The sequence below is a fragment of the Taudactylus pleione genome, unplaced genomic scaffold, assembly GCF_031769625.1.
Source record: "Taudactylus pleione unplaced genomic scaffold, aTauple2 ptg000897l, whole genome shotgun sequence".
Taxonomy (NCBI): Eukaryota; Metazoa; Chordata; class Amphibia; order Anura; family Myobatrachidae; genus Taudactylus; species Taudactylus pleione.
The window spans coordinates 1-111384 of record NW_028285298.1 but is presented as its reverse complement, the minus strand read 5'-3'; the positions used below and the strand labels follow the sequence as shown (position 1 = coordinate 111384).

At 47.0% G+C, this 111384-nt stretch overlaps 3 protein-coding genes across 4 annotated transcripts; 2 read left to right on the top strand and 1 right to left on the bottom strand.

Annotated features, from left to right (window-relative positions):
* Positions 1 to 7861: 7861 nt before the first annotated feature.
* CDC26 (cell division cycle 26) lies at positions 7862 to 11678 on the bottom strand. The gene is made up of 3 exons (XM_088459158.1): positions 11419 to 11678; positions 9317 to 9405; positions 7862 to 8934 (listed from the first exon to the last, which is right to left on the bottom strand). Exons 2-3 carry the CDS (start codon positions 9395 to 9397, stop codon positions 8761 to 8763), a joined length of 255 nt encoding a protein of 84 aa, XP_088315284.1. The 5' UTR covers positions 9398 to 9405; positions 11419 to 11678; the 3' UTR covers positions 7862 to 8760.
* On the top strand, positions 11444 to 102345 carry LOC148474025 (uncharacterized). 2 transcript variants are annotated; one of them, XM_088459156.1, is made up of 38 exons: positions 11445 to 11575; positions 13718 to 13787; positions 16578 to 16646; positions 22229 to 22259; positions 26002 to 26085; positions 27776 to 27906; positions 31670 to 31801; positions 32950 to 32989; positions 36267 to 36395; positions 37278 to 37323; positions 40913 to 40943; positions 43561 to 43629; positions 43736 to 43795; positions 47168 to 47287; positions 48893 to 48995; positions 60644 to 60727; positions 61704 to 61796; positions 61933 to 62049; positions 62134 to 62229; positions 63422 to 63529; positions 63911 to 64018; positions 64114 to 64209; positions 66027 to 66134; positions 66230 to 66325; positions 70531 to 70644; positions 70734 to 70850; positions 72274 to 72384; positions 74919 to 75029; positions 77465 to 77575; positions 80351 to 80461; positions 80991 to 81101; positions 82972 to 83082; positions 84283 to 84393; positions 87189 to 87299; positions 95043 to 95153; positions 95475 to 95810; positions 100368 to 100450; positions 101729 to 102345. In XM_088459156.1, exons 1-37 carry the CDS (start codon positions 11475 to 11477, stop codon positions 100448 to 100450), a joined length of 3771 nt encoding a protein of 1256 aa, XP_088315282.1. In that variant the 5' UTR covers positions 11445 to 11474; the 3' UTR covers positions 101729 to 102345. The 2 variants fall into 2 exon arrangements, with proteins under 2 accessions (XP_088315283.1, XP_088315282.1); XM_088459157.1 differs by lacking the exons at positions 74919 to 75029; positions 77465 to 77575; positions 80351 to 80461; ... (1 more) ...; positions 82972 to 83082; positions 84283 to 84393 and having other exon boundaries at positions 11444 to 11575.
* A 6358-nt stretch (positions 102346 to 108703) lies between these two features.
* Positions 108704 to 110820, top strand: LOC148474024 (U4/U6 small nuclear ribonucleoprotein Prp4-like; the record flags this gene model as incomplete). The annotated part of the gene is made up of 4 exons (XM_088459181.1): positions 108704 to 108893; positions 109941 to 110108; positions 110375 to 110561; positions 110733 to 110820. Coding segments are annotated over exons 2-4 (435 nt in total), but the record flags the coding sequence as incomplete, so codon positions are not given.
* Positions 110821 to 111384: the final 564 nt, after the last annotated feature.

Genomic DNA, 111384 nt, shown 5'->3' with positions numbered 1-111384 from the left:
GGGCAGTGTTTTTCTGCGGCTCTCCAATAATCAAACCGCTGGAGAAAAGCAGAATAATTTAGTTTGGAGGCATCATAAGTAAAACCCAGTTCCCACAATAAATGAGTTTGGGCACTGGGCTAATCCAGCGCGGTTCTCCAGGTGTTTTCCAACATAAAATCTCAGCATGATTTAACTTGTAGTTAAAAGCAAAGGAACCATAAAGGAAGGTAACTTGTGGGCCTGTGACTGCTGTTTGAACTACAAGGCTCAGCATGCCTTGTTAAGAGACTTGGCATATATAGTTCCACTGTATGCAGTTTGGACACCGTAGGTGTTAAATTAATGAATCAACATTTACAGGAGATAACGCCCTACTTATGAATTTAGTGGGTGTTTCGCTGGATGGATTAAAAAAATTATATTTTGTGCGTATTTTTATCGTCCCCTTATGGAATTTAGGGGTCTCTAGGCAGCGGATGTTTTTTGCATGATCCCTTAATGAGCACACAGTTCTGATCTGATACAGGAGACTTTGTCATTTGCGTTATGATTGTAAAGGGTTAAATATGAATATTGAAGGGAGAGAGCTGAGAACCATAAGGATCTTTGTTCTGAGGTCTTGGTGTCAGGATTGTCCCAGCAGAAGACATCCTGCAAATTAGCACCAATTAGCTTTATTTAATTTTTTTTATGGACTTTACCTAGACCAGGGGTTTTAAACCTCAACCAGCCCCCAACAGGTCATGTTTTGAGGATGCCTGTCTGTGGAAGCAGGTGGGATAAATATTGGCCAAGCAAAATAGATTAACTCCCCTGTGTATGATTAAAGAAATCCACAAAGCATGACCTGTTGTGGGGGTACTTGAGGACTGTATTTGAGAACCCTTGCCCTAGATCAGTGGTTCTCAAACACAGTCCTCAGGACCCTACACAGGTCACCCAGCAGGTACACAGGTGTATTCATTACTCACCGACACATTTTAAAAGATCCACAGGTGGAGATAATTATTTAACTTGTGATTCTGTGAGGAGACCTGGAAAACATGCACTGTTTGGGGTCCTGAGGACCGAGTTTGAGAACCCTTGCTCTAGATGGTATCACATGAGCAGATTTCCTGCTCTAACATATTTACAGCAGCATAAGTACAGGTTTTTTTTAAAGCCAGCAAGAAGACGGCTTTAGCGGCCAAATAGCCTGTGGGAATATATTTCTCCTTCGTCTGTATAGGAGCTATTTTCACGGCATGGTAAGTCAGTATATTTAAAAGCGTGTTTGCAATTATAATGCCGATTCGGTTAACAGGATCTGAGTAGCATGGTAACCTTATCGACATGCCGGCATCAATATAATAATTGTCCATTCCATATACCCACCCCAGTTTAAAAGCTCGGTAGAAAGTGGTCAGATAGAATTGGACTAGTATACAGGTGGTGCACATGTCACAGAGGATGGGCAGCTTCCTGCTTTGTGATCTTTCACACTGTTCTCTGCCCCCCCTTGTTCGCGATGCCTTTAAATAGCTGGCTTACGGCCTCCCTGCCAGCGCAAGAGGCAGATAACTGAATCCCTGGGACGATTACATCAGGGCAGTGCCTCCATTTGACGTGGCATCCATGTAATTAGCAGGTACCACCTAACCCCATACCATTAAATGGCTGAGCAAAAACTGCTCGTGTGACACCAGCCCAGAGTACAGCGAGCAAGGGTAGCATATAAACGTATCAGTAAATCTCAGGCAGGCACACCATCTACCTTTCATGACCCTGCACATCATTTATTTTTTATTGATTTCCTCTTTCTCCCTCCGGTCTTACCTGCAAAAAATGGGACAGCATGGTGCATTCCTGGGGCAGGAGGAAGAGCAGTTTTGCATTTCGAATATCTTTGTTCCTCACGTTAAATAGCACCATTTAACGTTATAATGTGATAGTATTCCTACGTTCCCTACTCAGAGGGAACTTATGAATACTATCTGCAAATCATAGATGTATTTAATGCATTAGCACAATCTATTCTCCATTTGAGTAATACCGGGAGAAAGAAGAACAAGATAAAATGCAATCCTGTTTTATATCGTATATATTGTGAATAACAAATCCATTTTTTTTATATATATATATTCAGATCTTTAAATTCACAGTCTTTACAGAATGCAATTATCCACCCATATGTGGAGTATATACTATATAAAACAGGATTGCATTTTATCTTGTTCCCTCTGAATAGGAGAATCTGGATATAGGCAACAACTGTTGCAATATAATTATATAATCTATTTGTCAATTTTTCTCTGTTACAAAAGTAACAACTTTAATGGTGTGCACACACTGGGCGATTAAAGTGGACGACTGAACGATAACGATATCGTTATCGTTCAGTCGTCCACTTTATCGTCCATTTTTAACACAAAAAAGATGAACGATGACGACGAAGCGCGTTCCCGCTGGTCGTTCGTCATCATCGTTCATCGCGCTGACATGCAGGCCAACCTGACGACCTCGTCAGGTTGCTGCATGTCAGGGAATGGGTGAGAGCCCGGCGCTGAACGATATCGCTAATGATATCGTTCAGCGGCTGTGCTCAATGTCATGAACGACATTGAGCACAGCCTGCCGGGGACACACTAGACGATATCGCTCAGGGAGCATATCGTCTAGTGTGTATGCACCTTAAGATACAGGTGGATAGAGTCTGCATAACACCACTAGCGGTCACAACATTGTGGATTGAAGCTAATAGGGAAACACAGACCTGAGTTGTTTCTGGTTTAAAATATACGGTGTTCAGACAACAATTGATGCTGTATATTGGTGAATAGAGATATACTATACCCAGAGAATAGATTTATTTCGTTATATATAATATAGATAACATGCTACAGTGGCAATTGGATATTTTTTAATTCACTTTATTCATTGATATCATTCACAACACTACTTTTTATTCCTGTTTAGGAATAATACTATTGTTTTCATATTTTGCCGTATTGGTGTCCCTTGTATATTAGTTTTTAATAATACCAATAAAGATTTGTTATTTTAATATTTATTGAATTATTAGAATTGTGTGGAATAGTTGGGTGATAAAGAGTGCACCATACAATAGTACTCTATTCTTTTTCTTCTTTGCTCATGAATACTCCTTTTTTTAAGTAAGATGGTGTAAGAGCATATAATTGTTTTATCAAAAACATTTCATCATTCCTCAACGGATGTTTTTGTGTAAAACTTCCTGCAACTGATCAACTCAAAATATTATGTAAAAAAAATAGCTTTCTTCTTCAGGGTCCATAGGCTCCACAGGGAGACCTTGGGGTGTAAGTGATGTAGTGTTCACTCTAGCTCCGCCGGCAGGCAGCGCGCCAGTGCTAGAGAGGGGGCATGGCCATTGAAAAGGGGGCGTGTCTAAGACGCGTCCCCTATTTGTCACTCTTTGGGGCGTGCCCGGCCCTTACGGACACGCCGGGCAGCCCCCAATCGCTTTTGCCCCACCGGATCAAAGCTCAGACAATAGTGCTCTCTCCAGGAGGTGCGTCTGTCTCTGTCTTGGTGGCTACTGACATCTCATCTAACCAAGGGTCGCCCCTTTTGGATCCCGGACTGGGTGCTCCAAACAACGGACGCCAGTCTCCGTGGCTGGGGTACAGTGACCGGTCTGCACTTTTTTCAGGGCCGTTTGACAGCCGTCGAAGCAACCCTTCCGATCAACATATTGGAACTTCGGGCTGTGCAGAGGACCCTCAAGCTGGCCAAACACATACTTCACGGAAAACGCGTGCAGGTTCAGTCTGACAAAGCCACCACGGTGGCTTACATCAACCATCAAGGAGACACTATAAGTCAGGCAGCAATGACAGAAATGTCACGCATTCTGACATAGGCAGAGGGTCACCTCCCGGCCATTTCGGCAGTGTTCATTCCGGGAGTTCTCAATTGGGAAGCGGACTTCCTCAGCCGTCACGACGTGCATCCAGGGGAATGGTCTCTTCACCAAGAGGTGTTTCAACTCCTAGTAGACAAGTGGGGCCTCCCTGAGGTGGACCTCATGGCCTCCCAACACAATCACAAATTACCAGTGTACGGGTCCAGAACAAGAGATGCCGAGGCAACCTTGGTGGGCGCTCTGTCAGTTAAGTGGACCTTCCAGTTTGCGTACCTATTTCCTCCAGTCTCCCTTTTTCCTCACGTTCTTCGGAAGTTCAAACAAGACGGAGGTACTATCCTGCTGGTGGCTCCAGCCTGGCCCAGGCGTCATTGGTACTCAGATCTCCTGAGTCTCTCCATCGACACTCCATTCCTGTTGCCTCAACGTCCGGACCTGTTGTCTCAGGGTCCTTGCCTTTACCTGGACAGTCTGTCTTTGATGGCGTGGCTTTTGAGACATACCTCCTAAGGTCCAAAGGATTCTCTCGCTCTGTCGTCAACATGATGCTTAGAGAACGTAAGATAGCTTCTGCTAGGATCTACCACAGAATGTGGCATACATATTTCCAATGGTGTCGTCACAAAAATTACGACCCTCCGGTGTGGCGGATTTCCAGAGTCCAGGCCTTTCTTCGAGCTGGATTGAACCTCTGCCTCCGCCTGGCCTCGTTGAAAGTGAAGGTCTCTGCTCTGTCAGTATGGCTCCAATGAAAACTTTCACTGCTTCCGTATATCCACACCTTGCTCCACGGTGTCCTCCGGATTCAACCTCCCTTTGTCCCCCCAAGTGGCTCCTTGGGATTTAGCAGTAGTTCTTCGGGCCTTCCAGGGTCCTCCATTTGAACCACTAGACTCTTTCTTCTGGCAATTGCATCCGCCAGGAGAGTGTCAGAGTTGGGGGCGCTGTCCTGTCGCTCCACTTTTCTGATATTTCACCAAGACAGGGCTGTGCTTTGGACTGCCCAGGGTTCCTTCCTAAAGTTGTTTCTAGTTTCCACATTAATGAGGAAGTTATAGTTCCGGCCTTTCAATCACCGGACCTCTCAGCAGGTGAGGCCTCTTTGGATGTGGTCCGCGCCCTCAGGATTTATGTGGACCGTACCAGTTCGCTTTGGAAATCGGACTCCTTATTTGTGCTCTATGGAAAGGATGGCCAATCAATAAACAAAAATTGTCTAGATGGCTTAGTATGACCATCTCAGAGGCTTACACACAGGCAGGCCTTCCTGTTCCGGCTTCTGTTAATGCTCATTCAACTCTGTCTGTGGATCCCTCATGGGCAGCTCGCCGTGGCGCCTCAGCTGTTCAGCTGTGTAAGGCCGCCACGTGGTCTTCTGTCCAGACCTTTCGGATCTTCTGTGCCTTTGATACCTTCGCCTCTCAGGATGCTTCCTTTGGGCGCCAGATTCTCCTTTCAGCGCAGGAGCGTCCCCACCCTTAAAAGGACTGCTTTGGGACATCCCCAAGGTCTCCCTGTGGAGCCTATGGACCCTGAAGAAGAAAATGAGTTATGGTAAGAACTTACCTTTTGTTAACTCCCTTTCTTTGAAGTCCATAGGGTCCACAGGGCACCCGCCCTGACGAACCTGGCTTCATATGGACTCTTGTGGCTGGTCACCGGTTTTCCGTCTCCTTCTCGGTGAGAGTGTGATTCTTGAGTGTTCCAGTCTTCCTTCTCTCTATTATCCTCCGGCTTATTACCAACTGAGGTGCCATATAGGTAGAGTGGACCAGTGCATCCTGGGAGCTGAAAGCTTTTAACTGCGTGCTGCCCGGATTCCAGATCCATTACCTACACCCAAGGTCTCCCTGTGGACCCTATGTACTTTGAAGAAAGTTAACAAAAAGGGTAAGTTCTTACCATAACTCATTGTTCTTTTTTGAAATGTAAAAAAGAAAAACAAATTGTTTAGATTAGTCTAAACCACCTTTGTGAATGAATACACACCTAGATCAATGGTTCTCAACTCCAGTCCTCAAGTACAACAGCTATTTCCTTATTCATACACAGGTGAGTTAGTCTATTTAGCTTGGTCAGTGATTATTCCACCCGCTTCCACAGACAGAAGTCCTGAAAACATGACTTGTTAAAGGGTACTTGAGAACCACTGATCTAGACCAGTATTTCCCAAACTCATTCTCAGGGAGCACTAACAGTGCATGTTTTCCAGGTCTCCTCACATAATCACAAGTGAAATAATTAGCTCCTCCTTTGGATCCTTTAAAATGTGTCAGCCAGTAATGACTGCACCCGTGCACCAACTAGGAAACCATGCGCTGTTATGCTGGGTACACACGGAATGATCATCAGCGATAACGATCTTCCTTTAAAAATCCTGGTGTGCTGGATGAACACAATTGTTCATCCACACACCCAAAAATCACCAACGATCGCGTATCCCTATGGAGACATAACGATATCGTCCAGGTTGGCCTGCCTGCATTGACGATGGTCTATATCGTTCAGCGGGAGTACGCAACGTTGGTCGTTCGTTGCATACACACAACGATATAGCGTTGAACCATATCGTTAAGATATATTGTTCCGTGTGTACGCACCTTTAGTAGTCCCTGAGGAATTAGTTTGGGAAACACTGACTAAAGGCCCCCATACACTAGCAACGGATTGCCGCGATGCAGAGATGCCAGGTTGCAGGATCGGTGAAATCCAACATGTTGGATTTCACCAATCAAAATCTGATCGTGATTACCAAATCGGTAAGATTTAACATAGAGAATTTCACTGATCCTCCGACGGATCGCGGAACATCAATGGTTGGTGTTTCTGATCCCATCGCAGGATTGAGCAAGCTGTCGGTAGGTGTATGGGGACCTCTAGACAAACTCTGGAACACTCCATCTGCTTCAACTGTCATAACGATGCGTTTCAAAATAAGCTTCATCGTGAAGAGCAGCCGGCATCAGGATTATGAAGTGTCGTGCTTCCAAGGTCGGTATTTCATACCCAACTCATTAGTGAGGATCATTAGTCCCTCAGAGAGTCCGGGTCTGCCCTAGATGAAAATCAGACAGACTTTGGCCTTTAATACAGATCAATTACCAACACTGACCGCTCCTCTCAGGAAGCACCATGCGTGATTGATGTTGAGCATATTAGACACTTACGGGGGTCTACGTACTAAGCCAATCAGTTCCTGTCATTTTTTTTTCAAACATAGCCTGTAACGTGAGTTAGGAGCAGATTGGTTGGTACTTTATCTCCGTCCACTTTATCACTTTCCAAAGTTTAGTACATAGACCCCTTAGGGCCTGATTCTCAGTCACTTTTTTTTTTTACTGCGCATGTATCCAAGTCGCAGCGCATGTGTCCCAATTGTGCTCGTACAGAGTCGCAGCAGCGATTTTTAGACGCACGCAAAAGTGTATTAAAGATGTATTGGGCGTTCATGGGTAGCGACAGGGAGTTTGTTATTCAGGCACGCAGTAATGGGCCGTCATACGGGCGTGTCGCCGAAGTGGTTGTGTGCACAGTCATTTAAATTGGAGGCCATACTCGGGACGGCTAGTCTGCACCTAGCATACGGCAGGTGCAACAGAAGGGTGAGTCCAAGGACGCACCTAGCGGTATTTCAGCAACTAAATATGCTCAGAGTGGGCGTCTCAGTCTTCGCACAGCTGTGCTCCAGGAAAGGGCTTTGTAGCAGCAGTTGCGCATAATCGCAGACGGGCGACCAGCAGAAGGCACGGATGCAGCAGTTTCCGTATCAGAACCAGGCCTTCGCTTACCCTGTCTATCTAGTTGCTATGGGCTAGTGCACGTCGTAGCAACTAGAGTAACTTTATCCAATATAAAAATTTAAGGTCAGTGTTGCTTTAGAAGCTCCGTTAACAGGATTAAAGTCCATGCGCTCTACTAAATCAGTCCGTTCTCTCTCACTCACACAACTTTATTTTAGGTGGATACTACAGCAAAAACAAGGTACAAAAAAAAAAAAAAAAGAGAATGACTTCTGTATTAGAATGACAAATGACAAACAGTCCGGTACCAACAACAGGCCCATTCTAAACTTTGCCTTCTAGTCGCATAAAGGGAAAATACATTAATAGTCATTAAAATTAAACTGTTTATAGTACGTGCATCTATAGACCGCAAACGCTGACGTTTGCAGGAGGTATGCTCTCCATCTTGGGATTCAGGCACTAATTTGGTCCAGCAGTACATATATACAGAGGGGAAAAATATATTTTAATTTACATACAGTGTACTTGGTACATCCACACGCTGGAGGCAGTCATCAGCTGAACCAATAGCACTAGAAGCATAACTGTTATTAAATAAAAAGACACAAGTGTACATTAACCCACAGCCACTCTTCTTCGATCACGCAGATCAGTACAACCGCTGTATTAGTTACTGCACAGCGATGTCCTTTTATAAATCTGGCCCCAACTTTTTTTCTTGGTGGTGTCATCTTCAGACCTTGTCCCATCACGTTGTGTCCGATTGGATCCTCTTTAACTGTTCTATATCCTTCAGGTGGCAAGATCTCCATACCGGGATATACTTCTGACAATAAAAAGCTTACAGGGTTCACCCTTTATGACCCAGGATATAGACCCAATACTTTTTGTATTTCTGTGACCAGGCTCATACGTTGCCCATAGATCCTTGTGAAGCATCTCTCCAAAGCAGGTAGAATTGCCAGCAATAAGCTCACCGTTAATAACCTCACTGGTCATCTGAGAAGTGATGTAATACACGATGTACTAAAAACTGTTTCAAAAGATGGTATATGGCCGTCAAAGGCCATGTGGTCTTCTCCACCAACTGTTCCAGGAACGGAACGCCACACAGAGCCCAAAAATAGACCTATCCGCACAGAACCCTCGCTGCTAAAACTCAAAGTTTCCAAATTGCGTGGTGTGACTGTTGGGCTTGGGCTGTGGTTTGTATCCGATCCTGTCGTGGATGGTCTGTTCTCGAGTCTTCGAGTCCGCGCTGAGCGGGACATTGGTATCCGACTCGCTGGCTGATAGATCCACTTCCTCGCGCTGTTTCTTCCGGCTCTACGGGAAGGGGAAGAAGACACTGGCTGATACTCTGAGCAAGCAGTTCATTATTCATAACAAGTTAACAGTAACTCTCTATATTACATGTAGTTGGTATAAGACTAATATCCCTTGCAAGACAGCTCCTCGCCATAATGGTCACTGGTGTGGTTCTTGCCTCTATAATGTGCAGTACCGCTGCAAGCCACCAGGTTTCGCTGGTAAGCATCTAACTCAGAATTTTGGGGGAGGGGGGACACACAAGATGAGATGTAACGTTTTTAGTTCCTGACCATATGATTGCCATATACAGGGAAAGCTTCAGCAATTCCTAAAGAATACCATTATTCATTTCCCAACATGTGGCACCAGCTGGCTATAGGAAGTGGTTTGTTCTCACCTCCAAATCTTTCCGGATACTCTCAAACTCCTCGATGTCATCCAGTTTCAGCTCCAGGCGGGTGGGTTTCCTGCGCAGCATCTTACGCTCTAGAGGGAGAGATTATGCGTTACTGTACGGAGATTCACATAAATGAACACAGCAAAGGAGTGTTCAATTCAAGGGGAAGATAGGGCGCTGCGTACTTTCGGGCCGCTGGGGCACTACAGAATTATGTAGGTGTTCGTGAAGGGTGGTGGTGGTGTGAGTGGGTGGATGTAGGGTTGGCGAGGGAGCCGGTACAGGAGAGAGGAGGTAATGTGGGGTACACTGGTGGGAGGGGAGTATGTGTGAGAGGAGTGTAGGAGTATGTGGGTCAGGTGGTGCTGGTAGGGGTATGAGATAAGTGTCCTGGCATTGGTGGGCAAGACCCTGGGAGTGGGGGGCTCAGGGGCTGATATGGTGCTGTTGGTTGGGTGTCTGGCAGAGGAAGGTGTGGTGAGATGAGTGGGTGTCATGCAAAGGGGGGTGAGGCACGTGGGTGTCATGCAGAGAGGTGAGGTAGGTGGGAGTCTGGCAGAGGGGATTGTGGTGAGGCAGGTGAGTGTCTGGCAGATGGGGTATGAGGTAGGTGGGTGTCTGGCAGATGGGGGGGGGGGAAGAAGTGGGCGCCTGGCAGGGGGGATTGTGGTGAGGTAGGTGGGTGCCTGGCAGATGGGGGTATGAGGTAGGTGGGTGTCTGGCAGGGGGGGTTGTGGTGAGGTAGGTGGGTGTCTGGCAGCAGGGGGGGTGAGGTGGGCGCCTGGCAGGGGGGATTGTGGTGAGGTAGGTGGGTGGCTGGCAGATGGGGGTATGAGGTAGGTGGGTGGCTGGCAGGGGGGGTTGTGGTGAGGTAGGTGGGTGTCTGGCAGCAGGGGGGGTGAGGTGGGCGCCTGGCAGGGGGGATTGTGGTGAGGTAGGTGGGTGCCTGGCAGATGGGGGTATGAGGTAGGTGGGTGTCTGGCAGGGGGGGTTGTGATGAGGTAGGTGGGTGTCTGGCAGCAGGGGGGGTGAGGTGGGCGCCTGGCAGGGGGGATTGTGGTGAGGTAGGTGGGTGGCTGGCAGAGGGGATTGTGGTGAGGTAGGTGGGTGCCTGGCAGAGGGGTGTGGGGTGAGGTAGGTGGGTGTCTGGCAGAGGGGTGTGGGGTGAGGTAGGTGGGTGTCTGGCAGAGAAAGGTGAGGTGAGTGGGTGTCATGCAAAGGGGGGTGAGGCAGGTGGGTGTCATGCAGAGAGGTGAGGTAAGTGGGAGTCTGGCAGAGGGGATTGTGGTGAGGCAGGTGTGTCTGGCAGATGGGGGTATGAGGTAGGTGGGTGTCTGGCAGGGGGGGTTGTGGTGAGGTAGGTGGGTGTCTGGCAGCAGGGGGGGTGAGGTGGGCGCCTGGCAGGGGGGATTGTGGTGAGGTAGGTGGGTGGCTGGCAGATGGGGGTATGAGGTAGGTGGGTGGCTGGCAGGGGGGGTTGTGGTGAGGTAGGTGGGTGTCTGGCAGCAGGGGGGGTGAGGTGGGCGCCTGGCAGGGGGGATTGTGGTGAGGTAGGTGGGTGCCTGGCAGATGGGGGTATGAGGTAGGTGGGTGTCTGGCAGGGGGGGTTGTGGTGAGGTAGGTGGGTGTCTGGCAGCAGGGGGGGTGAGGTGGGCGCCTGGCAGGGGGGATTGTGGTGAGGTAGGTGGGTGGCTGGCAGAGGGGATTGTGGTGAGGTAGGTGGGTGCCTGGCAGAGGGGTGTGGGGTGAGGTAGGTGGGTGTCTGGCAGAGGGGTGTGGGGTGAGGTAGGTGGGTGTCTGGCAGAGAAAGGTGAGGTGAGTGGGTGTCATGCAAAGGGGGGTGAGGCAGGTGGGTGTCATGCAGAGAGGTGAGGTAAGTGGGAGTCTGGCAGAGGGGATTGTGGTGAGGCAGGTGTGTCTGGCAGATGGGGGTATGAGGTAGGTGGGTGTCTGGCAGGGGGGGTTGTGGAGAGGTAGGTGGGTGTCTGGCAGCGGGGGGGGGGGGGTGAGGTGGGCGCCTGGCAGAGGGGATTGTGGTGAGGGAGGTGGGTGAGGTAGGAGGTGTATATGAGCCCCGGGAGGCACCGCACAGTGTATTATACCTCTCCCTCTCCTCCTGACACACCGCTCCCGGCATGCACTGCCACTTCCAGGATTTATGGGATTTCCGCTCGGTGACCCGGAAGCAGTGCGCGGAACATGCAGCCGCCTCCGTTGTGGTACAGATAGAGAGAGGGAGGGCGGCGGCGGCGGGATACGGTGAGTCCTGTGTGTGCGGCGGTGTCACCGGCCCCACTGTCATTCCCTCCCGCACAAACACCGGCAGCCCTGTGTGCGTGACGTTATCCCCCCCCCCCCCGGTACACAGTGCTCAGCTCCTGGACTTACCGCCTAATGTAAGATTGCAGCCACTTATATCGAGCTGGTTAATAGATTAGACAGGTGGCTGCAATCATACATTAGGTGGTAAGTCCAGGAGCAGAGCATTGTGTACCGGGGGGAAGGGGTCATGTTGAAAGGTGTGTGGTGTGTCGGTGCCCTGTATGTGACGTTCACGGTGTGCCGGTGCCCTGTATGTGACGTGCCGGTGACGTGCACGGTGTGCCGGTGCCTTGTATGTGACGTTCACGGTGTGCCGGTGCCCTGTATGTGACGTTCACGGTGTGTCGGTGACCTGTATGTGACGTTCACGGTGTGTCGGTGACCTGTATGTGACGTTCACGGTGTGTCGGTGACCTGTATGTGACGTTCACGGTGTGCCGGTGCCCTGTATGTGACGTGCCGGTGACGTGCACGGTGTGCCGGTGCCTTGTATGTGACGTTCACGGTGTGCCGGTGCCTTGTATGTGACGTTCACGGTGTGCCGGTGCCCTGTATGTGACGTTCACGGTGTGCCGGTGCCCTGTATGTGACGTTCACGGTGTGTCGGTGCCCTGTATGTGACGTGCCGGTGCCCTGTACGTCTAAGTAATCATCATGGGGGTTGTCCCAGCGGTTCTGAACCAAGGGCCTGATACAGACCCGCTCGTGAGCGCATAGCGTTCGCAAGCGTGTCAATGGTCGGCCAGTGCGCACGCGTGAGCCCGGGAGCGAGTGAGAACCACTCGCTCCGGGGCTCGCTACAAAACGGGCGGCTGTCGATGTTTTGTAGGCGGGGAGGGGGGGGTGGCTGGACAAATGGAGGCGTTCCCGAAGGAACGCCTGCCGTTTGTGGGCAGCCCTACTGACATCATTCGTGATGCCAGTAGTGAATTCCTATTAGAGCAGGAAGTTCACTCGGGCTTGCGGGAACCGAGACCCTACCACAAGGGTCCCGTCGCAAGCCCCATGGTTGCGATAATCACAACCATCGCCAGGCTCTCACAAAAGCTGTGGGTGAGCGGCCTGAAGGCGGATATTTTTTTAAAAGACAAATCCACCCTGATTCAGAGCGAGTGTTCGTAAATATCCAGCGCCTCTGAATCAGGGCCCAAATCCCAACATTTTTACCTTTTAAAATAAAGATTTTCCTAAACTTTTCACCTGCTTGAGGGGCTGCGAGAAAAAAAAAGACGCTTTAAAACCTATGGAAAGTTGACGCAGCTAAATTGGCGCAGCTAATTGGATAGGAAAAAACTTGTGGCCAGCCTCTTTAAGTTATACGTAGCCGCATTAACCACTGAAAACAGGTTAATGTGGCTAATTAATATATGCCCCCGAATAACTCCTAAAAATGCTTAAAAAAAATAACCCTGTCTTACTACGCTATTCCACTTTCATTGAACTGTTTATTGAGTGTCCCTGGCGTAACACCGTAGAAGGATCCTCGTAAACGATCTTTGGAAAGCGTTGCCGTTTTAAATTTCTGACTTTAACACGCCAGGAAGTGGCGGCTTTTGCGAAATGCCGCTTGGTAAATAAATCCTCTTGTGCTTTGTATGACCCTATTACCGAGCAGCAGGAATGTATTTTCTTTTTTCTTTTTGTACTTTTTGAAAATATCTCGGTCATGAGTTCCAGAATAAAAGCTGTTTATATTTACATCTATCTACCAGTATTATTTCAGTTTGATTCTATTGTGATCCGAGCCTTCACAATCCCACTTTCCCCTGTTAACTACTATAGAAGGGTGGTCCGCCATCCACGGTTTGTATGTTTTTGTTTCACCAATGTTGCAGGTCTTGCAAAACAATTTAATATTAGAGCTGTGCATAATGTAATAAGTTTAGCATGAATAAAGTATGGGCATCTCATTCTATTATTGTTTGGACAGATATCTCTGCAGTCATTTTAAAATGTTGGCAGATAATCTCCCACTACTAATGAGGAACGCGGATGTAATCGCTTGTGCGTTATACTCCATTTACAAAGGCCAGAGTAAATTTCATTGACGTGACTTTTTTGTTTCTGTTTGTTCTCTAGTTGTGAACAAATTAGAATGGAAGGTTTAAAAGACCTGGATGTTGCTGAGAACAAAAAAAATTATTGCCATGTAAGTATTAATAATTGTTATTCCAAACTAGTACAGCACATTTTTATACATTTTTATATTAAATGAAACACAAGGAAAAATGAATCAGGCTAAATGGTGCTAAGTAGGAATACTTTTAATACCAAGAAATTGTCAGAGGGTACTTGGCATTACTTTACCTCGAAATATAAAAATTCCCTGCTGCTACTAATACCTCTTTCACACTGGATTTTTTTTTAAATCCCGTCTTTTGCCCTGTATTTGAGCGCCAGGTCGTTTTGCAGGTTCTAGCCTCAACCCCCTTTCATGCGCGAGACCTGAATAACGACGGCCAAGCCGTCGTTATGGGTCTCGCACCAAAGGGGGCGTGCTGTCGATGGTGATTGACAGCATGCCCCCTTTGGTGGGCGTGGCTGCCCAGACGGAGGCGTTCCTGGGAACGCATACCGTCTGGGTCCAGCCCCACTGACATCACTAGAGCCAAAAGCACTCCAGGGCTTGCGGCAGCGAGACCTTACCGCAGGGTCTCGTCGCAAGCCCGATGGTCTTGACCATCGCGACCATCATTTTGGCCGCTCGCTATAGCTGTGGGTGGTCACCCACAGCTATGCGAGCGGCCAGGATGCTGCTCCAAATAGTAAGAGGGCCGGCCCTGATTCAGAGCGAGCGCTCTGTCAGAGCATCCGGCTCTGAATCAGGGCCACTGTCTGCTGACATTTTAAGGAAAATTACAGACCCGTTATAACAGGTTCTAAATAAAGGGAGAAAATAATGTTATTGTTCCTGTGTAAATTATGTATGCAGTACAACAGTAATCGAAGGTCATCTTCATTATTTTTTTTTCTCCACTTGGAAAGAGAATTCCATGCTGATTTTTTTTCGTAGTAGTAATGTATACCTTTGTTAAGCACCTAAAAATTTTTTTAGGATAACTAGGGGTAAATTTACTAAAGTGAGAGCTTTTAGAAGTGAGTTTTAAAAGAGATGTTGCCCACAGCAACCAATCGATTCTACTTAACATTTAACTAGCACCTTCTAGAACATAATAGGTAGAATCTGATTGGATGCTATGGGCAGTATCTCTTTTAAAACTCACTTCTAAAAGCTCTCACTTTAGTAAATTTACCCACTAATGTTAAATTAATTCTGTTAAATAAATCTTGAATTTTTGCTCTAACTCGAAACGTAAGGCAGATAAAGTAATTTGGTTTGGATTCGGGAGGAAGAGGTAAGCCGCACAGCCACTAGGCGATGACAGTACGAATACGACATCGTAATCGTACCATCGTTGTTGTTCCCCTGCAGTGCCTACACTGAACGATTGATCGTTCAGTGCAGGCCCCCTCCACCATCCCCGAACATGGCCAATCTGTTATCGGCATGTTTGGGCGATGATTGATGTCGGAAACGACCAGTGGGAGCGCACATCGCTTCATTTTCATGACCAATGTGTGCCCGATTACTGAACGATTGCACGATTGCAATGTCGTAATCTATCGCTCTGTGTAATCGGGTAGTGGATGTGCGGCTTAACCTTAGTGGTCCAGATTTCGTGGTGATTTCTTACTAAACATCCGTGATACTTCAGATAAACTGAATAAATAAGCCGCAAGTAGTTTAATAAATTGGAAAATCAATATTTCGGAAAGTAACAGTCAGACAGTCGAGATATTTGGCAGAAATTGATTTTTTTTTTTTCTATAAGAGAGGATGTGAAAAATCAAATCTGAGATGGGTGGTGGACATTTTAATTTATTTTTGGGTCATCTGATATGAAATGACCCAGAGCCATAACTACACATGTTGGTGCCCTTTGTACATAAAGAGCATTGGCGCCGCCATGAACAAATGAAGCAGGGATAGAGCACACCAAACAGGTGTTGTCTCGCTGGGAAGGGGCGTGATCACACAATAGTACCTTCAATTCAAATTATGCCACACAGTAGTGCCCCTTTGTCTCATTACACCGCACAGTAGTGCCCCTTTGTCACATTACACCACACAGTAGTGCCCCTATGTCACATTACACCGCACAGTAGTGCCCCTTTGTCACATTACACCGCCCCTTAATCACATTATGCCACACAGAGCCCATTCACGTTATGCCACACAGTTGTGCTCCTTAAAAATATTCTGCCACACAGTAGTAGTGCCCCTTATAACACATTATGATACGCAGTAGTAGTGCCCTTATATATTATGCCACACAGTAGTGCCCCTTACACATCATGCCACACACAGCAATGCCCCTTACATATTATTCCACCCCCCCAGCAACTCTCCCTGTGTCCCTCTTGCAGCCTCTCCTCCCCCCCGTGTCCTTCCAGCAACCTCTATTTGTCACCTGTGTGCCCTGGTAAATTTGGTGCCGCAGCACCTGCACAGCCACGAGGAAACCGCACCGGTGTCATTTTTAATCAGGTGCCGGTCACGAGCCAATCAGAATTGGCAGACTGGCAGCCAATCAGCAGCGGCTGCCGGTCCGCGAGTGCCTATGAGCTCGCGACCAGCGCTTGATTAAAAATGACATCGGTGGTGTGCCTCAAGAGCTGCCGCGGCTGCATGTATTTGGCCCCCTCGGCGGCACTGGCCGGATCGGTGGGCAGTCCGGCTCTGGCGACATCGGTCTGTATAGCGATGCTGGTCACATGGGCCACTCCCGCCACAGAGCCGCTATGCAAAGCAATACAACTAGAACAACACAAATAAAAATGTTGGCAGAAGCGATTTCATTGTGGGCGAAGCCGCGGGCAACAGCTGGTGATCTGGATTATTTAATGTATAACTAATTGTATTATGTTCCCTTTGCAGCTTTGTAAAATTACCTGTGCCTCTGCAGTCAATCTGCGAAGTCATTTTTTGGGTTTCAAGCACAAAAAGGTGAGAAATGGTAACAATTTATACATCCATCACTTCTATAATGTACTGGATTCAGGGACGCTTCTGAGTGTGAGATATATCTTTAAATGTACATTTTGGGCCTGATTCAGAGGCGCTCACAAAAAGCGAGCGCTCGCTCTGAATCAGGGCGGGCGCTGTTTTTTTTTTAGTTGCGGCCGCTCGCATAGCTGTGGGTGACCACCCACAGCTTTTGCGAGCGGCCAGGATGATGGTCGCGATGGTCAAGACCGTCGCGACCCTCTGGCTTGCGACGAGACCCTTGTGGTAGGGTCTCGTGGCCGCAAGCCCCAGAGAACTTCTGGCTCTAATAGAGCCGGAAGCTGTCTCACTGACATCACTGGTGATGTCAGTGGGGCCGCCCACAAACGGCAGGCGTTCGCTTGGGAACGCCTCCGTTTGTGAAGCCACTCCCCGGCCACGCCTACAAAACGGGTCGAGCTGGCGGGTAACAGCGACAGCCGCCCCTTTTGTAGTGAGCCACGGAGCGAGTGCTTTTTGCGCTCGCTCCGGGGCTCGCGCACGTTACACGTACGCACTGGGCCACCATCGACCTGCTTGCGAGCGGGTCTGAATCAGGCCCTGTGTTCTATAAATTCTGTACAGCAACACTGATTGCTGTAATATAAACTTTCCTAGGTTGTTGGCTAGATCACATAATTTTTTTGTAATGTACCATTGAGAATCTTAATATCTTGGTAAAAATAAGGGTAATCTTTAAATATTTTAAAGTTAAGCCAATTTAAATGGACATGTTTTGTTCCAATATTTATTTATTTCCTCCCTCCCTCATATTATATGTCACACTAAAGCTGCCCATCCACTAGACGATTAAACCTTGCGATTGAGCGATAAAGGCCGTCGATATTGTTCAATCGCTTGGAAATCGTGCGGTAAAATGCCCTAAACAACCAGTGATTCGCGATCCCACCAGTCGTTTGCATCGTCCTGTTTTGTTCGTTAATTAGTCGTTATTAGACATCGTTATCGTTCCATCGTTCATGCATCGGTGCACGTTTTCAAAGCCGGAACGACCAACATATATAGATTTAAATAAATATTTCATCCCACTTTTGTCAACAACTGCTTTGAAAATCGTTGGTCTTTGGTCGTTTTGTGCAATCGTTCACAAATCATTCATGCACATGAACAATAACTATTATCAGGAATTGATGACCGATTTGTGAAGATCATTTGATCTTTCATCTTTCAGGGACAAGTCTGCTAGTGGATGGGCTGCATAAGTAAATTAATGAATTTTAAAATGATTACATTTATTGCTTTAGTCAATATAAGAACCAATATATAAGTTATGTATGTAACAAATAACTATAGCATTAGGTTGGTGGTGCTCCCAGATAATAGTTCAGAGAACTTTTTATTAAATATACTTGCTGAGAGGCAAAAAGCAGACTATGGCCCTCATTCAGAGCCGGACGCTCTGAGCAGAGCGCACGCTCTGAATGAGGGCCGGGCTCCATGAAAATGGAGCGTCCTCCTGAACGCTCGTATAGCTGTGGGTCACCACCCACAGGCTATACGAGCGTGCATTTTGATGGCCGTGATGGTCATGACCATCGCGACCATCGAAATTGCGAGCCGGAGCCTGCGGTTGAGGTTTTCAACCGCAAGCTCCGGAGTGATTTTGGCTCTATCAGAGCCAAAATCACTCCCACTGACATCACTAGTGATGTCAGTGGGCCGGCTTTTGACGGGAGGCGTTCCCGTGGGAACGCCCCCGTCAGGGAGGCACGCCCCCGGAACGCCTACCAAAGGGGGCGTGCTGTCAATCAACATTGACAGCACGCCCCCTTTGATCGGACACAACGAGCAAAGGACTTTCCTTCGCTCGTCGCGTCTGGCGCATGCGCACGACGGAGCTTACTCCGTCGTGCGCATGCTCAGTCCATAACATCGACCCACTTGCGAGCGGACAGCCGCTCGCGAGTGGGTCTGAATCAGGCCCTATATCTCTATTCTGGGGCACACGTTCATAAATACTTTAATTACTTTACGAAAGTGTGCCCCAGAATAAAACATATAGGATCTCATTCAGAGCCGCTTACAAAATGCGAGCGCTATCTGAATGAGGGCGGCCGCTTCCATTTTCTGAGCCGGCCACCTGGCCGCTCGCTAGGCTGTGGGTTACCACCCACAGCGTAAACGAGCGACCAGGGTGATGGTCGCGATGGTCAAGACCATCGGGGCTTGCGACGGGACCCTTGAGGTAGGGTCTAGTTCGTCTGCCGCAAGCCCCAGAGAGCTTTCGGCTCTAATAGAGCCAGAAGCTCTCCCACTGACATCACTGGTGATGTCAGTAGGGCCGCCCACAAACGGCAGGCGTTAGCTTGGGAACGCCGCCGTTTGTGAAGCCCCCCCCCCCCAGCCACACCTACAAAACTGGTCGAACTGTCGACGAACATCGACAGCCGCCCCTTTTGTAGTGAGCCACGGGAATTTCTCTCTCGCTCCGGGGCTTGCGCACGCGCAGTGCGTCCGCTGCGCGCGCACAGCCAAACATCGACCCGCTTGCGAGCGGGCTGAATGAGGTCCATAGTCTGTTTTTTTTTTTTGCTTCTCAGTAAGTATATTTGATATACAGAAATTTGAAATTTTAAAATGTCTACTATATATACGGTCAATAGTTTTGTCTGCATCGACTCACGACAATATCCACTGCTCAAAAAATAAAGGGAAAACTAAAATAACACATCCTAGATCTGAATGAATGAAATATTCTTATTAAATACTTTGGCCCTCATTCAGAGCCGCTCGTTAGCGGCAGTACGCTCGTTCCGAGCGATGTTTGCACATCTGCGCATGCGTACGCTTTTTAGTACGCATGCGCGAACCAGTCAGTGCGGCCGAAAATCCTTTGTACGCTATATAGCGAGTGCCTGCTATTTTGAGTGACAGAATGAGGCGTATGTGGGTGGTAACAGGGGAAGGTGCTTGAAAATGGGGAGTGGAGATCCGAACGCAGGCGTGCTTAAAGGTCAAAACGGGCGTTTTATGGGTGTGTATATTTAAAACAGCAGCGTCATTGACCACGTCACTGGGTTATTTTAGAGCCAGAACTGCACGCAAATTTGTGGTAGCAAACACAAGAATAGCGAGCAGTTCATACGCTGGTCGATGTACTCGATTAATCTAATAAATAGCGGACATGACGTAGGATGCGTGCGGCCAGGGGGCGTTTTTAACAAATAAACGAGCGTATGTTTTGCTCGTTCGTTCAGACTTAGATGTGTGAACACACTGCAATGTGCGTACGGATCATTTAAATAGCCACCCCTTGTTTTTAAACGAACGACCGCAAATAGCGTCCGGCTCTGAATGAGGGCCTTTGTTCTTTACATAGTTGAATGTGCTGACACCAAAATCACACAAAAATTATGATTGGAAATCAAATTTATTAACCCATGGAGGTCTGGTTTTGGAGCCACACTCAAAATTAAAGTGGAAAAACACACTACAGCTTGCTCCAACTTTGATGTCAAGTCAAACTGAGGCTCAGTAGTGTGTGTGGCCTCCACGTGCCTGTATGACCTCCCTACAACGCCTGGGCATGCTCCTGATGAGGTGGCGAATGGACTCCTGAGGGATCTCCTCCCAGACCTGGACTAAAGCATCTGCCAACTCCTGGACAGTCTGTGGTGCAAAGTGGCGTTGGTGGATGGAGCGAGTCATGACGTCCCAGATGTGCTCAATTGGATTCGGGTCTGGGGAACAGGCGGGCCAGTCCATAGCATCAATGCCTTCGTCTTGCAGGAACTGCTCACACACTCGAGGCACATGAGGTCTAGCATTGTCTTGCATTAGGAGGAACCCAGGGCCAACCGCACCAGCATATGGTCTCACAAGGGGTCTGAGGATCTCATCTCGGTACCTAATGGCAGTCAGGCTACCTCTAGCGAGCATATGGAGGGCTGTGCGGCCCCCCAAAGAAATGCCACCCCACACCATTACTGACCCACTGCCAAACCGGTCATGCTGGAGGATGTTGCAGGCAGCAGAACGTTCTCCTTGACGTCTCCAGACTCTGTCACGTCTGTCACATGTGCTCAGTGTGAACTTGCTTTCATCTGTGAAGAGCACAGGGCGCCAGTGGCGAATTTGCCAATCTTGGTGTTCTCTGGCAAATGCCAAACGTCCTGCACGGTGTTGGGCTGTAAGCACAACCCCCACCTGTGGACGTCGGGCCCTCATACCACCCTCATGGAGTCTGTTTCTGACTGTTTGAGCAGACACATGCACATTTGTGGCCGGCTGGAGGTCATTTTGCAGGGCTCTGGCAGTGTTCCTCCTGTTCCTCCTTGCACAAAGGCGGAGGTAGCGGTCCTGCTGCTGGGTTGTTGCCCTCCTACGGCCTCCTCCACGTCTCCTGATGTACTGGCCTGTCTCTTGGTAGCGCCTCCATGCTCTGGACACTACGCTGAAAGACACAGCAAACCTTCTTGCCACAGCTCCCATTGATGTGCCATCCTGGATGAGTTGCACTACCTGAGCCACTTGTGTGGGTTGTAGACTCCGTCTCATGCTACCACTAGAGTGAAAGCACCGCCGGCATTCAAAAGTGACCAAAACATCAGCCAAAAAGCATAGGAACTGAGAAGTGGTCTGTGGTCACCACCTGCAGAACCACTCCTTTATTGGGGGTGTCTTGCTAATTGCCTATAATTTCCACCTGTTGTCTATTCCATTTGATGCACAACAGCATGTGAAATTGATCGTCAATCAATGTTGCTCCCTAAGTGGACAGTTTGAATGACTTTGAGTTACATTGTGTTGTTTAAGTGTTCCCTGTATTTTTTGAGCTGTGTGTGTATGTATGTATATATATATATATATATATATATATATATATATATATATATATATATATAATTTATGCGTATTAACTATAGCTCCTATTAAATGTGTAATATTTTGTATTGACAAACTACCTTTTGTACAATTTCACCAAAAAACATGCAAAATTGACTGAAGTCTTGTTGCCTTAATTTTTGTAAAAATGTAGATTAAATTGTGAGATTGTAACATCTTCTGGGTCTTTCGGTTTAATAAAACAATAATTTGAGCTGTGTTTGAAGTTATTAGAATTTATTTTACACACTAGTATAAAGTCATCTTAACAAATTTACCAGTAACAGTGAGCGGAAGCTTTTCCAGGCATGTGCCTTAAGTTTGAAATGTGTTGTGACGTGGAAATATTTTGCCCAACATGATCAGTGATTTTAGGTGTCACGCAGACCTCCAAGTAGTGAAACCTCATACTCCACTGGAGTGGGCAGATGGGTACGACTGGGTCGGGAATGAGCCATGAAGGGGAAATATAATGGACTCAGACCAATTAATCCTAAAACCAGAAAAAGAACCAAAAATATCAACCGTCATTTACTTTTTATTTTGTCGCTTGTGGTATTTGTGACAGGATCTACTGAGCAGCCACAAGTCATCGTTCAATATTACACATTTCATATTGAATTATTTTATTTTATTTTTTGTTTTACATGATGGTCAAAGTATAGACATTCTTTGATATGTTACCATTTGTCTCTTAGGCTGAGGAGGCACTCCGAAATCCTGGCGATAGTAAGTACAATATTTGGTAAATGGACAGTTGTTAGTGCCAATAATCTCTATTTAGTTGTTCTGTTTTGTTTTTTTTGTTTTGTTTTTTTTATTCTGTCTTGTCACTCCTGCAGCTGCTTAATTATTTTTTTTTTTTCATTATTTTATGTATTATTTTTTTTTAAATAATATTTGATTGTATTGGAAAGGATTTAATTAAAAAATATAGCCAAATATGTTTTATAATGTAGGATAGTAGAGACTGACCTTTTTTACATTGAGGGCACTTATTTTGATCAATATTTCAATTATTTTCAAAGCCTAAAGGCTCAACAAACTGGATTACAATACTTGAAAATACCAATGAAATGATGAATAATAGAAGTTCATTGTTTTCTGTGCCTTGACCTCAGAGATGGCAAAAATGCATAAATCTGCTGTTGTAACTCCTTGTACCATGTATTCTGTATGGACAACTCCATCCAGTGGAAGGCCCAGAACAGGTTGCCCGGTCAAAGTTCTACCCAGCGTACACAGACGGGAGGTCTGACCCTAACCCTCCTAAAACTGGCCAGGATCCACCTGGACAACCTTGCGTTGGTTTCTTCCCAATATGTGCAGGGGTCTCCAAATGCATTACCAAATAAACAAACCAACCAATGAATTTTATCTTTAAGATTTCTCCTTAAAGGCTTATGTGAAAAGAAGTAGGGACAGCCAGTGTGGTGAGGACATTGACAGTGTATAGGGCTTACTAATGTTCTGACCTCCCCACTCTAATGCCATGAATGTTCAGATTCTGTCTAATACGGGAGGCCAGAGGTTCAATGAGGAGCACAAAAATCAGGCCACCTAATGGTGGGTACACACTACACGATATGCTCCCTGAGCGATATAGTGTAGTGTGTCCCCGGCAGGCTGTGCTCAATGTCGTTCATGACATTGAGCACAGCCGCTGAACGATATCATTAACGATATCGTTCAGCGCCGGGCTCTCTCCCCCATTCCCCAACATGCCGCAACCTGACGAGGTCGTCAGGTTGGGCTGCATGTTAACCCGATGAACGATGATGACGAACGACCCGCGGGAACGCGCGTCGTCGTTATCGTTCATCGTTTTGGGGTTAAAAATGGATGATAAAGTGGACGACTGAACGATAACGATATCGTTATCTTTAAGTCGTCCGCTTTAATCGCCCAGTGTGTACCCACCATAAAGGGAAGCCAATGGTAATCTTAAATGGCGCTGAAGTTACTCCATTGACCAATACCGTTGCCATAGGTGAGGGATACAGAGTAAGATTACCTTCAAGAAACTTCCCATCAAAGCCCATTGACTCATAAAAGACCAAGAAATCCTGTCTCTTGATGCTGAAAAGGTTTACATCAGCAGGAATGGTCACTTCTGGATGTGCATAGAATGAATCAAGTCAGGAGTGCTTCTCGTGTTATCCGGGGCTTGACAGCCCAGAACAAAACCAACTTGATCAGTGATGGGGGGGGGACGGGTTCCATCTGTTAGCGAAGACCTTGGCATAAATCTTAAGGTCTGCGTTAAGAAGAGAGAGAGGTGGTTTATTAGCACAGGATGTTGGATCTCTGGTTTTGGAATGACAACAGTATTAGCCAATGTTGAGGCACGATCCAACGAGGCACCATGTTAAACTTTATTGAAAATGCCTTAGAGGAACGGGGCTAAAACACCAGGAAACTTTGTATAATATTGTGGGGTGTCTCCCATCGGGACCCTGGAGCAGAGGAAGACTTCAAACTTTTTTTTTTTTCTTTAATAAATTTCTTTTTTTTAATTGTGTAAAGTACTATAAGCATCAACAGTACACATAATACAGTTGCATGGCAGCAAATGGGTATCCATGACAAAGCTTAGAAATACATTTGACCAATAGTGACCATCCATTTAGGGCCACAGTGAATAAAATATAGAGCCACAAAAAGAATGAGATAATGCAGTAAGTAACCATAGAAGAGCATTTGTTCTGATAATAGTAATGTCGACACTCACATACTGTACATCCAAAACAAAATAGAGACGGGGGGCGTGGGGGGGAGCTGTGCAGGACAACCAGACCCAACCTCCGGAGTTTCCTTAAACTAAATGGGAGGGTAAAACCAGAGTGCCTTCAAACTTTTATTAGCCACCTGAACTTCTTCTGCAGTGATGTCAGAGTTGAGATAAGCACAGTGGGCATTCAAGATTTTAGGTAATCAAGCTGGTGTAAGGTAGTCATCTGCCTGATCCTGCAGCGCACTGGAAAGAGATGAGCCCTGGGCAGATCGTAGGGGGCTTATAGATGTCACAATATTCATTTATTATCTCGCTTGGGTCATATGTAATAGAGGAGTTAAGCTGGCCAACCAGCCAACTAGTTGATTGGTTGGAATGAAAATCTGGTAAGGTACGAAAGCAAATGACAATCAGCAATTTGCTCCCAAACGCCGGAAAATGGACAAAAACTGTTGTTTGAACAAATTGTTTCGATCAAACATTTAACAAACTTGTCTGATGCCATTTTCATCTTTTTTTTTTTCTGGCATTTAGGAGCAAATTGCTGATTGTCATTTGCTTTCATATCTTACCAGATTTTCATTCCAACCAATCAACTAGTTGGCTGGTTGGACAGATAATCTTTAGATGTGTGGCCAGCTTTAGACTGTCTCTTGATCTTTTTGGTCACACCAGATGTTCTTTTGCCACAATTTATTTGCTAACATAGGCCCTGATTCAGAGCCGGACGCTCTGACCAGAGCGCTCGCTCTGAATCAGGGCCCACCTCCATAATTATGGAGCGTCCTCCTGTACGCTCGTATAGCTGTGGGTCACCACCCACAGCATATACGAGCGTGCAGGTTGATGGTCGCGATGGTCTTGACCATCGCGACCATCGCCACTGCGAGCCGAAGCCTGCAGTTGAGTTTCTCAACCGCAAGGCCCGGAGTGTTTTTGGCTCTATCAGAGCCAAAATCACTCCCACTGACATCACTAGTGATGTCAGTGGGGCCGGCTTCTGACGGTAGGCGTTCCCTTGGGAACGCCCCCGTCTGGGAGGCACGCCCACCAAAGGGAGCGTGCTGTCAATCAACATCGACAGCACGCCCCCTTTGATCAGACACAACGAGCGAAGGAAAGTCCTTCGCTCGTCGCGTCTCGCGTATGCGCACGACGGAGCTCCCTCCGTCGTGCGCATGCGCAGTGCACACCATCGACCCACTTGCGAGCGGACAGCCGCTCGCGAGTGGGTCTGAATCAGGCCCTTAGTCAGCTTTGTCGTTAAACACTCAGAGTTTCTCGAGAGGACTAGCAACGTAACGAGAGAGAGAGAATGATGTTAAGCTGGCCTTTAAGGGCATTGATCTGAGAAAGAAAACTATAAATTGGGGATATTTTATGTTTGACAAGAAGCGAGGAGATCTGGGTTTATAGTAACCAGGCTAACCTGGTCGATATAGACCAGGCTGGCCTGCATGCACGGGCGATGGCCAATATCGACCATCCGTGCCCGCGCATCGTCCATCGTTTGGGGGTTGGAAGGGTCCCCAAACAGGACGATATGAACGATAACGATATCGTTCATATCGCCCTGCAAAGTCGTACCATGTGTACGCACCTTTCCAAATTGTCTTGCGCCCAGTCTAGAGTGGATGCAAAGAGAAATATAATAATATTATCCAAGTAATGTTTGACCCGTACCTCTTGCCTGTTTCAGCGTGTCATTCACAGCTCGGTGCTCTCTCTCTTGTTTAGGTAAAAATCGACAGACTGAAAAAAAGCCTGATGAGAGCTTAGAGGATCAATTAAATGCATGCAAAGACTCTGAGCCTTCAGTAGGTAAGTGGATTAAGTATGAATGCTAATTGCACAAGGACGATTTTCTGGAGAAGATGACTTTGTGGCTGCATCAGTTTTCAAAAATAGACCCTCCTTTCTGCAGCCTGGATCTGCTGTCTTTTTGATGCAGAATTGGAGGTCTATCTCTGAAGGCTGTTGCTCGTAGTAAGAATGATGAACTGTAACATTGATAGAGTAATGTATCACTACTGACTATTATAGCATCTTGGCAACGCAGATGATGAATGAATAGAATACGAGGTGGATACAGTTGACTTGAGATTCTGAGGGTCATAGCTATTCTCAACGGCGGAATGAAATGTTGGATTCCTTTGATGCCAGTCTTTAAGTTAAAGTGGCTCAACTTCCAATCGGACATAAATCAGAACAAACTTCTCATTATTTTTCTTAAACTGCTTTTATCCTGGATTTGGTTTAATTCTTAACTCTGAAATAACTCCTCTCGCCAGTTACTCTGAATATACCTATTTTCTTACAGGTTGGTTATACGGCAATAGTATTAAGTTGGCATAGGAGGCAGAGCAGATACTGGCGGATACTGTAGTCAGCATAATAATGGAGGCTAAGAGAGCATTCGCAAACCGTAAATTTCAAATGGGTTGGGTATATTAGTTAGACAGGCAAAATTTAGACACTGTATTGTTGACAGGTAGAATATTTAGACCACCAAAATGCCGACATGGACTATGCCGACAATATGTAGACCGTCAAAATGTTGACATTTAAAATATAGACAAATCATAAGGTCGACGCCAAAATGTCGACAGTAAAATAACACCGCTCCTTCTAAAAGCTTAGAAGCTGCTAAAAAACGGTAGCTCCCCCAAATCCATAACTAGCCGCGTACTTCTCAGCCTGGGCTGGTATTGGAAAATTGGGGGAGGGCACGTTTTTGGGGGAGGGGTTTCCAACTTTCCGAGGGATTCCTGCCCTGGGCTGAGCAGTTCGGTTCTGGTTAACATTGTGATATGCTATGGCGTTATCCCCCTCACTGGTTCTGCCTGGTACTGATTTTTAAAAAATAGGAGGGCACCCCACCAAGTTTCTTTCCTGATTTTCCAGTGCCAGCCCAAGCTGAGAGGTCCGGGGGCTGGTTATGGATTTGTGGCTTTTAGCAGCGGCTGTGTTATTTAATTATGACTGTCAACATTTTGAATACATCCTTTTCAGATTGCATCCAGTCTTTTGGTGCATACACACAGTCAGATTTGTCAGATTTACGATTTGAAAGATTTTACCAACGATTTGAATGATGGACGATTCCATTCATTTTAATGCAGTCAGAAATCGTTCCAAGTCAGACTTCAAACACATCAGATGTCAGATATCGTTATCTGACCATCGGGAACGCACATCGTTCATCGTTCAGACATGTCAGATTTTCCTTCAGATATGAACGACTGAACGATTTTTTAAATCGTTATCGTTCAGATCTGAAGAAAAATCTGACCGTGTGTATGCACCATTTCTTTAATGTTTGCAAATTTGTCTATTTGATTTATTTTTTTGAGTAACAACGTACAGGCCTACGGTTGGGTAATTAAGTTCCATTTTAAAATAATTTTTTTTAAACATTTTACTGCTACTGGCCCCTGTGTATGATCTACACTCCTACCCTACCCATGGTTTACCAAATTGTATCATTTTGATATCTCTTTCCTCTTTCTAGGTCTCGAGTACATATACGAGTTTCAGAATGAAGGCTATAGCACATTTGCGTGCAAACTGTGCGGCTGTCAGCTACTACTCTCAAACATGTTCATGCATATTATTGGAACTAAACACAGAATTAATTACTTGGTAAGGTCTATTTATGTAGCCACTAGCATGCAGGCTATGACTGGACATTATTGTGTTCCATGCAAGTAAAGGGTGTATGGTCTACCTTTATAACTAAAATGACAATCATTGTGATGGCTTCCATTGTTAACTTTGATTGCTCAATACCAGGTCATCTGCAATTTAAGGTCAAGAGGTTGAGCCTTGTTGAGCACTTGAAGAGAACTGCCCATTTAAAATTAGTTGTAGCCCCTACTTGATGATCAGACCTAATTTGTAATCCTGTAGTTGAGGGAGGTATGGATTTAGTGCCCCAGATGAGACATGGGGCTTAATTTACGAAGCAGTTTTTTTTTTTTTTTTTATTAATTTTTTTTTCGTCGGTGAATTTTTTTTTTTTTAAAAGACACAGCGTGCTTTACATTGGTATGCAGTCGGGATGCCCACAGTCTGAATGCCGACTGTCTAATCCCGTCAAGGGTTTAATGATAGGCCTCGAAATCCCGACGCCTGTCATTTTACCGACGCCCAGCATCCCGATCGAAGGCAAGCCGGGCGCGTACAGCCACGGGCGGGGGGGGGGGAGGGTTAGGTTAGGGGTTCCCTGGGGGGGACTTAGGGTTAGGCACCCCTGGGGGGGAGGTTAGGGTTAGGCACCCCCCCAGGAGATTTAGGGTTAAGCTGTGGGGAAGAGGGGATTAGGTTTAGGAACTTAGAGGGTTGTTAGGGTTAGGCACTTGGGGAGGTTAGGCACTGGCGGAGGTTAGGGTTAGGCACCCCTAAGGGAGGGTTAGGGGGGGGAGGAAGGTTAGCAATACTTACCTTAATTAACAGTCAGGATTTTCACCCTTGCCGGGCTGCCGCTGTCGGGATTTGAACCGCCGTCCATGCGGCTGGCGGCAAATCATACTGATTTCCTTTACACTGACTGCGGAGCGCTGTTGTGAATTTTCACATGCAACCCACTGCTTTCTAAATAAAGGCCGAAGATTCTTTTACCTTTTTCTTGGCGAGTGCTCCCTGCATCCAAATGTATGTGTTTAGTCACATGATGAGAGCTTCTTGATGTTGACCCTGTGGTGTGTTGTCTGAGCAGTAATGTTCCTTGGGTTGGGTACGGAATGCCAGCACTCAGGAGCCCGGCGTTCAGAATCCCGACTCCGGCATCCCGGCAGGGTTATGATACCGACACCGGTAAGTATCGTAACACTCCCTCCACACGGCCTAAACCTAACACCACCCCGCCCCCACTGCAGCCTGAGTCTAATCCTCCCCCTAATGCCTAACCCTAACTCCCGATACTTACTGTCGGGATGCTGACGTTGGGATTCTGACTGGTATCAGGATTCCGGCGTCGGCATCTCGACAGCCGAGATATAAACTACATCCGAGTTTCTTGATATTGTGCTCGATTATGCAATACTAGAGAATTTTTAGTTTACACCAGGATTATATCCCGTGGGCTTCTGATCATCTCTCTTTATCTAAGATCTCTTATTTCTCTCTCATCTTTCCTTTTCTTTGAGCAAACAATGAAGTTACATCCTCTATGATTTGTTCTTGATTGTTGGCCCTCTCTTACTTGGTAGCGCTTGGTAATGGTCATTCTTTTAATACAGTATGCTAATGTGTTCAATGATGGTTGCTATTTTATTTAATAAGAGTTTGTCATATTTTATAGCTTGATTGAAATCACAGCTGGGTCATCTAATAAACATTAATATCATCTATGCCCTACTGTTAGTTATTCTTTAGACCCATCGTGGTTTTTACACCTCATTATTACCTTTTATTTCAATTATACAGTTCTTAAAACATTTTATTGTACGAAATCCCTATATACCTTTCATGGTTCGATTAAATCCGTTTAAATTGAGAAGACCTTTTACACTCGGTCAGAGATTGTGACCTTCTTTATCTTGCTTTCATTAGAGACAGAGGAAGAGATGTACGAAATCTTGGAGAGAGGGAAAGTACCAACCAGTCAGCTCCTAACTGTCACGTTACAGGCTGTGTTTGAAAAATAACTGAAGCTGATTGGTTGGTACTTTCTCTCTCTCGAAGGCTTAGTACATAGACCCCACAGTGTGGCGTGACACGGATACAATATTGCAGCATTGATGCTGGATGGCACTTTGTTAGTAAATTGCTGTTTTAGATCTCATTGTTGACCCTTGAAATTGTTGTGAATACACTGGAGTGACGGTCCACGGTCACTTATTAGAATGCTTATTGCTATATGATACTTTTGCTATAGGATTTTATTGTGCACTTAATGAGATAATCTGCTATCCTGGAACCAAAGACTTTTCAACTGTGGTGTTTTTGTTTCTTGTTTTTTTTCCTGAGATCTCATGCTATTCTGTTTGTTGCTTGTATTTAGGAGGATAAGGTGCGTTAACACTGGACGATTGAACGATAACGATATCGTTATCATTCAGTCGTCCACTTTATCGTCCATTTTTAACACAAAAACGATGAACGATAACGACGACAGGCGCGTTCCCGCTGGTCGTTCGTCATCATCGTTCATCGGGTTAACATGCAGGCCAACCTGACTATGTCGTCGGGTTGCTGCATGTTGGGGAATGGGGGAAGAGAGCCCGGCGCTGAACGATATCGTTAATGATATCGTTCAGCGGGTGTGCTCAATGTCATGAACGACATTGCGCACAGCCTGCCGGGGACACACTAGACGATATCGCTCAGGGAGCATATCGTCTAGTGTGTACGCTCCTTTTATATTTGTTTTCTCATTCCCTCAAAAGTGCATGTCCTTAACCTGTTAAAAGCATTTTGGAAGTTAGGGATTATGTAGTAAGTCTAAGTACCACACTGTCATTTGGTTTGCCGATTAGAGTTCATATAAGGTTTAAACCAGCTAACTACTTAAATGATGTACGTGTTCCCTATAGATTTTGAAGAATAATGGCAAAAGAGCAAACTATGGCCCTCATTCAGAGCCGTACGCTCTGAGCAGAGCGCACGCTCTGAATGAGGGCCGTCCTCCATAACTATGGAGCGTCCTCCTGGACGCTCGTATAGCTGTGGGTCACCACCCACAGCCTATACGAGCGTGCAGTTTGATGGCCGCGATGGTCTTGACCATCGTGACCATCGAAACTGCGAGCCAGAGCCTGCGGTTGAGGTTTTCAACCGCAAGGCCCGGAGTGATTTTGGCTCTATCAGAGCCAAAATCACTCCCGCTGACATCACTAGTGATGTCAGTGGGCCGGCTTCTGACGGTAGGCGTTCCCTTAGAAACGCCCCCGTCAGGGAGGCACGCCCACCAAAGGGGGCGTGCTGTCAATCAACATCGACAGCACGCCCCCTTTGATCAGACACAACGAGCGAAGGAAAGTCCTTCGCTCGTCGCGTCTGGCACATGCGCACGACGGAGCTCCCTCCGTCGTGCGCATGCTCAGTGCAGAACATCGACCCACTTGCGAGCGGACAGCCGCTCGCGAGTGGGTCTGAATCAGGCCCTATCTTTTCTCTTTCACCTTATTTTTGGATTCTCTAAATACTGTTAAAAACAATGGGAAGCGAATGACAGATGGGGTTGAAAGTACGGGGGTTAAAATATTTGTTTTTTAAATTCTCCAGGTTGCGAGACTGTACATGGCACTTTATTTATTGAAATACAAATTTGTTAAGTCTTAATTGTAGAACGATAATGTGTTCTGCATTCGTGTGTGTATATATGTGCATATATATATATATATATATATATATATATATTTATATTACATCATAATTTTTTATTCTTTTTTTTTCTTAATAGGGTAAACATCATCCTACGTTGGGTATTTCAAGCGCATACCAAGTGAAAGGTCCAAAAGGCCCAAGAAGGCTAAAAAGATTAAAGCAAACCTGCATAGCCGTTCAAAAGAACTTTGAAAGAAAAAAAATAAATGTACTGTTCATTTATTTATTTTTTATTTTATTTTTATTTTCTTATAATTGTGCAAAGAAGAATTAAAGTTGACTTTGTCACCTGTCTGCTTTAGACATAATGTTAATGTATGTTTTATTGTTAATAACACTTACAATGAGAATTATGTAGTATTTCCAGTATCACAACACTGATAAAGCAGCTCTCTTTAAAGAAATATAGGCCCTCATTCAGAGCCGTACGCTATTTGCGGTCGTTCGTTCAAAAACAAGGGGTGGCTATTCAAATGATCCGTTCGCAAATTGCGGTCTGTTCACACCTCTAAGTCTGAACGAGCGAGCAAAACATACACTTGTTTATTTGATAAAAACGCCCCCTGGCCGCTCGCACCATACGTCATGTCCGCTATTTATTAGATTAATCGAGTACATCGTACAGCGTATGAACTGCTCGCTATTCTTGTGGTTGGTTTTTTCAACCGCTATTTTGCGAGCAGTTCTGAGTTTAAAAAAACCAAGTGACGTGGTCAATGACGCTGCTGTATTAATTATGCACTCCCTTAAAACACCCGTTTTGACCTTTAAGCACGCCTGCGTTCGAATTCCACTCCCCCGTTTTCAAGCACCTTCCCCTGTTACCACCCACATACGCCTCATTCTGTCACTCAAAATAGCAGGCACTCGCTATATAGCGTACAAACGATTTTCGGCCGCACTGACTGGTTCGCGCATGCGTACTAAAAACCGTACGCATGCGCAGATGTGCAAACATCGCTCGGAACGAGCGTACTGCCGCTAACGAGCGGCTCTGAATGAGGGCCATAGACATGAAAATGTGTAATTTATTTTCAGTATATTTAATATATATAATGTGGTATAGGTTGTCAAATTTGTGTAGACATACAGCATGTACACACATACTGATGGCTATTATTCTATAATTCTTTTAAAATAAAATGAAAACGTTTTTGTACTTGGTAGTGCAGTAATTGTTATTTCTAGCTTTTATTTTTGTCTTCAGTATACGGTAGCTTGTCTCTTTTCAGTTTGCTGCCTATTGCAGTTTGGGCTATATTTCTGAAATGTGTAACATTTGTTTTTGTATAATTCTGCATTTTTGTTCCTATAAAATAATTTTTGTCTATCATTTTTGTTCATCAATTGGGTTAGGTTGTGAAGGGAGCATGCATTCCATGGACTGTTGCTAAAGGTAAGTTGTGTTATATTTATTGTGGGTTTTTTGGTTATTTTACAATGTGAAAAAAGATCTATTTGTTAGGCTTATAATCCTTATTAAAGTATATAATAAAACAGTTAATCTTAATTTGTAAACAATTTTGCTTTGGAATTATTTTGGATTGAATTGAAATCCCTTAAAGGATTAGAAACAATTTAGTCCCAAACTAAACTGTGGTATCAGACATCCATCTAGTCCAGTGCACACTCTGGAAGTGTTATTCCTGATTTTTTATTTTTTTTTATTTAATTCAAGTGTTACAGAATGGCACTTTTGTTGTTATATGGCCAAATGAAATTACTGTGCTGTAGCCCTGTGCTTTAGGGTAGTTTCCTGTTTTATTTATAAAAATTCCTGGGTTCCCCTGCCCGGGGCTCCGTTCCAGAGCCGTTTGGACCCGCGGTCGGCATTCTTACTCTTTTAGAGAGTAAGCAGACGCCATGCCGGCAAAGCACGGCTGCCTCCATCTTGGTTGGAGTTTCTCTGTAGCTTCCCTCTTCCCAGGAGGAGGAGCACGCTGCACGGGAATGGGCTGCACCATTTGTTTTCCCTGTAGCGGGAAGTGTAATTTGTGGCAGGGAGTGTTTTCGCTGGGGAGGAGCTGGCTGAGAGCCTCTCTGGAAGCCTAATTCCTCCATATTTTTTTTTTGCGCACCTGTTCATTGATTTATACAGGGTTTTTACAGTGTTATCTGAATTTCTGCTGCGTTTTGCATGGCTGTTCTGTACTTTTTCCTATGTGTAAAAAACTTTGCGATGAATTCCCCGATCTGCGTACATAGTTGCATTTGTGATCGCTGCTGAATCCATCAATCCATCAGTTCTTTAAGTTGATGTGTGGGCAGCAGAAAATATGAGTAAGGATCTGAGTGACTTTGACAAAGACCATATTGTGATGGCTAGACCACTGAGCCCGAGTATGAAGCAATGGACGAAGGTGTCCTGGTCTGACAAATCACGTGTTCTTACACATCATGTGGACAGGTGGTTGCATGTGCGTAGTCTACCTTGGGAAGGGATGGTACCAGGATGTACTTTTGGAAGAAGGCAAGCCGGCGGAGGCAGTATGATAATCTGGGCAATGTTCTACTGAGAAACTTTGGGTCCTGGCATTCATGAGGATGTCACTTTGACACCTAAACAGGGTTGAAGACCAAGTACACGCCTCTATAGCAACGGTATTCCCTGATGGCAGTGGCCACTTTCAGTAGGATAATGCGCCCGGCCACACTGCAAATATTGTTGAGGAACGGTTTGAGAAACATGACAGAATTCAAGGTGTTGACTTGTCCTTCAAATTCCCCAGATCTCACTCCAATAGAACATCAGTTGAATGTGCTTAAAAAAGTCCAAGCTATAGAGGTCCCACCTCACAACTCACAGCACCTAAACGATCTGCTGCTAATGGCTAGGTGCCGGATACAACAGGACAGTTTCGGAGATCTTGTAGAGTCCATGTCTCGACCGGTCAGAGCTGTTTTGGCGTCGCAAGGGAACAGGCTTTAATGTTATGGCTGACCGGTGTATAGATCTATAAGTCTTTCTGATTGATTTGGGTGTGGTTTACTCGTTCTGAGTTTATAGATGTACCGTATATACTCGAGTATAAGTCGACCCGAATATAAGCCGAGGTACCTACTTTTACCCAAAAAAACTGGGAAAACTTACTGACTCGAGTATAAGCCTAGTGTGGGAAATGGCAGCAGCTGGTTGTGCCCCCAGTAGTAATTCCCCCTGGTTGTGCCCCCAGTAGTAATCCCTCCTGGTAGTGCCCCCAGTGGTAATCCCCCCTTTCAGTGCCTCCAGTAGTAATCCCCCCCTGGTAGTACCCCCAGTAGTAATCCCCCCTTTTAGTGCCCCCTGTAGTAATCCCCCCTTTTAGTGCCCCCTGTAGTAATCCCCCCCCTGGTAGTGCCCCCTGTAGTAATCGCCCCCTGGTAGTGCCCCCTGTAGTCATCGCCCCCTGGTAGTGCCCCCTGTAGTCGTCCCCCCCCCCCCCCCTAGTAGAGAGAGACATGAAAAGAATTAAAAAAAAAATAAACACTTACCTTAAACTCCCGCTCCTGGTCCCGCCGCTGTCCGCTCCTCCGGCCTCTTTGCATGGGAGAGACGTCGTCATGACGACATGTCTCCCATCACCCACTGCGGGAGCCGGAAGATGACAGACTCTCAGCGGCTGCTGATTACACCAAACACGCAGCTGCCGGCTCCGGCGGCTGTATGTTTGGCAGTGTGTAGCGCTGACCGAACTCCGTCCGGGCAGCGCTACACTTGATTCGAGTATAAGCCGAGGGGGTACTTTTTCAGCACATTTTTTGTGCTGAAAAACTCGGCTTATACTCGAGTATATACGGTATTTATCATAATATACCTGGACTGTTTGTGTTCTTATCCCTATGTAGAGGACATGGACAGGCGCACTTAACTATTGTATCTATCTCAGTACCCTCCCCTAGGGGCAGCTTTGATGGGACCTTTATACTTTCCATTCTGAGTCCATCTGAGGAACACTGCGTTACAACCCTTATGCTCTGTTTTTTTGTTTGGTGGTTGGTCCTTGCTGGTTTGTAAATTTGCATTGTTGTTCACCCTTGGTTTAGGGCTAGTGTAGAAATTGTACTGGAGACCATGGGATGCAGAGGTGAGGAGCCACTCCCTTTAAGATTATACTAGTCTGATAAGTACTGACTCCTATGACCCTCCCCTGAGCAGCCCATGGTCCAGTGTCCCCCAGATGGAATTGGAGAAAAGGATTTAACAATAAGTTCCAATAATTCTGAGTTTTGTTTTTTTTTTTTGCGGGGAATGTTGTACCATTTATGGTATAACCATTATTAAGTATATATGACTTGGCCCAGATAGCCAAACCAGTGATTCTGGTAAACCTTTAAGGACGGTTCCTTCAATAATCAAGTTTGGGGTGAGAGTTCCAAAGTAACCCAGTTGCAAATAGTTATTTAGCTGGTGGGGAACCAGTGTTCCGATGAGGAGAGTTAGGCAAACCTTGCTCCTTCTGCTGACCTCATCTCTTCAAGCCACTGACAACATACTGCAGACAGGAATAATTAGGGTGTGACTGTATATTAAGAGTGTAGATATTAAGAGATGTACTCTGTAAACTTAACCTTGTAATGTAAGCTTAACCTTGTAACGTGAGCAGGTAGCAAATATCTTTTATGTACGTTGGTAATATGATACTGTAACAAACTTTCATCAATTCTTGTTTTTTTTTATCATTTATTTCTCCTAGAACCGTCACCTCCTTCTAGCATAAATTATGGACCAGACAGCAAGTTGAAGGAAATGGACTTCACCAATGAGGAATTTGCTGCAACAAAATGTAAAGTCCCAGTTCCTGACCGACTTCTATCATTTCTAGGTACTTTCCAGGATAATACTGATTCTTTCATAGTAGAAGTTCCTTATTTAACTCTCCGTCCTCATTTGAATCTCTGCCATAGCAAGCCGCACTTACAGTACCTCCCGGGGTCCTGGATTTTTGCTCGCAACACCATAGGGCCGCACACAAAAATGTGCCAGTCCAGGGTGAGATCGGGCCACTAGGGGGGAGCTAGTTGCATTGCCGTTACCAGCTTTCTGCGCCATTGCAAAGGCAATTCGTCCCCTGTGCGGCTAATAGGATTGAGGCCAAAAAGTTGGTCTACATAGTCAGGCTTCATAAGTTGTTTAGCCTTCAGGCTACAGATTACAAAAGTTTTACTGATCTGGTTACTGTTGCTGGGCAGTTTAAAAATGGACCAGCCACTATTTCCTGCCCCTAGAACTTTGTAATTATTATTGGGTCCTACTACTTGTATGTAAAATGAGTAATCGTATTCAAAGATAGATATATGTATATAGATATATATACACACACACCAATCCCGCTGGCGTCGCACACGTGGCTGGCTGATCGTCTCGCACAAGAGAGGCTGGCTATTTAAGGTTGGTCACTTTTTATTGTTGTATTGTAAGCTTGATAAAAGCGATGAATAAAGGCGCTGAAATGTCGCTAATTACAAAAAGACCAAAATATACGGAGTGCCGCCAGCGGGATTGGTATGTGACAATGTGCCTGAGGTCCTCAGGTACATTGATGAGGGCACCCGGCTGAGTATTTATATTTACCAGTGAGTGCCGGATCCTGGTTGGAGACAGAGAGATATATATATATATATATATATATATACATACATACATACATACAGAGAGCTTTATGCAAACTGACTAAATACATTTCTGTACATGTTATTACCTGCAGAAATAAAGGCAGCGCATGAAGCACATGTAATGATAACAGAAGCTTGGTGAGTATGGACATTGTACATGAAATAAGGAATTGTAAACATTGCTTATTCATTAGTCAGTAGTATACAGTAGTAGTATCAGTAGTAGTAGTATACAGTAGTAGTAGTAGTAGTAGTATACAGTAGTAGTAGTATCAGTAGTAGTAGTAGTAGTATCAGTAGTAGTATACAGTATCAGTAGTAGTAGTAGTATACAGTAGTAGTAGTATACAGTAGTAGGATCAGTAGTAGTATACAGTAGTAGAAGTATACAGTAGTAGTATCAGTAGTAGTAGTAGTATCAGTACTAGTATACAGTAGTAGTATCAGTAGTAGTATACAGTAGTAGTAGTATCAGTAGTAGTATACAGTAGTAGTAGTAGTATCAGTACTAGTATACAGTAGTAGTAGTAGTATCAGTAGTAGTATACAGTAGTAGTAGTATATAGTAGTAGTATACAGTAGTAGTATACAGTAGTAGTATCAGTAGTAGTATACAGTAGTAGTAGTATCAGTAGTAGTATACAGTAGTAGTAGTAGTATCAGTACTAGTATACAGTAGTAGTAGTAGTATCAGTAGTAGTATACAGTAGTAGTAGTATATAGTAGTAGTATACAGTAGTAGTAGTATACAGTAGTAGTAGTATCAGTAGTAGTAGTATCAGTAGTAGTATACAGTATCAGTAGTAGTAGTAGTATACAGTAGTAGTATCAGTAGTAGTAGTATACAGTAGTAGTATACAGTAGTAGTAGTAGTAGTATACAGTAGTAGTATCAGTAGTAGTATACAGTAGTAGTAGTAGTATACAGTAGTAGTAGTAGTAGTATCAGTAGTAGTAGTATACAGTAGTAGTAGTATCAGTAGTAGCAGTAGTAGTATCAGTAGTAGTATCAGTAGTAGTATACAGTAGTAGTATCAGTAGTAGTATCAGTAGTAGTATACAGTAGTAGTAGTAGTATCAGTAGTAGTATACAGTAGTAGTAGTAGTATCAGTAGTAGTAGTATCAGTAGTAGTAGTATCAGTAGTAGTAGTATCAGTAGTAGTAGTATCAGTAGTAGTAGTAGTATCAGTAGTAGTAGTAGTATCAGTAGTAGTATACAGTATCAGTAGTAGTATGTAGTAGTATACAGTAGTAGTATCAGTAGTAGTAGTAGTATCAGTACTAGTATACAGTAGTAGTATCAGTAGTAGTATACAGTAGTAGTAGTAGTATCAGTACTAGTATACAGTAGTAGTATACAGTAGTAGTATCAGTAGTAGTATACAGTAGTAGTAGTATCAGTAGTAGTATACAGTAGTAGTAGTAGTATCAGTAGTAGTAGTAGTATCAGTAGTAGTATACAGTATCAGTAGTAGTATACAGTAGTAGTATCAGTAGTAGTAGTAGTAGTAGTATACAGTAGTAGTATCAGTAGTAGTAGTAGTATCAGTACTAGTATACAGTAGTAGTATCAGTAGTAGTATACAGTAGTAGTAGTAGTATCAGTACTAGTATACAGTAGTAGTATACAGTAGTAGTATCAGTAGTAGTATACAGTAGTAGTAGTATCAGTAGTAGTATACAGTAGTAGTAGTAGTATCAGTACTAGTATACAGTAGTAGTAGTAGTATCAGTAGTAGTATACAGTAGTAGTAGTATATAGTAGTAGTATACAGTAGTAGTATCAGTAGTAGTATACAGTAGTAGTAGTATCAGTAGTAGTATACAGTAGTAGTAGTAGTATCAGTAGTAGTATACAGTAGTAGTAGTAGTATACAGTAGTAGTATCAGTAGTAGTATACAGTAGTAGTAGTATACAGTAGTAGTATCAGTAGTAGTAGTATACAGTAGTAGTATCAGTAGTAGTATACAGTAGTAGTAGTAGTATACAGTAGTAGTATCAGTAGTAGTATACAGTAGTAGTAGTAGTATACAGTAGTAGTATCAGTAGTAGTATACAGTAGTAGTAGTAGTATCAGTAGTAGTAGTAGTATATAGTAGTAGTATACAGTAGTAGTATCAGTAGTAGTAGTATCAGTAGTAGTAGTATCAGTAGTAGTAGTAGTAGTATCAGTAGTAGTATACAGTAGTAGTAGTATACAGTAGCAGCAGTAGTAGTATACAGTAGTATCAGTAGTAGTATCAGTAGTAGTAGTAGTATCAGTAGTAGTATACAGTAGTAGTAGTAGTAGTATACAGTAGTAGTAGTATCAGTAGTAGTATACAGTAGTAGTAGTAGTATCAGTAGTAGTATACAGTAGTAGTAGTAGTATACAGTAGTAGTATCAGTAGTAGTATACAGTAGTAGTAGTAGTAGTATCAGTAGTAGTATACAGTAGTAGTAGTATCAGTAGTAGTATACAGTAGTAGTAGTAGTATCAGTAGTAGTAGTATACAGTAGTAGTATCAGTAGTAGTAGTAGTATCAGTAGTAGTATACAGTAGTAGTAGTAGTAGTAGTATACAGTAGTAGTAGTAGTATCAGTAGTAGTAGTAGTATCAGTAGTAGTAGTAGTATCAGTAGTAGTATACAGTAGTAGTAGTATCAGTAGTAGTATACAGTAGTAGTAGTAGTAGCAGCAGTAGTAGTATCAGTAGTAGTAGTAGTAGTATACAGTAGTAGTAGTAGTATACAGTAGTAGTAGTAGTAGTAGCAGCAGTAGTAGTAGTAGTATCAGTAGTAGTATACAGTAGTAGTAGTAGTATCAGTAGTAGTATACAGTAGTAGTAGCAGCAGTAGTAGTATCAGTAGTAGTATACAGTAGTAGTAGTAGTATACAGTAGTAGTAGTAGTATACAGTAGTAGTATCAGTAGTAGTAGTAGCAGCAGTAGTAGTATCAGTAGTAGTATACAGTAGTAGTAGTATACAGTAGTAGTATCAGTAGTAGTATACAGTAGTAGTAGTAGTATACAGTAGTAGTAGTAGTATACAGTAGTAGTATCAGTAGTAGTATACAGTAGTAGTAGTATACAGTAGTAGTAGTAGTAGTAGTATACAGTAGTAGTATACAGTAGTAGTAGTAGTAGTATCAGTAGTAGTATACTGTAGTAGTAGTAGTATCAGTAGTAGTAGTAGTATACAGTAGTAGTATCAGTAGTAGTATACAGTAGTAGTATACAGTAGTAGTAGTATCAGTAGTAGTATACAGTAGTAGTAGTAGTAGTAGTATACAGTAGTAGTAGTATACAGTAGTAGTATCAGTAGTAGTAGTAGTATACAGTAGTAGTAGTATACAGTAGTAGTATCAGTAGTAGTATACAGTAGTAGTAGTATCAGTAGTAGTAGTAGTATACAGTAGTAGTATACAGTAGTAGTAGTAGTATACAGTAGTAGTATCAGTAGTAGTAGTAGTATACAGTAGTAGTAGTAGTAGTAGTATACAGTAGTAGTAGTAGTAGTAGTATACAGTAGTAGTATCAGTAGTAGTATACAGTAGTAGTAGTAGTATACAGTAGTAGTATCAGTAGTAGTAGTAGTATACAGTAGTAGTAGTAGTAGTAGTAGTATCCAGACTGTCTCTATATTTGAATTTGCTACAGTGAGCTAGAAAAATAGCTGTTTTTGTCAGGGGGTTATTGTGAAATCGGTACATCATTATTTATTTATTTTTTGTTCTTTCGAGAGCAGCGCAACCCTATCGGATCCTGTGTACACAACGGTAAGAAGCTCCCCCTGACTTTATGAACACATACAAATAAAATGAGCAAAGTTTTTAGTTTTGCACTTTGTCAGTCTCTTTCTTGAAGACACTGGGGTAATGTTGGGGTATAGTGGTCACTTTAAAGCTATATCACTTGTACATGCTATCCCCGCTATGGGTTGGGTATGAGTTGCCGGAATCCCGGCGGTCAGAATCCCGGTGCCGGGATCCCGACAGGGTTATTATACCGACACTTCTCCCTACCCTAACTTTCCGTTCCTGATGCCTATCCCTAACCTCCCCCTCAGTGCCTGAACCAAGCCCCCCTCCCCGCACCCTAAACCTATCCATCCCCCATTACTGCCTAACCCTAATCTTGCACCCTATCCCTCCCCATAACCCCTGATACTTACCTGCTGACTACATCCCCCCCTCCCGCTATAACCCATGTCTGCCGGGAACATTGCAGTTATGTTAAATTAACTTCTGGAGGGGTGTATAGTGAGTAACAAACAAGGAACAGGAAAAGCAGTAAAACATCAAGCAATGAAAAGAGCTTCCCCACACGACCGGCATCTAAAACCACGGGGCATCTTGCGAATGCTACACAAACGTACGCAAGTCCGTTCCTGGTTTACGAGACTGTAAGCCCCAACTAGGCACTTGTCCCACCACCTCAATCAAACACGCGGAAGCCATGCTATGGGGAAACATTCAAGTAGGCGTGGGGTAAAAAAACGCTTTTACGAGACTGTACTGATTAATTCGATATACGACACCGGTATGTCCGTGCGCATATCAAATGAATCATTGCATTGGTTTATCGCATCCGTTTGCAACATAGGCCCATATTCAATTTGGAGCGAAAAGCCGTTTTCCCGTGTTTTTGGCGAAACTTTTTCACGGGCGACGTAATTTTCGCCTGCTTTGGTTTTACCCCGTATTCAATTTGAAGGACTTTCTGCCTAGGCGGAAAGTCAATGCAATGTACCAGGCGAAAAAGTTTCGCCTTTGAATAGCAGGCGAAAAAAAGTGCAGAATTGGGGTTTTTGGGGTGCAATGTTGCGGGAACCCCCCTGCAGCCTTCAGACAGTACCCCAAAGGTAAACTGTGTCAATTTAAAAAAAAAAAACATTTAAGGATCCCCAAAAAAATAACTTTGAAAAAGGGGGCAAAAAAAAAAGTTGGGGTACAAAGTTAAAAACTAGCGAACTTGACTCTGGGGGGGTCCCCAAGTATGCCCCAAGTGTTTTTTTGATTGCAGGTGCTTGCGGCAGGTGGATTGTTCACGTTTTTTTCAACTTTACTTTAGCAACTTTTAAATATGCTGACCCCTATTTTCAAGTACCCCAAATTTGCTGGGAAGAGTTATTTTCAGAAAAAACTACTCCCGAATACTATTCTGCACCACTTATAGAAAAACGCTATTTAGCAGCTATTGAGCCCGTTTAAAAACTCCAAATACCTTCAGCAAGCCAAATCGGGGGGTACCATAGTGAACCCCCATGTCAGAGCATCTTTTGTGGGGTGTCAGACTGATTTCCCCAAATCTGACAGCACTTTCCGGCTGTTTCAGTTTCGCCGGGTCCCGTTTTCGCGTACTTTCATATTGAATACGGGGAAAAGCGTGCACGCGGGCGATACTTTTCCGCCTGCCAAACAGGTGAAGTAGGCGGAAAGTCCGGGCCGCGAAAAAGTATCTCGGCTCATATTGAATACGGCTCTAAGTGTCATTTTCAGGTGATAAAGATGCGATAGAGACACTCGGCGCAAGCCGAGTCAGACGGGACCTGGTGCGCTGACAAGGGCTGATTGGCGCCACTGCAGCCATATTGTCTGAGGACACCCCTGTATATGCTTCATTTATTTTTAATCTTTGGGCTCTCACAAGCCGAGCACTAGAAGTAACTCTATCTTGGATCATATCACTATCAACTTAGGGCCTGATTCAGACCCACTCGCAAGCGGCTGTCCGCTCGCAAGTGGGTCGATGTTGTGCACTGCGCATGCGCACGACGGCGGGAGCTCCGTCGTGCGCATGCGCCAGACGCGACGAGCGAAAGACTTTCCTTCGCTCGTTGTGTCTGATCAAAGGGGGCGTGCTGTCGATGTTGATTGACAGCACGCCCCCTTTGGTGGGCATGCCGGGGGCGTGCCTCCCTGCCGGGGGGCGTTCCCAAGGGAACGCCTACCGTCAGAAGCCGGCCCACTGACATCACTAGTGATGTCAGTGGGAGTGATTTTGGCTCTGATAGAGCCAAAATCACTCCGGGCCTTGCGGTTGAAAAACTCAACCGCAGGCTCCGGCTCGCAGTGGCGATGGTCATGACCATCGCGGCCATCAAACTGCACGCTCGTATAGGCTGTGGGTGGTGACCCACAGCTATACGAGCGTCCAGGAGGACGCTCCATAATTATGGAGGGCGGCCCTCATTCAGAACGTGCGCTCTGCTCAGAGCGTCCGGCTCTGAATGAGGGCCTTAATTCCACCAACCAGTATAATGACGTTTAGCAAAATAGGTTCTAGCCTAATATCTCTACCTTGTGGCCAGCATTCCATATTCCTATATATACATCACAGTCTAGTCTATGCTCGTAGCTATAGCATTATTATTTTGTTTTGTTTGTTTTTAAGGAAGAAGATAATAATGAAGAGGAAACTGGAGATGATGGGAAAGAGGAGAATGATGGCAATAGCCAAGAGGTGTGCAAATAACTAATATATATATATATATAATATATATATACACACACACCCTATTTGTGGTCATGTTACAAATATGTGATATAATCTCTGTTCTTCTTTGTAGGAACCTGCTTATAGTGACCCGGAAGAGTTTACAAACCACAAAGAGATTATTGATTTCTTGGTAAATCTCTACAGTGTTATTGTCTGTCTGTCGTTAACGGGTCCCTATGTATCAAGCAGTGAAAAGCGCGGAGCGGTGAACCAGTGGAGAAGTTGCCCCTATCAACCAGTCGACTTTGAAGTAGCATTTATCAAGTACAGTCTATAAAATAATAGGTAGAAGCTGATTGGTTGCTATAGGCAACGTCTCCCCTGGTCCACTCCTCCACGCTTTTCACTGCTCGATACATAAAACCCTAAACTTGTTATGCATAATAAGACCTTGGACCTAACTTTATGGGAGGGGGGGAAGGGCAGAGATGTACAGCAGCCCAGCCAATTAACGAATGGCCTTTAGCAATCTAGTGCACTACAATAAGTAGACAATATCTCCTTACATATGTGCCTGCCCCAGTTGTGCTTTGTGCTGTGTATACATACATAAATGAATGTAAAGAACCCAAGCAAGCGCTAGTGTCCATTCACAGACTCAAGCTGGGAACCCACTTGCTGATGTGTGTACCCAGCGATGTAACGCCCGATCGCACAATATATCGGGCGGTCGGTACAAACTGCACGATGCGATGACCGACCACCCCGATATGTAGGGCACCAGCTCCTTCCACTATGCCGGTGTCGACATCTGGATTGTTCCATCGACCCTAAATGTAGGCCAACGGAACAACCCCAATGGATGACCTGCGGGAGCGCGCATAGTATGTACACATTGGCCGATGTAGACGATATATCGGGATGATTTGCTGGATCGGGCGATACCCAACTTTAAAAGCAAATTATAATGGCCGTGAATTATTACCCATGACGTGCAGCCAGACTTGGGTGTACGTAGAGCAAACTGGGTATTCTTAATGTTGATATTAAAATGAACCTCTATATACCCCTGCCTGTACCTTCTAAAACCCTTCCTATAAACCTCTAAGGATGACGCTAATTTGCGTACGCAGTCATACCATAATTAAAGACTTAGACGTGGAATCTGTGATTCCAAAGCACAAGTGATATTCAGGTAAAAGTTCAGACAGTTACACGCAATTGATCAAGACACAATTTAGGCGCAAAAGGAAATTATACAGACCCCAAGTACAGTATACATACGCAGGCGCTTCCGGACCCAGAGATAGGCATCAGCAAGAGACCCCTCGTCATTCAGCACGAAGACCCAGAACCAGCATTCGTGCACTCATATTTATACCCCCCCAGAATAAACAGGACAATAGGGAAGTCTGTTGCTGATATCATTGGTTCCCAGAGGTGAAGCATCTGTTACAGCACATTTAACAGGCTGCTTCAAACAGACTCTCCCTGCCTCTAACAGCTGGGGGTCTTCCTCTTCACGCCTCCTGCAGCATCCTAACAGTTGCTTCTAAAATATACATTTTGTTGCTTGTAGGCTCTGCGATCCATAACTCGGGAATGTATGATGCGATCTCCCCACCGATAACACCGGAATACTGTAAAAAGGATACGCATCAATACAACTCCAAACATGACTTGTTTATCATGTATAATACCTTAGTTATCAAATATCTTTATTTTTCAGCATTTAAACTAACTGAACCAACTTAAATCATACACTTTAGAGCTTATTGAACCTTATGTGTGAATATGTAATGTGTGGGTATTCGGGGTTTCATATAAGGATGCTCGTTATTAATGGGTGAGATTTGAGTGCATAATTTCTCATACACGAAGTGAACATTCAGCAGTTGGGATTGCTGAGCATTGTAGTTCCATGCCCTCTGTCAGCAGGCCCCCACCTGTCCTGTGTTCAAAGGAAAAAAACTATTTTGTTCTCCCAGACTCTTGTGTGAACTGTGAATCAAGCTGTGAAGTTGGGGCCATCCTGTCTAGGATTCAGACAAATCCAATTGTGTAGATCAATGCCTGGATTATATTACAATTGCCACAACTATACTTTATCTGCATCCAGGGATTCCCAATTTGTATGTAAAAATACCCATTGTCTATTCTATTTACTCTTACTCAGAAAGCTTGTTCTTCCAGTTGCCCTTGGTAGATTAACAAAAACATTGCCATCTGTTCTTAGCTCCTGAGTTGTAACTTGAAATGACGCTGGTCACAAAATGGCGTCTTGCAGATTCTTGTTTCTAAAATGGAGTCTAGCTGCCATTTGCAAGATGGCGTCGCGCACGCTTCAATTTTAAACTGATCTTGTCTCAGCCAATTATTCAGCTTCGACATTACAATGAGTTTTTAAGATGGATATATCCATGAAATAGTGATGCGCTGTCTGGTGAGTGTTAACATCTGGCTGATGATGTGACAGTGATGCGATTACAGGAATAATCGGCCAGATGCTGCGCAGCCCGCAGATTGTTACACATGGGAGAGATTTGGGCCTTTTTTTTCCCGGTTGTTTTTTTTTTTTTTTTTTTTCTTCTTGCGCTTTTTAGACAGATAGGATAGAGATGTTTATCCAGGTCTGCCTGTTAAGGTGGCCATACACGGCGAGATTCAAAAGTTGGACAGATAAGTTGTGCGATTTCCCTTGAAAATTCTTCCCTTCACATACAGGACGATTTGTATTTAAAATGTAACTATTTCACATAAGACCATACGATTTGATCAATCACATCACATAATGGGGTAGATGTACGAAGCCTAGAAACGATATCAGCGCACGTCATGTGCGCTGATACCGCTTCTCCCCGATGTATGATCGGGGTTCTGGGCGGTAAATGACAAGGACGCCTGTCATTATCGGCGCTGCTATCTACAAGGCCATGTACGAAAGGTCATACCGCATGACCATTCGGCCGGCTGTAGCTGTCGGCATCGACAGCTACAGCCTGGCGCTAGCCTATCCCCACAGCAGGGACAGTGCTGTCCCTGCTGGGGCTGCTGCCGGCTCCAGGGCTGCACGCTGGGATCTCGCGATACTTGCGAGATCCCGCGCATGCTCAATGGAGCCGGCCGGGACAGAGACACAGGGCATCAGCACTAGGCTGATGCGCTGCTGTCTCTAGCGGGTAGCGCCGGAGGTGGGAGTTAACGCTCCCCCTCTCCGGCCGATGAGATGTTCTTACATCTCATCGGTAGTGCTTCCTGCTTCGCCTCGGTAAAGAGGCGAAATGGGAAATGTTGTAGCGGCACGTTAAGTGCCGCTATCATACATCTACCAAAATGTGTGTCAATTCCTACATGATCAGTTGAGATCTCTCTGCAAAACCAGCTGATCTGCGATCCAACTAGACGACGGCGGGGACGCGCACCGGGGTCGCAGAAGACTCAAAATACAACTATTTTCAAATAATTGGTCTGTCCAACCTGTAGAAACTGCCCAAATCGTGTGATCGATCGTCCCGTGTATGGCCAGCATTTGTTACACATGTCGCTCTCTCTAACCCCGCAGGGTAGTTTTAAGATTTTTGGAGAAGATGATATTTCATTTCTGCTGAAAGCTATCGAGAAATTGGCAAACGCTTTAGTCCGGTACAAGAAATACTGTGAGGAGATGGAGGAAAAGAGAGAGGTATGTAATGGCTATGTACCACCTGAGGTAGATTGTCCTTCTCCTCCATCTGGGGAACATTGCACGTCATGGAGGTTAGGTAAGGACATTTAAAAAAAAAAAAAAACTAGCTCTTAATGAAGTTGATTGTGATTGTATGCAACCTCCTCCCCTACACAAGCTCCTCAGATTGTATGTGCTGCAAGTATAGCAGCATCGGGTATAGTCAGGTAGCTCAATCCTCCTCCTTTTTCTTTTTTTTTTGTGTATGCGAAGGAAGCCCATCTGACGATTTAAACTGGGCGCATGCTAGACAATATGTTGCCCGATCTCACACACACATGTATAATGCTAGATCTGAGGTGTCTGTAGTCTCTTAAGGATGGGGGAGGGATCTCTGACGGGAGGGAGATCTGTATCTGTGCCTCTGAGTAGAGTCGTGCTTCGCTTGTGTTACTGTGACTGGCAGGTCCTCCCCCGATATGTAACAGTCGCAGTTTGGGCTGCAGGAACAGTGCAGAGAGGGAAGACAGAGGACCTCATTCATACCCGGTCGTTGTTTTGGTCCTGCACACGCGCAGCGGCCGCACTGCATGTGCGCAAGCCCCGGAGCAAGAGAGAAACTGTCGCTCCGGAGCTCACTACAAAACGTTTTGTAGGCAGGGCGGGAGGGTGGTTTCACAAACGGAGGCGCGCCTACCTTTTGTGGGCGGCCGCAATGACATCAGCAGTGATGTCATTGGGGAGCTTCCTGCTCAATCAGAGCAGGAAGCTCCCTGGGGCTTGCGGTTGCAGAGACCCAACCTTAGGGTTTCGTCGCAAGCCCCGATGGTCGCGATGGTCTTGACCATCGCGACAATCAACCTGGTCGCTAAGCTGGGCGTGGTAACCCACAGCTTAGCTAGCGACCAGGAGGCCGCACTTAAAAATAGAAGCGGCCGCTCTCATTCAGAACGAGCGCTCGCTTTTTGCGAACGCCTCTGAATGAGGGCCAGAGTGTGCACGGTGTCTCAGCATGCATTGCCCTTCTGCTCCACGGGAGGTTTCTGTCCTCCCTGAGCTCGCCCTAGGACACCTGCGTTACGGTTTGACAGGTGTCACCATTATATCTGAGTCCAGCCGGCAAGTGGCCAATATCTGCAATACGTCCTTTTTTTAAAATAAAAAAAATTATGTCAACATTTTTCATTATTGCAAAGTATTACACTCCCACCCCACCTGGCTAGCGAAATTTTCTGGGGTGAGCACTGAGCATATCAATGTATATAGCTTCTTTTCTAAAATATATTCGGCATGGATTTATAAATGACGACCGCACTGTATGAACTACAAATAAACAATGGAGACAGAAAGGGCAGAATGTCAGTAACCTAAGGACTTAAATTGTGAATGAGAGGCGGATGGGGACGACTTCAAACATGTGATATCTTTACAAAGTGCAAAATTACCAAGGGGACTTTAACTCGCAACATCTACCACCCCAAACTAGGCAGATTGATCACTGTGGTGATTGGTGAACACATGCCACTCTCCCCCAGGGGTACATGCTAAAAAGTTGTTAGAGTCCCTGTTCTAGAGTAAAATAGTCTCATTAAGCAGAATTGAATAATTCCTCTCTCCACGTAGAAAGCCTCCAATTCTGCATTCAGCGAGTATGAAGAAGAGGAGGAGAAGAGGAACACGGACAAGGAAGAATTGCCTTCACCGAAGCACGACCATTCAGATAAAGGTAATGCACAGTGGTCAGCGTTTAATAACTGTAGCCGCAGCCCCCCAAAGTCTGGTTAGAATATTAAATGCCTGAAAATACTGATTTGAGTTCAATCCAAAATCTCTTTTTTTTTTTTGTTTATTTCTTTTGTAAATACAATGAATTTCTAAGGCAAATTACAACTATTTGATAGAAATATCCTGCTCTTGTTGTATTATACATTGGACATGAGCACACTGTTTGTTTGTTTTTTATGTTACCCATGTATGTCCAGTAAATAGATGTAAGCATTGATAGATACCTAAATTATTCTTTCATGGCCCCCAATTGTTTTGAAGGAGAATAGTAGGAGCAAGAATATATGAATGAGCTCAACTATATAAATTTGGTTTTGGTAACTACTTGATTCAGCCTAATATTTAAAGACATGTAGACATAGCACAGTTTGCTCCAATCTTGGCGACACTGCCAACCCTGTCCTGTAGAGGGTGCCAAACCAGGAGCTGCCACAAATACAAACTAAACTTGTATTACGCTTGACTCCTTCCCTTTAATATCCCTTTGGGGGATAATTGTGGTTTAGTTTTGTGCCCTTGGAGCAGGACACCATCTTTGGATCTGGCTGCAGGAGTAGCCTTTGTAAGGAGGAAGCATCTGGGATGGTAAAACTTGCTTGGCTTGGTGCTAGTGCGCTCCATTGCAGAACTGGCTGACAACTGGTGGAGATCTGTGATTCTTATGCCTCTTCTTCAGGACCTCCAGTATCCCCTTCTCCTGTATTGTCCTCACTTCCTGTATTTCCTCCTCAGCTCTGCAGCCTTCACTGCCCCCCCTCGCTCTTGCGCCTCATCTCCCTTTTTCTACTTCAGGGTCCATAGGGGTCCACAGGGTGACCTTGGGGTATAGCTGGATCCTAGATCCTCGGGCACCACGGAGTTAAAGCTTTTAGCTGCTCCCAGGATGCACTTGGGTCCAACCTCCCCTATACCCCGCCCCCGAGCCACAGGCACCTCAGTTTTAGATGGTGCCCGGCCGGAGTCGGGTCACCCTGCGGGGGGGCTGCAGGAGCAGCCCCCTAAAGCTTTTAATTTTTTATTGAACTTAGTTAAATTTATTTATTTTTTACTATAAGTTTTTTCTCTAGAGCAGCAGCGCTGGGCTGTCTGTACAGACGCCCACGCTGCCGCTCCTTCTCCCTGCTGGCGCCGCGACGCCAGCACTGAACTGGGGATCGCGGCGGGGGAAGCCAGAGTCTGTACTAGCCGGACTCTGGTTTCCCCCGGGACTGCTGCCGGAAGACGCCGGGGAGATCAGGTAAGTCGCGCACCGCTGATTAGCGGCGGTGCGCGGGTTCCTTTCAAATGCAGTCCCATGCCCCCGGTCTAGGGGACAGACCGGGGGCGCTAGCGGTGGCGGCGGGCCCCCCTCCAGCGGAGGCATACCCCGCCAGACCAGTAGACCACCAGGGTAAATTAAGCGGCAAGCGGGATGCCGGCAAGCCCTGGGGTTAATATGCTAGCCAGGGGAGGAAGCCTTCCCTGTCTAGCGGCTCCTCCCCTCAGCTCAGCGCGCCTTTCAGCTCGGAGTCTGGCGTCGCTGAGCTGCAGCTACTCGGCCACTCCTCCTCTGAGGTCTCCAGCAGCCATTTTCTCTGTGGCAGCGCAGATCTTCAGGGAGCACGCGGACCGGTCCCCCTGTGTACCTCTCCCCTGCAGAAGGACAGTGTACACAGCGCTATAGCCCTCCCAGACACTGAATCTGGAAGGTTGATTGTAGTGGAAAGGTGCAGTGAGTATATCTTCCTGCATGGTATGTGACTTTTGCTAGTGCTGCCTGTCTGTGTCTTTTTTCTACTTTCTGTCAGCCTGTACCTATCCCTTTCCTTCTCCTACAAGCCCTACAGGTGTGCGGGGGAAGGGTGTTTCTACTGACCTCACCTATATAGATCACGTATTTGTGAGGTCCGTCACATACAGTTGTGTGCTACACGGTGCCATATTGTGGGCTGTTGTTCAGCACACTGGTGAGTGCGCACGTTTTCTTCCTAAGTCATGTCTGAGGAGGAGATTGAGCACTCCGGGGCTCCAGCATTGTTCTCCTGCAGGCGCTGTTCTGCAGGAGTGGATAGGGAGGATTTGTCACAGGACGGCCTGTGCGGATGGTGCCAGGCGCTCCCTGGTACGTCTAAACCTCCCATTTCGCAGGAGCCACCATGGGCGATGTTTTCCCAGGTGCTGGTGTCCATCGCGGACCGTCTGTCGGTCCCGACTGCCGCCCCTACTAGGGCGTTGCCCCAGCCTGCCATCCCCCATTCCCCGGGTGTCCCACAATTATTGCAGACTCCCCCGGGGTCTCAGCCTGTTGGTCCCTATGCGGGGTTGCCAATGTATATTCAGTCCACCCCTGTGGCACAGCCGGCTGTGGTGCCGTTTCAGGCTCCTGTGACAGCTCCTCCACCCTGGGTGGATGCGCTTTCCCACACTGTCCAAGATTTGGCGGCAGCATCTTCGGCTTTTCAGTCGATGTTGCGCAGTGACGTGCCCTCCAGGGCGTCTAAACGCTCAGTCATGGCACAGGCTGCGCATCTTTCGGATTCTGAGGGGTTCTCGGATGATGGTGAGGTACAGGATGACTCAGCCTCAGATGCCTCAGTCCAGGAGGTAGACACTAAGTCTTCCATCAATGTGCGGGCTCTGGTTAAGGCGGTGCGGGCTATTCTTCTGATTGAGGATGAGGCACCCGCTCCCAAGTCAAGGTATCCTAGTTTTAAAAACAGCTAAGGTTACTTCTACAGCGTTCCCCTTGTCTGATCAGTTGACTGATCACATGGCGGTGGCCTGGCAGACGCCCAGTAAGCGTTTCCTGCCACAGAAACGCTTGGCGTCCAATTATCCATTCCCGGAAGCGCATTGTAACACGCCTCATCAGGAGTGCTACTTTGCCATTGCCGTCTATATCCTCGCTGAAGGATCCTACGGACAGGAAGGTGGAGACTTGTCTAAAGTCTATTTATTCTCTCTCAGGGGCTGTAGCCCGGCCGTCCATGGCCATCTCCTGGGTGGCCAAGGCCATTGAGGGGTGGGCGAACGCCTTGGAGGACACGTTTACGGATGAATCTCCGGACGTCCAGAGGGCGTTGTTAGGACAGATGAGAGATGCCGCCTCCTACATTGGAGAAGCATCTTTGGATGCTAGCCTGTTGACCTCTAGGGTTTCGGCGGCAGCAGTGTCTGCTCGTAGATCCTTGTGGTTGCGGTCTTGGAGAGCAGACGCGGATTCAAAGAAAGGCTTGGAGGCCTTACCTTTTAATGGGGAATTACTATTTGGTCCGGACCTGGACAAAATAGTAGATACCCTGGCAAAATCCAAGTCAGCCTTCCTCCCTTCAGCTATTACACCTGCTAAGGTCCGGAGCTCAGCGTTTCGTTCCTTTCGGGTTCAGGGCAAGGCAAAGGGTCAGTCCTTCCCGAGGCAGTCCGCACCCAAGACCGCCTCAAAGCCAAAGAAGCAAGCCTGGAGTGCTAGGCGCCCTTCTTCCAAGCCAGAAGATAAGCCTTCTGCGTGATGGGACGGGCCTCCCTCTGGGGGACCCCAGAGTGGGAGGCCGACTTCTTCAATTCGCCCAGTGCTGGCACAATACCACCACGGATGCCTGGGTGCGAGAAGTGGTCTCCCAGGGGTACGCCCTGTCTTTTCGGCACAGGCCGCCTTGCCAGTTTTTTTTGCACAAGTCCTTCTCAGGACAAAACCAAGGCCTTGCAGGTTCAGGAAGCCATAGAGGCCTTGCTGACGGCGGGGGTCATTATACCCGTACCACAGTCTCAACGTGGGATGGGGTATTACTCTACGCTGTTTCTGGTGCAGAAACCCAATGGCTCTCATCGCCCCATCCTCAATTTGAAGTCCCTGAACAGGTTTCTCAGGGTTCCCAAATTCAGGATGGAAACTTTGCATTCCATCATACTGGCGATGGAACCGGGGGATTATATGGTCTCCCTGGATATCCAGGACGCCTACCTCCATGTGCCTATAGCAACATCGCACCAACGGTTTCTGCGGTTTGCTATTCTCCACAACCACTACCAATTCAGGGCTCTACCCTTTGGTCTCTCCACGGCACCAAGGGTATTTACCAAGGTAATGGCGGTCATGGCGGCTCACCTTCGGAGCCAGGGGATACGGTTGCTACCGTATCTAGACGACCTCCTCTTGCTGGCAAGCTCCCCGGAGGTACTGATCCAGCATCTCCACCTGACGGTCGCTTGTCTACAGGCGCACGGCTGGTTGATCAACTGGAAGAAATCCTCCCTCATCCCATCACAACGGATGGTTCATTTGGGGGCCCTGCTGGACTCTCGTCAGCAACGGATTTTTCTGACTCCAGAGAAGGTCTCCTCCTTACAGCTGCGGATTCACAGTTGTCTGAGCAGTGGCAGAGTGTCGGTGCACTCAGCGATGAGAGTTTTGGAGTCCATGGTGTCGGCATTCGACATGGTGGAGTTTGCCCAGTTCCATTCCAGGCCCCTGCAGGGGCTGATTCTTTCAGAATGGAACGGATTGCCACACAGGATCCGCTCTCAGATGCTGGTGTTGTCCTCGGAGGTGCGTCTGTCCCTAGCCTGGTGGCTGCAGACAGCGCATCTCCTGGAGGGGCGCCCCTTTTGGATCCCGGAATGGGTTCTGCTCGCGACAGATGCCAGTCTCCGGGGTTGGGGGGCGGTGACAGGCTCCTTGTCACTTCAGGGTCGTTGGTCGGCGGAGGAAGCGATTCTTCCCATCAACATCCTGGAACTGCGGGCAGTATACAGAGCCCTGCAGTCGTCCGGCACCGCTCTTCACGGAAGGGCCGTTCAGGTGCAGTCAGACAACGCCACCACGGTGGCGTACATCAATCACCAGGGAGGGACTCGCAGTCGAGCTGCGATGTCGGAGGTGTCCCGCGTCCTGGCTTGGGCGGAGCGCTATCTTCCAGCTCTCTCTGCAGTTTTCATCCCAGGAGTCCTCAATTGGGAGGCAGACTTCCTCAGCCGTTACGATGTGCATCCCGGGGAATGGTCGCTTCATCCAGAGGTATTCCAACTACTCGTGGACAAGTGGGGGCTGAAAGAGCTGGACCTGATGGCGTCCCGTTACAATCACAAGCTGCCTGTGTACGGGTCAAGGACAAGGGACGCAGGCGCAAGTCTGATAGACGCACTGTCGGTGAAATGGCTGTTTCAACTGGCTTACTTGTTCCCTCCGATATCTCTGCTGCCTCGGGTCCTGCGCAAGTTCAAACAGGACGGAGGCACACTGATCCTGGTGGCCCCAGCGTGGCCCAGAAGGCCGTGGTACTCCGATCTGCGGAGCCTGTCCATCGACGCTCCGTACCTCCTACCTCAACGGCGGGACCTGTTGTCTCAGGGGCCCTGTCTTCACCCGGATCTGGGTCGACTATCTTTGACGGCGTGGCTCTTGAGACAGCCGTCCTGAGGTCTCGGGGCTTTTCTAGCTCCGTTATTACCACCATGCTGAGGGCGCGCAAGCCTGCTTCCGCGAGGATCTATCACAGAGTGTGGCACACTTACTTTCAGTGGTGCGAGGCCAGAAACTATGATCCCCAGGTGTTCCGAGTTTCGCGTATTCTGGCTGTCCTTCAGTCCGGTTTGGACTTAGGATTACGTCTTTCTTCACTGAAGGTACACGTGTCTGGTCTGTCGGTGTGGTTCCAGCGCAGGATCGCTGCTATGCCGGACGTACACACTTTTTTCCAGGGTGTTTTGAGAATCCAGCCTCCCTTTGTGCCACCTGTGGCCCCGTGGGATTTGGCGGTGGTTCTTAGGGCCTTACAGGGTCCTCCTTTTGAGCCCTTGGAGTCAGTGGAGCTCAAGTGGCTAACTTTTAAAACTGTTTTCCTCTTGGCAATTGCTTCTGCCAGGAGGGTTTCAGATTTGGGGGCGCTTTCTTGTCGTCCCCCTTTTCTGATTTTTCATCAGGACAGAGCGGTGCTTCGCACTCGTCCTGATTTCCTGCCTAAGGTGGTTTCCAGGTTCCACATTAATCAGGAAATTGTTGTACCAGCCTTTCAGTCACCTGATCTTTCGGCTGGGGAGACTTCCTTAGACGTTGTAAGGGCACTCCAGGTTTATGTGGACCGGACTAGTTCTGTGAGGAAGTCAGATTCTTTGTTTATCCTCTTTGGTTTTCACAAGAGGGGTTGGCCTGCCAACAAACAGACTCTACCCCGTTGGCTTCGTTCTGTTATTATTGAGGCTTATATGCAGGAGGGTTTACCTGTTCCAGCCTCTGTTAAGGCTCATTCCACTCGGTCCGTGGGCCCTTCTTGGGCTGCTAGCCGTGGCGCCTCTGCTGTTCAGCTCTGTAAGGCGGCCACCTGGTCTTCCATTCAGACCTTTTTGAGGTTCTATGCGTTTGACACCTTTGCCTCTCAGGTTGCATCCTTTGGGCGCCGGGTTCTCCTATCAGCACAGGAGCGTCCCCGCCCTTAGTTGGACTGCTTTGGGACATCCCCAAGGTCACCCTGTGGACCCCTATGGACCCTGAAGTAGAAAACAAGAGATATGGTAAGAACTTACCTTTGTTGTCTCTGTTTCTACGAAGTCCATAGGGTCCACAGGGCACCCGCCCTGACGCACCTGGCTTCATATGGGCTCTGTGACTGGTCACCGGTTTTCCGTCTCCCATTTCTGTGAGTATGGTTCTTGTGTGTTCCAGTCTTCCTTCTCTCTGTTTCGTCTCCTCCTCCGGCCTGGGCTGCTTACCAACTGAGGTGCCTGTGGCTCGGGGGCGGGGTATAGGGGAGGTTGGACCCAAATGCATCCTGGGAGCAGCTAAAAGCTTTAACTCCGTGGTGCCCGAGGATCCAGGATCCAGCTATACCCCAAGGTCACCCTGTGGACCCTATGGACTTCGTAGAAACAGAGATAACAAAGGTAAGTTCTTACCATATCTCTTGTTTTCTCACTGCCCCCTATGTCTGTCTTGCTCTTGTTGCCCCCTTTGTCTTTCTCTCACTGCCCCCTCTGTCTTGCTTCCCTTTCTCTCTCACGCTGCCCCTCTGCGTCTCTCACGCTGCCCCTCTGCGTCTCTCACGCTGCCCCTCTGCGTCTCTCACGCTGCCCCTCTGCGTCTCTCACGCTGCCCCTCTGCGTCTCTCACGCTGCCCCTCTGCGTCTCTCACGCTGCCCCTCTGCGTCTCTCACGCTGCCCCTCTGCGTCTCTCACGCTGCCCCTCTGCGTCTCTCACGCTGCCCCTCTGTTCCTCTCTCACGCTGCCCCCTCTGTTCCTCTCTCACGCTGCCCCCTCTGTTCCTCTCTCACGCTGCCCCCTCTGTTCCTCTCTCACGCTGCCCCCTCTGTTCCTCTCTCACGCTGCCCCCTCTGTTCCTCTCTCACGCTGCCCCCTCTGTTCCTCTCTCACGCTGCCCCCTCTGTTCCTCTCTCACGCTGCCCCCTCTGTTCCTCTCTCACGCTGCCCCCTCTGTTCCTCTCTCACGCTGCCCCCTCTGTTCCTCTCTCACGCTGCCCCCTCTGTTCCTCTCTCACGCTGCCCCCTCTGTTCCTCTCTCACGCTGCCCCCTCTGTTCCTCTCTCACGCTGCCCCCTCTGTTCCTCTCTCACGCTGCCCCCTCTGTTCCTCTCTCACGCTGCCCCCTCTGTTCCTCTCTCACGCTGCCCCCTCTGTTCCTCTCTCACGCTGCCCCCTCTGTTCCTCTCTCACGCTGCCCCCTCTGTTCCTCTCTCACGCTGCCCCCTCTGTTCCTCTCTCACGCTGCCCCCTCTGTTCCTCTCTCACGCTGCCCCCTCTGTTCCTCTCTCACGCTGCCCCCTCTGTTCCTCTCTCACGCTGCCCCCTCTGTTCCTCTCTCACGCTGCCCCCTCTGTTCCTCTCTCACGCTGCCCCCTCTGTTCCTCTCTCACGCTGCCCCCTCTGTTCCTCTCTCACGCTGCCCCCTCTGTTCCTCTCTCACGCTGCCCCCTCTGTTCCTCTCTCACGCTGCCCCCTCTGTTCCTCTCTCACGCTGCCCCCTCTGTTCCTCTCTCACGCTGCCCCCTCTGTTCCTCTCTCACGCTGCCCCCTCTGTTCCTCTCTCACGCTGCCCCCTCTGTTCCTCTCTCACGCTGCCCCCTCTGTTCCTCTCTCACGCTGCCCCCTCTGTTCCTCTCTCACGCTGCCCCCTCTGTTCCTCTCTCACGCTGCCCCCTCTGTTCCTCTCTCACGCTGCCCCCTCTGTTCCTCTCTCACGCTGCCCCCTCTGTTCCTCTCTCACGCTGCCCCCTCTGTTCCTCTCTCACGCTGCCCCCTCTGTTCCTCTCTCACGCTGCCCCCTCTGTTCCTCTCTCACGCTGCCCCCTCTGTTCCTCTCTCACGCTGCCCCCTCTGTTCCTCTCTCACGCTGCCCCCTCTGTTCCTCTCTCACGCTGCCCCCTCTGTTCCTCTCTCACGCTGCCCCCTCTGTTCCTCTCTCACGCTGCCCCCTCTGTTCCTCTCTCACGCTGCCCCCTCTGTTCCTCTCTCACGCTGCCCCCTCTGTTCCTCTCTCACGCTGCCCCCTCTGTTCCTCTCTCACGCTGCCCCCTCTGTTCCTCTCTCACGCTGCCCCCTCTGTTCCTCTCTCACGCTGCCCCCTCTGTTCCTCTCTCACGCTGCCCCCTCTGTTCCTCTCTCACGCTGCCCCCTCTGTTCCTCTCTCACGCTGCCCCCTCTGTTCCTCTCTCACGCTGCCCCCTCTGTTCCTCTCTCACGCTGCCCCCTCTGTTCCTCTCTCACGCTGCCCCCTCTGTTCCTCTCTCACGCTGCCCCCTCTGTTCCTCTCTCACGCTGCCCCCTCTGTTCCTCTCTCACGCTGCCCCCTCTGTTCCTCTCTCACGCTGCCCCCTCTGTTCCTCTCTCACGCTGCCCCCTCTGTTCCTCTCTCACGCTGCCCCCTCTGTTCCTCTCTCACGCTGCCCCCTCTGTTCCTCTCTCACGCTGCCCCCTCTGTTCCTCTCTCACGCTGCCCCCTCTGTTCCTCTCTCACGCTGCCCCCTCTGTTCCTCTCTCACGCTGCCCCCTCTGTTCCTCTCTCACGCTGCCCCCTCTGTTCCTCTCTCACGCTGCCCCCTCTGTTCCTCTCTCACGCTGCCCCCTCTGTTCCTCTCTCACGCTGCCCCCTCTGTTCCTCTCTCACGCTGCCCCCTCTGTTCCTCTCTCACGCTGCCCCCTCTGTTCCTCTCTCACGCTGCCCCCTCTGTTCCTCTCTCACGCTGCCCCCTCTGTTCCTCTCTCACGCTGCCCCCTCTGTTCCTCTCTCACGCTGCCCCCTCTGTTCCTCTCTCACGCTGCCCCCTCTGTTCCTCTCTCACGCTGCCCCCTCTGTTCCTCTCTCACGCTGCCCCCTCTGTTCCTCTCTCACGCTGCCCCCTCTGTTCCTCTCTCACGCTGCCCCCTCTGTTCCTCTCTCACGCTGCCCCCTCTGTTCCTCTCTCACGCTGCCCCCTCTGTTCCTCTCTCACGCTGCCCCCTCTGTTCCTCTCTCACGCTGCCCCCTCTGTTCCTCTCTCACGCTGCCCCCTCTGTTCCTCTCTCACGCTGCCCCCTCTGTTCCTCTCTGACGCTGCCCCCTCTGTTCCTCTCTCACGCTGCCCCCTCTGTTCCTCTCTCACGCTGCCCCCTCTGTTCCTCTCTCACGCTGCCCCCTCTGTTCCTCTCTCACGCTGCCCCCTCTGTTCCTCTCTCACGCTGCCCCCTCTGTTCCTCTCTCACGCTGCCCCCTCTGTTCCTCTCTCACGCTGCCCCCTCTGTTCCTCTCTCACGCTGCCCCCTCTGTTCCTCTCTCACGCTGCCCCCTCTGTTCCTCTCTCACGCTGCCCCCTCTGTTCCTCTCTCACGCTGCCCCCTCTGTTCCTCTCTCTCGCTGCCCCCTCTGTTCCTCTCTCTCGCTGCCCCCTCTGTTCCTCTCTCTCGCTGCCCCCTCTGTTCCTCTCTCTCGCTGCCCCCTCTGTTCCTCTCTCTCGCTGCCCCCTCTGTTCCTCATTCTCGCTGCCCCCTCTGTTCCTCATTCTCGCTGCCCCCTCTGTTCCTCATTCTCGCTGCCCCCTCTGTTCCTCATTCTCGCTGCCCCCTCTGTTCCTCATTCTCTCTGTTCCTCATTCTCGCTGCCCCCTCTGTTCCTCATTCTCGCTGCCCCCTCTGTTCCTCATTCTCGCTGCCCCCTCTGTTCCTCATTCTCGCTGCCCCCTCTGTTCCTCATTCTCGCTGCCCCCCTCTGTTTCTCTCTCTCGCTGCCCCCCTCTGTTTCTCTCTCTCGCTGCCCCCCTCTGTTTCTCTCTCTCGCTGCCCCCCTCTGTTTCTCTCTCTCGCTGCCCCCCTCTGTTTCTCTCTCTCGCTGCCCCCCTCTGTTCCTCTCTCTCTCGCTGCCCCCTTTGGATCTGGCTGCAGGAGTACCCTTTGTAAGGAGGAAGTGTCTGGAATGGTGATACTTGCTTGGCTTGGTGCTAGTGTGCTCCATTGCAGAACTGGCTGACAGGTCAGCTGGTGAAGATCGGTGATTCTCATGCCTCTTCTTCAGAACCTCCATTATCCCCTTCTCCTGTAAGGTCCTCACTTCCTGTATTTCCTCCTCAGCTCTGCAGCCTTCAGCTGGCTCTTTCTCGCTTTCAGCTGTCTGTCTCTCACTGCCCCCTCTGTGTGTGTGTCTCTCTCTCTCTGCTTCTCTCTATCTCTCTTGCCCCTCCTCTTTCACTGCCCCCTCTGTCTCTCTCAGTGCCCCCTCTGTCTCTCGCTGCCCCCTCTGTTTCTCGCTGCCCCCTCTGTCTCTCGCTGCCCTTTCTCTCTCTCTCGCTGCCCCCTCTGTCTCTCTCGCTGCCCCCTCTGTCTCTCTCGCTGCCCCCTCTGTCTCTCTCGCTGCCCCCTCTGTCTCTCTCGCTGCCCCCTCTGTCTCTCTCGCTGCCCCCTCTGTCTCTCTCGCTGCCCCCTCTGTCTCTCTCGCTGCCCCCTCTGTCTCTCTCGCTGCCCCCTCTGTCTCTCTCGCTGCCCCCTTTGTCTCCCTCTGTCTCTCTCACTGCCCCCTCTGTCTCTCTCACTGCCCCCTCTGTCTCTCTCATACTTACCTTCACCTCTTCACATACCATTCTGCCTCTGTGCAGCCACCAGTGGAGCTCCATCGAGCAGGTGGGTGCACATCTATCCTAACATACACCACACGCACGCACTCTGCAGGTGACCGATGTGCACACGCGTGTACCAACGTGATGACCTAATATTTAACTGCCGTCATCTTTATTGTGTAGAATAATTATGTCCTGTAACCTTAGCTGTTACTACTTACAATGTCACACCACTCCTGCTAGTGTAATGGCAGTGCATGTAATTCTGTTCTCTCCAAGTGTAAAACAAGTGCATATAAGCTTCTCTTGCGGAGCTGTGCGCACCTGACCTGCTCTGCAAGCGAACGCGCTTTGTTGTGGGAATATTTTTACTCTTGAGAATATAGGCTCAAACTCTGCCCCACTCTACACGAGTCCCAAAATCTTCTGACATCTGGTAACACAAAATATTATTCTGATATTAATGTACTTTGTACATTTTCAGCAAATGAAAAACATTTAATTTTTATTTTTTTTGTGAATACTCTTCATTATGTTTAGCATTTTTATTTAGTGATTTATGTTCATTTCTGCTACAGAAACCGCAACCAACTCCCAGCTACAGGTTCCAGACTCCACCAATCAGTCAACTTCAGCAATTTCTGATGTGGAACCGCTTCCAGGTATCTGGTTTCAGACACGGAAACATTTTAAATTACGCAGATTTCCTGTTTTCTTTGGAAAGGTTTTGTTTTGATACGATCCTTGTTATACTGAATTCTCATTTAAATTTTCATTTAATTGGGTGCAGGGTCTCCAGTGAGGAAGGGATGGGGCTAACAATCGGGCACAAGGAGGCAGATGGCAACATGATACCTAACTTAAGGGGCCCATACATCTACCATGTATTGCCCCCATTCCCCATTCTGTTGACGCCATGGTCGGGGGAAATCCAACATTTTGGAAATAATCGATTTGCTGATCCCAATCAAAAATTATTGGGATAGGCAAGTGGGGGATTTATTTATTTTTTAAATATTTCTTTATTGAAACACAACAAAAAACAATCAAAAACATAAGAGATATACAGATACAGTCAAAGATAATATTAACAATTATATCTCGAGATGTAAACATTAATTTATAAGTAAATATCTTCATCAATATATCACTGTGATACAGTAAATAAAACAATTAATATTAACAAACATACAAAAGAAAAACATTACAAAACAATACAGTTTGATATAGTGTAAAATAGCTTGAGCCCGGGATCTTGATAAAGTCGGAGATTTTTTGTTTTTCCCCCGATCCGGTGGCGGATGTCTGTTCATCGTTTGCCGCGAGTCCTCAGCAATACTTGTTTCTGTATTGATAACTGATTTTCTCTTCGCCCCCAATTTTCCCACAGGAGAATAGAAAAAGTGCCAATAAAAGAATGAGCTCAAAACTTCATAAATTAATTTTTAATGATTCATTTCAGTAAGCCTAATATTTAAATTAAAAATCTTTTGACATCTGATACCCAGAATTTTGCTCATATTTTTTTTTTTTCTGATCTGTTTACAGCAAATAAAATACATATTTGCCATTTTTTGGGCGCTCACTTTATTATGTTTTAGCATTTTGCTGACTGAATTGTGTACATTTCTGTTACAGACACCACGACTAACGCCCAGATACAGATCCCAGACTCAACCACTCAGTCAACGCCGCCATTCCCAGAACACTCTGCAGGCGATGGGCATCCAGGTAGCTGGTTTCAGATAACGAAATATTGATTTAAATAAGACCAGAATTCCTGTTATCCCTTTTAATTAATTAGTTTTGAAGCCAGTTCTGTTACACTGAATTATTTCTCATTTAAAGTGTCCGACTTGTTTCACAGCCCATGAGAGTACGAGCATAAAACCGCTCTCTCCGGACGCACAGGCTAATAAAACGGGGCCTATCGCTGAGCAAAAAGATCTGGCGCCTAGAGGGTCATTATCGGATGTACCCCAAGGTACGTCTTTGTCTATGAGGTTCTGTTTTTTTTAGATTTTGTTTTGTTTTTAAGATTCATTATTGTATTTGAACATATTTGCAGACACTGTAGCAAAGGGCGACCAGAGCCAGGGGATCCCAGATTCTAAAGCGAATGACAAAACACCGACTAAAGGATCAGGACCAGACCGACTGCCAGGTAAGAGCAGATAGAGGAGAGTGCATTGTGTGACTAATCTGGAGGTGAAGGGTATGGGGGAAGGATGGTGAGGGTTCTTGGGGTATGCAGTCAGGAAGTCGGCGGACCTAATCCCGACAGACGGCTTCCCGACTGCTTAATCCCAGCGAGGGTTAAATGACAGGCGTCTAAATCTAGATGCCTGTCATTTTAGCGACGCCCGGCATCCCGATCAAAGGGTCACCGAGCACAGATAGCTGCGCAGCTATCTGTGCTCGGTGACCCTTCGATCGGGATACAATACACACTCCTGCATACTGTTTATATTTATATATATATATATATATATATAATTAGTCCTGCTATGTTTTGTAATATCTTATTATACTCTGTATAGTATTTTAACCACGTGCGCTATGTGGTCGCATCAGATGTGACCAGTCAGACAGGCCCACTAGGCAGCTGCTGGAAAACTGACTCTCAGCGGGACCTCCCGGCTCCTCCACACCCTGACATCCTCCCCCAGTGTCTGCCATGCAGCCGCCAATCTCAGGGGGACCTCCCGGCTCCTCCGCACCCTGACATCCTCCCCCAGTGTCTGCCGTGCAGCCGCCAATCTTAGCGGGACCTCCCGGCTCCTCCGCACCCTGACATCCTCCCCCAGTGTCTGCCGTGCAGCCGCCAATCTCAGTGGGACCTCCCGGCTCCTCTGCACCCTGACATCCCCCCCCAGTGTCTGCTGTGCAGCCCCCAATCTCAGCGGGACCTCCCGGCTCCTCCGCACCCTGACATCCTCCCCCAGTGTCTGCCGTGCAGCCGCCAATCTCAGCGGGACCATTCCGGCTCCTCCGCACCCTGGCATAATCCCCCAGTGTCTGCCATGCAGCCGATCGCTGCTGATTTAGGCAGCCCGGCTGCACCCCCGCCCCTCAGCAGGCAGCTGCAGAGAGCAGCTGGGGAAATGTAAAGTCGCGATGCACCAATAATATATCTGTAGTCCAATGTCTTATTTTTTTTAAAAAAAACTATATTAATGTTATGGGTTTCAAAAAAAAATGATATGTTTTTTTCTTTAGAAAATCGTGTTGGTTAAGTTTTAAATTAGATGTTCCTCACTTAATTCAATTATTTAAAAAAACGGCAATTTGAGAGCGATTTGGAGAAAAAATATTAGCCAGTTAAGGGGTTAACGAAGCTTTAATATGTTTTATAGAATCTGCAACGACAAGCAAGGAAAACGAGAGAGCTACAGATACCGACTTATGTAACAGAAATCCCGAACCTGTACCAGAATCGTCCTTAAGAGCTGATACAACACAAGGTATTCCAAGTTTCCCACACTGCTGTTCCTATTGATCACGGGTAGAGCTACGTATTTCCCCTTCATCCACTAGGGGACACTGGAGTATATACAAATGGGGTATAGACGGGTGATGAGTGGATTCTGATGGCTGGCATTGTGTTAGTCTTGGGTTTACCGCAATTTACAGCAACAAGAATTCCTGGAAGGTCCGTAATTCTCAATGACTTAACGAGAACTACTACAAGTCATCATTGGATCAGGTCCCAAAATAAATATCTTTGTTACGCCTGCCCGTCTCCGAAGTGCATGTATGATTTCCCTGCGTTTCAGCCTGTCCTGTGGCTTCTATATCCTATTTGTGTGAGCAGGGACGAATTGAATGTCTGTTTTATTTTACAGGTCCTGAGACCCCGAGCAAAACCAGGCTACTGCCGGGTGCACAGTCAGGACCCCCTACTGAAACAAAATCACTTGCGCCTAGAGTGCCATCATCCTCTATACCCCAAGGTACCGCTAAGGAAATCTTTGTTTATGAGGCTTTTGTTTTGTCGAATATTTGATTTTGATCTTCATTCCGATTTGCGTTTTGAAAATCTTTACAGACTCTGCGAGAAAGGGCGACCGCCGGGAGCGTATTCCAGCTTCTAACGTTGATCATAAAGGACCTACTGAAGCACCAAGATCAAACAGACCACCAGGTAAATTTGATATGTATCTAAAATGAGGGGTGTGATTTGTTAAGTAAGTGCAGTATCGGAGAAACAATAAGGAGAATAAGCCCTTCCCTCCACCAGGGCGCACTTATGTGGCGAAGGGGCGGGTCTCAGGTTGTGACAAGGGCGCACAATATGCCTGTGCCCTTCATTGGCGGGTTCTTCTAATGTAGGTTGAGGCAGCAGGAAACTGCCCTAGAGCGGGAGGCCAAGAAGTGTGGGAAACTGGGATCGCTGGCAGGATGCTGGCACGGAGATGAGTTAAGCCGCAGATCTCTGTCGGTATATAATAATGCGTGCGGCTAGGCAAAATTAAACGGAACAGAGCTTTAAACAATAGAGCGAGCGAGATGCAAAACCCTCCATGACCTCCTGGATAGCTGAGACTTTGGGCCTGATTCAGACCCGCTCACAAGCGCATAGCGCTCGCAAGCGGGTCGATGGTGGGCAATTGCGCACGCGCGAGCCCCGTAGCGAGTGAGAAATCACTCGCTCTGGGGCTCGCTACAAGACGGGGCGGCTGTCGATGTTTTGTAGGCGGGGAGGGGGGGTGGCTGCACAAACTGAGGCGTTGCCGAAGGAAACGCCTCCGGGCTTGCAAGACCTGAGACCCTACCACAGGGTCTCCTCGCAAGCCCGATGGTCGCAACAATCGCGACCATCGCCAGGCTGCACGCACATGCTGTGGGTGGTCACCCACAGCTGTGCGAGTGGCCTGGAGGCCGATCAAAAAAAATAAATAGGGACGCCCTGATTCAGAGCGAGCGCACGCAAATAGCATGCGCCTCTGAATCAGCCCTTTGTTCCAAATGACGGGAGAGACGTCCTGTGCAAATGCTGCATCGTTTAGCAGATAATTTGGGTAGAGAAACATGAGGACCAATTCTTATTGGAAAACTGGCAGAATGCTAAGGGATCACGTCCAGCCATCTTGGCTGTCAAACAACGATCCCCTACCCACCTTTCCTCTTCCTATTTGCCCTTTAACAGGGAGTTTAGCTGGCATTAAATAACATCGCATGTCAGTACTGCTTACTGTAATTCATAAATGTTAACACTTTGTGCGCTCATTAGATCTGAGATCGTGCTGTGTTTTCTTGTCCTCTTGTACACTGAAATCACACTCAAGGCACAAGAGCTTGCAGTCAACCAGGGGCCGAACTATGGGAGACAATGGAGGCGCCTGCCGCCAGGCTCCAGCTCTGAAGGGGCACCTCCTCCATTGTCCACAACATATTCACCCCACTTAGGGCTGTAACTATGTACCCCAAGTGTACCGTCACGGCCACCCAATACAGGGCACCCCTTACACTAGTGGAGAGCTCCATGTCAGACCATCAGCTGCTGTCTTCATTTGTCTATAGCCTGTCTGCATGCAAATTGTTACATTACAGTGTCAGCAGCTGTGACGGGGAAGGGGGCACCAAATTATAACTTGCCTCCGGGCGTCTCGTATGAACTTCCGCCACTGCAGTCAACACTCAATAAAATATACATGTAATGTTAATATATTGTCAGAATTTTTTTGTTCTGCCATAGGTTTCAAATTTGTGTATAGATAGGTATGTCTGTTCATTACGTGTAGCCCTTCTTCTCTAGTATTTTACATTTACTGGTCATGTAAGAATAGTTTTTAGTGATACCTGTATATGTCAGGATTCACCACAGGCCACATTATGTGTATGTTCAAGTCAAAGTAAAGTGCACGTATTCATTTTCAGCCTGTCCTGTGACTGGTATATTTATTTATGTGAATATGGGAGGTGGGCAGGGGTGCATTAAATGTCTGTTTTATTTTACAGGTCCCGAGAGACCGAGTAAAACCAGGCTATTGCCGGGTGCACAGTCAGGACCCCCTACTGAAACGAAATCACTTGCGCCTAGAGCGCCATCATCCTATAAACACCAAGGTACCGTGAAGGAAATCTTTGTTTATGAGGCTTTTTGTTTTGGGGATTATTTGATTTTGGTCTTTATTCCGGATTGTGTTTGAAAATATTTACAGACTCTGCGAGAAACGGCGACCGCCGGGGGAGTGCTCCAGCTTCTAACATCGATCGCAAAAGACCTACTGGAGCATCAAGACCAAACCGACCACCAGGTGATTTATATTTCAGGTGTTTGCAAAAAGAACAGAAAGTACTCCCTTTCACAATGCAGAATATATGGACTCATTTATCAAGGTCAAAAAACAAAATTTTAATTGATTAAAGTCAAATTGTTTATTTTCTTTCCAACCGAAACAAAAGGAGCTAAATTCAAAAAAGTTAGGACAATATAATAAAACAATTTTAGTAAAAAAAAAAAAATTACATTATAAGCAGATTTTTCTCCTCACTCATCCAGTATAAGCCTCTGGGCCTGATTCAGAGCCGGACGCTCTGACCAGAGCGCTCGCTCTGAATCAGGGCCCTCCTACCTAAAAATGGAGCCGCCCACAGCTATAGCGAGCGTCCATGATGATGGTCGCAATGGTCAAGATCATCGCGACCATCGGGCTTGCGACGAGACCCTGCGGTAGGGTCTCGTGGCCGCAAGCCCAGGAGTGATTTTGGCTCTATCAGAGCCAAAATCACTCCCACTGACATCACTAGTGATGTCAGTGGGGCCGGCCCCAGACGGTAGGCGTTCCCATGGGAACGTCTCCGTCTGGCAGCCACGCCCCCGGCACGCCCACCAAAGGGGGCGTGCTGTCACTCACCATCGACAGCACGCCCCCTTTGGTGCGAGACCCCGAGCGATGGCTACCCCGTCGCTCGTCGGGTCTCGCGCATGCGCACGACGGAGCTCCCTCCGTCGTGCGCATGCGCATTTGGGGACCATCGACCTGCTTGCGAGCGTCCTGCGCTCGCGAGCGGGTCTGAATGAGACCCTCTGTTTGAATGGTATTCCCAAGTCACACAATTTGGAAGTAGACGTAAATATCAGACCTGTTGCAATAATTGGGTGGCAGTTGGAAAATGTTTTTGTCTATTGTATGAAAACCAAGTTTGTCAATTGAGTGAAATTTGAGCTAAAGCAAAAAATATTAAGATCTTACCAGGTGCTGCGCCATTGTTTTCCGCGTTAGTGCCCGGTGCCCGTTGTTCTGCACTTTCTGTAGCACTGGTGCTCCTGGTCTTTAGTCACCCCCCCTCCAGCTATTCTGACCAGCACTGCTCCCCCACACCATTGGGAAAGGCTCATTGAGAGCTGTCGTGCCATCACCTGCTGACCATAGCCACAGCTAGTTGCCCTGTCCTCCTTCCTGTGCTTCTCACTCCTAGGGGTAAATTTACTAAAGTGAGAGTTTTTACAAGTGAGTTTTAAAAGTGATGTTGCCCATAGCAACCAATCAGATTCTACTTATCATTTAACTAGCACCTTCTAGAAGATAATAGCTAGAATCTGATTTGGTTTTCTATGGGCAACATCACTTTTAAAACTCTGGGGGTCATTCAGACCCGCTCGCGAGCAAAGTTCGCTCGCTAGCGGGTCGATGTTTTGAGACTGCGCATGCGCACGACGGAGGGAGCTTTGTCGTGCGCATGCGCGAGACCCAGCGAGCGACGAGAAATACGTGCTCGGGGTCTCGCACCAAAGGGGGCGTGCTGTCGATGGTGACTGACAGCACGCCCCCTTTGGTGGGCGTGCCAGGGGCGTGGCGGCCAGACGGAGGCGTTCCCATGGGAACGCCTACCGTCTGAGTCCGGCCCCACTGACATCAGTAATGATGTCAGTGGGAGTGACTTTGGCTCTGATAGAGCCAAAATCACTCCTGGGCTTGCGGCAGCGAGACCCTACCGCAGGGTCTCGTCGCAAGCCCAATGGTCGCGATGGTCTTTGACCATCGCGACCATCATCATGGACGCTCGCTATAGCTGTGGGTGGTCACCCACAGCTATACGAGCGTCCCGGAGGACGCTCCATTTTCATGGAGGAGGGCCCTGATTCAGAGCGAGCGTTCTGCTCAGAGCGTTCAGCTCTGAATCAGGGCCTCTCTTCTAAAAACTCTCACTTTAGTAAATTTCCCCCTTAGTCTGTGGTTTTTCTACAGTGTGTGTGCATTGGTGCTGTTGTGCATTGCATTTATGCTGTTTAATGTATTTGTTTTATATCTACCTCTTGTACAGGGCAGTGTACACCTCTTAATTAAATTAAAGATAATCATAATGTGCACTACGCTGTCAACAGAAACAATGAGGTTCCCTGGAATCCTAATCACCCTGGAATAGAGTATTTTGTACAGAGCATCATAAGTTTTCCCAATTTAGATTCCTCCCAATGCATAAAGTAGGGAAGCTGGCAGGACTGGGGGGTACACTGCGGGGTAAAAGAGGACCATACTGCCAAAAGTATAGAGCTTACTCCCCCTACTTATCTTCTCTTCATGTCACTGCTTTCCTGCTGTGTCCGCCAGAAGGGCGTGTAACACATAAACATGTAGAAAGGAAAAAATAAAATGAGAATGCCATAGCCAGTCCTAGGCCCATATTCAATTTGGAGCGGAAAGTCAGAGGCCGGACTTTTTCGCCGGCGAAAAGTATCACTCGTTTCCCGCGTAACCACGTATTCTATTTGGAATCGGCGAAAATGGGACCCGGCGAAACTGAAATCAGTGAAAAGTTCTGTCTTTTTGGGGGAAATCAGCCTGACACCCCCCAAAAGATGCTCTGACATGGGGGATCACTGGATACCCCCGAATAGCCCTGCTTGAAGGTATTTTTTTTTTTTTTTAAATGGTCTCAATCAGGGCTATATAGTGTTTTTACAGAAGTGGTGAAGAATAGCATTTTGGTGTTTTTTTTGGTCAAAATAACTAGTCCCATCACATTTGGGGTACAAGAAAATGAGTACTAGCATATTTTGAAGTTGATAATGTGAAGATTTTAAAAACTTTAAAAACCCACCTGCCGCAACCACCTACAATTAAAAAAAACACCTGGGGCATACTTGGGGACCTCCCCGAGTCTATTTCGCTAGTTTTTAAGTTTGTCCCCCAACTTTTTTTTTTATTTTGCCCCCAAAGCGAAAGTACTTTTTTGGGGTGTCCTAAGATACTTTTTTAAAAAAAAATTGACACAGATTACCTTTTTGGGGACTTCCCAAGGGGGTACAGGGTGGTTTTTAGAAGTCTGCACCCCAAAACCCCAATTCTGCACTTTTTCTTGCCACCTATTCAATGGGGATACTTTTTCGCCGGGTCTGATTCATTGACTTTTCGCACCGGTGAAAAGTCGTCCAAATTGAATACGGGGAAAAGTGGAATCGGCGAAAATGAAGTCATCGGCGAAAAAGTTTTGCCGAAAACGGCTTTTCCCACCAAATTGAATACGGCCCCTAGAATTGGATGTTCATAGAAGTGGGGCAAATATTAGTTGGAGCAAGAACATTGCTGAACTGTTACAGGCAGGGACAAGGTGTTTGCTCTGTTATGGAGTAATATATTGTTATATGTTAGACATTGGGCCTGATTCAGAGCCGTTCGCTATTTGCGGTCGTTCGTTTAAAAACAAGGGGTGGCTATTCAAATGAACCGTACGCACATTGCAGTCTGTTCACACCTCTAAGTCTGAACGAGCGAGCAAAACATACGCTCGTTTATTTGTTAAAAACGCCCCCTGGCCGCTCGCACCATACGTCATGTCCGCTATTTATTAGATTAATCGAGTACATCGACCAGTGTATGAACTGCTCGCTATTCTTGTGGTTGGTGTTTGCTACCACAAATTTGCGTGCAGTTCTGGCTATAAAATAACCCAGTGACGTGGTCACTGACGCTGCTGTTTTAAATATACACACCCATAAAACGCCCGTTTTGACCTTTAAGCACGCCTGCGTTCGGTTCTCCACTCCCCATTTTCAAGCACCTTCCCCTGTTACCACCCACATACGCCTCATTCTGTCACTCAAAATAGCAGGCACTCGCTATATAGCGTACAAACGATTTTCGGCCGCACTGACTGGTTCGCGCATGCGTACTAAAAACCGTACGCATGCGCAGATGTGCAAACATCGCTCGGAACGAGCGTACTGCCGCTAACGAGCGGCTCTGAATGAGGGCCATTGTTCATTCCATCAAACTTGTGTAGGTAGATATGTTACTGGTCGCTCTCAACTTATATTTTATATTCAGTAGTCCTATAAAAATCGTTTTGTGTTTCCCGTATGTTTCAACCTTATGGCTGCTTTGTCTGAATTTCCGGTGTAAGTCGCAGGTCGGAGCAAAGTGCGTGAACGATTTTCCGGCGCATCAGCCTGACTTATATCTGCGTTTGTGACATGGGGGTGTGCAGGTGTACATTAAATGTCCGTTTTATCTTACAGGTCCTGAGAGACAAACATACAATCAAAAACCGTTATTTCCCATTTCACAGTTCGGACCTCCTACCGAAACACAACCACAGGGGCCCAGAGCGGCACCGTCCTCTACACCCCGTGGTAAGAAAATATTTGTCTATGAGGTTTCCGTATTGGTGGGGAGGGGTTTTGTGGCCTTCATTATAAATTGTGTCTGAAAATATTTACAGACTCTGCAATAAGGGGCGACCAGAGGGAGAATTATCCATCTTTTAAAGGTGATAACAGACCACCTACTGGAGCATCAAGACCAAACAGACCAGCAGGGAGACGCGGGCCTGAACGAGGTAAGTCCGTGGCACCTGTCCTCAAAGCCGCAGGGGGGGGAAGGGTTAGGTTTAGGGCACCCTGGGGGGACTTCGGGTTAGGCACCCCCTGGGGAGGGTTAGGCTAGGGGAAGTGGGGTGTTAGGCACCATCGGGGAGAGGTTAGGGTTAGGCACCCCATTCCCGGGAGGTTTAGGGTGCGGGGGAGGGGGGTGGGTAGGTTTAGGCACCGCTAGGAGGGAGGTTACGGTTAGGCACTAGGGGGGAGGTTAGGATTGGCACCCCCTAAGGGTGGTTTGGGTTAGGGGCAGGGAGAGGGGAGGGTTGGGTTACTTACCTGCCGCTGTCGGGATTTCATCCTGGCGGTGCTGATGCTGTCAGGATTTGAACCGGCGGCATTTCAATCCCATTCCGGTAACAAGCATCTGACCATAATGCTGTTATGCGATTGGTGGGTTTGTAGAAGAAAATAAACTACGAGTTTTAGTGTAAAGTTGGGTGATGCTCATGCACAAATTGAAGGAGGGTCTGCATCTTTTGACGCAGTATCAATGCGAGGGGACGGTGGTAAATGAATCTATAGACATCAGATTCTGTTATTCTCTACCAGTCGAATCATGTGGCCATATGCGTTTTTGTTCGAGCATCTGGCAAAGACCAAGGATGTTGAATCCTCCATTTGTCATAAAGATCAATCCTCTGGAACCATTGAGAGATTGTGGACGGGGAGGAGACTCTCCAATGACAGCGAATAACTGCTGTAGTTACATGGTTAAATGTTTAAGTAATTACTGTTTTGAACCTGGAAATTGGCGGATCCGTTAAATTTAAGAGCCATAACTCAGTGCTGAAAGGGAAATGAGGGACCTGTTATTTCCTCAGAAGGTTCACTCTCATCTAATGACTAGACCATGTTATTGGGCGAAAGCAGGGGTAGAGGTAGAAGATGGCTGTAAACCTAGTTTACATAGCTGTGAAATCAAGTGATGGAGACCCTCTCACAAGGCATGTGGATTTAAATGGGGATGGTGTTTTACGGAGTGGCCGATGGTTTGGTTGGAAGTGAAAGGATAAAGTTCCTCAGATGAAAGTAAAGCCGAGAATGAGCATGGAGGGGGAGGCTAAAGGTGTGAAGACCCTCAAAGCCTTGCAACCATCAGTTGGCCCAGTCTGGGAGCAGTCATGGATGCTATTCCGAGGTCCAGAGCAGAAACCATCTTCATGATCTGGATAATTTCTTGATCATGGAGTTCCAACTTTGATTCTAGGCCTGGGGGCATTAATGAAGTAATCCAAATCTAACGTAACTTCTACTCAGAGGTTTGTCTCTCTGGGCCTGCTGTTTTATGCATTTACAGGCTAAAAATATATAAAGCGTAGAATGAAAGTGATCGGCAAATTATGAATTGCTGCTCTCATATAATAAAGAAAATATTTTTTACAGAATATCCCAACAACCAAAACCAGAGGTTTTCGGGGTCGTCCCGGTTTGGGAACAAAGCGCCAATTTCTGGATCACAAACTTTCGCCCTGCCAGCATCAACTAAACCTCCAGGTATATTTTACTTTGTTTTTACAACTTACTATTATTTATTTATTATCAGTTATTTATATAGCGCACACATATTCCGCTTTACAGAGCATATTTCAGTCAGTCCCTGCCCCAGTGGAGCTTGCAATCTATATCCCCTACCACATGTTCACACACACACTAGAGTAAATTTGTCTGGGTAAGCATGGAGAGAATATACAAACTCCACACAGTTAAGACCAGTGGTGGGAATCGAACCCAAGACTTCGGTGCTGTGAGGCAGTAATGCTAACCACTACACCATCCGTGCTGCCCTACTAACTAGGGAAGTTACCATTCACATTAACCAGACATTTGAGCTGTGATGTGCACCTGTCCTGCCTGTTAGAGCTTACTTACCAGTAAAGGAAGGAACCTGTCAGACATGAGGGGGAATTGTGTATATGCTGAGCAGGAAGAACCAAACACGTCTGTCTCTAGTGTATGAGAATATGTATTCCAACACTCACTCCAGATTACAGGCTGTAAGGTACATTGCAAAACGTAAATAGGCAAAGCATTGCAACAGATTAGTACTAGGGATGTGCAGGCTCGGATTAGTTTGGATTTTCCCGCCAAATTCATATTTTTCCCGCCAAAAGTCGGGTCTCAGAAAGAGGCAAAACGTCATCTTTCCTGGACAAACATCATCATTCCTGGACAAAAGTCCATGAAAGATGTTTGTCCATGAAAGATGACGTTTTGCCTCTTTCTGAGACCCGACTTTTGGCGGGAAAAATATGAATTTGGCGGGAAAACCCGAACTAATTTGAGCCTGCACATCCCTATTTAGGACAAACCCTGTTACTCATCCTTAAACACTACCTCTACACCACCATCAGTTTTGCCGTCCGTGAGGGCAGTAAGGTTGTGGATCACGATCTGGTTCCTCCTTTGGTAAGCAGCAAACCACAATTACTCCCACTCCCGCCTCCAAGATTTTGCCCGTGCTGCTCCCCTACCTTTGGAGCTCTCTCCCTCTCTCTATCAGACTCTCCACCTCTCTGCAAATCTTCAAACGGGCTCACAAGACCCACTACTTCATCAAGGCCTTCCAGCTCTCATCCTAACCCACTACTATATGATCCTTCCTCCTTATCTACCCCATCTGTGTCATGCCGGTTTGTCTACCCCTCCCCATTAGAATGTAAGCTCTCACGAGCAGGGCCCTCTTCCCTCATGCGCCTCTCCTTATACTTTGTTCTACTCCTTACTCCCCATAATGGCATCTAACACTTGATTGCTGACTCCCTGCTGCTTATGTTGAGTGTTATGATCGCTAATGCAGCATGTGCTTGTCCTGTATTGTATTGTACTGTAAGTTACTGGTTTCTTGTTCACTTATGTTTATGTACTTTGTAAGGCGCTACGGAACACTTGTGGCGCCATATAAATAAAGGATGATAATAATAACTATTCCTCATGCATGTGGTATGCCTTCAGCATGTAGGTGCGCTGCTGCCTTACATCACTGTGACATGGCACCACAAAGGTCACACTGCCCAGGATTGGTCCAGCCCCGGTGCTCGGAGCTCGTTCTGATGCGTGGTCATCCGAGCCAACATTCTGCTCAACCTCGATAACTGTGAAGCTCACAAATACCCATGTAATAGACAGAAGAGATTGGACAATGAAGTCTCTTATTGCTTTACTCCTTACTGTGTGTTGGCTAAAGTTTGTATTCTTAGATGTTATATTAGAAAACAGGTTTTTATATAAATTGGCACAAGTGCTACCATTCTCGCCTTTGAATCCTTTTTGTGTTGTACAGATAACGTAGAACGGCCTCTTCACTAGTATGGTTGTAATTTGACTGTTTTATGTTAGAACAGGTTAAAAATATATAAAGCGTAGAATGAAAGTTAATTATCAGAACATAATGAATTGCTGCACTTTGGGCGTGATTCAGAGCCGGTCGCTATTTGCGCTCGCTCGTCCTGAAAATAGGGGTGGCTATTCAAATGAACCGTTCGCTGTTTGCGGTCTGTTCACGCCTCTAGGTCTGAACGAGCGAACAAAATTTGCGGTAGTTTTTTGGGAAACTACGCCCCCTGGCCGCTCGCATCCTACGTCATGTCCGCTATTAGATTAATCGAGTACATCGAACAGGGTATGAACTGCTCGCTATTCTTGTGGTTGGTTTTTGCTACCACAATTTTGCGAGCAGTTCTGGCTAAAAAAAAGCCCCAGTGACGTGGTCAATGACGCTGCTGTTTTAATTATGCACACCCATAAAACGCCCGTTTTGACCTTTAAGCACGCCTGCGATCGGATCTCCACTCCCCGTTTTCAAGCACCTTCCCCTGTTACCACCCACATACGCCTCAAATTATCAGGCATTCGCTATTTTGCGAGCACATGAATTTCGACCGCACTGACTGGTTCGCGCATGCGTATAACGATCCGTATGCATGCGCAGTTGGGCAAACATCGCTCGGAGCGAACGAGCTGCCGCTTACGAGTGGCTCTGAATCAGGCCCTTATATAATAAACATAATGGTTTTTGTTTTTTTTTCTAGAATCTCCCAACAACCAAAACCAGAAGTATCCGGGGTCGTCCTGGATCGGTAACAAAGGGGAAGTTCCTGGATTACAAACTTTCCCTCGTCCAGCACCGGTAAAGCCTCCAGGTATAATTCACTTTGTTCTTATTTACTGTCAAGGGAAGTTACCATTCACATTAACCATACACTGAGCTGTGATGTGCAGCTGTCCTGCCTGTTAGAGTTTAGAGTCTGTCTGTAGTGTGCGGGAATATATATTCCAAGGCTCACTCCAGATTACAGGCTGTAATGTACATTACCATTATGTAAATAGGCAAATCATTATAACAGGACAAAGGACAAAACAACATCCTCTTTTACCATTGATTACTTTGCCCAGGAAAAGCAGAACATTCAAAACAATTAAAACTGGTGACAAATAATAAACTATAAAGCCGGGTAGAAACCTATAGAATCCTCAGCGTGATCAGCTGGTATCGGTATATACTGTAGGTGTGTATGCAGGAGCGTTAGCCGATAAACTGCTTATAACGCTCCTGCAACGACCGGAAGTTTGCAGCTTATGGGCTGTTTAGCATTTATCGCCCGACCTCCTGTTCGTACACATTGAGCTATTTTTAGCACAGTGTGTACGGGGTCGCAGAGGGTCAAGTAAAGTTAATTGTATTCCCTACGCCTATTCCCATCTGATCCCACATCCTTCACTACAAGGTTTAGGCTGATGATTTTTACTTTAATTCCAATGACATCAGTTGTCTTTTTTTCCTTTTTTTTTTTTTACATAAGAGATTGGACAATTAAGGGGTCTATTTACTAAGCAGTGTTAGGAGACAGAGTGAAAGGCGATAAGGTGCCAGCCAATCAGCTCCTAACTGTCATTTTTCAAACACAGCCTGTGACATGACAGTTGGGAGCTGATTGGCTGGTACCTTATCTCATTTCACTTTGTCTCCTAACACTGCTTAGTAAATAGACCCCTAAGTCTTTAATGGCTTTACTCCTTACTATGTGTAGGCTAAAGTTTGTGTTGCACTGCTAGGTACACACTAGATGTCGAATCGGAGCGACATATCCGGCACATCGTCTAGTGTTTACCCGCTTAGTCGCTGACTATGCGCGTGCTGCCGCATGTCGTCATCGACGACCTCTGTCGGACCTGCATGCAGGTCTAATGGGCGATGACGTCAGCAGAGGGCCATGCCGCCGAATGCAGAATAGCCCTCGTCATCGCTGTCGGCGCTTGCCGATGCTGGGTCCCGGCGCTGACGAGGTCGGGCACACTAGACAAAGTCTAGTGTGTTACCCGGCTTTAGATGCTATATTAGAAAACAGGTTTATGTATAAATTAGCCCAAGTACTACCATTTTTTCCCTTTGCACCTTATTGTTTTCTACAGATAAAATAGAACAGCCCTGTATTAGCTAAAGTTTGTATTCTTAATGTTCTAGTAGTAGACAAGTTAATCTGTATAATAAGCGAGAGTCTGTCTGTCCATCTGTTTGTCCTTTATGCACGGCCAGAGTTTTGGACCTAGTTCCACCAAATTTGGCATGGTGGTGGTGTTTAAAAATGAGGATAATTTTAAATTACACAGGTTCCAGGGCTGGCTCCAGTAGAAATTGTCAGTCTGCCAAAAATCTGTGAGAAAGCTACAAAAATATCCTTTTAACCTCAGTCTGAGCAAACTTGATGACTCGTGTAAGTTCATATTAAATCCAGAGCCTCTGTTTGCATGCAAGGGCGCAACTAGAACTTTGTGGGCCACATAGCAAGATCTTAAACCCTCCCCCTCCCCCCGAGGTAAAAATACACGTACATTTGCCCCCACACAGAGCCCGTAGTAGTAGTGCCCCTTATACACATTATGCTACGCAGTAGTAGTGCACCTTATACGTTATGCCATCAGCAGGCGTGGATTTGGTGCCGGGCTAATTACAGTTGACGCACCGGCAGACATTGATAGACAGTGCCGGTGCCATTTGAATCTGGTGCCGGTCCGCGAGCTCCAATTTGCCTCCCGACCGGTGGACCTGTCTCTCCATTGACCTGTGCGCCAGCTGTTATCAGCTGGCGGGCCAGCACCAAATACACATTGCTGACACCCGGGCCGCCCCTCAGCGGCCCTGACTGGACCAGCCCACCTTGTGTGCTTGTGTTTGTGACTGGGTGCAGGGGGAGCAGCAGCCACAGAGGCAGATCGGGCACCATAACAGCCGCACCCCTTGTACCCACGGTAGTTATGCCACTGCATGTATGTTATCAAATAGTGGGATCCTTTTCAGGAACAATAGAATGGGGGTTATAGTCGAGGACAATTTCAACAAATAAAGGCTGTAAGTGTTCTTCAGGGTCCAGTCTTCAACCCGGGCAACGCCAGGTAACCCAGCTAATATATAATATATACCATTCTCGCCTTTGCACCCTTTTGTGTTTTGTACAGATAAATTAGAACGGCCTCTTCACCAGTATGGTTATAATTTGACTGTTTTTTGTTATAACAGGTTAAAAAAACTATAAAGTTGAGTTTCTTCTGTTATGTAATGAACTATTTTTTTTTACAGAATCTCCCAACAACCAAAACCAGAGGTACCCGGGGTCGTCCTGGTCCGGTAATGAAGGGCAATTTTCTGGATCACAAACTTTCCCTCGGCCAGCATCAGCTAATCCTTCAGGTATAATTTACTTTGTTCTCATTTACTATCATGGGACGTTACCATTCACATTAACCATACACTGAGCTGTGATGTGCAGCTGTCCTGCCTGTTAGAGCTCACTTACCAGTACAGGAAGGAACCTGTCAGACATGAGGGGAGACTGTGTATATGCTGAGCAGGAAGAAGCAGACACGTCTGTCTCTAGTGTACGGGAATATATATTCTAACGCTCACTCCAGATTAAAGGTTGTAAGGTACATTACCACTATGTAAATAGGCAAATCAGGACACGTACATGTGCACTTGTCAATGCTGGGTCCCGTCGCTGCCTGGGTCGGGCATATAAGACATCGTCTAGTGTGTTACCTGGCTTTAGATGCTATGGACCGTATTCAATTAGCCGTGAAAAGTAGGAATATGCGAAAAAGTATCGTGGATGACATCATTTCGCCAGGCGGAAACTTTTCACCGTATTCAATTGCAAAGATTTTTTTTCGCATACGCGGAAAGTCAATGCAATGTAATAGGTGGAAAATATTTTCCTCTGATAGCAGGCGGAAATGAGTGCAGAATTGCGGTTTTGGGGTGCAAAGGTGGGGAAACCACCGAGCACCCTTGGGACAGCCCCCTCAAAGCATAACTGCGTCAAAAAATCCCTAAAAAAAAAATGAGAAACACTCGACAAAATTACTTTGAAAATGGGGATGAAAAAGTACAAAGTTGGGGTACAAACATAAAAAGTAGCGAAATGCACTTCTTGGGGCTCTGCAAGTATGGGTGAGATGTTTTTTTGATTGCAGGTGCTTGCCACAGGTGCGTTTTTTTAAAACTTCACTTTAGCGCCTTTAAAACCATGCTAGCACCCATTTTCAAGTACCCCAAATTTGACAGAACTACTTATTTTCACCAAAAAATACTGCTTAATGCTATTCTTCACCACTTGTGCAAAGCCGCTAATTAGAAGCAATTGACAGCACTTAAGTACCCCAAATAGCTTCAGTAAGGCTATTTGGGGACATCTATATTGATCCCCAATGTTAGTGCATCTTTTGGGGGGTGTCAGGCTGATTTCCCCATTTTTGACAGCACTTTTCGCCTGTTTTCGCGTCCTTTGGAATAGAATACGGCAAGTAGCAGGGGCGCGCACGAAAAGTATTCTCTGCAAAAATACTGGCGATGTAGGCGAAAAGTCAGGCAGCCGAAACCTTTAAGACGTTTCGCGGCTAATTGAATATGCCCATATATTAGAAAACAGGTTTATATATAAATTAGCCCAAGTACTACCATTTTTTGCCTTTGCACCTTATTGTTTTGTACTGATAAAGTAGAACAGCCCTGTATTAGCTAAAGTTTGTATTTTGAATGTTATAGTAGTAGACAAGTTACTCTGTATAATAAGCGAGAAAGTCTGTCTGTCCTTTATGCACGGCCACCTAGCTCCACCAAATTTGGCAGGGTGGTGTAGTTTGACCAGGATTAGGTTTTTGCCTAGTTTTTGACTTTGTCAGGGCCACACATTCTTACACAAACCCTAAAAATGAGGACACGCTTAAATTAGACAGGTTCCAGGGCAGGCTCCAGTAGAAATTGGCAGTCTGACAAAAACCTGTGAGAAAGCTACAGAAGTATCCTTTTAACCTCAGTCTGAGCAAACTTGACGACTCATGCAAGTTCATATTAAGTCCAGAGCCCCTGTGTTTGCATGCAGGTATGTAACTAGAACTTTGTTGGCCACATAGCAAGATCTTAAACCCTCCCACCTAACTCCCTCCCCCCCCCCCATAAAAAAACATGTACATTTGCCCCCACACAGAGCCCGTCCAGGTTACATCACACAGTAGTACCCCTAGTACGCATTATGCCACGTAGTAGTGCACCTTATACGTTATGCCACACCGCAATGTCCCTTAAACTACACAGTAGTGACCCTTACACATTATACCACACAGTAATGCCCTTTACAGATTATGCCACACATAGTATTAGTGCCCCATATAATACGTTATTCCATACAATAGTAGTGCCCCTTACACATTATTCCCTTCTCCCTCCACATACCCCCCCCCCCCCCCCCAAGCAACTCACCTTGCTGTGTTCCACCAGCATCCTTTTGCCTCCCTGTGTGCCATAAGCATGTGTGGATTTGGGGCTGGGCTGTCGGCTAATTACAGCTGATGCACCGACAGAATTATATAGACAGCGCCGGCACAATTTGAATCTGGTGCTGATCCGCAAGCTCCAGACCGGCGACACTGTCTCTCCATGACTGCCTGCCAGTGCATTACAGCTGGCGGGCCTGCACCAACTCAACATCACTGACACCCGGGCTGCCCCTCGACGGCCCTGACTGGACCAGTCCACCTTGTGTGCATGACTGGGTGCAGGGGGAGCGAGGGCCACAGAGGCATCTCTGGCACCATAGTAGCTGCACCCCTTGTACCCACGGTATTTATGCCACTGAATGCATGTTGGCAAACAGTGGGGTCCTTTTCAGGAACAATAGAATGGGGTTATAATCGAGGACAATTTAAACAAATAAAGGCTGCGGGTGTACTTCAGGGTCCAGTCTTCAACCCGGGCAACGCCAGGTATCCCAGCTAATATCTAATATAATATTATATCATTCTTGCCTTTGTACAGATAAAGTAGAATGGCCTCTTGACCAGTATGGTTGTAGTTTAACCGTTTTATGTTATAACAGGTTTTAAAAAATTGTAGAATGAAAGTTACTTATCAGAAAATAATTAATTTTTTCTCTTATGCAATTAACATAATTTTTTTTTTTTTTTACAGAATCTCCCAACAGCCACAATCAGAGGTATCCGGGGCCGTCCTGGTCCGGTAACGAAGGGCAATTTTATGGATCACAAACTTTCCCTCGGCCAGCATCAGCTAATCCTTCAGGTATAATTCACTTTGTTCTTATTTACCAAATCAACATCGCTGACACTCGGGCTGCCCCTCGACGGCCCTGACTGGACCGGCCCACCTGGTGTGCATGACTGGGTGCAGGGGGAGCGGCGGGCCACAGAGGCAGATCCGGCACCATAACAGCCGCACCCCTTGTACCCACGGTAGTTATACCACTGAATGCATGTTAGCAAATGGTGGGGTCCTTTTCAGGATCAATGGAATGGGGGTTATAGGCGAGGACAATTTAAACAAATAAAGGCTGCAGGTGTACTTCAGAGTCCAGTCTTCAACCCGGGCAACGCCAAGTATCCCAGCTAGTATATAATATATACCATCCTCGCCTTTGCACCCTTTTTGTTTTTTATACAGATAAAGTAGAATGGCCTTTTGACTAGTGTGGTTGTAATTTAACCGTTTTATGTTGTAACAGGTTAAAAAACTATAAAGTGTAGAATGAAAGTTAATTATCAGAAAATAATAAAATGTTTCTCTTATGTAATTAACGGAATTTTTTTTACAGAGTCTCCCAACAACCAAAATCAGAGGTATCCGGGGTCGTCCTGGTCCGGTAATGAAGGGCAATTTTCTGGATCACAAACTTTCCCTCGGCCAGCATCGGCTAATCCTTCAGGTCTAATTTACTTTGTTCTCATTTACTATCATGGGACGTTACCATTCACATTAACCATACACTGAGCTGTGATGTGCAGCTGTCCTGCCTGTTAGAGCTCACTTACCAGGATAAGCAGTAAACCTGTCAGACATGAGGGGGAATTGTGTATATGCTGAGTAGGAAGAAGCAGACACGTCTGTCTCTAGTGTATGAGATTATATATATTCCAACGCTCACTTCAGATTAAAGCCTGTAAAGTACATTACCACTATGTAAATAGGCAAATCAGGACACGTACATGTGCACTTTCCAATGCTGGGTCCTGTCGCTGACTAGGTCGGGCACAGACATAGTCTAGTGTGTTACCCGGCTTTAGATGCTATATTAGAAAACGGGTTTATATATAAATTAGCCCAGGTACTACTATTTTTGCCTTTGCACCTTTATAGTTTTGTACAGATAAAGTAGGACAGCCCTGTAAGTTTGTATTCTTAATTTTTTGGTAGTAGACAAGTTAATCTGTATAATAAGCGAGAAAGTCTGTTTGTCCTTTATGCACGGCCACCTAGCTCCACCAAATTTGGCAGGGTGGTGTAGTTTGACCGGGATTAGGTTTTTGCCTAGGTTTGAACTTCGTCAGGGCCACACATTCTCACACTAACCCTAAAAATGAGGACACGCTTAAATTACACAGGTTCCAGGGCTGGCTCCAGTAAAAATTGTCAGTCTGCCAAAAACCTGTGAGAGCTACAAAAGTATCCTTTTAACCTCAGTCTGAGCAAACTTGATGACTCATGCAAGTTCATATTAAATCCAGAGCCTTTGTGTTTGCATGCAAGGGCGTAACTAGAACATTGCTGGCCACATAGCAAGATCTTAAACCCTTCTCCCCCAGGGTAAAAAAAAACACCCCACCCCCCCCCAGGGTAAAAAAAACACATACATTTGCCCCTACACAGAGCCAGTTCAGGTTATGCCACACAGTAGTAGTGCACCCTATACGTTATGCCACACAGTAATGCCCCTTACACTACACAGTAATGATCCTTACACATTATACCACACAGAAATGCCCTTTACAGATTATGCCACATAGTAGTAGTGCCCCATATAACACATTATTCCATACAATAGTAGTGCCCCTTACACATTATGCCCCCCCCAGCAACTCACCTCCCCGTGTCGCTCCAGTATCCTTTTGCCTCCCTGTGTGCCATCAGCAGGTGTGGATTTGGGGCCAGGCGTCCAGCTAATTACAGCTGATGCACCAACAGACATGGACAGACAGCGCCGGCATAATTTGAATCTGATGCCGGTCCGCAAGCTCCAATTTGCTCGCGACCAGCGGCACGGTCTCTCCATCACTGCATGCCAGTGCCCCAGCTCAAAACAACATCACTGACACCCGGGCTGCCCCTCGACGGCCCTGACTGGACCAGCCCACGTGGTGTGCATGACTGGGTGCAGGGGGAGCGTCGGGCCATAGAGGCAGCTTGGGCACCATAACAGCCGAACCCCTTGTACCCACGGTAGTTATACCACTGCATGCATCTTAGCAGATGGTGGGGTCCTTTTCAGGATCAATGGAATGGGGGTTATAGGCGAGGACAATTTAAACAAACAAAGGCTGCAGGTGTACTTCAGGGTCCAGTCTTCAACCCGGGCAACGCAGGGTATCCCAGCTAGTATATAATATATACCATCCTCGCCTTTGTACCCTTTTGTTTTTTGTACAGATAAAGTAGAACGGCCTCTTGACTAGTGTGGTTGTAATTTGACTGTTTTATGTTATAACCGGTTCAAAATATATAAAGCGTAGAATGAAAGTTAATTATCAGAACATAATGAATTTCTTCTCTTATGTAATTAACAATTATTTATTTTTCAGAATCTCCCAACAACCAAAACCAGAGGTATCTGGGGCCGTCCTGGTCCGGTAATGAAGGGCAATTTTCTGGATCACAAACTTTCCCTCGGCCAGCATCAGCTAATCCTTCAGGTATAACTCACTTTGTTCTTATTTACTATCAGGGGAAGTTATTCATATTAACCATAAACTGAGCTGTGATGTTCAGCTGTTCTGCCTAGGGAGGCCAATCCCGGGGCTTTTTTTGCATGCAAGGACTTAACTAACTTTGTTGGCCACATAGCAAGATCTTAAAACCCCCCAGGGTAAAAAAAAACACGTACATTTGCCGCCACACAGTAGTAGTGCACCTTATACGTTATGCCACACAGTAATGCCCCTTACACTACACAGTAATGACCCTTACACATTATACCACACAGAAATGCCCTTTACACTACACAGTAATGACCCTTACACATTATACCACACAGAAATGCCCTTTACACTACACAGTAATGACCCTTACACATTATACCACACAGAAATGCCCTTTACAGATTATGCCACATAGTAGTAGTGCCCCATATAACACATTATTCCATACAATAGTAGTGCCCCTTACACATTATGCCCCCCCAGCAACTCACCTCCCCGTGTCCCTCCAGTATCCTTTTGCCTCCCTGTGTGCCATCAGCAGGTGTGGATTTGGGCCCAGGCATCCAGCTAATTACAGCTGATGCACCAACAGACATGGACAGACAGCGCCGGCATAATTTGAATCTGATGCCGGTCCGCAAGCTCCAATTTGCCTCGCGACCAGCGGCAGGGTCTCTCCATCACTGCATGCCAGTGCGCCAGCTCAAAACAACATCACTGACACCCGGGCCGCCCCTCGACGGCCCTGGCTGGACCAGCCCACCTGATGTGCGTGACTGGGTGCAGGAGGAGCGGCGGGTCACAGAGGCAGCTCGGGCACCATAACAGCCGTACCCCTTGTACCCACGGTAGTTATACCACTGCAGGCATCTTAGCAGATGGTGGGGTCCTTTTCAGGATCAATGGAATGGGACAATTTAAACAAATAAAGGCTGCAGGTGCACTTCAGGGTCCAGTCTTCAACCTGGGCAACGCCGGGTATCCCAGCTAGTATATAATATATACCATTCTTGCCTTTGCACCCTTTTGTGTGTTGTACAGATAAAGTAGAACGGCCTCTTTACCTTTATGGTTGTAATTTGACCTTTTTTTTATGTTATAACCGGTTAAAAAAAAGTGTAGAATGAAAGTTAATTATCAGAAAATAATGAATTTCTTCTCTTATGTAATTAACATAATACATTTTTTTTACAGAATCTCCCAACAACCAAAACCAGAGGTACCCGGGGTCGTCCTGGTACGGTAACGAAGGGCAATTTTCTGGATCACAAACTTTCCCTCGGCCAGCATCAGCTAATCCTTCAGGTATAATTCACTTTGTTCTTAGTTACTGTCATGGGACGTTACCATTCACATTAACCATACACTGAGCTGTGATGTGCAGCTGTCCTGCCTGTTAGAGCTCACTTACCAGTAAAGGAAGGAACCTGTCAGACATGAGGGGAGATTGTGAATATACTGAGTAGGAAGAAGCAGACACGTCTGTCTCTAGTGTATGAGATTATATATTCCAACGCTCACTCCAGATTAAAGGTTGTAAGGTACATTACAACTCGATCCCGGGATACAGTAACCGGAATTGGGTTGGTTTAAAGAAAAATAATAATTCCCCCCCAGTCTAGCCCCCACAGTGACTTACCAGCAGGCGGCGGGGGCTTTCGGCGGCAGGCGGCGGGGCTTTCTGGTGTCCTGTAGAGAAGTGGGTGGGCGGTCCAGCCGGCGCAGGGCTGCGCAGTGTGACCTGTGTCCTCACATTCCCGGGAGGAGGAGCCGGACAGCGTCTGAGCACTCTGATGGAGGCATGGCGTCTAAAAAAGCAACCTTTCATGGGCAATATCGGGATTGGAAGCTTCCAATTTTGGGATTAAATCCTGGCCATTTTTAGGCCAAGATTCTGGGATCCCCCCGATCCCGGGATTGACCTCTCTAGTTCTGCCCATAAGAGCCTACTTACTAGTAAAATAAGGAACATGTCAGACATGAGGGGAGATTGTGTATATGCTGAGCAGGAAGAAGCAGACACGTCTGTCCCTAGTGTACGGGAATATATATTCCAACGCTCACTCCAGCTCTTAATTTTTATATGAATATGGAGGATTTTTATTTTTTCACGTCCAATAAACATTTTATGGCAACATGGTTTTCCTGGATTGATTTCAAAGCCTATCCTACTTATAAAGCACCGGTTCCGCAGTCCTAAATACTCTACTAATTGTCCTGGGGGTGGCATTAGCCCCTATTCTCCTCTGGTGTCTCCATTCATCTTCCTCATATACTTGTATTGTGTATTTCCATCCTCCCCTCTCTTTTCTGTCTCTTACTCCCTAGCCTTCTTTCTTTATTTTTTGGTTGCTTACATGTAATACACATGCGACCGGCTGCTCCCATTGTTCAGGTTATTCAGTTGTTGTGGTTATATGGAGCCGGCTGCTCTTTGTTCTCTAAGCTGCAGTTTTACTGTGTATTAAAACAAAAAACCTGCTGACAATAATAAGCGATAGCACCCAGAAATGTGACCTGATTGCAGATTATTGTGCTGCAAGTACCTGAGAGAGATGAATTGATTTTGATAATATTGAAGGAAACAAAACAAGTGATTTATAAAAAAGTTAAAATGTTGCATGCTCTGGGGGATGGGCTTCTACCTCCATGGGGAACACAGGGATCACGCTGGGTATAGGTGAGCTGGAGTCTGAGCACCAAACGGATAACTACTTTTTTCCCAGCAGCATCGGCTCCCTCTCCCCTATACCCCGCCCCCAGCACTAGAGGAGCAGTTTTACATTTGGGGCAAGGTTTTATAGGGGTTGCTCATTATATTATTTTACTTTCAAAGCAGACAGTGAGTCGGCGCCTGAGACGCCTTCACTGCTGCTCCAATGATCGGCGGCGGCCGGAGTGCGGGCGTCTGGGTCAGTGACCCCGACCCGGCTCCACACACAGAGGGGGAGCCGCAGCCGGACGCATCGGGGACAGGTAAGGTGGCTCCCTGTTTACCACCAGTGTGAAAGGCCACCAGCGGTACTGGTATAACGTCTCCGCTCCCCCACTAGACCACCAGGGCAGATACTGGCAGTGGGGCACTATTAATTAGTGCTGCCCCTGGGTGGTAAGCCAAACTGGGTAGGATAGCCTTCCCTATTGGCTCCTCCTCCAGCCCTTGGCACGTCCCCTCATGCAGGATACCCACCATTGTGCAATCTCCTCCTGTCTCTCCTCCCTCCCTACAACGCTGGGCGGCCATTTTAACACGTTACCTGCCTCAACCACACAGAGAGACACCAGGGCTCCCGCCTCCCTGTATACCGCACTCCAGCTAGTCAGGATATACTCGAGCCCCTTCCTCCCCTGTCGCGGCTGTTGAGCAACAATTGCCCATTTTCTTATTCCTTTTATGCATTGCATGTTTTCTGTGTGCATGCCTGTTTATAAGGTGTATAGGAGGATTTGTTAGTATAACTCTCTCTCTACTTCTGTCCCTACTTTTCTTTTATTGTTTTCAATATAGGGATTTTCTATACTGACATTTTGCATTTTTCCACTGTCTCTTCTGTTACATTTAGTGGTTGGAACAGCACGTTTGTATGCCGGTGACGTCTTATTTGTTTATATTGTGTCCACTCTTCTGTAGTACAATAGTACTGGCTCCATAGCACCGCTTGTTAGATTATCTGTGATGCATTATCATTCAGTGCTCTCCCCCTCGACATGGACACAAGTGTTACCTCTTCTGTGTGTCGGCCCATGAAGGTTGGAAACAGACCTTGTAAAGATGTCGGCAGGCCAGCCTCGGCGATTCTTTCACGTTCGTGATTTTCGCAATCGGTTATGTCTTATGATCGGACAATTAATCATTTTATGACTTCACTCCTCACTACGTGTTGGCTAAAATTTGTATTCATGCACGCTATATTAGAAAACAGGTTAATACGTGGTATAATATAGACCATTCTCGCCCTCTTGACTAGTATGGTTGTAATTTGACTGTTTTATGTTTAACAGGTTAAAAATATATAAAGAGTAGAATAAAAGTTAATTATCAGAACATAATGCATTGCTGCTCTTATATAATAAACTTTTTTATTTATTTTATTCCCCAGAATCTCCCAACAACCAAAACCAGAAGTATCCGGGGTCGTCCTGGATCGGTAACAAAGGGGAAGTTCCTGGATCACAAACTTTCCCTCGGCCAGCATCGGCTACACCTCCAGGTATTGTTACATTTACTATCGAGAGAAGTTACCATTCACATTAACCATACACTGAGCTGTGATGTGCAGCTGTCCTGCCTGTTAGAGACAGGAAACCTGTCAGACATGAGGAGATTGTGTATATGCTGAGTAGGAAGAAGCAGACACGTCTCTCTCTAGTGTACGGGAATATATATTCCAACGCTCACTCCAGATTAAAGCCTGTAAGGTACATTACCACTATGTAAATAGGCAACAACAGATAAGGACAAACCCATTATCCTTTCTGTTGTGGATTACTTTGCCCAGGAAAAGCAGATCATTCAATACAAAGACAACTGCTGACAGCTCATGATTCATATATATATATATATATATATATATATATATATATATATATTTCTACTTCAGGGTCCATAGGGGGTCCACAGGGTTGACCTTGGGGTATAGGTTGGGAACCAAATCCGGGCACCACGCAGTTAAAGCTTTTAGCTCCCAGGATGCACTTGGGTCCACTCTCCCTATAACCCCACCCCCAGCCAGAGGCACCTCAGTTTAAGTTGGTGCCCGGCCGGAATCGGGTCACCGTTTAGTGCAGTGGGGAGCTGATTAGCAGCCCCTAAGCTTTATTTTTTTCTAAAGGACAGAGTTTTTTATTTTTCCTTTGGATTCTTCAGAGCGGCAGCGTCAGACTGTCCATAGGACGTCTAAGCTGCCGCTCCGTCACCCCGCTGGCGCTGAGACGCCAGTACAGATCTGGGGATCTCAGCGGGACCCCAGAGTCTGTACTAGCCGGACTCTGCGGGCGCCCAGGACTGCTGCCGGATCCACGGGGAGCAGGTAAGGCGCGGGTCACCGCTTGCGGTGATCCACGCATTTGAAATGCAGTCCTGTGCCTCCGGTCTCTGGGAACAGACCGGAGGCGCCGGCAGTGGCGGCGGGCCCCCCATACCCCGTGTGTCCACTAGACCACCAGGGACTTAGTGTTCGGTGCAGGGAGCCGGCGTCCCGGGGGTTAATAGCCGGCCAGGGGAGACAGCCTTCCCTGTTACAGCGGCTCCTCCCCTCAGCTCAGCGCGCCTTTCAGTATCTATAGTCTGGCGTTGCTGAGCTGCTTCCTCCGCGGGCCACGCTTCTTCTGAGGTTTCCAGCGGCCATTTTCTCTGTGGTGCAGCAGAAATCTCTGGAGATGGCAGTGAGTCCAGTCCCCCTGCGTACCTCACCATCAGGTCAGTGTACACAGCGCTGTAGCCTTCCCAGACACTGAATCTGGGTAAGTTGCATGCAGTGTAATAGTGCAGTATATTATATGACATGTTTATGTATATATGTGTATATCTGCATTGTATGTGACTTATGCTAGTGCTGACTGTACTTTATTCTCTACACCTGTCAGTGTATATCTATCCCTTTCCTTATCTGCCCTAATACAGCTGTACTTGGGGTGGTTCTGAGACCTCACATTTATATACTTGTTAATATTTGTGAGGTTTGTCACATACTGTTGCGTGCTGCACGTTGCCATATTTTGAGTGGAACTGTGTGTTGCATACGCTGAAAATGGGTCCCTGCAGCTACTTTTTAGTATCAGTCAGGACCAGTATAGCGCTGCTTGATCACAAGGCTTGGTCAGATATGTCTGACCAGGAGATAGAGCGTTATACTGCACCCATTTTTACTATCCTGCAAGCCATGTGCTGCAGGTGTTAGTGCGGAGGATTTAACTCTTAAAGGGTTCTGTATGTGGCGTCATCGGGTGCCGGCCCCTTTCACGACCCCCTTGGGCGGTTTGTTTTCTCGGGATCCTCTTAATTGCGGATCGCCGGGCGGGCCCCATTGTTGTACCTCACTTTGGGTTACTTCACCATACTGCCCTTTTCCATCTCAGGGTATCTCGCAGTTTCTTGCACTCTTCCCCTGTGACACAGACTACCGCTCCCTACAGGGGTTTTTCGAGTATATGAATTCCCCCTGGTGCCACAATAGTCTGTCATGCCCCTTGCAGGGATTACCACAACAGCCACCCTGGGTGGATGTCGTTTTTCTATGAAACGCAAATTGGCGTGGTTGACGCCCTGTGGTTACTTCCCACTTGGCTCTACCGTGAACTGGATACTGTTTTGGGCTCTTTCCCTCTTACACGGGGGGAAGCCTATCTAAAGTATTATTATCCCTGTTTTAGGGCTGGTAGCAGGTCCATTCTGGTTAGAGTGAATGTTGACCTGCACCTGTATCATACACCCTCAGTATTACGTGCCTTCTGGGTCTCTGTTGCTGACTAGCGGGTGGATCGCATGGCGGGACTCTGGCTGTTGCCAGATATGAGGTATTACAACAGTGTTTGGTCTCCTGTCCCAAATTCCCTGAGGGTGATCATGAGCCCCTCCTGGGGTGGATGGGCGTGTTATTCGTCGGATTACAGACGTTACTACGCATCCCATTCCTGCGTGGTCTGATTCTTCTGATCCGTAGGTGGTAACTCTGCCTGAAATCAGTATATTCGCTTTCAGGGGTTGTTACCCATCCTACCATGGCTATAGCATGGTTGGTTAATACTATTGCATACTGAGCTGATGCATTTGTAATGTTTTTTCCCCTCCAACACGTCTGGGGTTCAAATGTATTTGGTCGCTCACGTAATATATGCAGTTGTCATAGGTGGACATGCCTATATTGGATACCAGCTCCTAATTTTCAGAGTTCCGGCTGCGACGGTATCCTCCGTAATACCCTATGGCTGCGCTCTGGGAATGCAGAGGTGCAGATACCATCTATAGGGTATATCTTGTTGGGTCCTGACCTTGACAGTGGCAGTACAAATTTCCCGCCGTCAGCTATGCTCACTATAGGGCCTCAGACTATTAAGTCTTTTTCTCCTCTGGGTCAGCTTAAAGGTCTGTTTCTTCATAGACTGTCGGCCTTTACAAGGGCCGACATATCCAGTTCCGAGCAGGCCTGGACTGCCAGCCGATCCTGCTTCTGAACCTACGGATATATCGTCAGCCTGACGAGACAGGCCTACCACTGGGAGATGGCGATTTTCTCAGTTTGCCCGGTACTAGTGTCTAGTTGCCGCGGCTACGTGGGTAGGAGGGTACGCACTCTCTTTGCTCAGGCGGCCTATTTCCATGTGATGGTACTCAGGCCCTTATTCGGAACAGGGCCTTACAAATCCAGAAAGATATACAGTTGTTGCGGTAAGCGGAGCTAATTGGGCCATCCCCACTTTCTCAGCGAGGGACTGGTTGTTCTGCTTTCTTTCTGGTGCGGTGGCTGAATGGTCCTCTTTGGCCTATTCTCTGTCTCATTTCCCTGAACCAGTTCCTAAAGCTACCTGGGCTCAGGAGGCAATCCCTATGCTCCATCATACTATGTGTGGAACCTGGGGACTTTATGGTATCACTGGATATACAGGACGCGTGCCTACGGGTACTTACAGAGACCTTACCTCAGCATGGACTGAGGTTTGCTGTATCACAGCACTTGCGAGTTTTCGGGCTCTGCCTGTTGGGACTGCTCTCAGCCCCACAGGGGTTTACCAGCGTTTTGGATTTTCTGACAGTTCTTCTGTTCAGTATATCCCAATGCTCCTGTACCTGGATGGCCTCCTGCTCTTAGCAGGATCGCCGGAGTACTTTACAGCCGAGTCAGGTTGACTGTGGCTTCTTCAGGGTGCAGACGTTTAATCAATGGGGAAAAAGTCCTCCCTGCATCCCTCTCTGGGTATTCTTCACCTAGGAGCCCTGCTGGATTCTCAGAAGCTGAGAATTCTTCTGGCGTAAGACGGCATCTCCACTCTTCCATTAGGAGTACATGGATGTCTGCGCAGTCGACATATGTCTTTGCACTCTGGGATGCATGGTTCACTATTCAGTGTCTGCCTTTGGAAGGGTGGAATGGGCTTAGTTCCATTCCAGGCCTTTCCATAACTGGCTTATCTCCAGATGGAACAAGTTTTTTCTGTCTGATCACTGTTCAAACGATGCTGCTCTCCCCGGAGGCAAGTCGGTCCCTTTTCGGGTGACTATGACCATCTCGTCCAGGGTATTCTTTGCTAAGGACAGTATCTGGTTCGCATCCATTTCAGTGCAATTGGATGTCTGTCGATTCCACCCTGTCAATTAACTTGTTGGAACTTTAGCCTGTCTTGGGCCTTCACTCTGGCATAGCCCTTGTTTCCCGGTGAACCTGAAAAAGTTCAGTCCGACAGGGTCAGAACAGTGGCTTCCTTTTTAGCAATACTGTTCGTTGGGTGGCAATGTCAGGTATGTCATACATTCGGACATTGTCTGAGGGTCTCCTCCCGACCATCTCGACAGTGTTCATTTCAGGTGCTCTCCATTGGGAAGCGGGAGTCCTCAGCCGTCACGACGTGCATCCCGGGGACTAGTCTCTTCCCCAAGAGAGGTTTCATCTCCTGGTGAGCAGGGGGGGGGGGGCCCTCCTGAGGTGACACTCATGGCCTTCTGACTCTATCACACTATGGTGTTACGTTCCAACGCTGGGGATTCTGAAGCAACCTTTAGTGACTCTTTGTCGGTGAAGTGGTTCTTCCAATTTGCGTACCTGTGTTCTCCAGTCTCCATTCTTCCTCGAGGGAAGTGTTTCAATCGAGACAGAGATGCTTTCCTGCTGGTGGCTCCTGATTGCCCCAGATGTCAGGGGTACTTGGTTTTTCGGAGTCTCTCCATCGATACTCCATTCCTGATGCTTCACTGCCCAGACCTGTTGTCTCAGGGTCCTGCGGTTTGCCTTGGACCTGGGTCGTTTGTCTTTGACTACGTCCCTACAGTGGTCTTACGGCTTCCCTGGCTTTGTCATCGTTGGAATGATTAGAGCACATGGATCAGCTTTTGCTGGGACCTACCACAAACTGTGGCAGCCATAATTCTTATGGTATTATACCTATCAATACGATCCTCTGGTGTCCAGGATTTCCAGATATTCTGGCATTCCTTCCGGCTGGCTTGGGTTTCACCCTCGGCCTGGCCTTCCTGACAGGGCAGATCTCTACACTGTCAGTATGATTAGGATATGGAATTGCTCCGCTCTGATATCCAGTTCATCTTTTGGAGTGTTTTCTGGATTATGCCTCCATTTGTCCTCCCTAGAGACTCCTTGGGAGTTAGTAGTGGTTCTTCGTTAACTCCGGGGAAAGTTAATGGAACCGCTGGTTGTGATAGCCATTACATGGTCTATTGCTTTGGCTTTCTCTCTTTCTATCAGGGAGTTTATATCAACCAGGTGCGTGTCGGAATTGGGAGCGTTCTCAGGTGGCTCCCTCTTCTGGAGGGCATCTTGTCAGGGTGTGAGTTGCTCTCACCCTGTGTTTCTTCTTAGTGATTTTCAGGTTCCATATTATTCTGGAACTTATGGTGCGGCCATTCAGTCCCCAGTCCGCTCGGCTGGTGTGGCCTCATTGACTGTGGTCCGGCCTCTGTGGATTTATGTGATCCATTCAAGTTCCTGACGGAAATCGGACTCCTTATTGGTGGTCTGAGATTTCTGGTTTTAACAGGAAAGGATGGCCGGCCTATGGCCATATGTTGGCTGGACGGCCTCGTATGTCTTCTTCAGGGGCCTACCCATGGGTAGGCCTTTCTGTTGTTGCTGCTTGTGTTTTCTCGGGCCATGTAACCCTCGTGGGTGGCTCGCTGTGGCGCCTTGGCTGGTTTGCCTTGCTAGGTGGCCACGTGGTCTTCTGTCCACACCTTTTTAAGGTTCTAGGCATTGTTTTCCTTTGCCTCTCAGGATGCTTCCTTTTTGGCGGCGGATTCTCCTCTCAGCACAGGAGCGTCCCCTCCCTTGGTTGAACTGCTTTGGGACATCCCCAAGGTCAACCCTGTGGACCCCCTATGGACCCTGAAGTAGAAAACAAGAGATATGGTAAGAACTTACCTTTGTTATCTCTGTTTCTACGAAGTCCATAGGGTCCACAGGGCGCCCGCCCTGACGCACCTGGCTTCAAATGGGCTGTGTGACTGGTCACCGGTTTTCCGTCTCCCATTTCTGTGAGTATGGTTATCGAGTGTTCCAGTTTTCTCTCTTTTTCTCTCCTCCTCCGGCCTTTGGCTACTTACAAACTGAGGTGCCTCTGGCTGGGGGTGGGGTTATAGGGAGAGTGGACCCAAGTGCATCCTGGGAGCTAAAAGCTTTAACTGCGTGGTGCCCGGATTTGGTTCCCAACCTATACCCCAAGGTCAACCCTGTGGACCCTATGGACTTCGTAGAAACAGAGATAACAAAGGTAAGTTCTTACCATATCTCTTGTTATATAGATATATATATATATATAGATACATATATATAATATGGAGAATATATTTATTTCCACGCCCAATAAACATTTTATGGCAACGTGGTTTTCCCGGTAAACAATTGACGGCTGAGTTTTCTTATTCTGCTCAGTTACTGGACCTCCTGGTGGAGGCGTGGGCTAAGCGCATTTCCACATTTTATCCCCGTCCAGCTACTGACAGAGCTAAATGGGAGTCACCTTCTCCGGTGGATGCGCATGTGGCAAGGTTGGTTAGATCCTCTACCCTTCCTATCCCAAAAGACGGCCTCCCTCAAAGATCCTACAGATAGGAAGCTGGCAAATTTTCTTAAATTCATCTTTCCTAATGGGCCGGGGCGATTGTCCGTCCGGCCCTTGCCTCTGCTTGGGTCACTAAGGCCTTGGGGCGCTGGGCGGATTCTTTGGAGTATGGTCTTCGGTCTGGGGTTCACAGGACAACTTCGCTTATCTGTTTTCATATCAAATTAATTAATCCGTACAGTCTTCTGGCGCGTCCTAGTCGGATCTCGTTACGACTTAGAAAAGAAGTCCAGCGCTGGCAAAGACTCCCGCAACTAGGCGCGCTGCCAGGCGCTGTTTGCCGCGACAGCAGAAAAGATGAGTGAGGACACATCTGTAGATTGTAATAAGCAGTATTTTCGGAAGAAGTGTGTAGTACAGTACTTTGTAGTGACTGAGTTACTTTATTCCCATCTGATCCCACAGTACTTCAATAGTAGGTGGAAGCTGTTTTTCCTTTGCCCTCTGACTAACTTGCAATATCGTCGATGTATTCCATTAAAAACACCTTGTGTCTCATTCAAAGTTAAATCTAAAATATGCGGATAGATTTAGGGTTTGGAGGGTGTGCATCTGAGTAACGTGCCAAAACAGTCACTAATTACTCTGCATGCAGAAATCATTAGCATCCCCGGTATCACAACATGGTGCATCCAGGTGTCAGTGTGCAGCCTTTATCTGGATTCTCTCTCTGCTCTAATCGACGAACTTGCGATTTGTCCTTGCGATAAATAGTTCCGATAGTGAAGCGTACACACTGTACAATTGTTACATCCGATCCTTCGATTTATCTCTCCTATCAGTCTGAGGGAACTATTGTTTCCCTGTACACGCTGCACAGATTACATGAGCTCGCCCAGGGCTTTCTGAAGACCTATCGGCTCATCGGTCAGAAGCGCGAACACATTTGATACCGTGACCAGATTAAATCATTGGATCGCACCGATTTATCTGAGCTAGAAGGAGATGTACAATCGTACATATTATCCAATCCTCTGTCAGATCCCCAATTACTCAGATAGTCTGATGGATAATTGCACAGTATGTACATGAGAATAAGTTTGTAAAAAGAGCATATTTTTCGATTTATAGTGACACCTTAATTCCCTGCATGGAATGTCTACAATTGGTGTATTTTTCAAGAACAAATTATGCATAAATATATATTATTTCTTTTTTTTTTATAGAGTCTGCCTCACATTATCCAATTCAGCAGCAAGACAACTACAGGTTTGGGAACAGAGGACCGTGTAATAATCCCAGACCTTTATTTAGCTCTGTCAGAAACCATCCTCAAGGTACAATTTTTTTGTATATTTATTATAATGCTGTTTTATGTACTTTGTTGTGGGAATGTGTAAGTATCTGCTTGTCTGACGCGACCACCGCGCTACCTTGGATACCAGCAATGTGAGTTTAGGAATGGAAGATGCACCTTGTAGGTCAAAGCACAAACTAAATCACCTCACATAACAATATATGGGCCCCTTTAACACAAAAAAAAAGTGTTAGAGGGAAAGGAAATGGCTTGGGTCTGTATACTAACTTTAATGTACTTGTGTATTAGAAACATAACTCATACTTCACAAATACCTGCATTCTTATGTGCGTTTTTACAGAACTTACACAGCAGAGATTTCCATCTCCGGGGGTAATTAGAGGTGCTCCCCCCCCACAACCAAGGTATCCTATTCCCGGTGCCCAGTCACAGCACCCATCTCAACCCCAGCGGTTCAACTACACGGCGCGTCCTAACAGGACAGGTCCTGCCCCTCCCAGAGCCCCATTTCCACACGAACTGTTAAGGAACCCTGCACCGAGGACTGCACCACCAGGCCTGCCTGTGGCAAAGGACGGGATTACTGCTCAATTCTTTGAAAGCATCAAGTCCATGGAGGTCTCAGAAGTGGTTTCAAAGTTGAACACAATAACTGCTACAAACCCGGCTTTAAAAGGTAAATCCGCCTAATGATCAGTTCTGGATTAAAATTTAGGAAGATTAATTGCTTTGATTTTATATTTTGTGCTTATGATTTTCAATTTTAAAATCGCAAACCAACAAAACCTGCGGCCATTGTTTATGTATGACCATATGCACCAATTGCTGTAGCGATTTAGGGCCGTATTCAATTAGACGCAAAAAGCCGTTTTCCCTGAAAAAGTATCGCCGATTGCGACTTTTCGCCAGTCAGAAACTTATCTCCATATTGAATTGCAAACACTTTTCGCGTACGTGAAAACGCAATGCAATGTAATAGGCAAAAAAAAGATTTGCCTATGAATAGGTTTTGAAAAAAAATGCAAAATCACTATTTTGGGGTGCAAAAGTGGGGAAACCACTCAGCACCCTTGGGACAGCCCCCCAAAGGATAACTGCGTCCAAAAACACCTTAAAAAAAAAAAAAGGGGGAGAACACCCCAAAAAAGCACTTTGAAAAAGGGGGCAAAGAAGTGCAAAGTGGGGGTACAAACTTAAAAACTAGCGAAATAGACTTTTGGGGGGTCTGCAAGGATTGGTCAGGTGTTTTTCTGATAGAAGGTGCTTGTAACAGGTGCGTATTTTAGAACTTCACTTTAGCGACTTTTAAATATGCTAGCACCCATTTTCACGTACCCCAAATTTGACAGGACTACTTATTTTCTCCTAAAAATCCTGCTTTATGCTATTCCTCACCACTTGTGCAAAGACGCTAATTAGTGACAATTGTACGAACTTAAGTACCCCAAACTGTTTCCTTAGGACTATTCGGGCACTACTACATTGATCCCCAAAGTTTCCGCATCTTTTTGGGGGGTTCAGGCTGATTTCCCCGATTCTGACACCACTTTTTCGCCTGTTCTGACATCGCGTATCTCCGTTTTCGCGTCTTTTGGAATTGAATTTGGCGAATCACGGGTACGCGCCCGATAAGTTTCCCGCGGCTAAAACACGCGATGTAGGCGAAAAAGTGCGGCAGGCGAAACCTTTCCCACTTTTCGCGTCTAATTGAATACGGCCCTTAGTATCAGCAGAGCTTTAATAAAAGTAGAAATGACGTGTACCATAGAAGTAGATATACTGAGGCATTTGGTATGAATAGCCGGCTGCCGCATGACCGGTAATTCGAACCCCGGCTGCGGCAGCCCGACAAAACAGCAGAGCCCGGTAGCGGAAGCCCGACAGCGCTGGAAATCCCGATCGTCCCTAAGGTAAGTACTTACTAACCTAACCAACCCCCCTAACCCTCCCTTCTTAGGGCTGCCTAACCTCCCCACCAAGTGCCTAACCCCCCCTTCCCCGCTGCCTAAACCTGTCTCCCGGCGCCGGGAAAATGACAGGCGTCTACATTTTAGACGCTGGTCATTTATCCCTAGGCGGAATAGAGGATTTGGGAAGCTGGCGGTTGGGATTGCGGCCGCCGGCTTCCTAAACGTATCCCATACTAAGCTATGTCATTTCACCCTCACCTTGTCTGCCTAAGGTCTCCTGAGGCTTGTAGTACAGCTGATTTCTCTGCAATCTATTGCGCTCGCACAGTGAAATTATTCACTTAACAAATTGAGGTAAAATGGAATACACATATTAGACACTTTAATAAATCTATTTAAATAGAAAGCAGAAAAGATTATTTACTGAAGAGCAATGTAGCAAAAAATGTTAAGTACAGCGACCTTACCATGCAGTCTGATATGGTCATCTGCAATTTATTTTGTGAGTGAGAGAATGAAAAGAAAGATTATCATGGGGTAGCTGGGAATAGTAATAAAACAAAAAGGCTCCGTTATGTGATTTAGAACATGGGATCAGAATTATTAAATGAACACAGATACATGAGAAAACAAGAGGCCTTTTCTAGAAACATGAGTATTTCAATGTGGAATGTTATTTGGGAAAATGTATATACAACTTCATCTGCACTCACCCCCAACTAAGATCATTCAATCAGCCAATCTTCTTTCTGTACGTTAGAGTAATCTATTCCCAGTTTGTTATAGAAATTGGATGACTTCTACATTACATCTGCTTGGTCCAAACATCTTAAGGTGCGATGAAGCAGCCGATCCGACTGATTGGTGCGATGTAGCTGCTACATCGCACCGTGTATGGTCCTGATGTCGGCCCAAGCGTGCTCCCGTGGGGTCGTACATCGCATCTCCTGGTCGTACTGCAAAACCAGCTAATCGGGATACAATGTGCGATCCATACAATATAAATTTTTGTACACATACTTTAGTACATTTACCACTAATATACTGTATAAAATAATTAACTGTGTGACTTGCATTCAGGATACATTAGACAATGAAAATGCACGTCCCTTTCCGTCACATTGGATGTCCCAGTCTGTCACCAAAACAATTGGGGGTTTTTTGTTCAAAGAACAAATGCACAAATATTTAGATTAATATATTATTAAACCATTGGGTCTGCTTACCCTGCACAGGCAAAATCAGAGCCCAGCCCGGTCTAACTTCACAGAAGTTTAATGTTATGTTACCTCGGAAGGATTTAGTATTTTGTTCAGTACCATCACAATTACATTGTTATTTTTTTTTGTGCAACAATTACAAACTTTTTTTTTTTTTAACTTTTATTGTACTAGAATCAACTTTAAGCTTTAACTAATTAATGATAAAAGAAAGTTCTAGATTCATTATTCAACCTAATTCATAGAATGGGACTTCATTTTAAATGTATTCAAATGTCCCATTCCGTCACATGGAATATAAAAATATAATATAGTGCCCATGGATCCTGCTTTCCCAAGTATATAAGATATTAGATATCTGTGCTTCATGAGGATTTTATCTACCTATTTAAAAATTTAAAAAAAACAAGTCACATTTGAATTCTACGTCATCCTGTAGATAATTCTTTGTGATACCTGTAATACTGTATAATGGATTTTCATTGTTGTTTTCTCTAGTTTATTAGCTTTAATTCATAGTTTCTACCTCAGGGTCCTTAGGGATCCACAGGGATACCTTTGGGTATAGGGCTTGGCTCCAGCCATGGGCACCACATAGTTAAAGATGTCCATCCCAGGATGCACCGGGCCCCCTCCTATACCCCGCCCCCAGGCCAAGGCACCTCAGTTTCAGTAGGTGCCCGGCCGAGAGCTGGGTCATCACAAAGGGGGGCTGTGTGTAACAGCCCCTGAAGATCTTCAAAGAGCGGTACCCTACCTGTGGTCACCACTGCAACTATGAGCCGTATTCAATTAGAAGCGAAAAGCCGAGATCTGTGAAAAAGTATCGCCGATTTCGTCTTATCTTCGTATTCAATTCCACCCTCTTTTCGCGTACACGGAAAGTCAATGCAATGTGATAGGCGAAAAAAATTCGCCTCTGAATAGCAGGAGAAAAGAAGTTCACATTTTTATTTTTGGGGTGCAAAGGTGGGGAAACCACGCAGAACCCTTGGGATAGACCCCCAAAGGACAACTGTGTCAAAAAAATCCAGAAATAACTTAAGAACACCCCAAAAAAAGTACTTTAATATTGGGGTTGAAAAAGAAAAGTGGGGGGACAACTTCAAAAACTAGCGTAATAAGGTTCTGGGGGTGCTGTAAGAAGGGGCCAGGTGTTTTTGGGATTGCAGGTGATTTTATGACGGAGGAATTTCACTTTTATTAAATCTTCACTTTAGAGACATTAAAATAAGCTTGCACCCATTTTCCGGTACCCCAAATTTGCCTGGATTACTTATTTTGTCAAAAAACTACTGCTTTATGCCATTCTTCACCGCTTGTGCAAAGACGCTAATTAGAGGCGATTGTACCAACTTAAGTACCCCAAACAGTTTTATTAGGGCTATTCGGGCACATCTACATTGATCCCGACTGTTACTGCATCTTTTTGGGGGGTTCAGGCTGATTTCCCCTATTCTGACACCACTTTCCGCCTGTTTTGGCTTCGTGGGTCGCCAATTTGGCGTCTTTTGGAATTGAAGGCTGCGAATAGCGTGGACGCGCACGATAAGTTTCCGAGATGACGCGATGTTTTCGAAAAGTCCGGCATGCAAAACTTTATCGCGGACACGAAACTAATTGAATACCGCCCTAATTGTAAAATTTTATGTAAAATTTCGACTTTTGCAGGGATGATAAAATTTAATTGGTATGTAATACCACCAAATGGGATCTAGGTGGTCCGAATCCCGACGCCTGGATCCCAACAGGGTCAACATACCAACACGTGGTGGTCGGTATGCTAACCCTCCCCCCCCCCCCCCCTCCCAGTGCCTAAACTTAACCTCCCCCCAGTGCCTAAACCTAACCTCCCCCTCCCCACACCCTAAACCTAACCCTCCCCCATTAGTGCCTAAACCCCCTCCCCGCTACTTACCTTCAGCATCCCGGCAGTCAGGATACCGGCGCGGTAAGCGTCGGCATCCAGACCGCCGGGATGCCGAACGCATACCGATAAAATGCATCCATATAGTTACATTGCTGCCGCTGTACTGTCAATGACATGTGAACTATTTGTATTGCTATCTGTATGTGACTAAACACTACTCTCTCTTTATTAAGGAATTCACGTCCCCAGCCTCGTGCAGCATTTAACACAAACAGGGAAGCTGAAGGCACCTGACAGCGCACAGTTTAATCAATGAGTAAGATATTTTGACTTTTTTTCAATAAAGAATTGAAACATATTTACTTTGTTTGAATGGTTTAAATATATTAATAACATTATTTAAAAAAAAATTAATTATAGACCTATTTAAAACAGCAATTCCATGATAACATGGCAGGCTATACAGTCTCTCTTCTTTAGTTTCTTTAGGCTGCTGCTGCTGTATAATTCTGCCGTGTTCCCACAGTGTCATGTGACTACCATGGCAACCAGCGGTACATCCAGAAAAAAAATGAGGGGGCACCATTATTGTGGGGGGAGGGGATGTGGCCATACAGCTGCTTTGCTGTGCCACCACTGGGGGGTGGTGGGTGGGGCGAGGGGGGGATGGGGGTACGGTTCTTGGCAGCATTGCTAGGTGATTGTTGTGATTAGTCAAAACAGAATACTTGACTGCACTGTGCTGGTGCATATAGCCAATGCTATTATATTATAGGATAAATGACAAAAGAAAATTGGTGGAAAAGGCCCGTCACACACCCTTCACGTGTGACATACTGGTACAATGCTATACGGTACACAGAGCACCCTAATGGCTGCCAATACAGTACACAGAGCATCCCAATGACCGCCATATCACACAGACATTATCCCAATGACCGCCATATCACACAGACATTATCCCAGTGATCACCATTATGCACAGGCATTATCCCAGTGACCGCTCAGTCGTGACAAACCGCTTCACGAGGCAGCACTGATTAATGTGCTATGCGACACTTCTATATCTGCGCATGGCTGAGTCTGTATACGAAGCACAACCGGACTTGGCGTGGAATAAATCTGCGGCCGATGCATCAGGCACCTCGTATACAGACTCAGCCGCTCACAGATATTCAATTGTCAACTGTCAAAATAATCAGAGCAATCTAGTGAAGCGGTTTGTCACATCCGTTTGCGTCTAAGGCGCATTTTGGGGCTAAAAAGACGATCAGCGCAAGCCGAGAAGGGATGTTTGGTGCAAGTGCAGCAATAGTGTATGAGGGCATATCTGTAGTCTCCTTTTTATCTTGATGAATAAAGATACCTCCGATAAGCCCTACACATGTTATATTTGTGTATACTTATAATATGTATATTGCCAGGGTATTTTTGTATTTTCATTTACTGTGTTGATCATGTTAAACTAGGATTATGTTACCTTGCTGTATTGGAAATCATTTCCCCATTTTGAGCCAATAACACTACATGCCCCCCAGAATCTGCCTGTCCGCTAATGAAGTATTGTATGTTCTCTCTGCTGTGTGTCCTGCAGGAGGGGAGCAGCAGGGAGAGGAACGTCGGCCGTTCTCTAAGGAAATAGTGCCGGAATAAAGGACCGCAAACAGAGGTTGTTAGTACTAGAGTTAATGGACATCGTATAAAGAACCCTGCAATGGAAAGCTGAAGGGGAGCCAATAGGGGGGGGGGATTATTCCAGGCATGCTAGCAAACAAGGCATCAACACAATGTCTGTGGAACAGCATGAAAGGAGACTGACCGTGTTACTGGAGGAGCTGACCCTGGGACATAAAATGGAGTTTGTGAAGCTATTCCATGAGCTTGCGCTCCAGTAATGGTCATAAATCTACATTTCTCACTCCCCTGTACAAAGAAAATAAAATAGGAATTACTCTCTGGCTTTTTCATGATGCTGAAACAAAGGAAGACGTTTGTCCCAATGTCTGAGGTAATATGCGAAGATCACCGTGTACCTGTGGAAGAATGGACGAGGATCGTAGTAGAAAAGTTATCAGAAAGACAAAGGGGCTCATGTATTAGGGTGCGAGGTGCGGCCGCTGCGGGAACTCCTGCGCGTCTTCCCGAATTGTTAAAGCGGCGATCATTTTAAAGTCAAAACCAGCTAGGAAATAAAACTAACAATAAATTAGAGTCTGAGTACTTATTGAAATAGTTTTTTTTTTTTTTTTTTTTTATATATATAGTGTTTTTTGTGTTTTCAGGTTTAATTTTTTTGGTATAACAGTTTCCAAATCTCTGCCATTACAGTCCAGGTTTTAAGAATATTCATGCTTGAGCACAGGTGACTTAATTAGTACCTCAGTCATTTTAATTAAAACAGTGTTTCCCATACAAGCAGTGCATTTTTCCAGGTCTCCTCACAGAATCACAAGTGAAATAATATGCTCCACCTGTGGATCTTTTAAAATGACTACAACGGTGCACCAACTAGGAAACATGGAAACCATGCACTGTTAGGCAGGGTACACACCTAAACGACCGGCAATCGTGCCGATGTTCAGGGCGATTTGCCTTCACCCTGGACATCGCATGATTGCCGGTACACACTTGAAAGATTTAATGAAAGACGGAACAATCACTGTTCTGTCCTTCATTAACTTGTACAGGCTCACATGCGATATCGTATAACTGACTGTGCAGCACAGCCAATCGCACGATATCGCATGCGACCGCAGGTACGCGCAAATTGGGCAAACACACTGCACGATATGCCCGATTGGTCGTTCCGATTTGGCTAAATTGGCCAAATCGGGCCGATATCATACAGCCTTAGATCTGCCTGAGGATTGTGTTTTGGAAACACTGGATTAAACCATCTGGACTCAAGCATGGATATCCTGAAAACCTGGACTGTAATGACGGAGTTTGAGAAACCTCGGTATAACAGACAGGTGTTTTAGTTCTCAATCTATCTACTACTGTGGGATTGTCATTTTGTGGCTAGTGGATTCCATGATAGAGAACAGGTTTGTGGATTGAAAATCCCCATAAACTGTCTTCGCCAGTGTCCATCCAAGTGGACGGAGGATGTGGATTTACCAGCGCCTTATAGTGGCCTGTCCTTTAGCTACCACAAAAGCTTTCCTATGTAAGTGCTGCTCAGTCACATTACAATACTACCTAACCCAAGGGTCAGGGAACTTTTTTACCTTTTACCCCAAAGTATATTTAGATACGCCGATGTTACCCCCTTGATTTGAAAGGAAGGAAATCATATAGTAATGCCCCTGTAGTTGTGCCCCCATATAATGCCCCTGTAGTAGTGCCCCCATATAATGCCTCTGTAGTAGTGCCCCCATATAATGCCCCTGTAGCAGTGCCCCCATATAATGCCCCTGTAGTAGTGCCCCCATATAATGCCCCTGTAGTAGTGCCCCCATATAATGCCCCTGTAGTAGTGCCCCCATATAATGTCCCTGTAGTGCCGCTTGTACAAAAAAACACTTACCTTAATCCCCGCTCCTGCATCCGCCACTGTCCTGTCCGCCCGGCTGCTCCTCGGAACCATGGGAGAGACATCATGACATCTCTCCCATAGTGCGCATGGAGAGAGGCGGAAGCTGGAGTTCAGAAGATAACTGCAGCCTCCGGCTAACGCGGCGCTGCAGGGAAGGAGCCGGGCGCCCGCTGGTAATAACATCTCAGCGGGCGTCCGGCTTAGAGCCTCCCTGTGGCACAGCCTGGCATGCATATGAATCATTCTATATTATAGAATGATTCATATGCATGCCCGGCTGTCCGTCCATTATCCCCAGGAATTACCCCATGTGGGGTAATTTACCCCTGTTACCTGACCACTGGCCTAACCCAAGTGGAGGCCACACTAAGCGGGATACACCTTATATCGGGGCCACCGAGGCACCGCCAGAGTCTGGTTGTGAAAATGAGAATCCTGCAGGCAAAGCCACTTGTCGGCCAGGTTTTCAGCCTGTTCCTCTTTTCATTCTGCTTCATGTGGTTTGTAGGGTGAAGGATTTGCTTGTTTCGTTTGATTATAGGGATACAGCAGGTGCTGTTGGAATATAAGGTGGCAACTCTTCTAAAGGTGTCATGTTATGGTTTCACTACTGCGTCTAATGGTCAAAAGTAAAAGTTATAAATGTCCATTTAAATGCTGATGATCCTTCTTGAAAGGTGAATATAGATGTATCATTTTACCAGTAGTCACCATTAGCTGTCTCATACGCCATAACAAGATGCACCATCCACAAGTCATCCCCAGTGTGTTGTCTACGCTGAATAAAAATGATTGAAGTTAAAAACAAAAAATCCTGACTTACATGCAAGTCACTAAGCCAAACGTTGTTAATTAATGCCATTTTCTAGGTTCCCATCATCACATTTAAAGATTTGTACTATGTAAATGGGCACTAGGAAAAGTGTGGTCTTTATTTTATGTTTTCAAATGTAATTTTGCCTTCTGAACAAGTTATGATTTGCACCAGCAGATCTCCTCCCCATAGTAACACAAACATCCAATGACCTGCACTGTACCTCCTTCTATACAATCTAAACTCGAAAAAGATTTGTCCATGTGACAGTAACAGGTTTTTTTTTTTAAATTAGAAATATTGATTGGTTGTGTTAACCTTTTGAATGGCCAGGCCCAGAGCTGGATAATCCATTAGGGAAATTAGACTTATCTAAGGCCCAATGCACATGTAACAAAGTGGAGTATGGATGGCCATGGGAAACTTATGGTTGGCCACCATCAATGTCTCCTATACAATGGACATGCTTTTTCCATTCGATGTCGAGATTGAGATGGTGTTGAGGGTACTGGTTCCTTCTGGTCGCCAGCCCTAACCTGATACCCAATCATGGGTAAATTGCTCATACCCAGGCGGATAGCCAAGTAAAAAAAATAACAGGAAGGTTTATTTCAAAACACATAGGCATAACAGTCTAAGCAGCATATAGAGACATAGGGCCTGATTCAGACCCGGTCGCAAGCGCTGAGCGCTCGCAACCGGGTCGATGGTGGCCCAGAGCGCATGCGCACGACGGAGCCGGCTCCGTCATGCGTGAGACCCGGATAGCGACGGGCAAACCGTCGCTCTGGGTCTCGTACCAAAGGGGGCGTGCTGTCGATGTTGAGTGACATCACGCCCCCTTTGGTGGGCGGGCTGGAGGGGGTGGCTGCCCAAACGGAGGCGTTCCCATGACAACGCCTACCGTTTGGGTCCGGCCCCACTGACATCACAAGTGATGTCAGTGGAGAGATTCTGGCTCTGTTAGAGCCGAAATCACTCTGGGGCTTGCGGCAACGAGACCCTACCACAAGGGTCTCGTCGCAAGCCCGATGGTCTTAACCATCGCGACCATCTTCCTGGCCACTCGCTATAGCTGTGGGTGGTCACACACGGCTATGCGAGCGGCCAGGAGGCCGTTCTAAAAAAAAAAAAAAAAAAAAAGACCGGCCCTGATTCAGAGCGAGCACTCTGTCAGAGCGTCCGGCTCTTAATCAGGACCATAGACCAGCACTGGCACACTTCCTATGTAAGCACTAGATACCCAGTCCAGTTATGGCTCGTGCTGTAAGGCTTGGAGATGCACTGCTAGTCGCCTGTTCCTGCCAATGAGACAGCGGTCCCGCTAGCTTTCACCCCCACTTTTGGATACGCAAGAGAGGGGCTGCTCCTGTCACAGCATCACAGGACAGGCCGTAGATGAATACGCTGGTTCTTCGCAGTCCTTGCGCAGTGATTCTTATGTTCTTTCGCTGGCAGGAATCATCATTCCAACACCAGTCTTAGCCCAAATTCCCCAACTCTTGTTAGCTCTGGGCTTCAGCTTTTAAGCCTCCCGGGTGTGCAGCCCCTTTCTTGAGTATCCCCTCCTGGGATTGTGCTACACTGTCTGTATCTGGTTTTCATAATCTCATCACTGACCTCACATTCTATACTGTTATTTACCTGGTAGGGAATACAATCACATAGCACCAAATTACAGACTAATCATTTCTCCAGTCAGCAGGACAAGGTGACGGGGTTTATCTTAAGCTGGGTACACACTAGGTTGAGGGGTCGGCCGACCCGTCAACCTATCTGAAGATTAGTAAGTGTACACAACACTTTCCAGTCGCCCGTACACCCCAGCAGATGCCCGACATATCTTGCAGGTATATCAGCCATCTGCTGAGCTCAAGGGCCGCGCCGATATGTCTGTGAACGACATAGACACCTGCCGATGTACTATAGAACATGAACATATGTCTTACTGAAAGGCTGATTCTAGACCACATAATCATAAAACAACTACAATCTTACCCTGTATAGTAGTACATATGCCTGGGGCTGCTGCAGAACATTCTTCCCCTGGTACAGTGTATGAGAACAGCGTATAACACTTAGGACCGTATTCAATTTCGAGCGAAAAGCCGTTCTCGGCAAAACTTTTTCGCCGATGTCATTTTCGACGATTTCAGTTATCCCCGTAATCGATTGTAGCGTCTTTTCGTCGGTGCGAAAACGCAATGCAATGTAATAGGCGAATAAGTTTCGCCCATGAATACCCAGCGGAAAAAAGTGCAGAATTGGGGTTTTGGGGTGAAGAAGTGCGGAAACCACTCTGCACCCTTTGTACGCATAAAAAAAACACAAAGGACACCCCAAAAAAGCACTTTGAAAATGTGGGTGAAAAAATTAAGAGTGGGTACAAATTCAAAAACTAGCGATATAGCCTTTGGGGGGATCTGCAAGTATGGGGGAGGTGTTTTTTTGATTGCAGGTGTATCCCTCTGCCTTATACGTGATGGGTGGTATTTCAGCGCCTAATGATGCCCAAAGTGGGCGTCTCCGTCCTCGCACAGTCAGACGCACGGCTGTAGCAGCAGTTACACGTCGCAGATGCGTGCGACCAGCAGAAGACACGGATGCGGCTGCTTCCGTATCAGAACCAGGCCCTCACTGGTACCTCTTACGTTTGAGTGCCAGGTCGCACCCGGGATTATGTTCACGCGTGCGACTGGGCTGAGACCGCTTTCAGACTGTCGGCCCATCCCTAATGCACTAAGGGGCCCATTTATCAAAGTGCACTAATGTACTTAGGGGCCCATTTATTAATGATCGCATTTTGCAATGCAATCAGGGCATGCAGTACCGCCCCTGATTGCATTGCAAAATGCGATCCTATCTGCCGTATGTATTATCCGGGACATGCAGGGAGACGGGCTCCGAAAAGAGCCCGTCCCTGCGATGTCTCCGGAGGGCAGTCGGGGCTTCTGCTAATGCGCAGTCCCGCGGACTGCACATGAGCGGCGCCCATTCCCGGCGGAGGGATCTGGCAGATCCCTCCGCCGGCTGATATGCGGTAAGTGCCCATAGGAAACAGCGGCTAACGCTATCTTTAGATGGCGTTAGCTGCTGGGGTCAATATCGGGAATGCTTCGTATTCCTGATATTTATACATTTGGCAGCATCGCATCCCCCATAGAAACCTATGGGGGAGGCGGCTGCCGGCGATACCTGCTGCGGTCCCTCCTTCATACATTCGGGGGGTACTAAGTATTTGAGGTAAACCCTCGAAGAATGGGCCCCTTAGTATCCCCCGAATGTATGAAGGAGGGACCGCAGCAGGTATCTCCGATACCTGCTGCGATCCCTCCATTGCCGCTGGCAGCCGCCTCCCCCATAGGTTTCTATGGGGGATGCGATGCTGCCAAATGTATTAATATCAGGAATGTGAAGCATTCCCGATATTGGCCCCAGCAGCTAACGCTATCTAAAGATAGCGTTAGCCGCTGTTTCCTATGGGCACTTACCGCCTATCAGCCGGCGGAGGGATCTGCCAGATCCCTCCGCCGGCAATGGGCGCCGCTCATGTGCAGTCCGCGGGACTGCGCATGCGCAGAAGCCCCGACTGCCCTCCGGAGACATCGCCGGGACGGGCTCTTTTCGGAGCCCGTCTCCCTGCATGTCCCAGATAATACATACGGCAGATAGGATCGCATTTTGCAATGCAATCAGGGGCGGTACTGCATGCCCTGATCGCATTGCAAAATGCGATCATTAATAAATGGGTCCCTTAAGCCGGGTCGATGACATCATCGGCATCATGTGATGAGCTGGCGCTTCCTACGCGCAGAGAACGGGACCCGGGTTATTTCCACCTGGCCCTGTCACACTGCACAGTAACCCGGGTTATTGCTTGTAGTATAAAAGGGGTATGACCCTGTCTGTCTGGTTGCTATGGGCTGATGCACTTCATAGCAACTGGGGTACAGTCCCCCAATATGAAGACTTTAGGGTCTGTCTCGCTTAGGTTTAGTGGCCCCGTTACAGGGATTATAGTCCATCCCCCATGCTCTCTGCTAATATCAGCCCGGACCCCTCACACACACAGAGAGACAGCAGCTACTATATATCAGATATAGATATGACAGCCAGAAGGAGACAAATACAGAGAGGTGGGGGCAGGGGGACCTCTGACGTCACGGTGTATTATACCTCACACACCCGCCCCCTCCCCGGTAGTGGTTAAATCCCCTTTAGTAGATGTACCCTGACGTCATCACTTGCTGTTCAACGTCATCCGCCCCTTCTGTCACTCAGCTGCTCCCGGCATGCACCACCACTTCCGGGATTTATCACCCGACCGACCATTTCCACCCTGTAACCCGGAAGCAGTTCCCCGGAACGTGCAGCAGCCGCTCGGAGTCGTTGGGGCGGCGTGATACGGTGAGTGCTGTGTGCCCTGTATGTAATGTGTGCCGGTACAGGGGGGACTGTACCTGGGGTGTGCCCTGTGCCTCCTGTCCTGTATGTGATGTGTGCCGGTGCCCTGTGCCCCCCTGTCCTGTAACTGGGGTGTGTCCTGTGCCCCCCTGTCCTGTATCTGGGGTGTGCCCTGTGCCTCCTGTCCTGTATGTGATGTGTGCCGGTGCCCTGTGCCCCCCTGTCCTGTATCTGGGGTGTGCCCTGTGCCCCCCTGTCCTGTATCTGGGGTGTGCCCTGTGCCCCCCTGTCCTGTATCTGGGGTGTGCCCTGTGCCCCCCTGTCCTGTATCTGGGGTGTGCCCTGTGCCCCCCTGTCCTGTACCTGGGGTGTGCCCTGTGCCTCCTGTCCTGTATGTGATGTGTGCCGGTGCCCTGTGCCCCCCTGTCCTGTAACTGGGGTGTGTCCTGTGCCCCCCTGTCCTGTACCTGGGGTGTGCCCTGTGCCTCCTGTCCTGTATGTGATGTGTGCTGGTGCCCTGTGCCCCCCTGTCCTGTAACTGGGGTGTGTCCTGTGCCCCCCTGTCCTGTATCTGGGGTGTGCCCTGTGCCTCCTGTCCTGTATGTGATGTGTGCCGGTGCCCTGTGCCCCCCTGTCCTGTATCTGGGGTGTGCCCTGTGCCCCCCTGTCCTGTATCTGGGGTGTGCCCTGTGCCCCCCTGTCCTGTATCTGGGGTGTGCCCTGTGCCCCCCTGTCCTGTATCTGGGGTGTGCCCTGTGCCCCCCTGTCCTGTATCTGGGGTGTGCCCTGTGCCCCCCTGTCCTGGATCTGGGGTGTGCCCTGTGCCCCCCTGTCCTGGATCTGGGGTGTGCCCTGTGCCCCCCTGTCCTGCACCTGGGGTGTGTCCTGTGCCCCCCCCCCCCCCCACACACACACACGTACATCCTTGCGTCTAATTGAATTGACCCCCTAAGTGGGGAACTGCCCCCTTGGGTGCCATTCAAAACATCGTTGAGTGCCAATGGGTTGGCTATACCTGTTATACATTATCGTGTCAATTTATTTTCACAGACCCAAACATGTCGGACGATGAAGGTGTCCCCGTGGTGAAGAAGTCCCGTATCTTCTATGGTAGTTTGGCAGAGAAGGAAAAGGAGCGTCTAGCAAGGGGAGAGTCCTCGCTGGGGAGAGTAGCTGTGAAGTCTGGAATAGAGGCCGGGAATATTAACTTTAGTGGAGGTGAGGTCATCGGGCACGAACTGGCCTTTCTCCAGCTCTGTCCTACGTACTTGGTTCATAGGCCGTTTACAATCCATTTATACCATTTTCTGACCACGTGTAACCCGCTATGGTCTGTCTCGTCCATTCATCTTTGCACTTTCAGGACAGACCATAGCGCATTATTATTAAGGTGACACCAGTTGGTTGTGTCAGAAAGGGTGTTGATACCCTTCTCTCATACCTGTGCTGTTACATTATTCCATCCCCACTTCTATGTCCCTCAGGAGAGTCCTTTGACCTTGAGGAGCACATCAACGAGAGGCAGGCAGAGGTTCTCGCAGAGTTTGAGCGCAGGAAGCGAGCGAGGCAGATCAATGTGTCCACTGATGACTCTGAGGTGAAGGCTTGTTTGCGAGCCCTTGGAGAACCGATAACGCTGTTTGGGGAAGGACCAGCAGAGAGGAGAGAGAGGTGAGAGCAAATTAATGTCTCCTCCAACCCTCGATGGGGACATCTAAGGATGCCAAAAAGTGTTTGTGCTGCACTTTATTTGGATTGTTTTTTATTTTATTATTTAACTTTTTAGAATACGCCATCCAATGTGCCACCTTGTTAAAAATTTCTTTGACTTTACCTGTCCAGGTTGCGAAACGTTCTCTCGGTGGTTGGCACGGACGCCTTGAAGAAGACTAAGAAAGATGAAGAGAAAAGTAAGACGTCAAGCGATGAGGTAAAAATGAACAAAAAAAAAAAGAAAATGTTATAGGTTCCAGTGGCTAGGCGGGTCTCCTGCGAGCTATGTGGTGTGTGATGGGGGGGGGGGGGGGGTTAGCGGAGGATTGGCATTGATTTGAACATATTACAGAGTGCCCTCCATGCAGTGAAACTGGCGACGGCAGCCATTTTGAAACCAGCATCGCTAATGTGGAGTAGTGTCACCAGGAGCCAGTCACTTGTCCTTATTATATAAAAAAAAATTAAGCTGTCACTTTGTCTGCATCTCATGCATTATTTAGTGCTAAAATAGGTTGAGTCACCATTTGACTGGGGATAACCCTGCCATATATTTAAGGGGTGACTGCACTCAATTTTGTGTGAAGTTAAATATATAAGCCAAAATCGGATGAGCGGTGTGCCGAATCGGCTGCGTGTAACCGGTTCCTGCCTCGCTACTGTCTCCTCACTAGCTATCTGAGGCACGCCGAGTCCTTTTCTATACCCTCACTCTTGGACTTCCCATTAATGCGATTGGCAAGATCGTGGGAGACGGGCAGAGCTGTGAGAAAAGAGGGTC

Excerpts from the sequence above, each read along its gene's own strand:
- CDC26 (XM_088459158.1), bottom strand. The coding sequence starts at position 9,397 with ATGCTGCGCAGGAAACCCACCCGCCTGGAGCTGAAACTGGATGACATC. Across the intron at positions 8,935-9,316 it reads GTATCCGGAAAGATTTGGAG|AGCCGGAAGAAACAGCGCGA; the intron begins GTGAGAACAAAC and ends CCCTTCCCGTAG.
- LOC148474025 (XM_088459156.1), top strand. The coding sequence starts at position 11,475 with ATGGGATTTCCGCTCGGTGACCCGGAAGCAGTGCGCGGAACATGCAGC. Across the intron at positions 64,019-64,113 it reads ATCATCCTCTATACCCCAAG|ACTCTGCGAGAAAGGGCGAC; the intron begins GTACCGCTAAGG and ends AAATCTTTACAG. Across the intron at positions 70,645-70,733 it reads ACCGTCCTCTACACCCCGTG|ACTCTGCAATAAGGGGCGAC; the intron begins GTAAGAAAATAT and ends AAATATTTACAG.